This window comes from Phoxinus phoxinus, assembly GCF_949152265.1.
Source record: "Phoxinus phoxinus genome assembly, chromosome: 23".
NCBI lineage: Eukaryota > Metazoa > Chordata > Actinopteri > Cypriniformes > Leuciscidae > Phoxinus > Phoxinus phoxinus.
Genome location: NC_136898.1, coordinates 5,507,251 through 5,651,429, shown reverse-complemented (window position 1 = coordinate 5,651,429; position 144,179 = coordinate 5,507,251). Strand labels below are relative to the sequence as shown.

The window sequence follows — 144,179 nt, the reverse complement described above, 5'->3', positions numbered from 1 at the left end:
ACTTTGTTTATGTAAACCTTGTGTGTATTTGACAGTATTAGAGCAATAAGACTCGAAAGATAACTTAGTCCAGTAACAGGCGCTGTTAGACAGGCTTTTAGTGCATGTAACGTTACGCGTCGGGGTGTAACGTTATTGCGCTCAGAAAAGCGCCCGTTAGAACAGCGCATCAGCAGCGAATGACATGTTTAACCGACAAGGCTTTAAAGCGCATGCAAATAATTAATTTTTATGAACTACAGTGTCCCGTTCCTCTGCATTTGATGCATATACGTCGCGCTGTACAGTAGGCTATGTTGAGACGGAGGCGCCAGAACTGCAAACTGATAGAATGCACGATCCTACGATATTTCTTCAAAAGCAGATCGTGGAGACATTTTAATCATAATATTTGACATAATATTTGACGGTGCCCAGGGCCCCTTAGATGTCCTGGGCCCCTGGGCAATTGCCCAGTTGCCCTAATGGTTAATCCGGCCCTGGGGGCAGCATTTTTATTTTGGGGCGAACTATCCCCTTTAAGTCATTAATATGCATTAAAAAAGTATCTGGATTTGTTTGCAGCAGGCAACTTCTTCACTCGAGTTCTACACGTTCAGTGAGATGCAGATGTGTTCTGTTACCTGTGGTGCAGTGAGAGGAGAATATGTTTTCTGAATCCCGCTGGAGTGATGAGTGGATGAGACCAGAAAGCTCCACTGCAGAAACACCTGAATCCTCAGCAAATAACGTTCAGCATCAGTGCATTGGTGGAAAAAACAGTATGGTGATTCCAACAGTCACTGAAAAAAATCAATGAGGACAATATTTAGTCATATTTGATCATTTTATACACCATTGTATAGATGTATAGTATAGAGTCACACCACATCAATCTCCATAATAATGTCAAAGAATTTTAAACAACTTCAGTTCACTGGTGAAACATTTACTATAAAATAAAAAATTTTGCTTAAAGGAACACTTCACCCATTTGCATTAGACTTTGTATCTTTAGAAACCCAGTCACATTTTCGAATGGTCATGGTTTATTCCCTTATTTTCCCCTGAGATGGGAGAAATAAGGATTTAAGTGTTCCACTTCCTGCTTTTTATGACGCAAAAATCGTCATTTTGCGTCATAAAAAGCAGGAAGTCAAATTTCTTTGAATAAGGGTAAGACTACAAACACTAGCTCATCATTTATCCAGTAGTAGGAGCTTTTTTCTGCATGTTTTCAACCCGCCCATAGAGGGATCTCACTCACAGAATGTACATATAGTGTCAGCCATTCTTTATTTGGAAGGTAAGCTAACAGTTTCTTATTCTGTGGAGAAAGCTGAGTAGTAGCGGTGACCATCCTCTTTTTCCCGGACATGTCCGGCCGTCGAGATGGTCCAAATTGTCCGGGATTCGGCTTTTGCTTTCTGCAGTCGCATTCATAGTTTACATGTACACCTTTTGTTTCAATCTAACTGAATTCATTCCGATCGGTGAATCTGAATGTAGTGTTTACATGAACGCTAAACAAGTGATCGTTTGATGTGCGTTTTAACATTGCTAGGAAAATTCCCGCTCCTCCGTGAGAGATGCGAGACCGGTGCGTCTCACAGGCGCCGGCGCCACTCATCAGTAATCACGCCATCGGGCTCGCGTCGTTCTCCGCGGCCGTCAGTCTCGTTCCTGCTCGTCACAGTAAACATGAGGAATGGCGACTGAAGAACGCAAAAGCCGAATCCTGGACATTTTGGGCGACATCAAAATACTGGGCAGACTCACTAGTAGCATAGCCTTGTTGTTTACTGCGATCTCTTACCGGTAGGCGTGGCCTCCTCCTAGGGCAGCGAAGCAAGTGCATTCTGGGAGTTGTTGTCTTTCATCCCCATAAGCCAAAAATACATTTTCTGGCTTTTCTCAGTCTAGAAGGCTCCAAATTCAAAAATAATTTCACATTTCTTCTACATAAATGACCCATTTTAAATACACATTCATCTTTCCCGAGGTGAAGTGTTCCTTTAACAAAATTAGCATTGCGTAAACATCCCTGACTTGTACATATTTCAAAAGATTTCTAATTATTTTCCAAAATTAAAACTTTGGCTCTGCGGATGAGAACGGTTCTTTCTCATAACAAAAAAAAAAAGAGAGAGAGATTATCCTACTGCTCATTAAACTTAATAGATATAACCAGTTTAGATGGAAAGGATCTCAAACTGACTAGCTGAAGTCGAATTAACTGTAACTTTATCTGTTAATAGACAGTGCTTCCTTGAAAATAAATTTCAGCACAGTGCTAACACCCATAATGAAATGTCCCTTCACAATAGATAATGCTTTACAATGAACTCTGTTAGAGAGCTACATATGTTAATTTATCTGTTCAATAAAATACCTACTCACCTGATGTGTAATAAAAACGACATTTACAACATTTCAAATCCCTCAGTTCTCGCCATCTCCAAAAAGCCAAGCCAATGTGGATATTTGAGGTTTGAGATTTAACACATTTTCACATTTGTTTCCCCCAGGGAACATACAGGAGATCACAGGAGCAAAGGCTACATCTAAACATTCATCCGGATACATTTGAAAACGGCTTTTTAATTTCAAAACGCTCTCCATCGATACTACGCTAGCGTTTTCCAAAAGTTTCTCATCCACACCGAAACGTCTGAAAACGCTAAATTCACCTTACTGCGCATGCGTAAAACCTCATATAAGATCACTTAGATGATACAAATGGAACAGATATAATAAGGTTGTCATGCTATTCTTCTGTCAGAATCATTTTTATTTAGCAAGATACCTCAGCATTCACTGATGTGTCCAGGTCACTCACTCACTCACTCACTCACCATGATAGTTTGGTCTAAAACCAACCCGCTCTCATGTTTTGCCGCAGGACAGCAAATGCCAGTAAATATTCTGTCATCTTTGCAGGACTGCGATATGAAGAGTGTACAAAGTAACATATTTAGCAACAGAGTGAAAATGAATAGCACATAACAGGCACAACAGCTGTTGTTCAATATGCGTCACATGACTAAAAATGCGTCATCGTTTTCACAGTCCAAACGCGAAAACGGCGTTTTCAAATTGATCCACTAAACGGGGTTTTAGGTTCTCTCTTGTCGATTCTGAGGATTCTGATTGGCTTGCATGGCTTTATCCTTCTCCTTACACTGCCGCCCATAGGTTTAGCATAGTTATAAAGGCGCTCGACGGCGTATTTATGCGGGTTGTGTGCACGATGTTATTATTGAAAACGGAGGGGGAGAAATATTCGTTTCTCTAAATACCCGGCTATGTGTAAATGTGGCCTGAAAGCATTTTCAAAAAGCTGTTTTCGCAATGTGACCGGAAGGCCAAAACGAAGAGAAAAAGATGTTTTCAAACCAAAAAATAAATAAAATAAAAATATTAGTGTGGACAAGGCCTAAGGACACAACCACATTAAACAAAGACAATACTGGACAATTTAACAAAGGAAACGGAGGGCTTAAACACACAGGAGAGTAATCAAGGTAAAACAGAACAGGTGCAGGAACTAATTAACTACCAGGGAGACTTTAGGGTACGTTTACACGACAACGATATGCTTAAAACTGAGATGTTTTTCCTTAGTTTTTTTCCAGCGTACAGACGAGACTGTCAAGATGATCCCCATTCACACGGATTCGCGAAAAAGACAATAACACACTGTATTCTGCTGCCAGGCTATGAGATGACGAAGAAACACTAGACTGAATAGTATGCATGATGTCATCGTCTTCACAGATTCACGTTTTTATATTGTTTACAGAGAGACTGTTTTCAAAAAGTTTGCTTTTCATGCACCCAAAACACCATTGTCGTGTAAATTAACAGCCAAAACGCATAAAAAGTTGAACGGTTTTAGTTGAAAACGGTGTCGTGTAAACAGCCCCCAATAATGATCAGGAATACATGCAAAACAAGAACTGGTAAAACAGAACAGATATAGAACTATTACAGATGCTGCTTTTAATATAATTTTTACAAAGTGCACAAGTCCTGACCAAACAAGAGAGAAGAGATGGAGTCAGGAGCTAGAAATGCAGCTCTCCAGTCCCCCCCCCCCCCATCGTGCTTCTCACTTATATGCAACGCTGTGGCTCACCACCAGCCACTTCAAACTATGAAATCTGTACATTAGTGCAACGTTTAGCAGAAACCCCTATTCAGAAAGGCTCAGAAACAGCCAGTCATTTACTTACATGGCATTATCTGCTGCATTTTACAATAATGGCTTGAGAGAAGTGGGCAGGGATGGTCGCTATACAGTTCTGGACATTGAAAACATGATGACATCTGAAGTGCTTCTGTAGTGCACGATTTGAAGAAGGGAAATGGATGGGTAATTGGGTGTTGTTTTGCATGTGTTTGTGGTTTTATTGCCCACGGATTGTGCGCAGACTCACAAAGCAGCACAGTAAAAGCAGTTGAACATAGGCTACTGTGGAGAATTCAGGTAAATTTGGCCATTTTTGTCACTGAGACAAGTGGCAAAAAGTGGCCCAATTTACCTTACGTACATGTACATTTAAGATTCATGAGATGATCTCACACCTCCCATCAACAGGACAGAGCAGCATGGAGATGCTTTTGGAGAGTTTGAGTGTAAATTGAGTTTCCTGCCACAGGGAGAATGATCACATTTATACGACTCCCTCCAGCATCAATGCAACACTCATTTCCATACTGACCTGTATCAGGCTGAAGCAATCCAAAACAACCAAGACAGAAACATTTCCAATGTTTCCCACAATGTTTATTCCAACAGAATATATTCCCTGTGAGAAAGTCAATGTAGAATTTGCTACAGTAAAACTTTTTTCTTGATTAAACCAGTTCCCTTGATAGTAGCAATGGTGCAAGAAAACAACAACAGAACAGAATACGGATTTGAAAACAAGTATATCTTGCAACCAGGGTTATTATAGTTCACCACAAATAAAACAATCAAAAAGGCAATGCCTTGATATAAAATAACTTATTTTCATTAAAGGCACACTATGTAACTTTTTGCCCTCTAGTGGTTAAAAATGAAACCTGCATTATGTGGAAGAACATTGTTTCGGTTGTGCTTCGGCTCTTTGTGACTGTACGGATGAATATAACCCTTCACAATAAATAATGTTTTACAATGAGCTCTGCTAGAGAGCTATGGGAATTTATCTGTTCAATCAAATCCGCATCGCTCCGCATTAATTTTGCAACATTTCAAACCCCTCAGTTCTCACCATATCCCGAAAGCCAAACCAATGTTGGTTCTTGCTTTATTACAAGCTCTGTCGCTTTCTCTTTCTGCATTTTTTAAAATGGGTGATTCCCCAGAGGTTTGAGATTTAGCCAGCATATAATCAGGGTCTGACAAAAACACACCTGAGACCCGTCTCTCTGTAGGCAAGGGCGTGGTGAACTAGTACCTGCTTATGTCATGCAGTACCACAACATCCAATAGGAAAATTCAACTAGCCACTGTTTAACCTGAAGAGGGCTTTACACCATGTTTTTACACCATATATTGTAGAATTAAAACAATTTATACCCAAATTTACTTGAATCAATGAACAGCATTAATAAAGCAGATCATTAAAGATGCTGTATGGAGTTTTTCCACTAAAATGAATCCATTTTTTATTACCTGTGTGTGAAGGGGTTGTAATCTCACAATAAAATGATCCACTTGGCGGGTTTTGCTATTACCTCTGAAAGCAAATATTCCTATTTCTATGTGATGCTCCGGGTCGGTTTTGCTGCGAAATCCAGTGACTGAGACCGCCTCTCGCCTCGTCTACTGACTTTGCACTCAACAGCGACGACACTGCAACTTTATGACATGGAGTCTGCTAATACTAGGAAACGACCAGCACAACACAGACTCCAACACAAACTCCACATAATAATAAAAACCAAAAGAAGGCACGCGTACGAGCACTCGCTTATAAACGTATTGGTTGCAATCTGAAACATCGCCGCTAGATGCCGCTGAAAACTCCATACAGCACCTTTAACTAAGTTGTTTTAGGGTTTAGTTACCCTTTAATAATGCATCAGTTAATGTTTACCAATTCATTAAATGTTATTAAATGCTTTAGAAGTATTTTTCACTGTTAGTTCATGTTAACTAATGTAGTTAACTAATGTTGTGTTAACCAACATAATAATTATATATAAATAACATTTTAATCGAATGGGGATTTGGTGAATTTTTTGTGGATGAAGTCAAATTAACATTAAATCAATAGTTCAAAATAAAGACATTTTTTTCAAATTAATTGAAAAAAAATGATGTTTTGCTTAAAAAAGTGCTGTCTTTCTTAAAAACAAATGCCAAATATGGTGCAAATTACACAATCACCTTTCAGAGGGGTCAGAGAGTTGGGGGGCAGGGGATGGTTGGTCATCCCCCCCAACCCCCACCCCCTCAACCCCACACACACAACACCCCCCCCCCCCCCCCCCCACACACACACACACACACACACACACAAACACACACACACACACACACACACACTAACTAGCCTATGTGTATACTAAGCCTATTACATTAGTGCAGCTTTCATACGCAATTGATTGACAGAAACTGCGCACTCCTATTTCAGTGTTAATGTCAAGTTGTGTTTATATTCAGCAAAATGTTTGCTTCATTCATTCTGTTTAACAGCAGTAAAGAATGCAATTTTTATCATTCAAATGAACTGTGTATATGCATTTTAAACACAATGTTCTTCGTCCATGCAATAAATGCACATCCCTGAATGAGTGTGGTTTTATAGTGCTTCAGCTGCTCAAGTAATGTTAACCATTTCAGGGGTGGCCAAAATTACAATTTAAAATCAGTCAGAGCTAGAAATGTATCTTCATATTTACAGGTAAAGCTTGATATTACAGGTAGACAACTTTATTTGAAAGAACGTAGTCTTAACATAATGCTATCCCTCTCTCAACTGAGACCAACACTGACAACACCCGCATATTTGATCCTTAGATGAATAACGGAGGTGCTTTAGTCTTCTGCCAACTGAGGTTATGATAATGTCCATGAACAGCTCACTGAGAGATATAGGAGAAACTAACAGAAGTTACTGTGTAGATTTATAATGTGAAGAGATAGCCTATATAATGTGGTGCAAACCCAGATAAATCTAAATGTATTCATTTCTATACAGGACCTTTACAAGCAAAAAAACTGAGATATAGGGTACAAAATGCCCCACATGTGCTCATAAAATGTAGCATTTAATTTAATTAGATTGTATCATGGTTTTGACACTCACTACCCCTAAAACCAGCTGTGCTCAGACCACAGCTTAATAATTCATAGGTTAAGAAAGATAGAAATTAAACTTGAAACACAGAAATATACATTTGGATCTTTATAGGAGAAACATTACTATGCCCTGACAGAAGGAAGAGGTTCATTTAAAAAGATGACCTCTTTCATAAGGTTTCACAGCTGTGTCCCTGCGTTTTGTCAGCACCATCAGATATTTATGAAAACATTTATAAAATAAGATAATATCAAAGCCAGTCTCCATACTAAATGTCCTCTTTCAACAAGTTCAACAAGGTCACACAGTCTGGTGTGTGCGTGTGATATTTATATTTCTGAAAAAATAATAATTAAAAAAATATATTATATAATGTGTTATATAATATAATGGGGGGGAATTATCTATTTATGCACATATATCTATTTATGCACATTATCATAGGCAAAAAGAGAGACAGAGAGAGAGAGAATACACACAAGTATACATACAAATATTATACAAAGTTATATTTATATTATATATAAATATAAAAATAAATAAACTAAGGAAATAAATTGTGGTAATGTAAAATAATATATGTAGTATATTTTGTATAGCTAAACATTCATTTAGCATCTGACGGCACTGACTCATATTAGGAATAAACGAAGGAAACTGAAGATTGCACCAAACACAAATAAGGATCTCTGCATATAAAACAAAAGTTACTTGACACACACTTTTATTTTTCTGAAGTTTCTATTTTGTCCCAGCACTCAAAAAACCACTAAAAGCAGTATAGTATTTTAACAATCACATATGTAGGCGGACATGTGGACACAACAAAAAGACTAATGATGTTTTATTTTCAGTTATCAGCTCAAAAATAAGAACTCTGAGTCCAAGGTTACATAAAATCAATTGGGTGTTCCTGTCAAAGCGCGTAATCTGGATGCTCCACCAGTGTTAAAAGAGCAGTGATGAACGAGCCTCCCACCATACACAAAAGCTATGCTGCTGAATGTCAAAGGATGCATTGATTTTGCTTTTTCAATATGTCTGCTGATTACTTATTCAGAGCGACTATGCCACAATCAGAGGAAGTGATTCAGGACTGGATGTTGCAGGTGGGAGGTATTAGCGCCCTCACACAAATCTTATATGAGGTTTAGACCACCACTATCACCTGTAACCTGTGTTGGGGAAAGTTACTTTGAGAGTAATGAGTTACAATATTGCCTTACTACATAAAAAAGTAACTAATTGCATTACTTGGTTATTTTAATTTGTTTTGAAAAGTAATGCATTACGATTATGGCTGCACGATTAATCGCAATTACCCCGAAATCACGATTAAACCGATTGGGCTTAGTGCGATTATGAAATCGCAAAGGCTGCGATTATTTTTTATGCGCAGCTTGTGACGCACGGCTCTGTGATCGGTAAATTCTGCTCCATCTGAAATCACGGCGACTTTGTCACTTATACTGTAACGTGCATTTGAAAAAAGCAACACGCGTCAAACATCTTTCCAAACATGAGAGTTATGAACCTTGTCCACCAAAAGACAACATTTAATAACTTTTTTACTCTAAACTCACTTCATAGCGTCAGTTATGAAAACATCCTTCTGTGAGATGATGGCTTCTACACTGAATAAGGCACACAACATTATTTACAGTTGATAGTATTCATTGTTCTTGTTTTATTAGATATTTAAATCATATTTCATGAACTATGGATTGTCTTGACTCGTTTCCTAACAATACTTTTAGTGAATTCCCATCAATTCCCATCCATCCTAATTCTTGAATTAACTGTTGTCTCTCCTTTTCATCAAACAGAATATGCTGCACTGTTTCTGGATCTCCGCATTTGTCACAATTTCCTGTTTCCTATTTTATAAGGACTATAGTTTAATGCAATGTGACCAATTATTAACCTTGACATAATGATATCTCTTTTCCTATTTCCATATCTTTTCCTCTCATTTCCAACCCACTTCTGAATCTGATAAAGATGTCTTCCTTTAGATCCATTATTCCACATCATTTGCCATTTCTTACTAATTTCAATTGATATCAATCTCTAGATTTACGATTTGCTTAAAGATACATTAATTTCTATTTGTGGATGATTTAATGCTTTCTCTGCCAGCTGGTCTACTTCCTCATTTCCATCCACACCCACATGCGCTGGCACCCGGAGGAAGGATACCAATACCCCTGGCTGCCTTGTTCTAAATAGACATTGTAAAAGTTCAAATATTAAATATTGCAGAGCTTTATATTTTCAACTCAGTAGGCTAGTTTGAGGGCTGCATAACGATTAATCGCAACTAATCGTTTGCAGAATAAAAGTTTTTGTTTACATCATATATGTGTGTGTACTGTGTAAAATAATTATGTATTTATAAATACACACACATATTTAATTTTACGTATATATTTAAAAAATATTTACATGTTTATATACATTTTTATATTTAAATATAATTTATATTATATATAATTATAAATACTTACTATAAATAGATTTTTTTCTTAAAATTATACACACCTGTTTGTGTATTTATATATACATAATTATTATACACAGTACATATGATGTAAACAAAAACTTTTATTCTGCAAACGATTAGTTGCGATTAATCGTTATGCAGCCCTAGTAGCCATTGAGTCAGTATAGCCTATATCACAGTTCTTGCTGGTTGAACTTCTTCGACTGTAGCGCTAGTATGATAATTCGAGCATTCCACAGTTTGGGGGCAGCTAAAAAGGCAGTCACCCCTACATTTCAGCTTCGGGGTGCACAACTATCTCTGGTTGGACGACCGGAGAGACAAAACTGGACAATGTTCAGTCAGTAAATCCAAAAGGCAAGTAGGAGACAAACAGTTAAAAAATGTAAACTTAAAAAATTTACTCGACAGGCATCCAGTGCAAAGAACGTAAAACGTTAAAAGTCTTGCAGCCGCATTTTGAACAATCTGCAAGCGAGAAAGAGCTGACTGGCTATTCCCAAAACACAGTATGTTACAGTAATCCACCCTAGACGTAATAAAGGCATGAATTACTTCAACATTTTTACTAGACAAACGGTTTTAATGATTGTCAGAAATCTGAGCACTGTATCTGTCTGTCAAATTTCAAACCATCATCAAAAACACCACGAGGCTACACAAAAGAGGATAACTCGCAAACAATCCGATGGACCAAACACTAGTTCAGTGATACTCTCATTAAAATTAAGAAAATTAAGAAAAAAGCCAAGCCTTCACATCAGATAAACAGATCATAAATGCTTCCAAACCATCAGAACTGTGTTTTAAGGACAGATAAGATTTGAGAATTATCTTCATACCAAAGGAACGGCACATGCTTCCTAAAGATAGACCCAAGGAGCATATATAGTGAAAAAAGAATAGGAGCAAAGATAGATCCCTGGGGAACACCAGACAATAGAGGAGCTGCCACAGATGAATGCTCACCAATGTTAACTTTTAAAACTTCTATTGGAAATATATGATTTAAACCACTCAAGGGCACTTTTATACCAGCACGGAGCACAGTGCTCCAAGCAGCAAGAAGGACAGCACAGTCCCGAAAGCAGCATTCAAATCCAGGAGAACAGGCTCAGCATCGCCAGCTAAAACACCATTTAAAACCTTCAAGGTGCAGTCTCTGTCAAGTGCATAATATTCTGAGTTTGCATTTCATTGTCATTTTGAGGAATAAGCTTCAAAATCTGTTTTTGTGCAAGTAATACAAGTAACCCTCATGTTTACATACAACGCTGCACTTACTCCCTATTTCTCTCAACATGGGGACAGGAGAGGTGTCAGTTAAATTACTCATTTGAAAAAATAACTCCAGATATTTATATAAATGTAAATGTATATTGTTGCTTTACTCATTACTTGAAAAGGTAATCGGATTATGATACTTAGGCTATAATGCATTACCCTCAAGTCCCAACACTGACTGAAACCCTCGCCTCATGCAAGCCCTGTGAACAAACAGTGCTAAAAAAAAAAAATAGCCAGGTGTTTATTTCACAGTCAGATTACTGTGCTTCAGTTTATGCATATATTTACTGCAGGTATGGAGGCGGCATCTATTTGGTTTAAAAAAAAAAAATTCAAGAAGTTTCCAGTCTACACATCCAAACAGGAGCAGAGAGCTGAACTACTTAGTGTAGCAGTAGCATCCGACATCTGTCAGTTGTGAATAGCCTAGTGCCCTAGCGATTAGCATAGGCTATGGTCGGTCCAGTGTTGGGAAAACTAAAGAGAGTATGAGTAGCTTCCAATAATACAAAGTACATAAACCAAAAAGATTTATTGAAGAAATTAAACACACACTGAGCTGACAGGTCTGAGGAATGTCCAAAACAGTTCACATGGTCATCAAGACCAGGATGCTTCCGCAGAACCAGGCGATGGAAAACCAAATCCTCATTCAGATGAAAGCAGGCCTCATAGATGGTGCTCGAGTGGAGCTTCAGTTGGGCTTCCAGCAGACTCGTGCGGAGGAGACTGAAGTGGAGGAGCACTCCCAGCTTCAGCGCACGGCGGCCGCTTTACTTGGACCTCTGCCTCATCTTTCTCCTTTTACGCTTCAGCCTAAAAACCAAACAAACATGAAATGTTATTTCATGCTTATTCCAATGCAGGAGGGACAAAGTGAGAGCTCATTTGATTAAACTCACCTGCGCATGCGCTTCTTTCGCCACTAAAAGGAAGCACAATCATTAATAAACTTGAATTCATTAGGGAATTCAGACAAACAAAGTATTTAAAGAAAAAAAAACTGCACATGCGCATTAGCAACTAGCGCAATGGCTGCATTTTCGCCATGCAGCATGGCGGTTCGGAAAAAATAAATGCAAGAAACGACAATGAATACAACTTAGTTTCTAATAGAGTGCTACTTTAACTATGAATAAGACATCAAAAAACCAACATGCGGCAGCTGCAAATACAAAAGGGTCCAGCAAAATATCTCCTGAGAAACAAGCGCCTTAGCAGGCTAGCAGAGAAGGCCCAAACATAACTGCATGTGGCTATTCCATTTAAGCAAAACACTAATTTAAACACCAAATATTTGTTATCGCATAAAAACTAAGAAATAAATAGTGTATTGGCATCCTAGCTGCTATCAAGACTAACCAGATAATGACAAACACAATTTAACTTGAAAGTTAAACTTACCTTCCCTCTCATGATGACAAGATAGTTCTGTAAATAAACAAGTAATGTTAGAGATAAAGCTGGATAACACGTAAATATCTTGGATAAATATGGATTGTAAGATATGTTAACACAAAATCAGCAGAGACTTCACCTCGTCAAGCTACAACGACTTCAAGGATGGCATGAGGAGGACGGGCTCTTTTATACGTGTCGATTGCGTCATTTTTCAGCGACTGTGAAAGAAACGTGTGAAAAGAAAGAAATCCACCAGTGTGAGAGACAACCGTTTATATACTGTCTATGGAGACAACTCGTTGTGCTCCTCCATTCGTATTGGATGTTTGTGGCTAATCTGATCCCAGCAAAGATGAAAAAAAAAATCATCCAGAGCCGTATACTGTATATGTGGGCTGCAGTAAAGCCATCTGCTGTTGAGACCGCATTAGTGCTGGCTCGGCAAAAATCACGCGCACCCTGCGGTCTCGCGGATTCGACGGGAGCTAAACCAACTGCACAATTTGAGTCCGTGTGGTGTTTTTTCTTACTAAATACGAACTAAAGAAAACAAACATATAAAATAAAAGCGGAAAAAGGGAAAAAAATTGGCCATATTAAATAAAATATATTAATAAAGTTTTATAATATTAATAAAGTTTTATAATGTAATGTATCATGTACAAGCAAAACATATTTTTATACGTTTTTATAATCACTTATTTTAATCCAATTTATAATCAAAATATAGGCTAACACTTCCTCTCATTTCTACTGCTTAATAGGCCTAATGTATTGAATGGCTTATGTAATGGTAGACTGGTGAAGGGTCTCACAGCTAAAAAAAAAGCCAAACTGCTTCACAGCACTGGGAACAGGGAAAAGCTTATGCCATTTGTAACAAATCCTCATTTCACTAATGAGTTGACACTGTGCCTGAGTGTATCAACTAATGGGTTCTATCATTACATGCTTAACTCCATTAGCATATCATTTCATTCAAATGCTCCTCTAATATTTCTTCAGGTAGAAAATCTGTTTTTTTGGGCATCACTTTTATCAGTTTGGTCCCCTCCTAAGTTGTTTCAACCTATATTTTTTTTTCTTGAACTGATTTGTTCATGTTCTGTTCAATGCTATTGCGATTCAAACCAGTCAAATTCAAAATTCCTGCATTTCCAACCTATTTAAAAAAATAACAATCAAAGGGGATATCATTTTCTATTTTTCTCCATGTTTGTTAAATCACACATTCTGCAACAGAAAAAGACCTGTGATTTAGTATCATTAGCATCACAAAAGCATGCAACCATGCGTGGCAACAAATATTTCCCTGCCTATACACTAAAGAAAGTTCAAGTAAAGAAAGCATTGCGATCACTGTGCAGTCTGGTCATTTGTGATGATTACAGCCTACGCATTTTTTATTACACCAGAGGGAAAATTCCACATCCATTTCCTACGCACCCGGAAGAATAATGAATGCAAACTAAGACAAATGCATGAAGCTTTGTGCCGTGATGCCAGAACACACTTCAGGTATTCCTCTCTAGCACTCTCATATTGCTCGAGGAAAATTAGCTTCTGTAAAAATTTGGAAAAGCTATAAAATTTCATGTAAACAGTAGTACAACTGATAATAACAGTCATTTCAGGGTTTATTATTTGCAAAGGCTAAAGGAAAGGTCAAAGGTCAAACCTTACTATAGGTGTGCAAAGGTGTAAACATGAGAATAATTGTTTCTGAATTGTTTCTGCACTTACTTGGCTCATAATTAACGTCACCATTGACTTATATTGTTTTTATATATAAAGTTAATTATAATTGGTACCAAATAACCCTGACCCTAAAAGAAAACATATTTTTAAAATGAAAAACATGTTTTGTCATATTTAGCTAACACACACACACACACACACACACACACACATACACACACACACACACACACACACACACACACACACACACACACACACACACACACACACACACACACTAAATTACATTTGTACAAGATGTAAGATCCAGAAATCAGTTTTCCTGGTCTGGAAACTTTCTGGGCTTGCAAGTTTATGTCTTTCTGCTTCCACATAATCTGATCTAGTTTGGCTGGATTGTCATGTTCATGTGTCTTGGCTCATGTATTGTCCCTTAGATGTAAAATAATAAAGCAGCAAAGACATGTGCATGCTAAATGAATGAGGTTACGGTGTGCATATTGTGCTGTTTTAACAACATAACCTCTGCTGGTTTGCTCAGATGTGTCGAGATCACACAAGGGTAAATGTGGAAGGAATCGTCCCTCGCTAAATCCTAGACCAGTAGTTCTTCACTTCAGTTTTTTTCAAGCCCCCATTGAAACTAGAAATGTATTCACTTGATGCTTTTGTCCTAAAAGGGATAGTTCACCCAAAAATGCTGTCATCATTTACTCACCCTCAAGGTGTTACAAACCTGTATTCCATTGTATTTAAAAAACATTCTTCAAAATATCTTTCTTTGTGTTCAGTAGAACAAATAGCCTACATTTATAAAGGTTTGGAACAATTTGGGTGGGTAGTGTAGGGTGAGTAAAATTATGACAGAATTTTCCTTTTTGGATAAGTTATCCCTTTAAAAAGGAGAAAAAATATCCGCAATTTAACATAATAAGCCAACAATATTAGCACACACATTTTTCTCAAAAGATTTATGATTGAGAACTTTAGGCAGTGTTATTTTCTGGAAAATATCAGTTGCAAAAAACACATCAAATATGTGAATTAGAAAGTGGATTTTAAAATCTTCAAATATAAAAGAATGAATAAAAAAAGTGATACTGATTTGCGATCAGGTTAATTGTAACTAAAATTTAAATTCTGTAATTTTTTACTCTCCAAACAGATTAAATGAAAGTCACGATAGTCTTTTTATCCCTATTGTGATGTAATTCGAGTGAAGAGGCTTCTTGAACAGAAAAAATGAAGGGCGGGGCTTGATTTTGTCCATCGGGAATTGATTGGATGGTTGTTGTTTGCTATTGGTCGAGCTCATGTGAGTGACAGATCGCCCCGCCCTCACACCAGTAAACACGTCATCAGAGAAAAAAGAGATGACGCTGCAAGAGGGAGAGGAAGTTATTTTGATTAAAGATTACGAGGGCACATGAAGTGCAGGGATACATAATTTATAATAAATTATTATAAAAATAAGAATGGTCAATTTTGATTTCATGGTGACTTAAATGATTCTAATCTAACTGTCGCAAAGATGCACTTTCTTGCAAGGTTTCTTGTGAGGGAAAAAAACTAAATGTACTAAATGAGCCTCATATAACCTTCATCTAATTATGCCTCAGGATTCTAAGAGTAAATACTGCATAAAACATTTTTTTAGTCAACATGGGAATAACATTTTCTTTTGTCCTTCTGACACCACCTCACTTTTTGTTCCCAAAATGTCACTACAGAACATACTAACAACCAGGGCTAAAGCACGAGACACATTCACTGTCGGGTAAACAATAATAACGTGATCATACTTAGACAGTTTGACCTAATGCATTATTCATACGGGAACATATTTAATGAGATGGGAGATAATCACGCATAAGCGATCAGTTGAATAAATGAAACTAATTCACTAGGAGGAGAGGTTAACATAATTATGCAGTACATGCTCTAAGCAAAGCGTGCAAAACAAAAACAAAAACATAACATAATACACACCAAAAAGTGCCATGGGCCCAAAGGAAAGCTCAGCAGATGCTGTTTCATTAAAAGCCCCTTGAGAAATAAAAACTGAAACTAAAATAATGCAGATAACATCTCAGATTATCTGTTTTTGAGAGAATTTAATGAGAAATTAATGAGTTAATTCACAGTGAAATCTCTAACTTGTCATTGCAAATGTTAAGATGGCTTCTGAAACATAAAGGAAACACAAGCCAGATTTTTCTCAGGAGAGCCTTGCTGTAAAAAAAAGTTGCTTAAATTAAGTAAAATCAACTTAAAAATTAGTTAAATCCTGTATAACATAAAAAAGTTGATAGTACTCATTTTGATGATTTAAAGCAATGTAAAAACACATAACTTATCTGTCATCATTTTTTACAGTAAAATGCTCAATTTAATCTCATTGCCATAGGAGACATAACAGTGATTTCCTTTATTATTCCCTCTTTTAAAGTTTTATGCAGTTTTGCTGTGACATTCATAGCGTGCCATGATGGATCATTGAGCACATCGCCTGAAAAGGTTATAATTATACAATTAAATCAAAAATTAATTAAATGAAGAGCCACCATGGCTAACCCTCATTCAACAGACGACAGTATCTCTATGGCTGGATAATCTTTAGGAACATGCAGAACTGATCAAACACAACACTGTATTTTAAATGAATTTACTCGTTTTAATGACTCCATGAAGGCGAACACCTTTTATTTGTGAGTTATGCTAACAGAGGGAACATTGGTGCTTTTTAAAAGTATTGCACTGGACAAATGCATAATTGTGCATATTAAATAGCTTTAGTTAGTGCTAAAATAATGCGAACATGACTGCAACCTCATTCTTAATTATATTTTCATTAAATTACATTTAGCTTGGTTAAAATGTTGTGGATTTGAATCTGAGCATCTGGTGAGATTTACTCGAGGTTATGATTTCATATTTTGTCTTCCAGGACATATAAGCGTAGCAGACAGCGTTTTTATGATTTTCAATGTAAATTTTTAATTGATTGGTCAACTATAAACTGGTGGTCAAAAGCTTGTAATGATTTTGATTTGTTAAATGTTTTTGAAAGAAGTCTCTTGTGCTCACCAAGGCTGCATTTATTTGACCAAAAATACAGTAATATTGTGAAATTTTATTTTTTAGCTTTTCTGTATTAATATTTTAATATGTAATTTAATTTACTCCAGTCTTCAGTGTCACATGATCTTTCATAAATCATTCTAATATGCTGATTAAGTGCTCACTGATTTTGAATTATTACTGATGCTCAATTATTAATGATTCTTATTATAAATGTTGAGTTTTTTGCTGCTTAACATTCTTGTGTTTTGAAGGATTCATTGACGAACAGAAAGTTCAAAAGAACAGCATTTATTGGAAATATAAATATTTTGTAACACTATAAATATCACTGCTGTCACTTTATCAAAATTGAATGCATCCATTCTGAATAAAATTCTGATTTTTTAAAAATACATATATTACTTGCCTCAAAATTTTAAATGGTAGCGTATTACGGTTTCCACAAAAATATGAAGCAGCACTTCATAACTTTTCAGTTAACATTGATAATAATAATAAGTGTTTCTTGAGCAGCAACTCATTATACTAGAATGATTTCTGAAGGATCATGTGACACTGAAGACTGAGTTATGATGCTGAAAATTCAGCTTTGATCACAGAATAAATTACATTTTAAAATATTTTAAAATACAAAACAGCTATTTTAAATTATAATAATATTTCACAAGATTATGGTTTTACTGTATGTTTGATCAAATAAATGCAGCCTTGGTGAGCATATGAGACCTTTAAAAAAAAAAAAGAATTATTCCAACATTTGAATGCAAAATAAAACCAAGATTTCCACAAGGTCTCCTGAGCTATGAAAAATTCAACCAATTTTAAAAGCAATAAAATCCCTGTTATACGTAACATTTTCAAAAATTATGAATTTTTACGTTGTCTCATGATCACACATGAAAGTACAAAAGTTCAACAACCGAGAAATCGACCATCTAAAGCGTTCTTGTGTTGTTTGGTTCACGGAGGCCTTTGAGATGATGAATTGTTGTATAACAGCTGTTAAAAGGTACGTTATGTTCAAACAAGCAACCTCTGCATTTGATTAATAGTGTTCTGTTTTCTTTCTAATGGACACCGTGAACAGAACTAGTGTGGGATGACTGACTCATGAGGCCAACGTGTGGCACCATCACCATCAAACCGACTGGCTGCTTCAATCATAATGCATGTACAAAAAACACTGAGCATTGTGATTGCGCTATACGACACTTTTATCTCATTCTTTTACTGAGGTGACTTATGCAAATCATGTATCAGAAGATACACCCTGGTCCAGCAGTAATAGCCTGCGTGGGTGATGCCAATGCCGTTTATTAGTGGTGTCTGCAAATGTTAGCATACTATACATACTATTTAAACAAACCATAAGTCTGTGCATAAAAATGTAATCTTCTTAACTTGTCCTGCGTTGTTTGGGCTAGAAATATAAGATACCTCAGATTGTGTTGTTTGTTGCTATTACTTCAAGTGGTTACTTGAAAAAACAGGTGGAAAATACCATGCAGTATGAACAGTATATGCATGTATGGATGGATGAGCCTTCATAACCTTCAAAATTCAAGCTGTTAAAACTACTTCACCCTCTGGTGCTCTTCGTGTGTCGGTCAAAAAATAAGATTTTTTTTATTTCAATGAAATTAATGTCCGTTGATAATGTTTTTTATTTCAAATTTTGTATTTTAACACGAGAATGAATCTCATTGGTTCTTGCAGAAGCTCAAACGTGCTGTGTAACGCGAGAATGAACCTCATTGGTTCTTGCAGAAGCTCAAACGTGCTGCGTAACACGAGAATGAACCTCATTGGTTCTTGCAGAAGCTCAAACGTGCTGCGTAACACGAGAATGAACCTCATTGGTTCTTGCAGAAGCTCAAACGTGCTGCGTAACACGAGAATGAACCTCATTGGTTCTTGCTGAAGCTCAAACGTGCTGCGTAACGCGAGAATGAACCTCATTGGATCTTGCAGAAGCTCAAACGTGCTGCGTAACACGAGAATGAACCTCATTGGTTCTCGCACGTCAAGCAAACATGCTTGAGTTTCCGTTTACCACAACTGATGTGTGAGTTGATGAATGTTAAGGGTGGTTTTCAATCCTGGTGGGAGAGCGTTAGAGTGAGGATATTGCATTGCAATAGATAGCACATCAAAGTTAATACCAAATCAAAAGCACCTCATTCGTAATTGAAAGGGTTTGATGACAATATGGTTATGATACACTTAAAATAGTTTCAAAATAGATGAGATGATAAAAATGTATACCATTAAGGATATTACCTGAGAGATTGCAAAGGAGAGAGAGGAAAAGAAAAAAAAAGAGGCAAAGAAAGAGTGCCCTGAGAAAGGGACACAGAGGAAAAGAAGAGACCAGAGACAAGAAGAGAGAATAAAAGAGCCAGAGCAACAGTTGCAATATTGTTTTATCTCAATCAGACATCTAGCGGAGGGGTTATGTAATTGACCCTGCAACACAGTTGAGTGTTTTAGAAGAACATTACAATTTTAACCTTATAAAATTCATACACTTACACAGTTGAGATTCGTACACTTACACAACTTTATGACTTTGTACAGGCAAGAATGATATTTTCTTCATAAAAGTAATTTTCAGTTTCACTATACATCACAGAACCAATTCATAAAACGTTCTCAGACTGTCAAAGTAGAAACACAAACCTCAAACCACAATTTTTATTAAGAAACTGAGGTGAAGCCATATCCGTGAGAGCATCATTTCAACATCCTGTTCTGTAAAGTCAATTCCCTTCGCTTGGCATGTGTTACCGCCAATAGCAATTTCTTGCCAAGCAGCCAGCAGCTCTTTAACAAATGATACATGTATAAATGAACCCAACATGTTTACATAAATGAATTATGGGAATGGGATGGACCTTAGACTGAATATGCTGAACCCAGTCAAGATAACTGGAGCCTGGAAGTAAATTCAGATGCATAGCTTGCATTAACAGCTCTTAATAGCGCCTGCAAAAAGCTTCATTCAGCGGCTCTGATCCAGTCTGTAAACACGGCCTATGAGAGAGTGATTGTGGAGTGCATTCGCTCAGCCCTGCTCCCTAATTAACTCGCACCAAGATGCTTCCAGACAATCTGAAGTGATAAGACATTGACAAGACATCTAGTAGGAGGACAAAATTATAATCATAAATTTAAGAATCTCAGAATATTGGAACTGAGCAAACTGATTATGAATACAAACGATACGTTCACATCTTCTGAGGAAAATATGAGTGGTGGCACAATTCTATAGCGCTGGTGCTCTGAGTGTGGTATATGTTTATGTATATGTATATGGTTGCTACGGTGTTTTGAGTAGTTAACCCTTTCACGCATATAGGTCACAAAAGCCATTTTCTTTGATGGCATAGTTGCCCATCAACCACTACTACAGTGGACTCTAGTGCATCGTCCTATACACTGCCACCAAGTGGTAAGCCTTTGTATGTGGATATTCTTTCTCCTAACCAAGATGTCCGACAGCCAGCCAGGCAGAAATGCGTAGTTGCTCGGAAATATCCATCCATTTATTATATCCTATTATATTTAATACTAGTATGTTTTTATTTGGTATTTTATTTTCATCTGGTTTTTCTTTCATTAATGCATTGTATGCATAATTGTATGTTTTATCTTGTTTCTATTCTTCTGAAGCGCTTTGATGCTACTTTTAGGCGCTATAGAAAATAAAGAATAGAGAATCTTATTATTTTTATTATCCTCCTAGGAGACTTTTGCAGGGAACATTTTTTTAACATCAAGTAACATTTAAGGATTCGTATCATTGTTAAATGAAAGGAAATTCTGATTAATCATTAATCATTGGCAAAAAGTAGTCAGACATATGCATGCAAAGGAATTGGCAAAATTAATCTTGTTCATAAAGGTTTGTTGTTGTCATTATAAAACTGAACCCATGGCAGCTCTCATAATCAACATATTTGCGTGTGAAGTCTGTGTTCCACCTTGGCCCGTGCAGCATCTGTTTCTGCCGCTGCTTCACAGAGGAATGGACTCTTGAGATTGCAGAGGAAAGCAGCGTTTCACAAAATGAACATGGAACTGGATGGATGAAAAAAATGAACAGCTGCAAACAGCAGATTTTTGCCACAGATGTAGTCACCGAGATGCAGATGGTTGTGTGTGATTTCCTCAGACGACCTCAGGTGTGAGCGGTAATAAACTGCATGAAGGAACTTCATTTTTTCTCACTGCACTAACAACCACAGAATATCAGCTTGCATATCTTGAAGCAAAATGTAGAATATGAAAAAGAGATGCCCTCATGAATAGCCCCATACAAACGATAGAACTGCAGTCAAGTTCTGCCGTAATGACAGACAGGCAAAAAAAGTCTAAGAGATCACAATGCCTTTATTAGGTCAAATCAACTAAAACAAGCTGCTGTGTGTGTTCACGACAGGACTAGCATGCTATTTGTTTTCCCCTTTTCTGATCAGTGTGGTATCTTGTTTATAAGTTTCACAAGATGGTTATCTTACCCAGAATTCAGGAAGGGCTACCAACTCTCACGCATTCAGCGTGTGACTCAATTGACACTTTTCACACGCTCACTTTTCACAGCTGGAGAACAATATGTCACATAACGTTACATTTACCTCAGCAAAGCCATTTAATGACCATATGTAGCATGTTACTAGAAAAATTATCTATAGAGAGGAGTATTTTGCTAAATATGTTCACTATATCCGGGGTTTTCAAAGTGGGGGCCACGCAGCAAGTTGAAGAAAAAAAAAAAAAATAATAATAATAATATTATTATGAGAATTGTTATGAAATAGCATTATAATAATTTGTCGCATAGCCAATCTGAACATTATACTTTTAATGCTAATCATTTAGAGATTAGGCGACCGGCCAGTCAGTCTGACATATGCCGATTAACATCACGCAACATCAGCATCACACGTGCAAATATAGGCAACCTTGTGAATTACGGCCATTTCAGACACGCTCAATTAAAAGTGAAAGCACACTTTTGATGGACAAAATAAATATGATTTCACACAAAAAGTGCCTAAAATGCACATTATTTGCATGTCTAGTGTGTTTTAAAGGGGTGGTAAAATGCCCTTTTCACAAGATGTAAAATAAATCTCTGATGTCCCCAGAGTGTGTGTGTGAAGTTTTAGCACAAAATACCCCACAGATATTTTTATATAGCATGTTAAAGTTGTCACTTTTTGAGGGTTTGCAAAAATCGCACCGTTTTGTGCCTGGCCCTTTAAATGCAAATGTCTCGTGTGTGTTAGCAGCTGCGATTACCTCAGGCAGTCACACTAAAATGACAGAGACTGTTCTACCTTTAATGTTAAAACCAAGGGGGTTATCCATCCGCCGGAAACCGAAGCTTCCCCGGGGGCCGCCATTGGCTATATAGCCATAACCTGCTGTTTGCATTCCATTGACTCCCATTCATTTTGGCGTAACTTTGACAGCGAATAACTTTACATCTGAGGCATTTAAAGACTCCATTTGTCCATTATTTATTTCTAAAGAAACACGACAATGTATAAAAGATTATTCAAGAGTATTCAAGTTTCATATTCAGAGTTTAATTCCATATATTCAGAATTCCATTCCACATATTCACACTCTCATTCCATATTTTCAAATATCATTCCATATATTCAGAATTCCATTCCACATATTCACACTCTCATTCCATATATTCAGAATTCAATTCCACATATTCACACTCTCATTCCATATATTCAAATATCATTCCATTCACACTCTCATTTCATATATTCAAATATAATTCCATAAATTCAATATAATTCCATATTCAGTTTCATTCCATATATTCACACTCTCATTCCATATTCAAATGTCATTCTATATATTCAGTTTCATGCCATACACTCTAAAAAATGCTGCAATTTTGGGTCAAATATGGACAAATCCAAACGTTGGATCAAAAATGCAATTAAAAATTTTAACCCAATGGCTGGGTTTGTCCATATTTGACCCAAAATTGGGTTAAAATAACCCAGCATTTTTTAGAGTGTATATTCAGAGTTCCATTCCATGTATTCACACTCTCATTCCATATATTCACACTCTCATTCCATATATTCAAATATCATTCCATATATTCACAGTCTCATTTCATATATTCAAATATAATTCCATAAATTCAATATAATTCCATATATTCAGTTTCATTCCATATATTCACACTCTCATTCCATATTCAAATGTCATTCTATATATTCAGTTTCATGCCATATATTCAGAGTTCCATTCCATGTTCACACTCTCATTCTGTATATTCACACTCTCAATAAGTTCCATTATAGTATCCATATATATATATATATATATATATATATATATATACACACACACGTTTGTGATTTAAAATTATATTAAAACGTAATTATATATAAAATATATGTTAAAATTGATAGTCCCATGTCTATCAACAAGTAAAAAATAAAATAAAATAATAATTCACCCAGTTTATGAGCAATGTTAAATCACAGCCAAATATAAACTGTATGTGTGATAGAGGCACTCTGGATTATGACATATGCTGGTTCCAAGAAATTGAATAGACAATAAAAATGTAAATCAAAGACAAAACTTAGATTCACGCCTAACATCACTGGCTGTCATATTCCAATCCAGCCACACAATAGACAGCCAGCGAAACCTCCCACACAGCTGTCATGCATTTTTTAAAACAATCTGCAAAGATACATTAGCAACTTGAACACCATGTCGGCAAAAATTACTCCGTAAAATATGAAGACGACTCAAATGTACATTTATTTTCACAAATATACAAGAACAGCTCATTTCAGCAGGACGCTTAATAAAACCAAAATTTGGAGAAGCAGTTTTATTGTCAAATAAATGCTGGTACATGCCAAGCTCTGCTTCTCATGCACTCACACTCACTGATATCATTTAGAAGCTAAATGAAAACGCAAAAGCCTTCTAATCACAGCACAAAAATAATAAAAGTCTTATGAGGCATTAATCAGTGCACAAATCATTTACATAATTGTCCATGTCTTCTTTACACACAAAACACACTGGGAGAGGTTCTGATAGCCCCGAGCATCGGACTACATCCATTACTTTCAATCAGAATCCATCAAATTAAGCAATGATAGAGACTTTTCCAGGAAATCCATGTCATTCGTTACTTAAAATCTGCAACCAAAAACATAATACAAGTCAAGACCATGCTTAAAACAGAAGCATGAAAACAGCGGATGTTCAGATTGTTACAGATGTTAAAGAGATAAAGCCATACATCTTGCTCTGCATTTGCTTTATTTTCCTCTCACTCCAGAAAATGAAGCATCTCTTGGGTTTTAAGAGCTCTGGCACTTTCCCAGTGAGGTGAAGCTCTCTGAAATGCAGCGGAGCCAGAGGTGTCTCCAAGAAAGAGCCAGATTGTCTTTGAACGTACACTGGAAAGGTCACAACCAACACCCTGGAGGCCAGCGAGTTTCCAGAAAGAGAAACCGTCACAATCGTGTGAGTTCCTCATGTTTGATGCGGCACCTCAGCTGATAGAATGCAAAAATGAATGGAATGCGTGCCGATGCGGATATACAAGTCATATTTCACCCCAAAATCAAGAGAAACAAGTTCTATTTTGCTTAATCATTCATAATGGTCCTGCATTTTTGCTTTATAGCATTGACAACTAAATTACATAAATAATTAACATTCCATATATGCTCACTTTCCAAAGACATTTATAAAGACTCAAGGTAATCATGAATATGCAAATTGATTTACACACAAAAAGGATTTCTGATTGGTTAGTTTATTTGACAAGAAAACAAGAGAGAGAAAATTGTCAAATTATTTTAGCAGAAACTAGATCTGTGATAATTCTATGAAATGTCAGAAAGCACAATTTCATTCTCACAGCTTCTTATATTTAAATAGAAAAATACAGATATAAAGCATAGTATAAAAAAATACAAAGTTTAGTATAATAAAAGGAAATTGCACATACTGTAATACTGTATTTTAACAATTATTCGTTGTTTTGTTGGAAAAAAAAAGAGGAAATAAATTTAATTACTATAATTACTCAAAGGAAAACTTTCAGAAAACAGAATTTGGCCCGGAAACAACTTTAAATTTCCATTATTTGTGTGTCACATTGCTGGAGATCTATCGGTGAAACAGTTGGGGTGAAATATGACCCGAACAGTTTGTCTCTTCACCACTTTACTGTATAAAACTGCTTTTCGCTTTCAGAAACAACAGCCCTTACACTTTTTAAACAGAATCTTTTTGAAGGCTTTACGGAAGTCCCTGTTAAAGATGGTGTAGATGAGCGGGTTCAGGGCGCTGTTGCAGTAGCCCACCCAGAAAAAGAACTTAAAAAGTGCTTCCGGTATACAAGCTTTACAAATGGCCTGTAAGATGTAGGTGAAGAAGAAGGGGAACCAGCAGACGACAAAAACCCCAATGACGACCGCAAGGACGAAGGTGAAACGCTTCTCGCGGATGATCATGGCTTTCCTCTTGGTGTTCGGAGTTCCCTCTGGCTTCACGTGGGAAGAGGCCAGCTGGCTGCCCTTAGACGTAGCGATGACATTCTGGTAGGTTTGGGTTGGTGAGGAAGTCTGGTGGCCGGGCTCCGAGGTCGTCCCGTTGGCATTATGTCCCCTTACTACCTCAACGTCCGAGCCAGAGCTTGAGCTGTCCTCCTTGTTGTCCTTGCACCTCTTTGAGCGTTTCATCTGCTTTCCAAATTTTACTGGAGGCTGAGGTTGGTTTACGGCTTCAGCCTGGTCAACACCTCCCTGGTCTTTGCTGCTCTGCACCGCCACTCCCGGCGGGATGTCTTTTCTTGGCTCTCCTGGAGGATATCGAGTGTGCTTCTTGGCAATCTGATAGATGCGAACGTACACCAGGATCATGATGAGGCACGGGGCAAAGAATGACCCGATGGAGGAGTACAGGATGTACCATTTATCACCGTTGAGTTTGCACTGTGGGCCGCCCCCGTCCTTCTGCTCCTGGGTCTTATTCATGGAGACCAGTGGGGGGAAAGAGATGACGGCGGAAATGAGCCACACCACCACGATGGCGCCCTTGATCTTGCGAGGGGTGCGCTGGGTGGCGTACTGCACCGGCCGGGAGATGGACAGGTAGCGGTCCAGGCTGATGGCGCACAGGTGCATGATGGAAGACGTGCAGAAGAGCACATCCAGCGCCAAGATGATCTCGCACCAAAACGATTCAAAGTACCAGAAGCCCATTAGCTCATTGGCCAGGGTGAACGGGATAATCAAGGTGGCCACCAGGATGTCTGCCGCGGCCAGGGACACCAGGAACAGATTCTGAGGTCCGCGCAAAGAGCGGCACGTCAGGACAGCGATGATCACTAGGATGTTCCCAAAGATGGTGAAGAGCATGATGAGCGTCATTGCGGTGGCAAATGCGGCTGTGGCTTCAGGGGAATAACAAGAATTGCATGCACTGCTATTCTCTCCTCCTCCCATATTACCAGTAGTTGATGAGCTACTTGGAGATGTCATATTTAAGTTCCAGGCTAGACAGAGAAGTGCAAAGTAGTCTTTGACGTAGACTTGTATTCTAGCGTAACCCTTCCAAGAACATTCTTTGTTTTAGAAAACTGTTGAAAGTGAAATGTGTCTTTATAGCAGAGAATGACATCCTCCAGGTACTTCCTTTGGCAGATCTCAAGAGAAAAGAAAAACTAATCAAAATACTGCATTTTACACCAAAAGGGGGTCGTGCAGTCAAAAATCTGCAAAATTACTCTTTTCACAGAGGCAAAAATAATTAAAGTACAGCAAAACTACAAAAACCTGTCATTATTAGTAATAAAAATAACAAAAACTAGCATGAACTTACCACAGCATAAGCCAAACAGCTTTTAGACACGGCAAGTCATCCAAACTAGACAAGTCTCGTGTGCCGATCTCATTCCAGTCTGAGGCGCTTGGAGATGCGCGCGGACACTAGCGCGTCAACACAACACACATTTTTCAGGCAGTAAAAACTAGAACTGAATTTGCAAAATATAGAAATAAAAAAACGGATTCAAACATGGTAGTGGGGTTATGTTTGTTCGAATAGCTCTGAAAGTCTCTCGATGCGTGAAAAGGCTCACCATCTCCAAACACGCGCACCAGCCAAGCCAAAACTAGTTCTTCAAATACCAAACATTAAGACAAACGATCTTAGCACAACCATTTCCATGTCAGAGAGAAGAAGAAAAAATCCACGTAGAAAAGCTCCTGTCTTTAAGACTTTAAATAATTACTCAATATTTTAAAATAGACCCATTCATTTATCAATTTAGTTTCCTTGAAGGTTAATAGAACTTTGCGCATCGGTCACTGGAATGAACTGACTTCTAACTGAGCGCGCGCCTCTCTGTGTCCCCCGCCATGACGTCAGGAAGATAACCTCGTCGTGACGTCACGTCAGAGAATTACTCCTCCGAACTAAGGTACAGCTTCCTTGATTCTTCCAAATCCTTTCAATTAAAGGATATAATTTGTTACTATAAAGAAGATAAAGCTAGTACTTCAATTAATTACATTATTTTTTTTTATTTTTTTTGGAAACATTTTTATTCACAAGCAAAAATTCTCTAAATCGCAGCCTACTTTTCTGCATTTCTTAATCGAAATTCTCTAAGGTTGATTAAAAACAAGATAAGTGACAGATTCTTGAAATATCATGATATTTTTAATACCATTGATACATAATGTTTCCTCTTTGTATGTCTTTATTTTTTTTTAAATAATTTTTTATTCATTTATTTGTATATATGTGAAGCTTTACATATACTTGATACAATTTAATTCATGTAGAAGTTCAAATCTTTATATCTGCTTGTTATTGGATACATATTCAATAAAATCAAATTTTTAAAAAAAGAAACAATGTTGGGGGGGAAGCAAGTAAAAATGTAAAGACTTAAACACGCTCTGTGTGAATTAAAGAGTAAGCTAATTTGTGGCTTTTGCCAGGCACTTCTGCAACTTTATCCCCCCTGCTCATGCTTAAGTTTACTTTATGCAAATTAAATAAAAAAAGATTTGGATTTAATGTCACCATAATGGAGAATCAATTCTCTCTGGAACATGAATGAAAACTTGCAACCTTTCAGGTATTTGCAAGGCCTTAAAGTTAGAAAGAATACAATTTACTAGAATCATTACAGGTGATGTACCAACAAAAACACGATGACGATACCTGCAACATTCATCTCTCCAGGTATGAAATGGGATTGTGATTAATATGCTGGTGAAAGTAATTTTATGTGTAACGTTTTTATTGTGTTGTGTGACGTGAATGAGTTAAAGACATGGTCTAATGTTCCCAAAAAGTAGTACGAGTATACTTTTTGCAACATTCACAATTCTCCTGCTAAAAATGAAAAGAAAAAAAATTAAACAGTGACTGCCACCTACTGGACAAACCTTAGAAATGTTAGGAAATAGAACCAATAGCAATATAATTGACAAATTCACAAGCCATATTTTGATTTTCAAAACATTTATTTGCACTGTTAGATTCAGAATTCCTCTGTGATCAATAAAGAATCATTCAAGACAGTCAAACAGAGCAGTTGGATGCATCATGGTGCCGCTTGGTACTTTTGTCTCTTGCCTGAAATGGAGAAAGCCAATTAATTCAAGAAGAGCAGCTCATCTCAAAGTCAAAACCCTAGTACAATGGCAAGGACAAAATAACCCCATCACACTTTTAGAGCTACTGTCATCAATCCAGTTCACTTCCTCTCCTCACCAGGTCAGTGAGTGACAGGTCAATAACATCACATCCCTCATCCATAATGCATATCCTGCATTATTATCCATAATGCACATTTCTCATATGGTAAAAAGCACAAACTAAGACGTACCACATTGGTACAGCTTCCGGAGCCTTTGCACATCCAGATAACTCAAGTGAGTCCTCTGGCCGATCTTTACCCCGTTCTCTTTGGGCCGAATCGTAGGTTTGCCATTGCGAGAGAAATAATTGCTGCAAAACAAAATTAATGAAGTGTTTTGCCAGGCAAACGCACATCATAGATGACGTTATGCACTCAAACCATTCAAACCATTTTAGGGTTACGCTTCGACTGGAACACCTACTCTCCATAATGCAAGATTGATTCCAGGTCATAGTCCAGACCGAGGGTGTTCCCTGCCTTCTCCATAAAATTGTCCTCCTTCCCTGTAAGACACAAGCAGAGAGTACAACCAATAACTGATGCATTAAATACTCTACCACCTTTACTGTCTGCCCTCATATATAGCCCTAACCATACACACAACTAAATATTACAGAACTAAAATATAAATTTATGAATACAAAACTAAAATCAGTTATTGAATTATATAAATAAAATGGGGTGGACCCTAAAATGATTGCTCATGGAATTAGTCTAATTTAGAACCAATCCCACTGGGATAAAGAGGAACAATAGTAAAATCAAAAAGGCTATACTGGTAACCTGAAATTCCCCATTTGAATTTCAGTTGATCTAGTAGAATATTATTTTAGAGGATTCTACTTGCTACTTTGAGCCCTTTAGGATTCCAAATTCTGAGAGGAATTCCATCAGCAATCTTTCAGGATTTGTTTGGATAGCACAGAAAAGCTGAATGAATCTGATAGTATGCATACCAGAGGCAATGTTCTCATAAACTATAGTGATGTATTCATCGCGGTCTTGGCGGGAATGCTCGTGGTGTAAGCCGAGTGAATGAAGGATCTCGTGGCAGATGTTCCCGACCGAACAGAGCGGCCCAACCAGAATAGGCTGCTCACCCCCCACACAGCCGACGTAAGACGCACACCTTTAGGAGACAGCAAATTACTTTATTTGCACAATATTAAAATGTTCAGTGTCGGCACTAGATAGAAAAAAACATTTTATACACTAGAATGAAATATACAGGAAAGAGTCCTGACAAAGACAAGGAGTAAAAGTCCCTTTAAATAAGTTTTTTTTTTTTTTTTACAAAAAAAAAAAATCTGTGACTCACCCATTGCTGAACTCAAAGTGCAGGTAGTCGGTTTCATTAGTATGTGGATGGAAGCCGATGCAGGTCTTCTCAGAGATCATTTTTAAGGCTTTAAGAATATTTTCAGTCCTGTGCTCTGAAGGCCACAAACATGCACAGAAAACAAACATTATTCCTGTCTGCTTATATCAGATGGTGTAGACATATTCAAACAACATAAGCTCAGCAAAAAAGCTTCTTTTTTTCTAGCAAATTTCCTAACATTAACATTTTTATAAGAACATAATAAAAAGTTAACCTTTTAAGGTTTTAACCCACAATATAAAATTAGGGCCAAATCCAAATCTGTGCAGAAGAGGTACAGTAGTCCCACTCCACACGGTCAAAGGCTTTTTCAGTGTCAAGCAATATCAAAATCTCTGGGATGTCAGGTCAAGAAAACTCACCGAGAACAGAATCAATTTCATAAGGCACTGACATATATCCATCCACCTCCTCCCACAGTTGCTTCACTGCATTCCTGTCCCTCTAAAGAAAAGAGTGTGAACGGTGTTCTCTCAGGACAAGGCTGTTTTACGTAAACATCAGGTCAAGTTGTCACTTGTGTTTAAGGCAAGACACAACAGATGACTAATATCAGCAAACTTACTCTGTTAATTTATCACAGTACATTAAGCCAATTGGTTTTGCATTGCAAGTTTTCTGAAATGTTAAATAAGAAACAAGCACTACATTTACATGCATTTTCAGAACAGGAGCCAGGTTCAAAATTAAAAAAAAAATTTTTTGTTAAAGTTAGTTAGGTCTCTTTTTAATTGCTCCATAAAGAAAATACGGTCAACAGCCTTAATTTTTTTTTACCATATTTTAGGAATTAAAATGTTATCTAAAAATAATCCAAATATAGATAGGAATAAAAGAAGTTTGGTCCATGTAGCCTACTTGCTGAAGAAGTGGAGATTTCGTGCTCAGCGCATAAGAAAAAAAACAATCGAGAAAACAGTCTTTAAAACAGGGAACATGGGTCCCGAGAGCCACTGTCCTGCAGAGTTTAGCTCCAACCCTGATAAAAACTCTCATCTGTAGCCTTAGTGATCCTAAAGACATTGATTAGCTGGTTCAGGTGTGTTTGAACTAAACTCTGCAGGACAGTGGCCCTCCAGGACCAACGTTCCCCACTCCTGCTGTAAAAGATACAAACTACAGATGCAAAAATCACTTAAAGAGATAGTTCACCCAAAAATGTAAATTCTGTCACGTAGAAAATGTACTCTCCCTCATGTCGTTTTAAACATGTAAAACTTTCTTGTATCTTCGGAACACAAATGAAGATCTCTTTGATGAAATCTGAGAGCTTTCTGTCCCTCCATTGACAGCTACGCAGCGGACACTTTGACGCTTCGAAAAGTTCATAAAGAGATCATAAAACTAATTCATATGAATTGAGCAGTTTAGTCAATTTTCTTAAGAGACTTGATCGCTGAATGAAAAAGATCTTCACTTCTGTTCCGAAGATGAACGAAAACATTACGGGTTTGGAATGGGGATGAAATAGGGATGTTTTCTTTCCACTAGCTTGAAAGATGGCATGTTAAGAGGCAAAACAGCCCAAAATTTACTATACAAGTAAAACTTGTTGTTTTTTTTGCATGCATGTGTCTTGACTCAAATGACTACTAGTCCTAGTCTCCTGTAGGCTATATGAACAACATTATGAATATGAAAGTATAGTTTGGGCTTACAGGTAGTATGACATCCCCCTCCTGTACAGCGAAGTCTCCCTCAAAATCTGTTAAAGACATGGACAGGTCATGTCAGGACTAAAGTTTCTTATGGGTTAACCGTTATACTGTGTTGTCTTACCCAGCACGGTTTCACTTGGTCTTTTCAGAGGAGGTGGTCCACTCTTCAACGAGTTAATATTACCTGTAGATAAAATATATTACGTCATAAATTGTTATATTTTTACATTTATTTATATTTAAAAATATATATAGTTTTACCATCATCAAACTGCAAATCAGTGTGACCCTTCAGTGTATTTACAGGAACTCCATGCACTTTTAAACACAAAACCAGCTTTATATCAACCTACATGCTATAACCATGAAAATAAACTAGATATACAATTAATTATGTAAGACCTCGTGAAAGATTTGTGGAAAAATAACGTACCTTCACAAACCCATGACACCAGTAAAAGGGACCACAGCATTTCTAACAGCTACTAACTTTCGGATAGAGGGAAATGTCGTATGAAACGACCAGACAAACGTGTCCTTTCAAATACGTCCTGGACTTGCAAAGTAGTCAGCCACCTGAGGCTCATGATTGACAATTAATTCAATGAACTTCAGTGGCGCCGGTTCACAATGACTAGTGGAACCAATAACGCTCAGGTTGTAGTTGCATTCCGGACACTTTTATTAGTGGGACGCAGTAATAATAACACGTGAGCGGTGTTTTGTTGCTGACAGCTGATATCTGAAAGTCTTCTTGTGCGGTGAGCGTTTACAATTAAGTTATTAATTTTATTCTGTTTATTACAAGATATATATTTACGCCAAGTAGGAATGTTTTATAATGATTTAGCTGCCGGAATATGCTCTTCTATTGTAAAACAACAGGGTTATTTTACAGTAATAAGTTCCTTGCTTCATGCTTGTGATTATAAATGATATTCTCTCTATTCTGTGAGGCATCTGAAACATCCCTTATAAAATGTAACCACGGTGACAATAGTTTCTGACAAAGTACCATTTGAATTGCCGTTATTGTTACTGTAAATCATAATAGATTCGTTTCTGTTTTAAGATGTAACGTTAGCCTAATTATCGTTGTGTTATCATTTTTATGTTATGACTGGGAGCTTGTTGTATACCATCGTACTGAATATTTAAATTTTTCACATTGGATTTTTAAAGCACCTTCATGGTAAACAAAATGATATTGCCACTGCATTTCTATAGTCCCCAGGGTGCATTTTGAAGACTTTGTTAGTGAAGTGACTGGTATTTTGTCAGAAACTATTATTGTATAAATTTATACTAATGTACCATATATTTTTGTAAATATTATATGATATCTTGTCTGGTTTTGCAAAAACGATATTTTTTTTAGCATAGGTTTTGTATTTCTTTTTTGGAATTGATTGACATAGAGACACAATTGGTCTGAGCTTATGCACCTCAGTTTTTGAGTGAAAAAGTTCATTCAAGTTTATTAAAGGGATAGTTTTTATTTATTTATTACTCATCCTTAAGTTGTTCCAAACCTGTATGAATTTCTTTCTTTTGCTGAACACAAAAAGTTTTTTTTTCCTACTATGGAAGTCAATGGGAACTCATGCAGGTTTGGAACAACTTGGGGGTGAGTAAATGTAATGATGACACAATTTTCACTTTTGGGTGAACTATCCGTTTAATTTGGCGATAATGTGGCATAACAAGAGAACAACCAAAAACACAAAAAATTTCAAATTCTTTGGGAAGTTGTTATACCCTGTGTGAGCAAAATCGGTAAGTTTTATTCCAATTCAATAACATTAACTAGCTTTTTTGGGTAAAAGAAAATCTCAGGGCTAAATCTTCCAGAACAAAACATGAGGGTTTTAATGTCTAATCATGAACATATTCTCTCATTCTAACAGAACTGAAAATGACGAGGTGGGCCAGAGCAAACAACGTCCATAAAAACAAAGCAGCCGATGCCACACCATGGAAGCAGCTGAAAGTGAATAGGAATGCTGGAGAATCAGGAACGAGCGGCGGTGGTCGACACATCCAGCGAGGAGCAGGCGGAACGAAACCCAACCCGAAAAGGAAGAACGTAGAGCATGACATTGATGACGTGAATGGGTTTATGGAGTATTTAAAGCAGACCGGTCAGGACCTGCAGAAAAAGTCTCCGGCAGACCGAGACCTGAGAGAAGACGTGGCAACTGCGCTGAAGAAAGACGGACGACGAGAGCACAGGCGGATAAAGAGGCAAAGCGTCAAAAAGAATAATATGGTGAGGATTTAAATGCATGTAACATGACTGTAGATCTGTGATTTATTTCATATAAAGACTAAAGACTCATGTATGGAAGCTTCCGCCAAGGAATAAAAAAAAAAAAACATATATCTACGGAGCCCTGCACATAACATGCGTACTAATATATATATATATATATCGTGGCCTCAAATTAAGAATTTGCTCTCTCGTTTTAGTAAATCGTGGCCACGTTGTACTAATTCATTCCCACGTTTTGATTTAACCCTTAAACGCATACCACAGCCCTTTAGTGACCCGGGAGTCCGGACGTATACCCTCCTCCTCATTTTTTTTTTTAAGTTAGACATCCTTCTTAGTATTCCTCAATCAATTCATTATAAAAAAATATTACAATAAAATAAAATAATGCCTGTTTTCCCATAAATTTTTTGTAAAAAAGAAAATGTATTGGCTCGCTAATGACCCGAGGTGTGTAACAGTGCAAGTATATTTTTTTCTGCACAACAATAAATTAATCTTTGATGAGTGAATAAGTGCAATTCACCTTTATTCTGCGAGGTGGCAATGTCTGATACACAATGACGAAGTGACGTTTCACTCATAGTTACTACAGGTAGAAAACAAAAGAATAGGAAGTATCATCAGCAAAACTTGAAATGGCTCAGCAATTTACTGCAGAGCAAGTAGTGAACGGCATCAAGTAATCGTGTCACTGTCGCTTGATGGCGGGTCTGGTGAAGAAGCTGTCAGAATATTGATTTTGAAGATGTTAAAAAAGATAGTTGAGGGTATATTGAGCACTGGGAAATGATCTCTGAGGATGACAGTGATGACGGTATTAAACATCTGCTCAAATTTAACCCTTCAAGCATCAAAAGGATAACAAAATATTCATAATTTTATTCTTCTGTAATTGTTACTCTAATGAGAGTTTTATATCATTGTGACAGGTAGAGATCCATCCATGTTAGATAGAGATCCGGGTCGCTAAAGACCTGGATATGTTATAATGTTTGGCGAAACATTCATGCATTTAAGGGTTAACTAAGGGTATGTTTACTTGACAACGATGCACAAAAATGCGTTTGTGTACAGATGACAACATTGTCAAAACGATCCCCGTTCCCCGTTCTCAATGCTTTATTCTGCTGCCAGGCCAGTAGATGGCGATGTCACTTTTGTAAAAAAAAACACTATGCGCCTTTAGACTGAACTGAACACGTTCTACACCTGTGCATGACATCACCATCTTCGCAAGTTTGTAGTCTACATGGAGACGATAATGGTATCGCTTTCAAAAAACGTGCACTTTGAAACCCTTTTTTTTTAAAAGTTTGCTTTTCAGGCCCCCAAAACGCTGTTGTCGTGCCAAAACGCATAAAAAGTTTTTAGTTGAAAATGGTGTCGGAATGAATTATTATTACTACGTGGCCACGATTTAGTAAAACACTAATGATGAATGAATGATGTCGTACGCACAATCTACTTAAAATGAGGAAACAAAGTAGTAGAACGTGCTGACGAATTCGTAACTCGTTTGGTGCTTTTTTGTCCTGCTTATCATGTGTGGGGCTCTGTAGTACATCACACAATTCAGACTTTTTTTCAAAATTGTGATTAAAAAGTCGCATTTACTTTTCTTTCTTTTTTCGTGGCAGAAACTTGTAATTTACACCTCGCAGTTTTGTCTTTTCTTCTTCTTGGAATTATGAGTTTACAGCTCACAATTCTGACTTTTCTCAGAATTCTTAGTTGCAAGATAAAATGTGGTAAATACCTTTTTATTCTGTGGTAGAAACAAGCTTTTATACATATACTCTCACATTTGTGGTTGTAGATTTGCTTTAACTGCAGGAAGCCTGGTCACGGGCTCGCCGACTGCCCAGAAGCAGATAACGATGAAGAGATGGGCCGCGGTATTTGTTATCGCTGTGGTTCCACTGAACATGAGATCCAGAGATGTCGCGCTAAAGTGGATCCTGCTATGGGTACGAGTTGAATGAGACGTTGTGTACCTAAAATGTATGAAACTATCAAACCTGCTATGATTTATCATAATGAATGTTGCTATTTTCTAGGTAATTACCCATACGCCAAATGTTTTATCTGTGGTCAGAGTGGTCATCTGTCCAAAGCCTGTCCTGACAACCCAAAAGGACTGTATGCTGCAGGTCAGTGATTTACCCGTTTAACCCTATAAAGTCTAATTTATCATTTTTGATAAGCATATTTAGAAGTTTACTGAAACTGTTGTACACAATCTTTTGTCTTCTGATTGATAGTTTATACTTTTTTTAGCAAGTAAAATGCCTTTAAGTATAATTGTAAAAAAGTCCACCTTTTTGTAACTGATTTGTATCTTTTTTTGTATATAAAAATGTAAGAATAACTTGTATACTTTAGTAATATTTCAAGATGAACACTTACTGGGCTGTAGCAACTTAGGTTTACTTTATTATTATTATTATTTTTTATTATATAACATGTTAAAATGTGAGTATCAAATGTCAGGCTTTTGATGAACGTTTATTTGTTCATCTGTCAATCATTGCATTGCATTGCATTATATGTTTTTCTCCACAATAAAACTACAGAGCTTTGATAATAAATCGAAGCATTTAAATATCATCTTACTAAGACATATTATAGGGAGATATAGAGTGACAACTGATATTTTTATATGCATTTAATGCAAGTATTTATCCCGCTATAAAACTCTCAATTACAAGCATCTTACTTTTTGGCCATAAAAATAACAACATCTGCACCAAATTGCATATTTTTGCTCAGTTTGGGCCTTGGATTAAAACTGAGGTGTTTATTTCCTCCTTGAGTTTGAGCTGCATATCCTCCTATATCATATATGAGCCATGAAATCTGATGTATCAAATTTGAAACTCAAAAAAAAAAACCATACAAACATTATTATTATGCCTAAAGCTTCAATAAACTGTTCCATTTCAGAAGATTAGACTTATTTCATATGTCAGGACTTACAGGGTTAAGCATTAAATATTTATAAATATGATAATATCTCTGAATCATCTTTAAACATATATGTATGTGGTGTTTTGTTCCTGTAGGTGGTTGCTGTCGGGTTTGTGGCTCAGTGGAACACTTTCAGAAAGATTGTCCTGAACACCAGAGCTCAAGTGAGTCTCAGTGTGACCACATCCACTGGAATATTTCTATTGTTTAAGGCAATATGAAAACCGATACATTAAACTTCTTTTTCGCAGCTAATTCCATCACTCTCGGCCGGCTGTCCAATAGAATCAGCGCTGACCATGAGGACGTACATGTGCCTGTGAAGAAAGCACAACCCAAAAAAGACAAGGTGGTGGTGTTCTGATCCACAGCTGTTGGGTAGAAATGGACCATTTAACCGCTAATGTCTTCACCAAGAGCTGTTTGCCATGGATGTTTTACACACAAAAGTGACTTCCTGTTTTGAGGCCGTTTACTTGCTGTAAAAAGAGCCCTGTGATGCCTGATACTTATAGACATTACATATGCCTGATCTGAAGATTTAATTCTGGATTGTGTTTTAATGCTCAAGCCTCAAAGAGAGAATTTGAATATGAAAAGCAGCATTTATTTACAAGACACTTTTGTACAAATACACTCTATAAAAGTGGGATATTAAGTGTGTTTTCTGTGATATTATATTATATTTATAGGAACAATTGTATAAATATGCATTCCCCCCATTAAACTTTACATTTTCACACACAACCACACCACAGATATAACGATAACACAGAAGAACTATATTATTGCAATCACTTTTAGAACCATTTTTTCCCTAGCTGATGAACAAGAACATTGACAGCCAAACCAGACATTAAAGTGTTTGAGCATTTAAATCGGCAACACTGCATCACACACTTAGGATAAACTGAACATTATTGTCTGTTGGTGGGGACAGTAATATAGTTATCTTTAAAATGTTCTTTATAGTATTCGTTCTTGGTGTGAATGGGCCTTTAAAACAATACAATGCTGTAATCGATAATTCTTCAAATTGGTTAAAGGGTTAATTAACACAAAAATGACCCTTCATTGACAGCCATTCATATGATATGAATAAAAGCCTAAATTAAATCTATTCATCATATAAAGCGATTGAGTCTCTTCAGAAAATTGGGACTTAACCGCTCAATTCATACGGATTCGTTTTACGATCTTTATGAACTTTTTGAAGCGTCAAAGTGGTAGTTGCGTAGCTGTAAATGGAGAGACAGAAAGCTCTCAGACTTCATCAAAAAGATCTTCATCTGTGTTCTTACGGGTTTAGAATGACATGAGGGCGAGTAATTAATGACATCATTTACATTTTTGGGTGAGCTATCCCTTTAAACCTGGCAGTCGTTATTGTAACCTTAAATAAAAAAATAAAATAAAAAGATTGTCTTAGAACTCTGTGTTAAGCACATCTCTCTCCAGGAAGGAAATGCAGGACATTGCCGTCTCCTCCATAGATTTGGACCAGCCCGCTAGGTTTCCCTCCACATAGGGCAGCACTCCAGAGGTCACCTGGTTGTAGTACGACACCTAGAAGAGCAGCCAGAAATGTTACAATTTAGCAGAAAAGTGTTTTATTGTTTTTATTGCGCTTCAGATAGTTGGTACCTTGCAGGTTAAAAAGCCCATTTCGTGAATGAGGAATCCTGCGCATTTAGCTTCGCTCCGAATGGAGTTCTCCTCAGATGGAACTGTTGCCACGGTGACGGACCGGAGCGCTATGACATATGGGTCTCTGTGAGAACGAAAATACATTTTGAGCTTCACATTAAAGATTTGTTCATCCAAAAAATGAAACATGTTAACGGTGGAATCATACCCAATTTTGCAGGGTTGCCTTTTAGACAACAGGAACACGAAATCCCGACTTTTGCCTCCGTTAACTGTGGCGCATTTAATGTGATAAATGGTTTCCTCCTCATCTGCTTTCTCCACCTCTTCACAGCTCCTGGAGGAAACACGGACGTATGCAGATGATGAGAAACAAGTTTATATGCGATTTAGAAAACTTTTAACACAGATAGAGGGATACATATCGCCTACAGATAGTTTTTGTCCCACTGTGGCCGTAACCGCAGGTCGGCGAGCTGCGAGAACACGTGAAAAGCCGCCGTTTTGACTTCCATCTCAACTCTTAAACACAACATATCTGCTTCCTCGTGCACGTAAACCCCTACCTGCAAAAACACACTTATTTAAGCACTGTACTTACTAGGCATATTTAGGTGCATAATACATAATAATGTAATATAATCATTTGTTACATTTATATAGCATAGAAACATAGTGATGACCTTATCGTTGATGTTACTGGCCTCCCATCCCCGTTTTCCAGCTAAGACTGTGAGAGCTGCCACGTTGTTATAGCCCAAATACACCTGCAGAGGGCAGAGATGTTACGCCACGTTACAGAAGGTATGCGGTAAACTGTGTTAAAGGAGCTTTTTTACTTCATACAATGTGAAGAACTAGAAGAACCCATTGGCTGCATCTAAAATCACATACTTTCTAGGTACTTCTTTTGAATAAGTGATTACTTCGGGACCACTAAAAAAAAGTATGTTCTATATAAACTGTCCAGCCAAAGAGTCTGGATGATTATTGCAGTGTTATGTTATGTTTCTAGCATGTTATATGTTTGGCAGAAGTTCTTCTAACCCTAATTGATGGAGTGTGTAGCTTTTCATTTCTTAAACAGCCATGTATATGAGACACTTCATGGCCATATTCCAGGATGACAATGTCAAGATTCATCAGGCTCAGATTGTGAAAGAATGTTTGTGAGGATCATGAAGAATCATTTTCACACATGAATCGTCTCCTCTGAGTCCAGAGCTTAAATTAATTAAGAGTCTTTGGGATGTGCTGGAGGAGACTTTACAGAGTGCTGGACTCTTGCATTGACAATACAAGATACTTTACTTTTTTTTTTTTATTGGATCAGACTTCCAAAAGTGACATTTTTACACAAAACTGGTCGCTGAAATCAACTTGTAGTACACCAGTGTTTTAAAAATGTATCACTGCAATATCATTTACAAAACCGCAACATAATAAAATAATAATAATTATGTTTGATTCTGTATGTATCCAATGACTATTTTAAACTGATTCTTTATTGAATTAGTTAGTTACCTGATTGCTTCTGTCCCAAGGCACAGAAATTGGTCCCTCGTCTCTTGAGTACAGAATGTGTTTTCTGGGGAAAATAAATTTGGAACGTTTCCTAAACAATTTGGTATGTTTCCAAAAAAAATTTAAAGATTCTGTACAAAAGGTACCTGGCCATGCGAATTCTCTTCCTGACAATAGCACCAAGAAATCGTCTTTCTCCATCCTGAAAAAAATAAATGATATGATTTATGTGCCTTTAGTGAGTGTTAGAGCTATTTGATATAAACTAGTATATTAATATTAAGTGTGCTATCGTGTTGTTGAATGTGTAGATGACTCACAAGAGTTGTGTAGGTGACATCAGGAAAGGTCTGTTGCTCACCATCACGTCCTGGGATGTAATAAATCATGGAGGCGCTGTTGATGTGTCTCGGCGTCCCCTCATTCCACTCCTCGCAGTTATACGCCTCCACCCGCACACCCACCTCCACACTGACCGCAACAGGAGAGCAATGAATTTAAAATATACCTCCATTTATTATTTGTTTTTAATAAAGTCAAAATGGACCCTATTATTGTGAGAAGTTGTGATACGACGACCAAATATGTCATATTGCAAATGCATGTTGTTTTTAAAGGGATAGTTCACCCAGATCTTCATTTACTCACCCTCAAGTTGTTCCAAACCTGTATGAAGTCAATGGCTACCGTCAACTGTTTGATGGCCAACATTCTTCAAAATATCTTCTTTTGTGTTCAACAGAGAAAAGAAACTCATACAGGTTTGGAACAACTTGAGGGTGAGTACATGAAGATCTGGGTGAACTGTCCCTTTAACAGTTTAATGCATGAAGGTCATTGTGTTCAGGATCAACAGTCAGGTGAGGTTTATGTAGCTACTGTACCTGGTCTGAAAGGCATTATTGACCATGGCTTGGAACACCAGTCTGTCGCCGACACTGGACGGACCTCGGAAGCGGAACATGTCCACAGCTCCAAGAGAGGGATAGTAGCCACACAAACGACTAGAACAATAAAAACACACATATAAGATGAAAAACACACAGTCTCAGTCCCATAATAATCCCAAAGAGCGATCCAGCAATGTAAAATCAAACGCGCTCTGCAGAGTCCGCACACTCCCATCAAGCACTGCAAATGATGTCAGAGTCAGGCTTACACTCCTCAATATTTGTATACGTTATTTATGGTCAAAAGTGATAATAATGACGTTTTTTTTTTCATTTCAAATGATAACGTATCTTATGCTCACCTAGGCAGCATGTATTTGATCAAAAATACAGTGAAAACAGAAATATTGTGAAATATTATTACAATTTAAAATAACTATATTTTGAATATATTGTAAAATGTAATTTATTCCTGAGTTTTCAGCATCATTACTCCAGTCTTCAGTCACATGATCCTTCAGAAATCATTCTAATATTGGGTGTTCTGGGTGGTTTCTATGGTGTTGCTATGATTTAACATTTACTTGTAACCTAATTATTTTCATTTTATATTTACATTTTTCTATTGGCTATGATTTGATGATGTCATGCTTCATGCATAATTACATTGTGAAGATTGTACAAATACAAGACATTTTTCATCTCTATGAAAAAAATCGATGTGACGAATCCTTCCGGAACCGGATACCTGTCACTGTTGCACTATGATAACATCCAGCATGAACGCGCAAGCATACCTGGCTGCTACTGTCGCCACATTCTCCATCCAGGCCATGATCTGTCCTCCAAACGTGTTTCCATGGTGATTAGCGTGTGGCGGCAGGACCAGCTCGATGCTCTCGACCCGCGTGTGCTCGGTCGACACCAAGGGCGCGATGTGTTTCCTGCTGTACAGTCCTGAAATGCCAACAAATGCTGTTTAGCATGCATTTTTTGGATTGACGTGCACATTGACTCATGACTGGAACTTTTGATCCCGTTGCCAAGTTGTTGTGGATCTAGTGGAGTCTCATGTCTGTCCTCTGGCTGACTCTTTCAAGGGATTCTTTCCACCGGTTGTCCTTTCAGAATTTATTACCACACAACCTATGACGTTTGTTTCCACGACACATAGTGAAGTTATTAGTAGTGCAATCGCCTGAAGTAAGCTAAGGGTGTGACTGTGACGTAATTGCTCATAGGCTACACTCACTCTGCAAGCTATAGTCAGGTTTCACAGACAAGGCTTAAAGGGATAGTTCACCCAAAAAATTAAAACTGTCATTAATTACTCTAATTACTTTAATTACTTAATTACAACATTACCAGCCATGACGCTTCACTACTGCGCCACACATCATCTCAGACCCTCATAAATAGACTCAAGTATACTAACTTAAAGGGGTGGTTGAGTATGATTTCACTTTTCTAACTTTAGTTAGTGTGTAATGTTGCTGTTTGAGCATAAACCACATCTGCAAAATTACAACGCTCAAAGTTCAAAGCAAAGGAAGATATTTGCTTTTAAAGAAAAGGACTACAACAAACGGCTGGGACTACACGACATTCCTCCCGGGTTAGTGACATCACCAACCCTAAAATGTACATAAACCCCGCCCCCGGGAACACACATGCTGCCTTCACGTGCTGTGGAAAAGATGATATTTTCCACTTGTGAACTGGTATTTACCAGTGTGTTGTGTTCAAGTGCTTTTATGATATTTTCCACTTGTGAACTGGTATTGCTTGCTTGCTAGCATCTGCTCTGGGTAGGTAACACCAAACATAACTTTATTTTTAAAACTGACACTGAGTGTTAACGCATTATATTACAATTGTTAATGACACAACATTGTATAGGCTACAAAAACAATCCGCTAACAGTAGCAAAAAACGTTTAGTTGTGTACAATGCTTACCATTCACAACGCTTGCGTCGCTCTCCGCCATGTTGAAAAGGTCAAAGGTTATCTCATCTCGGCAACTCGTGCATCAAAATATTCTACGAGTTGCCCAGTGGAAAATACCACATGAGGGGGTGTTCATGTGCATTTTCCACGTCGGCTTTTGGTATTTACCATAATTACCATAGCACGTGAAGGCACCAACAGTCCATGTTGAGAAGAGGAAGAGTTGTTGTAATCGAGCACATTTGTGAGTCAGCTCAAACTTTAGCATCCATCTTTTCACATGCAATAGAAAGTCACTCTGTGTGCATCTCACAACAGTTCCTATACGAGCGATTTATAGATTATCATGACAGAATATGCTAATTGAAGATAGTTAACTCCACATCAGCAACATAAATTCATCAACTAACCATTCAGAGACGTCCTGTTGTTTCTACATGTTGTCACTTCTTCTTGAGTCTCTCCATATTTGTCTGACTCCGTTTTAACATAAAAGGCAGAACAGTTTCTGTCATTTTAGTGTGTCTGCGTGAGGTAATCGCAGCTGCTAACACACATGAGCTCTTGATCTGAAACCCCGCCCTCTGCAGCAGCTCATTTGCATTTAAAGGACCAGGCACAAAACGGTGCGTTTTTGCAAACCCTCAAAAAGTGACACGTTTTTGCAAACCCTCAAAAAGTGACAACTTTAACATGCTATATAAAAATATCTGTGGGGTATTTTGTGCTAAAACTTCACACACACACTCTGGGGACATCAGAGATTTAATTTACATCTTGTGAAGAGGGCATTTTACCACCCCTTTAATGGCAAAGCTCAAGTAAAGCACTAACCCTTGTCTTGAAGATTGTGATAGTCCTTGATGAGGTTTTTGAAGGACTCTTCGTTGTAGAGACGGAGCCGTCGCCTCTCTGAAGCCAGTGAATGTTCCAGCATTCCCTCTACGGAGCCCTGAACGTCCAAGGGTCTCAGAGACACCTGAAGAACCACAAAAGAATATTTAGGAATAATTTGTTTTTAAATATATCAAAAAGTCAATGCATAAGAGAAAATATGTTTCACAGCACATGTAATATGACTTTCATTTTGGAGCCAATCAAATGTTCAGGTCTTGAGTTGTTTGGGATCATGCTCTCTGGCTGGGGTTTGAAAAGAAATGTCAAATTAAAAAGTAATAAATCAAATGCAACATTAAGAGTTTTGCTTGGTATTTTAAAGCAAGATTCTATGTACTAAAATGAGTGTCTGCAGCCACTGTTGCACATGACAATGTGTTCATAAAAATATACAAAAAACGGTCAATATTCATATTAAATTAAAATATTTAAGAATATTATTAAGCCATATTATAATTATGATTTAATTCTCAGTCTGTAATTTTACAACTGTAATTCATTTTTGTCCTGTTTGATCATTAGTTTTTTTTATTTAGTTAATTAAGTATTTAAATGTGAAGCATCATTACTCCAGTCTTCAGTGTCACATGATCCTTCAGAAATCATTCTAATATGCTGATTTGTAATATTATTGTCTTAACTCTCACTTTTGATCAATTTAATGTGTCCTTGCTGAGTAAAAGTATAATTTTATTTAAAAACAAATCTTACTGACCCCAAACTTTAGATCGGTAGTGGACTACTTAGATTTGAGTGGGTTTAAAAGGGTAATTTCCCCTAAATTCTAGGGTGTATTCTTTGCAGAGCCGTTCCCTCACCTTGTGTGTTCCTGTCGGTTTGGCGACGAATGTAGAGAAGGCCACACAAACCCTCTTCGTCACCCCGCTGAGCACCTCCTGTACTGTTACATAGATGCCCACCTGATACAACACTGGCCTGATCAGACACTGGGATGCTTTATATATTCTGTTAATAATTAATACTGTGTAAATGCTTTTCGTCTTGTTTTACCTCCATACTCGTGTTGAAAGCCCTGTTAACTCTGGCTTTTATATTGATAACCTGCCCAACCCTGAAATACAGAGAGATATGATTATGATATGATATGATATGATAAGAGATTAATATACCACATAGGCTAACTATGAGATAATTCACTAACACTAAACCTTGTCCTATATGACCTTAAAGGCCAGTTCACGATAACTATGGTGATAACGATAAAGATATAGTTCTAAAAATCGTTCAAAATACAAAAGAGTTCACACACACCACAAATATAATGATAACACATAGAAAATATATCGTTTGAATCACTTTCAGAACATTTTTTTTTCCAGCTGATGAACGATTACAATTTTGACAGCCAATCAGAATCCATCCTGCTTTTAAGAGCTCGAGCATTTAAAGCAGCAGACGACAAATAGAGCACGATATCGTCTGCTGCGATGGATGGAAGCTATATAGGTATCGTTATGATTATAGTTATCGTTCTTGATGTGAACAGGCCTTAATCCTATCTTTAAAATCTGATTGATGTTGTTTCAGGACCAATAAGGATAGATAAACGTGATGATAAGGGACACTACAGTACCTTACGGTCTCTTCAAACTGAATATCATCCATGGAAGCCGTTACACACGCCATTCCTGCATGTCTTTCAGCTTAAAAGAAGACATGAAGAAAGAAGATTTATTACACGGACCACTATGAAACCTCAAAGATGGGTACACGTTATTAGCCTACATTGTTCAACGTAGCTTGTCACCGGTATTTATATTTCATGTGTCTAACTGGAGCAGAAACAGGAAGGAGATGAAGAGGACGTGATAAATCATTAATGCTCGTCTTCCTCAAGCCCCTTCCCACAGTGGCGGACACACATGGATCCATGCGAGATTTGAGGGTGAAAGGTGTGTATGGCTGTTAGTTACCTTTCTTGTTCATATGGTCCAAAGTTGACCGCTTATCTCAACCTACTCTAATGGCTTGATAACACACTCTAATGGCTTGATAACGCACTGGAAAATAGGAAATTTTACTGCATTGTTGGCAGGTCAGGTCAGTCACGAGCTTGTCGTTGTTGTATTTTGTGTGTAAATAAGATTGAATTAAGATTAATGTGAATTTATTTTAATATTTCAAAATGTAAAATAATTGAAAAATGATAATAAATAATATGTTATATTTAATTGATTTAGAATAATTTAATAATTATATAAAATATTTTAATTATTTATTTATAATATATTCATTATTTAATAACATTTATTTAGAATAACAAGACATATTTTAATGATTTAAAATGATGAAATAATAATAACAATATATAAAAAAATCAGAATCTTACAGAATTTTACTATATATTTCATAATAGCAACAAAATATACAGTTCCACTCAGTTGGTCTACATGAAAATGCTTGAAAAATTAAATATAAACTGAATTATAAAAATGATCAAATTAATTAAAACACCAACAACAACATTACAGTTCTGACAGGGGCATGGTCTGACTTTTTACTTCAAAATAAAATAAAAAATAATATTTGTATACAAATCGAAAAGAATTAATAAAATACACATAGGCTACAGATCATTATTATTCAAATACAAAACATTAGATAATTTAACTGAGAAGTTGTTAATTCTGAATAAATCTCACAAATGTTAATGTTGAGATGAAAATTCACTATAAATAAGAGCATAACCATTCAATATATGTGTAGAGGGAATCAAACAAGCAACCTTCTGCATGGTTGGTGATCTCCCACAGCCCCACTCACCTGCCAGACAGGCGGTAGTGTCCATCCACTTCAGCAGCTGTCCTGCTCCCAGCTCTCCCTGGTGGTTGGCATGGCAGAGCAGGATGGACTGGCACATCTGCACCTCAACCAGGCCGGACCCATTCCTCCGTTCTTTCTCATGGGATCCGTCCGTGTCTAACACTCTTCTTGACCAGTTCTGATCCATGAAGCCTTGCTCAGAGACGTGGAGTGTTGAAATGACCGGTCAGTCTGTTTCTGGGCTCTTATCAGGGCCGACGCCAGGTGACCTCAACTCTCGCCAACTTGGATGTTCTGTGGGATCATGTGATGTGCATCGAGCTGAATACCTGAGCTTCTACAGTACAAGCTGCAGGACACCATGTCTCTGCACACAAACCACCTGTGCTGCAGTTCATTTTATGACACTTGGATTGTGATGTAATCGCCATGTGTGTGTATTATTAACATGTGAGAGCCATAAAGTGTGGATTGATGTAATATGGAAGAATTGAGGAGCTCTGTTGCAACAAAAACAGCAAGAAAGACACCAAGAACAAAACCTATAACAATATATTAGTGTGCACACCGACGCATAATAACGTTCAATAACGTCACGTCAAATGTTACAACGCTTGTCTTATATTTGGATTTTTTTATTGCCTGTCAATGTTTTTTTACTCATAAGCTGGAATAAAAAGCGTTTTGAAAATTTGGCCATTGAGTTATGGCCCGTCCACATCATGAAGATGACTAACGATAAGAGCGAACAAACTATATAAAAATTAACTTTATTAGTGTCGCGACGCAATATCTTGAAGCTGTCTACACTGGACACGTCAAAGCGACCATTGCAAATAAAATGTTCCTTTGTTTCAGAAGTAACTCACATGACAAATCCCCCATAGTGAACCATTCTATTTCTGACTTAACAAATAGATATATTATAATATAAATAGATTTGAATTGGTTGTTTGTCAAGTCCAGTGTAGACAAGTTTTAGCGTGGAGCTTTAAATAATCAAAGTCTATTAGGGTTGGTTCTGATTGGCTGTTAGGGCTTATATGATTCATCATCTGGAAAAATCATTCTTAAAAGGCCTGTTCACACTATAACTATAAAGGTTTAATAATCGTAATCGAATAAATGTAAATGAACAAAAATATCAACTATGTTTTAAAAATCTTTTTTATTCTATGAGAATGGCGAGGTCCACACCCCAACACAACACATTGACAGCGCATAGATAACAACACAAAGGACCGATATCGTTGGAAGCGATAACTATTACAATAAAATTTGCTTCCACACCTCATATAAATATCTGTTTATTATAATCATGTGATGCAGTTACAGTATGTCGCCACTTCAAATGCTCGAGCTCTTTAAAGCAGGATGGATTCTGGGTTGGCTTGGCTGTCAATGTTTTTATCGTTCATCAGCTAGAAAAAAATATATATATTGTCCTTAACTGTGGTGTGGACTTCCCTATTTTTATAGATTTAGAACAATTACATCTCACCCTCCCGTCAAAACGTCTCCAAAGCCACGCCTCCTTTAAAACACATGAACACACACAACTACAAGATATGCGATAATTTAACGGCGTCTCTAGTGACGCTTTGCCGACGCTGTTTTGAAGGAGACGTGGCTTTGGAGATGTGGGATCTCATGCTTTCAAAGCTAACTTGCTATTGCTAGCCTCTCCGAAATTGCCTACCGTACCTTTAACATTTAACACACACACAAAACAAACAAACAAAATGATCTGACAGTCTGTTAAACAGCAATGAGAAGCTTTATATCAGTATAGTATATACAAAACTTCTCTGTGTATTTACAAAAGTCAACACAAGGTAGAAAATGAACACTTCACAAAATCAAAAATTAAACATCAAATAAGTCAAATGAAAAAAAAAAACACTTATGATAGGGTCTCTCTTGTCATCAGGCAAAAATCGGGGGCAAAAAAGAGTAAATGTTATTACAAATAAACATGAAAACACCTCAGATATTGTACAGTATTGTTTTAAATAATTCACAGAGACACAGATTAATCAGATCCCCAAGCTATAAAAAATTCACATATATATTTTTTAGAAATTTCGCAATAATAATATTAATTCCACTTGAAAAAAAAAAAAAAAAAAGCAAAGCAAATCACAGTTTCTCCGGGTGACACAACAACGGCTGTATAAATAAGTTGATTATTAGAATGACAGATGTACGGAATTATAATTCCCATCCATGTGCCCCTCCTCTGAATGGACCAGTCTCCTTTTTCCATAAAGTCGTCCTTGCTTCCCGTATTTCACATGCAAAGATTTTCACAAAGAAAACGTTGTAATATAAGAGCAGTAAACGTTGTATCTGTGCACGTCACATGGTTAGGAGTATTTTCAAAACATGATAGAAATATGTAGTTGCTCAGTTCAGTTCCGGAGGACGTCCCTTTCGCGTCCCCAAATTAAGATGGATTTTTTTAAGTGTACATATGGAATGGCTGTTCTTCGTAGGCATCGTCCTGAAAAAGAAATCTCCTGTATATACAGACACAACTCCAGGGTGTTGATCAGATTGGACTGCGATTGAGGAGCACAGATGTCTGAAGGCCGAATGCAGTGCGAAATGATAAATTACAGACGTCAGTTGGAATTACATACACATTTCCATTAGCGACAACTCGACCTGTTTCAATAAAATACGAATCAAACTCTCTCGTCGATGACACAAAGACAATTATGAATCAATTACAGTGCGTGCTTGCTGGGAAATAGATTTGTATCATTGTGATTCTGCACAAGGTTACCTGATCTGTCACTTTACGAACTCGACCCCCGTTGCATCTCAAGCGTTTCCTGCGATAAATACATTTACGTAGATCTGTCCATTTACATCATATTTAAAGAAAATATGATTTGTTTATGTTAAAAACCGAGTACAAGTCCATGGTCTTTCTTTCAAGCTCGTACAAGGATCAATATACGTCCTTTCATACACACATGCACATGTAATTCTGAATGTACACCCACATATATACACAAAGATATACGTAAATATAGACAGGTTGTTGGTTCGTCATTCTCGGCCCAACGTGGTTCGGCGTTGTCCCCCGGTATGACGCGGCCGAGGAGGTGAAAGAATGATCTTTGAAAACAGAACAAACGAAAGAAGGAGAGAGAAAGGAGAGGCTTGGACCCATATTCTTCAGAGAGCAGAAGAGGGCTGGCTACAGCGCGCTTGCACAAGTCCTGTGTCATGTGGTGATATCCTCCTGGACTTCCAAACGAGGTCTTCACACACTCATGGTCATGTTTGGAGAATACTACAAGGACATAAGAGTTTTAAAAAAGGGTTTGAGTGTGTTTTCGAGAACTTTGAGGTCATACAATACACTTTTAGCATGATATTTTAACAGCTGACCAAACGTTAGTCGATGAGAAGCGGCTTGGTTGATTACATTTTAATTAGAAGTGGTGAAGTCACGCATTCTGCAAAGTAGATATATATTTTATATATATATATATATATATATATATATATATACATAGATGCCTCATTAGCCACTATACATAAGCTGTCCATCATAATGGAACGGTCAATGCCGGTTCGTGAACATTCCAGAGCAAGTTGACTGAGCGTTTGCAACCGTAGTAAGACGCACGGGATATCTATATATTCAGCAGATAATTTTGCTAAACTAACACAACATGACGAAGGTGTCAGCTAACACAACATTAAAAAGCTACCAAAAAATACCATAGTAAAAACCTGTAATATTGAGTTAAAATTGAAAACTAGGGCTGTCGATTTAATGCATTAACTTAATTAGTTATGGGGAAAAAACGCATTAAAATTATTAACGCAAATGCACCCGCCCGCCTCAGATCTACGTAGACCATCTGACATTTCATACAGTGGATTGGTGACGAACATGATGAAGGGCAACAACTCTCTCACTTTTCTCATTTAACACAATAATGACTGAATCAAAATCAAACTTCAAAATCAAAGATCATCTTTTGGGGGTAATTTCTCAGACAAATTTTATTCGATTAATTCGATTAATCGATTCGAACCAACTTCGATGAATTAATCGCCACATTGTGTAATTAATTCGATTTAAATCTGGACAGTTTCACAACCAGAAGCTGCGCAATGTAATGGCATCACTGATTCTCACTGTGAGTGACGACAACTTGACCGTTCCAATATGGCGGGAGCGGCGACATGTATGGAGCGCTCAAATGTAGTTTCTATATATATATATATATATATATATATATCTATGGTCCGTGACGGATAGATAATTAACACGGCTGGTCCATGTGGTAATTAAGTCGGGCAGGTAATCCATGACCATTCTTCACCTCAAACATGGTTTATCATTTAAATCCTCGCTCTAACGTTAACCTAGATAAATGTGCAGCTCGAGCTATAATAATGCACCTTTTCTTACTCTTTCACTATATATATATATATATATATATATATATATATATATATATATGTATGATGAAATATATTTAATATCTAAATCTGTTTAAAATTTCATCTGAACATGTTTATAAGGACATCAATAGTATGTGATTTTGGTTACGAGTGTTTTCTGTAGTTCCTAAATTTTTTCGTAAGTTTATAATATATTTTAGAACGAAAGGTATTGATAAATCATGATTTGTTCAAACGTTCGTACGCAAATTTAACACACAAATTAGTGTGTACGTACTGTACGCATGCTTAGTGAATGAGACCCAGTGGCTCTTGTTCAAGGTAAAACACAAATGCACTTTCAGACAAGGAAATGACGTACGCTCTCATTCTGGAAAGGGTTGAGGAAGTTTCCGCCCATCTCTCCGTCATCCCGTGGTGTTCCAGGCTGGTTGCTCATGCTTAGGTTACCAGGAGAGTTCTGTACAGAGAGATGGAAGTTTGATTTTACAGTCCAATAAGGTTTGCACACAATGCAAATTGTGCATGAAAATTAGGGCTGTCATTTTTACACATTATTTAAGCTGAACTGTTTTACACAAGAATCATGTAATAATGTGACTAATGAGTATATCATGTAATTAATTTGATAAAATGTTGAATAAACTGACAGCCTGATTAAAAATATGAAAACAACTCTTACCTTAGGCATACTGTCCATGTCAGCTGACCCTAAAGAATTAAAAATATAGATTTCACATTTTAAAAATGATACTGTAGACATACTTTTAAAAGGCATGATTAATCTTCAATGACCACAAGGGGGCATGAGCATGCAAGGCAAATAATGACAACAAATCAGGAAAATCAAGCATGAAAGCTGCTTTTTCACCTTGACTTATGCCATGCTTTGATACTCCTCAAGCAAAGTACACAGCACTCAAAGATGCCCAATAGTACAACCTAAAGTGGTTGTTTGTACAAGAGACACTCTTACCTAATGATCCATTCATGTGATGCGGCTCCATTCCCGCCATGCCTCCCATTGGACCGTCTCCTCCAGGACCGATAGGGAACTGTCAAACACACACATAATTATGTAAAACACACATTAAATATGATATTACAACAAGTGCAGAGCGGAAAGTCAGTCATTAAGTACAGTATGAACAAATGCAACTCAAAATGAACTGAGATGCATGTGTGCAAATTTTTGACATCTGTCACGCTGTCTTACATTCTGCCGGTTTCCTCCGGGCGGCACTGCGTTGATCATGGTGTACATATTTTCTCCCGAGTTTGTCGAGTCTGTACAGAAAGAGCCAAACACTTTAACTCATCGACAATATTTCAGCTAATGCTCCACTGATGGTTGTAAAAAGTATTTGGACACTTCTGGTCAATTTAAATATCATTATATTAGTAAACGCAATAAATAAAATACTTAAATGCATTGTACTTAAAGGCACAACTTAAAAAATTTAATACTTAAAAAAAAACTGTACATACATTCAACATTAACAATGCTTAATTATATATATACATTTAAATAAACATATATTAAATAAGTAATCAATTATATACATGTATATAAATAATCTTGTATATAATAGTTTATATATTCAAATCTTTTTTAAAAATTTTATTGTTATATTATGCAAGGTTAAATATATATCAAATTAATAGATATATTGATACATATAAATAAAATACACATAAATATATATAACATATTGCACACTTTAAAATATTGTGTATATAAAAACACTATTGTTATAATTTAAAAAAACACCTTAAACACTTAAATTATTTAACAATAAACATTTCTACTGTTATAATTAAAAAAATATTTCAAATAAAAATATATGAAATATAATTATATACATGTATGTACAGTATATAAATACATTTTATATAATAACTTACATATTAAAATCATTAATACACAAAAACAGTTTTTTTATATTTTATTGTTATATTTAAAAACTGCAATGTTAAAAATATGTACAATTAATGAATATATAGATAAATATCACACACACACACACACACACACACACACACACACACACACACACACACACACACACACACACACACACACACACACACACACACACACACACACACACACACACACACAAATCTAAACATTACATTTATTAAATTAAATTAAATACAATTATTATCCCCCCTTTGATATATCTGTTCATTATTAAATTCAACTTTGCATGAAACAACAGTGCAGTCCTACCTGCAGGGCTAGGCATGATGGGAGTCCCTGGGGGCCCTCCTCCCCCCGGTGGACCCTGAGGAGGAGAAAAGACAAATATTGTTCTAAATCTCATGTAACACAGTTTAATTAGTTACATTTCAATGCACTTGTGGCATATACATGTGTAAATGTGAGAATAGTCCTGAGTATGTGTGTGTGTGTGTTCATGACAGAGGCCCGAGGCCCTTGCTGTGGTCAGCACTGTGCATATCTGCTCTATCCTCCCTCTTCCCAAATCTAATTATCTCTCCTCCTCTCTGCTGACTCGGCTCTGCCTTCCCGAGCACCTCGTCTTGTCTGGCTGCTTTCAGTAAAGCTACCGCAGCTTCCCCTCCACAAATCATCTCAGCTGGGACTTACTGACAGCGTTTTAACAGAATAACTTGTGTAAATGTCTTAAAACGACATGTTTAATCACACTGCGTATCTCAAATGTGTTTCGATGTATCTGGCACTGTCTAGTTGTTTGAAGGACTTTCACATGAATGATTGATGTGTGAAAATGATTCTTCATGCTCCTCCCAACCATTCTTTCACAATCTGAGCCTGATGAATCTTGACATTGTCATCCTGGAATATGGCCATGATGTGTCTCATACATGGTTGTGTAAGAAATGAAAAGCTACACACTCCATCAATTTAGGGTTAGAAGAACTGTTGCCAAACATGCTAGAAACATAATAATCACTTAAATAATGATCCAGTCATAGCTTCTTAAGTATTTGCCTATATAATTCGCTTTTTTTTTTGGCCTGGCAGTATATATACATGTATAATTTATTCTTGTAATTTGGATCCACTGCTGAGGACACAGGACTATAGAAAATATCTTGCGATCTGATGAATCTCTTCATGGCTGTTGGTGTGTAAATGGAGAGGGTCACGGCTCTTACCACATAACTCCCTGGAGATGCTGATGAATACGGGATCTTAAATGCCACGTGGATCCGATCAGACAGAAAAACAGAGAGAACGTCAACAAAGCAGATGCTCTTTAAGTGCAAACATTTACCTAAAGCTGGAGTGGCTGACATTTCAAAACGAACGATTGTAGAAATGACTCACCGAGTTGGAGTTTGGTGGATTTGGCCACGGTCTTCCTCCGGGACCCCTATAGTAAGGCGGGATGTGTTGTACTCGTTAACTTTTCTAAGGCTATGGTAGGAAATACTCTTTTGTTTAATGGCAAATACATGTTAGTGTAATAAGAATTACGTACATATTCATCCCAGGCATCCCAGGACCCCCAAGAGCATTGAGTGGTGGTCTCATGCCCCCTCCATATGCCTGGAACAATAAAAAAAAGAAAGAAATGAAGCAAAGAGTCTTTGCACATGGTTAAGATGAGCGATCCAAACCTGTGGTCTTACCTGTGGCCCAAGAGGAACCATCCCTCTGGGCGGAGTCATTCTCTGCATAGCTCCGCCCATATTTGGATGACCTGTCCAATCAAAATGGAAATTAGTAAATTAGCAAGTGGGAAACACATCGAGAGATGAATCTCAAAAGCTTTCAAGAAATGTTTTGAAAAAAAAAAAACATTTCACCACACCCCCAAAATACTTATTCATGTCTCTATATATATTTGAATATAATAATGTAAAAGTGGTATTATAAATGGCCAATTTTCTTATAGTCCGTTCACACCAAGGATGATAACTATAACGAAACGATAAATACATAGTTAAAAACAAAAATCTAAATATAAAAGAATAGCAGTGTCCACACTATAACAATAAGAAGCGGCAATTGACAAAACTGCAGCGGGCTTATAATAAACACAACGATGTCATGCGTTGGTGTGGAGGCTAATATTGTTATCTTTATAGTTATTGTTCCTGGTGTTTACAAACTTTAAGGTGAATCTCAAGAAAGAGCCCAAGAAATGTTTTTTTTATTTTTATCACCTCACCCCTCCCCAAAAATGTCTAAATTTATTTATTACATTTTATTTATTAAAAAAAAAAAAAAGTATAATACCATATTTAATATGGAAATATATGTAGCCTACTTTAATCTACTTTCTTTCTTAAGGTGAATCTCATGAAAGTTATCAAGAAATTTAAAAAAAAAAAAAAAAAATTCATCTCTTCCCAAATATTCTATACGTTTCTAAATATATTTGAATATAATAATAATAATAAATGATAATTAAATGCTTCCTAAGGTAAATCTCATGAAAGCTGCAAGAAATGTTGAAAAATTTACCACACCCTGATTCATATTTTCATGACAATGAATCATCAATAATTTAATCTAATTTCGGTTACTATGAAATTTAAAATATAAAATCAATTATAAAGTATTTAAACATTGTGGAAGTATTTAATTTATGCTAATTAAAAAAACAAAACATCATTGTGTCCAGACTTGATTTCCATTACTGCGTTACCATAATGAGAATGAGATTTTCCCGTCCACATTACGGTAATGAGAATTCTGTGGAAAGTGCTTAATTGCTAAGAAAATAATGTCATAATGGAGAAAATCTTAACGGCCCTAAAATAGGCTTCGACTTTCTTTATGCAAAACATAATTTCTTATTTTTTTGGTGTTAAATATGACCAAACATTTCACCCTATAACATGGTTTAATGAATTATTCGCAAACAGACCTTGTTGTCTTGATGGGTCCATGCCACTGGGTAATAACTGCTGGTTTCCAGGGACTCCACCTAATGCCTGAACCGGTGAGATACAGTACGAATTAACATACATTTGTCAACATCGTCCAAGCAGGGCTAGATAAGGCCCATTAGCTGCCCTTGGGCTATGACATTAGATCAGGACCCAAAATATCACATTCAGGAGAGCGAGACAGTATGACTGGCTGGAAATAAAATGTAGAGCCTTAAGCGACAGCAAAAACACTATTAGAGGGAGATATTAGTCTTGGCTGAAAAGTCTTAGTATGACTCACAGCAAGTTAATTAGACAAGACTAAAATAAAACATTTAAATCTCCAATCACTCCAGCGTCAGTGTGTATTCCTGTACAAACGGATACGCACCTGATTGGGTATTCTGAGAGGTGGTCTGGGGCCGCCAGGATAGCGCGATGACATGAAAGGCTAGAAAAAAAGAAGAGATATCATATATGATTATAATTAGCAAAAAAACATCTTACTCTAAAGTCAACATGAAATCAAAATGAAGAAACATTCCTCCGTGAAACATGAAACATTTCATACCCAGCGGTGACCATACTGATGTATAGTGTTTTTTAAGAACCGTACACATTAACTGAACTAGCTTTTCGTCAGCTCTAGGGGCATTTACTTAAAGCACCAGCAAGACTAATAGCACCGAGAACGTCTCCGGAGAACAGAAAACAATTAATTTCCAAGCATCCAACCGAACAAGGCCATTTCCACCTCCACATCTGAGGTCAGATTAAGAAAAAACCTTTGATGACAAAGTAAACATACTATATGCATCTAAGACCACAAGACTCAAGAAAATAACCATATATAGAATTCAAGAAGTCAAGACGATGATGAGACGTCCTTAAAGCTACAATATGTAAGAAATTTCGCCGCTAGGGGTCGCTAACCTCTTACAATAACAAAGGCGTAGGTTGATGACGCATAAGCGGAATTATGGAACTTGTCGTCATGCCGATGGATCTGATAATGTTTATAGATGAGTGAATACATTGATGTTTTTAACATGACTGTGGTATGAAGCAGGGCGCGATTGCTAAAGAGATACAGATATCAGTCCCGCGGATATAAAGGAATGAGGACATTTCATTCGATCGAACTATACGCTAGTGCAGAATTACTACTCACACAGGACAGTTTCTTTGACGAACGAAACTTGTGAGGTAACGCAGCGCTGTTTCACTTGGTCGACACTATCACACTAAACTGCATTTGAGTGTGTTGAAAGTTATAGGGCCCTATCTTGCCCCCAGCACGATTGACTTTGTACACCGACGCATGTATCATTCCTATTTTGAGGAGGAAAGAGGAGGCGTGTTCCGGCGCAAACGTTCCCTGGAGCTATTTTGCAGTTCCAGAAAACAATTCCGGCTAGGACTAGGTTTTTCCTGGTCAGTGGCGGAATTGTTTTCTGGAACTGCAAAATAGCGTTGCGTGATAGTCATATGGTATTTTAAGGGCGCATGCTTGGCCATAATGTAGCGTGTGCACAACGCGCATACACTTTGATTCTCTCTTCTACACAGACGCAGCAGTTTTCATTTTTGCAAATCATACATTATTACAAGGAAAAATATTAACACACGAGGGAAATCATTGTTGTGTTCATGAAGAAGTGAAAAAATAAATCTAGCTTACACATTTACCGCAAGACCGTGAAAATGTCCGTCTTTGAACCTCTCTGACTGTACGACAGGCCCACCGATAGGAGCCACAACCACAGAAATCCCCACGATCGGTCATGTTTCATCTAGAACAGCTCAAAATCATACAATGTGAACCAGGCATAACTCTTTCCCCGCCATTGACGGAAATTTCCATCTTTCTGTGTTTTCTCTGTTATACGGTAGGGGAAAGAATATAGAAATAAGCGATAAAACCATTGCTTATGCACGTTGTAGTCTTTGTAGACACCATTTTCTAAGCTATTTGTTCAAAGTGTTACTTTTTGTATAAAACATACCCACATTCAAGTGTTGATAAAAATGAATAAATATAAAAATGCTAGAATAATTAATTTTTTTAAAGCAGAGGCTCTGTTTTATTACATGCTCCGATTTTCATATAATAAAATATTCTGGGGGCCATTACATTTTTTGTGAAAATTATCCAAAAATGCTGGTGCTGAGTTAAATAAATGTGACTATATCAGCATGGAATATTGTTTATGAAAAAAGATGAGACTAAAATGTAGTTAAAAAATAAAAACTTTACCAGAAGAGGAGACAAAATATTGCAGACTAGTTTTTAACAAGCCTATAGGAGCTCTGAGCTCATCTTGCCAAGAGTTTCAATCCCCCGATCAGAGCTTTTCTCTTAAATTAGTTTTACTTCATCTTTCCAATCTACTCTGCCAAAAATTCGCAGATGATCTGAAAACACCAAGAAACATGTATATGTTTGAGAAACTCAGTTGAGATTCTGCTCAAATAAAAAGTGTCATAAAGCCAGTCTGTGTTCCTTCACAAGTGCCATCAAACCATCTGACGAGTTATAGAAAGAATAAAAGTATTCATTTCTTTCTTACTGACCCCAACGTTTTTATACATAGAGTCTTGTTGTGACGTTGTACAAGATGTCCTATCTTTCTGTAAACAAGTGTTAAAAGTGATCAGTTCACCAGGAGTCTCATTTCAGAGATCAAAGCTCAGACGAGGGGCCAATCTGTCTCGGGGCCAACATCTATCCATAATTAAGGGCAATAAGAGGTTCATTGAGAGTCAGTCATTATTATGTGAAAATTGGACATCTTCACACTGTTTTCATGAAAATGCATTTCTTTGTTCATCAAAGAGAAGGTAGACTTGGAGAGAGATCATGTTGTGACCTGAATGTGCTGAGTATGCTCAAAATGTCAGCTATATTTATGTATATGTGTGCAGCTCTTATCAAATACATGCAGAGTTACAGAGATGTTGAAGTCGAAACAAAAGGTTGTTGGTCAGTCTTAATACTTCTTACTTCACTGCTACATACAGAATATTTCCGTTAACTAAAGAGTACGAGGAAGTTAGGATTTGCATGTGCCGTTAAACAGTCGTGATCACCTACAGAGGTAACCATGGCAACAGCAGGCAGCTCCAGTACTTTCAGTTCTCAGGATCCATATTGGCTGATGCATCGATAAAACATAAATGCTGTCGTTATCTATCACTTTATTAGATTTACATTTCACATGTATTCAGGGTTCTCACTCGTTTTGACCAATGCACTTTCTATTAGAGTGATCGCTGCATTTGTGCATGCAAGCATTTAGATTCAAACTGATTCACTAATGAATAATTCAGACCATTTTAAACCATTTGAGCGATCTCTCTCACAAAATTTGACTCAACACAAGATCAGTGGAATCTAGATACGTGAAATATTGTAGAGCAACTGTTTTATATGACTTTGCAATTTATTTGCTAACTGTATTAGGTGTTTCTAACAGTTTGGACCTGAAAAATTACTTAATTATTATATATAAGCAGGGCTTGACATTAACTTTTTTGCTCAGTTAATGTCTAATTTCAAAGAACAGACATTCAAAAATAATCTCCCAAAGTTTCGTAGTCCAGATAATTGAGTAAAGGTATTTAAATGATTATTAAAGTTTACAAAGTTATACTAAATTCGCTGGAAATGAACATTGTTTTTCTCAACTCCTCTCGTCACCTCTGAGCATTTCCCAGGTATCCGTCACTATCTCTGCTCTCCAAAAAAAGAACCAATCAAAAAGCTTAGAAATGTACACAAACTCTGATCATTTGTCAATGGGAAGCCCCGTTTTGACTGACCGGCACGCGATTGGTCCAGCCATCCTCCTATCAGACTCTGTGTAAACAAGCTAACAGATCTCCTCAGAAAGATTAAATATTATTAATTTGAGAAATGTTTTGTTATATATTAATGTCTTTGGTCATATTAAGCTGTAAAATAAATAGTTTATCCCTTTAAATGCAATGGATTTTGAAAGATATCAACAAAAAAAGAGGGCAGACGACCATAATTCAAATGTGTATATCTTTACAACCATTCAAGGTATGACATATGACCATTCAAGGTCTTATGGTCTCTCCTTTCCATTAATACCAAAATCTCAATTTTGAAATTTTGGTCACTGTGACTGATTTAGCTGGATCAGGTCACATATTATCTCATAATTTGGCAGCCAGTATATTAGGCTGCTTTCACTTTAAGAGCTAACGCACGGATCCATCATACTGTTTTAAATAGCCAATATACTTTGTGCACGCATTTTGGTTGTGAGCACACAAATCTATGGGAATGAGTAAAATTATGCTCAATAATTAGCGATAGAGAGAGAGAGAGAGAGAGTATTCTGCGTAAGTGTTTCAGATATTTCAGTATCAATATGTATCGAAAAATCTATATTTTTGATAACACTAGATTGCACGTAATTTATTATTTCAGAAGCCTTTTTAAAAGACTACACTCTAAAAAATGCTGGGTTGTTTCAACCCAATTTTGGGTAAAATATGGACAAACCCAAACTTTGGGTTAAAAATGTAATGTAAAAATTTAACCCAACGGCTGGGTTTGTCCATATTTTACCCAAAATTGGGTTGAAACAACTCAGCATTTTTTAGAGTGTACAATTGAAAAAATTATATTATATAAAATTCATCCAGCCAAAGTAGGAGTGAATGCGTAACACGCGACTGCTGAAATACAGCCGCATTTGGCGGGTGTTAATGTCAAGCCCTGTATAAAGTTATATTTTCGACCTATATTTTTGTCCTGCTCCAAGAGGAAAGTTTTATTGCTCAGAGGTTGCTCAAGTGTTCTCATTTGCGTTTTATGGAGGTATCAACATTGTCTCAGATTAGTGTTTCCAAGTCTGTGGTTTTCCTGCAGAATTAAATTGTTGCAGCTGGTTGATTTTAGACAGATTCGGCACCCCAACCCAACCGAATCCCAAGCCCCTGGATGAATAAACTCCCCAAAGAGAACATCGAATTGGGCTATTTTTGGGCTAGTTTTGTTGTGCAGACCTGGCAACCCTATCTTGGAGACATACAGCAAGAGTATAGCTCAATATTATTTAAATTGACAGTATAGCTGTATCATATTCTGAAAAAAAAATAAACATTTTTTTTTTTTTTGAGATCTCTAACTTTTGATTTCTGAAATCTTGATCATGATGTACCCACACTAGAATAAGAGTGTGTGTGTATCTGTCTCTCCGCCGGGATCCGTATCACAGTAGCTCTGTGAGAAGCGGTACATGCTCTCAGGGATCTGGCTCAGTGTCTCCGCGCTGTCTGACATGCTCACCGCGGCCCTGGACACCTCACAGTCACTGATTAATTATGGACCGAGGTGAGAGGCCTGCATTTGTCCTCTTTAATAATGGATGAGTGAGGTCTGTGGACTTCACCGAGGTGAACAGAAAGGTCTCCTTACAGGTACAGTAGAACCAGTAAGAGAGTACATTCTCGGCCCATGTTTACTACCCTCAGGTTACAAGCCGTGCTGATCAGGAGCACTGTAAGTACTGTGTATATACCGCCGGTGGACCCCAGATCATCGGCCTATGATGTTTTATGAATACCTGCCCAGGTCTAATATCTAAAAGCCAGAATAAAATGGAACAGGCCATTCATTAATCTAATATCTGTCCACTGCATTATTCATGGCTTAAGCTTCCTAAAAATAACACACCGGCACAATCATTCATCTCTCTAACAGGTTTTGGCAAAAAAAAAGAAGGTGATCCGGCTTAAGGCTGGAATTTGGAGTGTGTCCGTATGTGTCTGTAGACTAGTCTATTTTTATAACAAAGTGAACATGCATCAGAGACTAATATCAAGGACGCACTGACATAAGTATAGACGTTTCGGCAGATATGATGATTTTTTAAAATTGTGGCCAATAAATGATAATGTAAATCTATACTTGTTATTTTAAAGCTTTCCAGTCTAGAACTGGTTCAAAACATCAAGCCATTAATGTCTATACAAATATCCATTGTTCATACTGTACATTTAAACATTATTATGCAATATAATAATATATTTCTATAATTAAATTTTATTAATATTTGTCCATCATTCTACTGTACATTACATAATTATAATGCATAATATAATATAGGCATATTCAGACCATATAATATTTATGTATATAATTAAAACATTTATATTATTTAAATATTTGTCCATCATTCATACTGTTTTACCTTATTATGATGCATAATAATATAATATAACATTGGCATATTCAGACCAATAATGACAGTTTGAAAAATGATTATGCAAGATATATCAGTACCATATATTTTATCTGCCAAGAAACATTTATGCATCTTTCATAATGTACATTATAATATCATGATGCATAAATTCTCTTTTAGCCTATAAAGTATTTATTTTAGTTTTTTTTTTTTTAACTAAATAAAGTATACATTTATAATATTGACCATTTATCAGCTATATGCCATAATTAAATAAAAAAAATAATTTCAGCTCATCGGTATGAAATTTCAATATCAGTGCACCCCTAAAAAGGATCATATTTGTGATACAGACATACCATTATATTGAGTATTCCTAAGTAAATATAAAAGTAAGTAATAAACACCATTTAATGTATAACTATTAAAACGTGTCAGCTTGTCACTGGGACAGGACACTAAATCTAGACCCGATGGGTAGATAAGGTATAAACATGTTTCTGATGATGTTAAAGAGTACAGCAGGAGTACCTCTGAGGGTTCTGTCCCAATAACAAGCTTTTTGACCCAGCATATCCATCGAACGTTCTTCTGTCTACAAGTTTTGCACATCATTGCTTTGCTGCTGCCAATAAAACAGCTTGAAACCATGCATGGATAAAGACGGAGAACTCCAGAAGCTTCCCTTGGGTGAATCATCTCCATTAGTCTGGTGGGAGAGCAGTATCTCACACTCGGAGTAGAGTAATACCCAGCATGCTTCACTCTGACTCTAATCAGCAGGATCTCTAAGGCCTCCAGCCCTGCTGCAGAACCATCTATTCCCTGTTATCAAGTTACATCAAATTATGCGTATGAAATATTAAGTGCTGCTGGACACCCCTGTTCCGCCCAGTAGAACGCAAAGAGACGAATCACTGATATCCAAAGAGCACAAAGTGCTCAAAAAAAGTTGTATGAAAGTCACTACATTTGAGTCAAAGAAAATAGCTCAAGCACATTTTCCAGCAAAACACACACACATACAGTAGCTATATAGGGCTGTAAACGATGAATCGTGATTAATCGAATCCAAAATAAAAGTTTGTGTTTATATATAATGTATGTGTGTGTATTGTGTATAATTATTTTGTATAAATACACACACATGCATGTATATATTTAAGAAAAATGTGTTATTTATATATAAAATAGTTATATTTATATATAATATAAATCATATAAAAATATATATGCAGTATATAAATGCACATATTTCTCAAATATATACATGCATGTGTGTGTATTTATATATATAAAATAATTATTATAATAAATAACATATATATAATTAAAGTCAACATAACATCAAAATTGACCCAATATATTTTCCTAAATATAAATGCCTCTGAAACGCTCATGATCTAATCCATTCCTGAAAAAATGTCAAAAGTTCCATTTTGTTATGAAATACATGTCTTATTGTATATATAGCTAACTGCAATTAATCTATATATATAGTTATATATACACATTACTTGCATTTTATATAGGTTATATATATATATCAAATCATTAGAGCAAAATTTAGCTGAATTTGTATTTATTTATTGGAAGGCCATGCACACAAAATGTATTTAGACACATAATTTGTATGGATGTCACTACATTTGATTAAAAGAAAATAGCTTCACAAAAGATTAGGTTTGAAATGATAAAACAATATAGGTCTGGTTTCACAGACAGGGCTTAGATTAAGCCAGAATTAGGCCTTAGTAGGACACTTAAGCAGCTTTTATAACGTACCTTAGAAAAAAAAACATTACTGGTGTGCATCTTGAGACAAAACATATGATATACACGTTTATGATATATCAGTGCAAGTTGCTTTCAGTTAAAACAGCTCAAACATGCATTTTAGTCTGAGACTAGTTTAAACCTTGTCTGTGAAACCAGGGGATAATGTTCAAAACAAAGACAAAAAGTGATAATGGAACACGATCATAGGTAATGTGATACTTTATACATCCACTAAAGACAAACGGTTGAGTGACAGTGTTATGAGGCTCTCGGGCCTTCGGGAGGCACTGTTACGCTAAACTTCTCTGTTTGATCTAATGACAGTCTGTTGGAAATCAAAGACTGTTGCAGAGGCCGATTCACTACAACAAAGACAGAACAATAGAAAAACTTATTTGTAACCCTCCATTCTGCCTTCTCCGTTTATAATATTTTCCATCATTACAACCTCAACAACACCACAATGCTAATGGCATGTCTCTTCACAGATGCTCAGGTTGTAGAACATGTTGTATATATTAATATGTATATATTTATGCATGAACATACACATTCTGATCGCGCCCGCTGATTTAACAAGGCTTAAACAGATGGCACTTTAAAGTCTCAATCCTTTGGTGCTGAAAGCCAAGAATCAAGTTTAGGAATTGGATGATCCGATGAGTGTTTCTGACACAGAATCATTTCCAGCACAGATGTGCTGCAGCAGAGCAACCACAGAGCATCCGCAGAACACCTGACTGACAAACCATCTGCCTGAATTACTCAAACGTACACCCACCTATACAGACATATGCATTCTGTAGAGTCTGCATTCACGAGCCCGATGGATCTGTGGATTTCTTCATACTGTCTGAGCTTTAAGATTAAAGGCTAGCAAATGCTTGTCCTCATTTGACCACGAGGGGGGGAGGGGGGTGTTCGGGAAGATACTTTCAAACTACAAGACAAATTTAAAGTCGACATGACCTCAAAATTGACCCAATTTACCTTCTTAATACTGTCGTCAGGGTCTTTATCAAAATATAATTAACTTGCTTCGGCTCTGAAACGGACGATCCAATGATTATGATCCGATCAATTCCCGAAAGTCGTTTCAATCTGAAATATGTCACATCATGAAAGACAAATAGTGTGTTTTCATGTTTTATGGGGACTTTCCAAAGACATTAATGAATTCTGTCAGGACCACTATCGTCAAATACGATTGATAATTAGCACACAGTTTGGATTGGCGGTATGGTTCTGTTCTGGGCCAGAACTCCCTGCGCTTCATGCAGCCTAGCATGGATACGAGCAGCGATAACCCCCCTTAGGGTAAACAGAACAGAACCAACATCAATGTATTGCAGATAACATTGCCAATATTTTATTGTACAACATAATTCGAGAATTTAGTCTGATTCAAAGGGGAATCCGAATGCCAAATCCTGACTGACGAGAGGAGCTGGGGAGGGAGGAGGGTAATTCGCTCCTGAGAAACGCGATAGCAGCTGATAATACTGAATATATGGATGCTGTGATAGGCGTCGTATTCCTATAGGTAGACGTGGATCCGCTGAGAGTCAGCTGATTCGAGCTTGACTAACGGGGCCTGCCAGAACTGATGCTATGCTTGATTTTTTTATACTGTAAAACTGCGTCTTCTATCCTCCTTCACTAACCCTAACCAGAAAACTTTCTGCATTTTTACATTTTCAAAATACATCACTTAGTATGATTTATAAGCTGCAAGGACAAGGATTTGGGCAAAGACAAGGACCACTTGAACAATACAAGGACAGATACGAAGCTGCACTTATGATTCTTTCAAAACAATATTTTATTTCCCTTTATTTCCACAGACAGACAGACAGACAGACAGACAGACAGATAGACAGAGAGACAGACAGACAGACAGACAGACAGACAGACAGACAGACAGACAGACAGACAGACAGACAGACAGACAGACAGAGAGACAGACACACACACACACACGGGTGTACACACAATCTAAAAATAGTTCCTGTAAAGAATCAATGATTTCATTCAGTTCATGTACATGAATCTTCTGAATTCACAACATTTTAATGCTTTCCCAATGCATCATAAGAGAGAAAGTGAGATCAAATTTTTGGAAAGCATGTTTACTATCTCGCTCGGCTGTACAGCAGTTTGTGCAATACAATTTTGCATTTCCGTTCAGCATTTCCCATTTTGGCATACAGCACCGCTTCATAGCATATTATTCCATCTTTAATATAGATGCACATACGGTTTCCAGGAGAGAAAGTAACATTAGTTCATGCCTTCAGCCACGGGGCACTGGAGGGCGAGGGCCAGCTGGGAATTAGGTGTCGCTCTGAGAACACATTTTAAGGGCAGGACAGGACGTCTCGGGGGACAATACCGTCTTTGAGTGAGAAATGACACGCCTCAGTGTTCTTAGAGAGGAGAGAGTGGGAGTGAAGAGAAAGTTAAGGATGAGATGCTGGAATGGAGCAGAATGCGGATGCAGCGCCTTTAATAATGCATCCGCTGCTCTTCTGCTCCCGTTCCCCCGGAATCATCTCGGCCTCAACATTCTTCACCTCGTTTCTGTGCATGTGTGGTCCCAGAGCCCCCCCGCTAGTCTGAACCTCATCAGAAATGCTACAGCACTTCGCCAAAACATGGCCAACGTATTATAAAGGGTTAGTTCTGCAATGGATCTTCATTTGTGTTCTTCAGAAGAAAGAAAGTCAAACGACGTTGTAAGGCCCGCCCAATTGGCCCAACGATGGTTTCCAATGGCGGGGTGAAGGTTTACTGCGTGTTATTGTCTTTTCAGCGTGGCAAAGTAATTTCATTTCTAATTCAACTTTTATCTGACTCCATTTTATCACAACCTCGAATTTAGGTTGGAATGTCATTTGGTTATTGCTTTATACTACAATAGTTTAGCTGCGCATTTGATTATTCTATTTAACTCTTTACTCATATTGTACTCGTTCATTCGTGTGACAAAGTCGCACAGGGTCCTCACACCGGCCGTTAATTTTTATGTTTATTCACAAACTCGCCAGTTTTGGTCACTAGACAGAGGTAATTGACTATACTGTTTAAGAAGGCCGCATTCACGCTTACTCTATCTAAAGGTATTTTGTTTAGTCCCCATAGATCTGTATACACTTGAATTAAAGCAAGACTATCTCTAGTCAGAGGTCATGACCACTACTACAGATATACAGTAAGCCGACCAATATTACTTATCTGGTAGTAGCTGTGGTTTGGTCATGCCATGGTTTCCCACGTACACTTAACTAGGGTAACATTACATAAAACAGAGGTAAGACTATTTAGGTTGGTCGATCCACATTTTGTTGTCCTAAACGGAAATTCCCTTTTTAGCCTTTACAGTCCAAGTACACTTGATCTAGTGCCAAGTGTTAGCCGGATCTCTAAAATCGCAGTTGCTCCACTCAAAACTGGACTCTAGTCCGTTACTAACCTGATGCAGATTTGCGGTAACAATGGATACATGTAATCTACATAAAATAAATAACATCAAATACTCTGAAGTAAAAAGTAAAAGATGAAGACCTGACTCGGGAAAATAGTATACATAATGCTGAGTGTCTGAAAGACAAATCGCCCTGAGCCTCTTGAAACATCTCTTTAAATACTCAGACCAAGACAGAAACCTCTTTCAAACAGAAACATGTGCTAACAATGGGAATTTGCATTAATCACGGTCTCCAGAGTGTACACCTTTTGAGGACAGGATCCTATTTGCATGCTTCTCTGTAAGCAAGATATCTCTAAACTCTTAAAAACTTTAATACCTGTTGGTTTACTTCTTTGGGAATGAGACCTTTGCACCAGTCGCACTGAGACATTTCAAATGATACCAAACATGTACGGTGTTGTATGACAATTGTTCACATTAAATCATATCGATTTTAGGGTGAATTTCAGATGATCTCAGCTTTGGGAGAGAAGAGGTGGGGGAAGAGGGGACAAGGGACAGAGATGTAGATTAAGACGACACTGAGGTGAGACTTGCGTCTAGGATGGGGATGTTAATTTCCCAAGAGAGTTCAAATGTTAATTTCCAGAAACATGCTTTGTCTTTTAGGGGAGTAGTCGTTCCTCAAACAGACGGCCCGGCATTTTCTAGTTTCTCTAACTACGTAAATGACAAAATTGTAATTTTTTGGGTGAACTACTCTTTTGATACACAAAATAGACGACAATCGTGCGGCTGTACACACGGAGCAAAATCAAATGTTGATAACCAAGACAGACTGTTCCAGTCAAACACCACAGGAGGCAGATGAGCCTTTGTTGAGCCACTTAAGAAAGATGATTTGATCTTCTTAGCTTATCGTTCTATTAGACGAGCACCATTAGCGATCTGCGGGAGATTCCTGTGCCCCCCCTGCCACAAGCTTCGAGATCTGCTTCAGTCAGTCAGTCTGTTGGAATCCTGTCGCTCTTAATCAAACCAATTACGACACACTGGGTGTCAAATACTACATCTCCTTAGGACGGGGACGTTACGCACAAAGACGGCTGATTTATGAGCGCTCCTTAAGCTGACGGGACTGATTTAAGAACTCTTCGTCTAAAGCGAAACCTCATGTGTCAACACAGGTGTTGAGTTATACAAACTGTGGCGGTAAACACAGACTCTAGAGGAAGTTTCCGTTTTCCTTCAGTAATGAGGATTCGGTGCATCTGGGTCAAAGCGCTACATCACATCTGCCCATCCAACAAGTAATTCAAGGCCATAAACAGACACACCAAATCAAAAGGAAAAAAATATATTCCACACTCACCTAAATGTGAACGGCAGAAAAGCAAATCTCAGTTTTTTATAGATCACCACACTAGGCCACACCAATTTCCTCTGAAGCGGACTTCACAATCGCGCCGCACACGTAAGAATGAACAGAAGAACGTTTGTTCAGAATGAACCATTCAGCCTTCAAGAACTAAGCCACATGTGTGTGTGTTGTTTTGTTATGGCTCACGGAGACAGAATTAAGAGGGTTCAAAGACACATTCGTCCTAAAATACAAGAGTGTGAGTTGATAAAAGGAATGTGAGTATGTACACGCAAGTTAAGCTCAGTCACTCTGAGTCTGTGCAATTTGACTCGCATGGAAACTACCAGAAAAAAGAAGAGAAAAATTAAACAGGTTCAAGCTCATATAGCTCATATTTATGATTGTGTGAGCTTTAGGAAAACTCATATAATGTTCAAATGGGTAATTGAAATGGTTTTATGCTCTTTGTAATGCCCTAAAATATACAGAAACCTAAAATATACATTTTCAATATACAGAACCTAAAATACACATTTTCCATTACATATTCATTTAAATTTTAAAATAACCAAAATGTTTTGAAATAAAAAATTTTTTATAATAAATTCATTTGATACAAGTGATACAGAAATGTTAAAATCGCATCATGTCACCTACCCAAATACACCGAGGGCCAGATTTACTAACATCTTTTGGGGGTTTCACACAGTGAAAAATTAAGTGTGGACAGTTATTTTTGAGGCTGACCTTATTGCATATTCATTTGTAGAAGTTTCCATTACATATGCAAAATTTATGGGAGGAGAGTATTTAAATGAATCATGCCAGGTGATTTACTAAGGTTTGTGCTAGTCAATGTACTGGTATTTGCACCATTATTTAACACCCCAAAAAAGTTCAGTAAATCTGGTAAATTTTCCGCTAAAACTGATATTCTCTACACACTATGTTCATAAATGCCATACTACCCATACGGTAACATAGATGAAGGTCCAAAGATGATGAAGAGTCAGAAAAGGTAATTTAATGATAAAATAAACTTGCGCTCATAAAATGCACCAGTGTGCTCTAGACACAAACAACTACCAACAAAGAACTAAGGAAAGAAAGTAACTATACTGATAACGAACTCAAATACGAACAGCTGTGATGATTCAATTTATATCCATGGTAACAAACAAGTGGCGGGAAACGTGAACAAAGACAAAAGGAAATAAAGATAAGCAAACTAAAAGTCCATGACACTGAAAACTAAACTGACAGGTCGGGACACATACTAGATTTGCATTATGTCTATGAATCTGTGAGCATGAAGTATGCCACTTTGCAGTACAAATCCACAAAACACCTCAAGGAATACTATTCCCACAATGCAATGTACTCAACTTGACCATCCACAGCAAACGATATACATTACGGCACAGTATGAAGTAGAGCTGGGTTAAAAATATTGATTTCTTGATTGTAATCGATTTTCATTTTGATGAACCAGTACTTACTCTTAAATCCCAAGAATGTATCTTTTAGCCTGTGCTGTTTTCAGTTGATGCACGAACAAACTTCACTAAGCATTAGCGCCTCTCATCCAATAAATCAAAATGAGCTCTGTGCATTTTTACTTTTGATATGAAACAAAGCATCAGCTTTCAAATTCTATACATTTTATGACAAAATATTATAATGAAATTCAAACGAATAAAGATCGTTTGAACAATTGAAATTCAACTCAGTTCAAACGCCTCAGTTCAAGTGCACGTGAACCTCTTTTTTACTAGTTATAGCATGAAATCATATCATTAAATTGCTCAATTACGGTTTCAACTGTGGAAAGACGTCAATAAAACAGCTTGTAAACAATGCCACGTAACATTACCTCAGAAAAGCCATTAAATGTCCATATCTCGATAGTTAGCAAGAAAATCTATATCCAAATTAATTGCTATAGAATGAAATTAAATCGAAATTATCATGAAATTTATGTTAATGCACAGCCCTAGTATGAAGTAAGCAGTCCGCTAGTATATTATATATATTTAATATATGGCAGTTAAGAATGCCGGGATCATAGCTCTCCATGGCTATGCAGCATATGCATGTGTGTGTGTACCTGAAAGAAGCCCGGAGGAACGGGGCCGACTGGCATACCCTCTCCTGGGGGCATGTTTCCAAGGACAGGACTCGGAGCTGCCGCTGCACTCTGCAATCACAGATACACACACAATTCCAGTTAAACAGAATATCCAACACACACACACATACAGCTAGCAGCTAGTAACACTGCACTGTGATGGTCATTCACCACTCAAGGACAAACAAACACACCCATAAACAAACACTCCCTGGAAGCCAAAATCTACATCTCTTAGACAGACACATGGACACCGTTAACAGCTGCTAACCACCAGAAGAACGGGCTTTCTGTCTGAAAATGCATTCAGCTGCCTCTGAAAAAAGAAAGAAAGCAGGCAGGGATGGTAGAGGTCAGATGGCAGGCCAGAAAGACATGAAATGAGACAGGATTACTCTGTCTGAGGCTGCAGAGAGCCACGGGCGGCCCCAGACCCCATGCAGGGAGCTAATGAGGATGCCGTTTAGGTTCCTGTGATAGACTCCGTAAACCACACACTCAACGCCAGAACAGAACAGGCAGAGGTGGACGGATGACGGGCCGTCCCGTTGACCTTACGTCTCCCTCTGGTGATGTCGAAACTCTACGGCTGCAAGCCAATTCATTCCTCATATTTTCAAATAAATAAAATAAATAAATGTTGTTGTTACTTCAAAAAAATATTAATAAAATATGTAAACAAATATGTATTTATATATTATAATAATACATATTTATATATACAGTATAATATATATAATAAATATTAATTAAAACAACAATATAGAAATAAATAATATTATATATAATAATTTTATTATTATTAATAATTAAATTAAATGTAATAAAAATATGATAATTCATAAAATATGTAAACAAATGTATAAATAATCATAAATAATACATAATTATATATAATCGATATATATATGTATAGTGTATATATATATATATATATATATATATATATATATATATATATATATATATATATATATATACACACACACACACATTAATGCATTTAATAATAATAAATATAGAAATAAATAATATAATAGTTATACTTTTTATTATTATTAATTCAACTAAATGTGATAACAATAATGGGTGTATAAAAATGTATAAACATTATTTAAATATTATTATACAAATATGATCTATTTATATATGTACTATTTGTGTTTTATATTTCTTGTACAGCACTTTGGTTTTGTAAATTAATAAACTAAACTACTCAAATCCTCTAAATATAAATAATTCAATATTATATATGAAGACTTGAGCATATATGAGCATTTTTATCAGGCTATGTTTAGGGTCAGTCATTTCACTTTAATGGCAATGAAAACTTATTGTTATATACATATTGTTTTCACATTATTATAGAAATATTATGTATTTATATATTTACTTTAAACGTATAAATATGCTAAATGTGATAAACATGTCTGTTAAAATACCATCATCTAACAGCTGTATTTTACTAAATATTTAGCTACAAAACAGAAGAACGATTTTTTTTTTTTTTTAAACAAGTTCAGTTTTGTTCAAGAAAAGTTTTGTCATGCTCCATCGCTTCCCATCGGGAAAAGTAGTTACTGGAAATGCTGCATTGTTTTGAAAACACTAGATGCAGTCGCACTACAGAAAAATGTAGTTCAGTTAGTAGCATCGGTGCTTTTAGTTACAGTTAATACAGTACACGATGACTCTGTGTGTTAAGTAATGACGAACATCTTTGTTTTGACATCTGACAACAGCCATCAAGTGACAAACTGACTGGGATTGAATGTTTAATCCAGCACACAAGGCCTTGTAGAGCCACAGCTCCGGGCAGGATTGGCTCACTGGCACGGCGACAGAGCCAAGGGCGAGCTGTGCTGCAATGACTTGTGTGTGTGTGTGTGTGTGTGTGTGAGTGAGTGTGAGTGTGTGTGTGAGAGAGAGAGAGAGAGAGAGAGAGAGAGAGAGAGAGAGAGAGAGAGAGAGAGAGAGAGAGAGAGAGAGAGAGAGAGAGAGAGAGAGAGAGAGAGAGAGAGAGAGAGAGAGAGAGAGAGAGACACTCAGACACAACAGTCTGATTACAGGGAAATGAGCAGGGGAAATGCACTCACATCCGCCCAGTAATAACAAAGAAGTTGCTAGCAAATTGAAGGTGGAGATGTATACGACTCGGAAGGAGTGTTTTCTAATGCTAGACGGCTATACAATGAAAATAGCCACAGCACTTTCGGCAACAGTTCAACAAGACGTAATAAAAATCACAAGTGAGCGAGAGTGGCGCAAACATCCGTGCTGTTTTATCGACGCCGAGGCCATCTTTTGTCACAGCACACTCGTGGTAAATAAGATCCCGCTGCGAGCGGCTGAATATTGTGTTTTCCCGCAGTAATGCTGAAGTCTCATCTCCTGATAGTAGCGGCACAATAATGAGCCTAATGCCCTCCGTGCTGAGCAAGCACTCTATCAAAACTACCAACAAAGATAAACTAACGTCCCTCGGCTCTTCACGGGTCCACAGTCAGTCATAAAAACCTCGCCGCCGAGGGCACGCAATAAAATCTGGCCTCTGATTAGAGTAACTTTCATTTAGCGTGCATCCCATTCAGGGGAAACTAAAACGGCACTAATGTAATAAGAAAAGATGTCTGACTGTCTTAAAATCTAAGTGATAAAAGCGTTAACAGTGACCCGCTGGAGCTAATACGTTTAAGTGTTTGGCTGAGGTGAATTTGTGGCGGATGTTTTTTAATACCATTGAATACAGAATACTGTGAACAAGATATGCCAAAAATTATTTGAAAATCAGTTCAATATAGAGATTTATTGACTCTCTCTTGCACAATTAAAGGCATAGTTAACTGTATAAATGTATTTATCTTCACATAAATGAATGTCAATTTAGCAGGATGTCCTAGTGATATACATGATGTACAGTTATACATGATAATATAACAATTAATTAAATATACATAAATATATATTTAGAAGCATAACAATAATAAAATATAGAAAGTATAGTATTTATATATGGATGATCTAAATAATTAAAATTATTATTAATATTTTTTACTATATATATATATATATATATATATATAAACATACAATATACATGTATATATTATACACACACACTAATAATATACTAATAAATATACAAAACATATATATTGCGGCACTTTATATACACTTTATGCGACACAATATATATATTGGTAATAATTAAAAAATAATATAAATAACATACAATATAAATATAACATAAAAATAAATAACATACAATATATAGTTAAACTTAACTATACTTACTGTATATACACACTAAAAAATGCAGGGTTGTTTAACCTAAATTTGGGTCAAATATGGACTAACCCAACTATTGGGTTAAAAAATGTAATTAAACAATTTAACCCAACGGCTGCACTGTAAAAAATGTGGCTGCGATTAGTTAAAATTTGTTGAGATAACTTAAATATCCATCTTAACCAAACTAAACTAAAGTTAACTAAACTTAATATTTTAAGTCAAGCTTGAACACATACTTTTTAAAGTTGAAACAATGTTGGATTTTAAGTTGTGCTAAATAATCGCAGCAAATTTTTTTACAGTGTGGGTTTGTCCATATTTGACCCACATTTGGGTTGACACAACCCAGCCTTTTTTAGAGTGTACATGTATGTCCAAATGTCCAAAAATGATATATATATATATTGTGATATATAATGATGGCACAAGATTTGATCATTTGCATGTGAACTATTTCTTAATATAGATTTATCATCACATTTGCCTTCTAAAAATGTAACTTTGAAAAAACAAGCCAATCTTTGTGTCCAAAAACACAGCCAAACAAGCAAACAATCGATGTAAACAACAATAAAACAGCACTTATGACGTAGATGGAAATAATACATGCCCCACCTATTGTAAACCTACCACCTTTTGGCCGAGGCATTTGTATTATGAATCATTCAGTGGCTACTTTTCAGGGACTTCGGTTACCGTTTGGCTTGGTGGCACCTTGGCTTTAATTCGCCATCATAGGCTCTGGTTGTTTCTTAAGCCCTCTGTTGAGTGCAATGAGCCTGTAAGCTTTACATTCCTGCGACAGAGAGCTTGAAGTGCCGAGTGTAATAACAGCATTCTTGGAATTGTGAGGGAACTGATAAAACGCACATCCTGCTGGGAGTTTATTTAAGAGAAGACGGAAAAGGATTAAAACGGCGTAGCTTGACGCATATTTGCTACGGTTGGTATAGCAAAACAGCTATTTAAGCCCAGGTTTAGCTTTAAAACCTGTCAACAGCAGCGCTCATCTCATTTCCAAATGCAGCATAGTCATGAGAAACATGGTGACTATATCAAAGCAAAATTAGTAGCACAATCATTTGAGCTTCCCCCCCCCCAAATGACAGGGCCTCGCCATCAATTGGCAGGTCCGTCCTCCTGTGTCCAGTTGACGAATGTTAATTAAAGGACTTCTGACAATTAACAGCTCAACAGCATGCGGGAGTCCCTCCACCTGTGCAGGCACACTTGATTCCTGGTGGATACGGAGCGTGTTCTCCATTAGCACTGATTAATGAAATCAATTACCCGCGACAGGAAGTGAGATCGAGTGTCTAACGGACTGTCCACTCTCCTATCCGTGCGCTCATCAATAACTGGGACCTGTAGGCACTTCATCTCACTGATCAGAGACCAGTTGGTCATCAAAACTTGGGTACCAGGTGCCCGAATGATCGTAGTTATGAGATGAGCACACATGAACGGCCACAAGGTCACAATGGCCAGTGGGAAACTCTTTGAGCTCTGACTTTCTAACCTTGGGGAATAAATAAAGAATATTAGCAGAAGCGGAATAATAATAATAATGGTGTAGTATTATAGTTTTGTAGCTTTATAATTCTAAATGTTACAAATTATTTGGGGTGGATCCAAATTATTCAAAGCGGTGAATAATGATAAATATTATATACATATGTAAAAGCCGGCTATTCGGCCCAACTTCCGGTTTCCAAATAGCCGGTAAGGAAACGCGTGTTCAAGTCTCTCCAGCGTTTTAAAGGAATTTTGGTTAAATAAGACACAGGTTCTCATATGCAATTATCTCGTTTTAATCTGACTCCATGAATTAAATAAAAATTCAATGTGCAATAAGGTTATGTTTACACTTAAATAGTTACAACATGATGTAATGAGAATTTAAACCATTTGTACCCAGCATAAATGTTACCTGAGAGAGAGAGAGAAAGAGAGAGAGAGAGAGAGAGAGGGAGAGGGAGAGAAAGAGAGAGAGAAAAAGAGAGAGCGAGAGGGAGAGAGACCCTCTCCCCAGCTTGGCATCCAAAGACAAGAGAGTGAAGAACCTTTGCCGTCCAGTTTTGTCATTTCTCCCCCCACCGTGTCCCCAGCACCCAGGTGTGAGACATTCAAACTGACCAATCAGACCATCACAATTTCCTCCATTGTACCAATCACTGCTATGCTGGAAATGTCTTAATGAAAAATGTCTTTGTTGCATTGAAATAATCTTGGATTATTTCCAACCTTACACATATAAATGAATAATAGTAATAATACTATAATAATAAATGTAATTATTATGAAGACATATATATATATATTTGGAAAAAATAAATAATCTAGTTTAAAGTTAAATAATCTTCAGTTTAAAAACCTCAACACTAAACAATCTTGTAATGTAGGCAGTGAATGCAATTATATACCCAAGAGACATTTGTGTCCTTTTTCTTGCGTTCATGGCATTTTTTTTTACCTCTAGATGGCCACAATGCACACTGCGAAAAAACGTGCACACAAAAAACGGTTGCAGTAACAAATCAATTTTATGATACAATTGACCCTTCGCAGGGAGCTTGATTGACAGGTGGTCTGACCAATCATACTTCGCCATCCGCCATTTTGTCGGACAAAGGAGAGTTAGTAGATTAACATGGGAGGATTTGAACTTGAGAAGCGGAGTGTACTGACGCCTTTCCGCGGTTAAAACTACATTCCTTCTGATGTTCATTCATGTTTATTTGATGCTATAAATGAACTAGAAGGAAGAGATGATCGGTTCACGTTAACTGATGCTCTACAGCGATCTGTCACGACACATTAAAGAGCCACAAAACTGTATTTATTGTTTAAATTTATTTTTAAAAAATGACCAAATTTGAAAGGTGAGACTTTGTTTAATATGTTTGATTACAAAAGTAACCGAAAAGTAAGCTGGTCTGTCCTGTTGTCAGTGTCGTCTTTACTCCATGATGTGTCTTTCACTGCGTGAGAACATGGTGTGTGTATGAGAGCGGCGTAGCTTGTCGGACATAGCGACAGTAACTAAGGGGGGCGGGTCTTTGCGAACGGTCAATTGACCCAAAAGCTTTGCAAAGCTTAGATTAGCCATCACTAGATTCTAGTTTTCGAGAAAACTACATTGCCAGCATGAGAATGATGATAAAAACGCATAAAGTGTAACTTTCGCTCATTTTGTTGCACTACCATTAAACATGTTTCCAGTCTTTGTCGGGAAGTGAAATAGAAAGTTAGAAATATGCAACACTGCAACAAAAGCACATCAAATCTGTACAACACGACTCTCAAACTCACAATAAACTTCCCAAGAGGACTTGAAGGCAGCGATAGATCAGTAAAACGGAGTGTCTTCTCCCTACAAAGCTTCTTATGGACGGTGTGTTACAAGAGCAGATCAATTCAGTATGCTGGTGTAATGAAGCTTTATCCAACACTGATATATAGTACAAACAACAGGCTGTCAGCGTTTCAAACAAACAGCCACAACTGCAAAAAATTCACCCTCTGAGCTTAAAAAAAAGCTAATGGGTTTTAACATTGGTGATTTTACAGCATTGCTTTGATGCATAATATCATTATCAGTCCCCGAGTGTGTTAAACACGAAAGCACTCGACAAACAGACCTTCCAAAAAACACTATGGAAGTCAATGGGACCCAACAACAACATTCTTCAAAATATCTTCTTTTGTGTTCGGCAGAAGAAAGAAATTCACATAGTTTTGGAACAACTTGAGGGTGAGTAAATGATAACACAATTTTCAGTTTTGGGTGAACTATCCCAAGCCAGTCGCATCACTATTTTGAATTAGTCGCTCTATAAAGCTGGCAAGGCAAGCTATGTTTTGTGTAAACTGTACTAGTGTCTGCGAAAAAAAAAGTGACAAAATCGTTAAATCTACGGCGACTGTCAGAGAGCAGCGCTTCGAGCAAATCCAGCCTACACATTTGGATATAAAGTAATTAATTAAGAACACTTTCCCTCTCATTACTGTTCCCATTTAGTAGTTTGGGAACATTGGACGCAGCCTGCCATGAACATCCATCTGTTACCGCATAAAACGGCAAACCACAATATATTAGCAACTGAATTGCTTGTAGAAGTGACTAACATGGAGGGAAAACAGAAATACCTCCCATGGTGCACCTGGGGTCAGTTCAGGACATTTGGAGATTTGGCAATCCAGTTGTAAATCCTCAAATCAAGCCTCTTAAATGGGATAGTATACAGTCTGGGGACGGGATAGAGGGGCTAATAGTTCCTCCACCGCACCTCCCCGGGAGACAAATCCACTACAGGGAACGGTAATGATGATCCCACTCTGGCACTGCCAGCCCTGCGAGTGGACAAACATTTGGACAGGACATTTCTCCCGGGAATTAGGAGCCGACAATGCTGCTCATCTGAAGTCTGTCCCGTCTTTGTTTTGGCAGAAGCGCTCGACACACATTTGTCATCGCTCTGCGAAGCCTTCGCGGTGGCGATTAACGGCTCAGATTGGAATAAAGACTGGGAGATCTCCTTCTGCTGGTCTGTGTTGACATTGTTTCTGCTCTGTGATTTATTAAACTGCATGTTTAAAGTTCACCTGAGCTCATATTAAACATTAAGAGAGAAATGAGGAAAACAAAATGGCAAAAATAATTTACTACTAGTTTGACACTATCATTCACAACACAGAACATCAATCTGTGCATGCAGGCTCAACAATGTCACTTATATCTTACATGTTTTGATCTTTTTTTCTTTTGCCTGGCAAAAGCTAAACAGTTTTTTTTGTGACGTTTAGTTGTGAATTCTGCTTGTCAACTTTTTAAACTTGTCAGCTAGCTAAAATAATCTGAATGGCTGACGACGTAGAGGTTTTGTCAAAATTCAAATGACTTGTAATGGTTTTGGCAGCATCAGTAAGAACGGGTTGTAAATAGCAATATTTTTTGCCATGAATGTCATCATATTCCAGAAGTGTTTATGAATTTATGGAGTTATTTTATAATTATAAAAACTGTGTTACTTTCATTGATAGCAAATTATTGTTGAAAAATTGTCTTAGTAAAGAAAACTGTACATTTGATGAAAAAATATATAATGAAAATGTTTTATATAATTATACAAATATTTATTTATTTATACATATTGATTTTCATTTTCATTTTCATTTTTTTATATTTAACATTTACAATTGATGTCTTTTTGAAAAATCATTTAAAGGGGACCGCAAAATAAAAATTCTGTCATCATTTACTCGCCCCCGAGTTCCGAACCTTGCATGAGTTTCTTTCTGTTTCTGTTTGAACACAAAAGAAAATATTTGAAAGAATGTTGGAAACCAGACAGTTGACGGCAGCCATTGACTTCCATCCCATAGTATTTTGTTTCACTATGGAAGTAGTAAGAACATTTTTGGGTGAAATATCCCTTTAAAGTTTTAACAGATCAGTCTTAAAGGGGTGGTTGATTATGATTTCACTTTTCTAACTTTAGTTAGTGTGTAATGTTGCTGTTTGAGCATAAACAACATCTGCAAAGTTACAACGCTCAAAAGTTCAGAGCAAAAGGAGATATTTGCTTTTAAAGAAATCGCTTTTTTAAAGACTAACAAACGGCTGGTAGGGACTACACGACATTCCTCCAGGGTTAGTGACATCACCAACCCTAAAATTTACATAAACCCCGCCCCCCGAGAACATGATTTATAGATTATCAAGACAGAATATGCTAATCAATGACTAGAAGATAACTACACACAATCTACATAAATTCATCAACTAACCATTCAGAAATGTCCTGTTGCTTCTACATGTTGTCACTTCTTCTTGAGTCTCTCCATCTTTCTGACTTTGGTTTGAACATAAAAGGCTAAAAGTTTTTGAAATTTTCAGTGCATGTGTGTATGAGGTAAAAGGACTCAAGCTCTTAAAGCTCCGCCCCCTGTGCCGGGAGCAGCAGCTCATTTGCATTTAAAGGCTCACCTTCAAAAAGTGACACTTTTAACATGCTATATAAAACTAATTGTGGGGTATTTTGAGCTAAAACTTCACACACACACTCTGGGGACATCAAAGACTTATTTTACATCTTGTGAAAAGGGCATTTTACCACGCCTTTAATATTTCATTCTGTGCTCAGATTTTCCTCAATATCTCAAAATGAATTCAAACATTTCTATTCAAATTCTTCCAAGACCAAATAATTTTTTCATTTTAAAATACTTTTTTAAATGTTTTTAATTATAAATAAATATTAAATAATAAATAAACATTACACATTTAAAATTAGAAATACAACATTTACTTAAATGTTATTCAAATTAATTTCAGATTCATAACTTTTTTAGTTAGGGAGAGTGAAAATGTTGGCATGGCGAGTAAAAAATCTGTCGAAAAAACCCTTACAGTTAAACCCCTGATACCATCCACGTTTACATAATAACACACACACCGTATTCATCCGCTTTAGTGGGGGCGTTGTTAATCATTTATCTGAAGAGGTCAACCATTCATAACAGAGACCATTAAATGGTACAGAAGCAAAAACAGCCTGTATATTTCTAAGGGTCAGAGAGAAGGTTGAACATGATTATATAAAAACCAAAACTTGCTAAATGCTCCAAAAAGAAATATGTAGTAAGATATGGCCCCTGCACAGATTATGCACATGCAATAAATGCCACCCACAGTTTTATTGCATGTCAATAGAAAAAAACAACAGTTGCTATCAACAATCCAAACACAACAAGGAAACGTTTAAGAGACAGAAAACAAGAGGTCAATGTCTGGGATAAATATACACACTTCCTGTACTGGAGACACATATGCTGCCATTTTCAGATAAACAGCTACAAGAATAACATTTGTATTGTAAACTAATCATTATTTTCACCCCATTTTCGGAAGCAAACATGAGAGGTGTTTGCTCATGAAAAACTCACCATCACAATCCTAATCCTATGTTTTTTGGCGTGTTGTTAAATGGTTGCTAGGGTGTTCTGGACCTTAGATACGACTTGGGTCCAGCCTCTAGACTTTGTCCAGTTTATCGTCCACCATGAGCAATAGTAAAAGTGATGCTTGCTTGAAATGGATAGCGGACGCGAGAAGTCAGAATATAATTATGTACTTCACTCAAAACATACTATACAAACAACCTATAAAAATGATTACAAGTGCCATTAAAAGCATAATTTCAAAAAGCCAAGGCAGTAGTATCAAAACATTGTGTACTATACACTTGGCTTCCCAACAAAACGGAATAAATGTATTATGAATAACCAAACCCCCTTACGTAAGCATATTTTCTATTGACGGAGCGCTAATGTGTGTCCATCAGATGCTATGCCAGTCGTGGGAATCGGTGATGTCATGGAGTTTCAGGGAAGTGAAGGCTGAGATAGAGCTGCATACTCAATGGCACAAGCCCAAGCTGCTAACAATCACATCAGGTCCTCATTTCAAAGCCCAGATGGAAAAAAAAAGGTTGCCTAGGAAACGGCTCCAGTGCACTACACCTCCCTGGAGGTCCACCAACGCTACGCGAGGAATGAGATCCGAGCGCTCGCCTGGAATAAACCACACTGTGTCGAAACTCCTCCATCTGACTACAGCAATTACACCAAAGTATTACAGTGTCGTCTGCCAGGCTTGAACGTACATGTTGACATACTATCACACGCGTGACCACAACAAAGCCGTCATGTGGTTGCTGACAACACCAGCTGCTTGTCTTGGCTTTCATCGCAATCACTTTGTGGTCGGAAGGAGGTTGGTGGAGGTTGAACTCTGACAAATCAACATAGGAACTAAAAATCACAAATTAGTAGGAGAGCAAGACTTGTATGCTTCGCAGATGATCTCAACAACCCTGTAGTCTCAATGATATCTCATTCTGTGACCTCAACATCTCAATATGAACTTTAATATTTTGTATTAGAACAAATAAATCGGAGCTATGCACTCCACATTCATTTTATCGCTTTATACACTTAAGGTTCGGTCACGTTTAATGTTGTAATGCAAATTTCACAAGAGGCTTCTGTGTGAGCTGTGCTTCAAACTGCACTTTGACTTCTGACTGCACCTTTACTAAATATATCAACAATTTTCTCATTGGTGTATCCAAAGAGAAACATCTGAGATAAATGTGACATTTAAGGGTGTAACTGAAGGGTGTGACCTACAACAGAAGCCATGTGGGGTGACGGCAGGGTGGGGTCGTATTGGGCTCAACTGAAAATGATACACGCCCCTCCCATATGATTAAACTCTCATTGACCTCAGTGAACTGTTCTGTAAGAAACCGACCTGACACAAGATGAGAGTTACCCAGTCCTGCGGATACCCCGTAACCCTGGTTCCCCCACACTTCTCTCCAGTTCATCTCTGGTGCTGTTAGTCAGCAAACAGGCCCGTCCCATTCTCTGCAGCATGAGCTCATGGTGCTGTTGTGGCTTGTGGGTCTGGCCACGTCTGCATGGCAAGGCTGTGTCTTCTTCGGCGCCAGCGTGAATGTGCACTCCAGTGTTTTATCAGTTCATCAGAGGTCTGGATGTCGCTCAAGGCTGCCGGCCTGTTAAACTGCTCCAGTAAATATCATTAACTCTTAGATATGCCTGCTCGTTCTCAGTTTATACGTGTGTGCGTGTGTGTGTGTGTGTGTGTGTGTGTGTGCGTTTGTGCATGTGTGTGTAAAAGCAGCACCCAGAGAAAAGCTTTATTGCTCAGGGATTGCTCTTTCATAGCTCAGGAGACCTAATATATTTATCATGTTTCTTTAATGTATGAAATTAATTTCTCCTAAGCTTAGAAGTAATAGAGATAATCACAAATGAAACAACTGTTCACATACAGTATGAATTAACACCGTGTCCTAACCAGAAGCGATGAGATAATATTCCAGCGACAAATAATTTGTCTGTCCACACTAGACGTGAGATGTGTCAAAATCAGAACAGAAATTAAGTTGAATGAACAAAAATGTGTCACAATCAGAACAGCGTGTGGGCGGAGTCTCGCGGCGAGTGCACGGCACCAGAGAGTAATCTTGACGGCACTCGCAAGAAAATGGATAAGTGGCCTACATAATCAAATACACAAATATTACACCATTTAAACATTATTAAGAATACATAGGCTACTGAGTTAATAAAACAATCTTTGTCAAAGAATACACTTGTTTGTTCACAGTTTGAACATTTTTGTTTCCATTTGTTTAATTTCAAGATCTGAGGTGAATTATCCATTGTTGCTTTTACAGCTACAAAGCTGGGAGCACCTAAAGCTACACTGTTTAATTTTTTAAAGTTGATTCTTAGCAAAAAACACTTTGTTCTTTCAAAATTATATGTGCTCATTCAAGTGTAATTACTTCTACCAACTAATCAAGTATTCTCGTAAGCGTAGAATCTGCCATTTATAATACATACGGGTGAGTCGTTCGAATGGCGGCAGCCATGTTGCGCCTCCATCTTGAAAATACATTAGCCAAAGAGAGACAAACCTGGAAATTCAAGCTTCGCGACTGCCGGCAGATTTGAAATAATACGGCCACCGTAGGAGTTAAAACGCCCTCGGAATGGGAGGGGCTAGAAAGTAATATTCAGTTGGTAGTCATATACAATTTCACCGCTAGATGGGAGTAATTCCTACACAGTGTAGCTTTAATGATATTTAAAGTCACATTGCATGCTTTTAACATTAAATAAAGCACATAAACAGTACCTGAGACTATCATTGCAACACTTTGTGATTGTTGTTGCAGCCCGATGTCGCAGAAAAATAGAAACCGTTTCTAAAATAGAATCGTCGCGTATGGTTAGGATAAAAACTCTGATTTACATGGAAAAGATAACTTTATCGCGTGTCGCGGCGCGTGTAGTGTAGTTAGGACACGGTGTTAAGAGCTATAAAATGAATGTAGATTGCACAGAAGATTTTGATGAGAAATGTCGAACTTTATATTGAGATCTTTGACTACAGGAAGATTTTCTTGGAAAACTCTCAGCCAAGAATAGTAATTGTAAAATAAAATAGAAATAATAATAATAATAATAATTATATGTATTAGTAATGTCACAAATTTCTCAGGATAAAAATCTGTGAAGCTACAAAATCAAATTAAATAAAAAATAAAATTAAAATAATTTGCCCCAAAATAAATTTTTAATTTGCTCTTCATTTAAGGGTGTTTACACTTGTAGTACGGTTCGCTTGGTTAATTTGGTCCAGACCAAAAAAAAACAAAAAACATTTAGTTCTGGTCCTCTTAGCGTTCACATTGGCATTTTAACACCAAACCTAAAGGGGCAAAGGGATGGCGTTCACACTTGTTCAAATGAAGCGCACTAACAGAGCAATCACACCAGGGTTTGTTTTAATCGAATCAAACATGCCAAGTGTGAACACACCCTAAATCTCCAGCAGTCATGGAGAACCAATTAATATGTTGCATGAAGGAGATCTCATTTGAGATTTTTCATTATTATTTTTCCAAATTAGGTCTGACCAAACCATTAAAGAGCATACTAAAAAGTAAGATGAACTGATTGTAACCGTTTATTTTTTACAGAATATAGCGGGAAAAACAGAGCAGCAATTGTGTTACTGAAAGTGCAGAAGTCTAGACAGCGAGCAGCTCATTTCCAGGGCACATGATGCAGGAATGAGTATTGACTGGAATAGACTGGAATTGTATCTGTGACAGAATGCCAGATTACTTAGATTGTAGATTAGTAGTAAATGCGTGCAGATGGGAAAAGGGCTGTTTTTAATGTGTACACAAACTACAGCACCTGCCGGCAGCCCAAACTTAACCACTGAGCACAGCATCCTACGCCTGCCAGAAAGACCAACTTTAGCAAGCCACAGCAATTTTGCAATTAATGCGAAAGTTACTTAGGAGTTTATCAGTGATGCCTCGCCATTACTATTGCTCATAACCCCCAGCAACAGCCTAGAAACCACAAAGAAATGCACAAGTTTCTGACAGACTGATCTATCAAAGAGAGCATGGCCTCAGAAATACAAAATCATTACATCCACGTCTCTCCCAATCCCTCCCACGAGACTCTGCTGATCCGAGGTGTATCTGACAGACTGCGTGATAACCGTGCCGTGGTGGAGAGAGAGAGAGAGGCCGGACACAAAGGTGACATTTACACAATGTGAGTGAGTGCATAAAAACATAAACATACCCAAACAAGCAAATCCGGCAATAGACACATAGTACTGTGTGTAACACACACACACACACTCACATGGTTATATAAAGGTGTGTAAACACGATTTGTCAGCAAATTCCCTGGATTACGGCGGATGATGTTCCTAACATGCAGAGGAGAGCATGACACTTGTCACAAGCACTTTGTAAAAAACAAACAAAATGTATTTATCATAAGTTCATCTAGACTGCCTATTTTTTTCCTCACGAACGGCCACATATGTAGAATATTCCTACAACAAAACCAAACTTAAATTCATTTTCAACATCATTTTTAATGTATTTTCATGACATGTAAAAAGAAAAAAAAAGATTGATGGCCGGTATAATTTATCTATTGACCTGGCATTGGCTCTTGCAAACAGTTCATTTTAGAGCTTGCATGCTCACAAACTAGACTGTGCATGCAAGCAACAACAGTGCATACTAGAAACAAGTGTGAGTATACATCCAACCTGTTCCAGACTCTGACGTTAACGCAAAAGTACAATGCACCATAAACACAAACAAAAAACACTCGATTTAATCGTTTGACTAAAGCATGTGCCATCATTGATACAGAAGTAAATGCATGTCATTAAGACAGCACTTGTGGATTTTGTTTTCAGGCATTTTTGTGCCTGTGCGTCATGCGATGACTCCTACAACTCAAAGTGCCACAACGTTCTGATGTCATTATGATCATTAATGTCACAATCATAACACTCATCAATGGAAATCTGTTCAGTGTCATATCCTGCTTTGATTAATATGCAGAATCTCACTAATTGGATGCCTAATTAATTCAGCAGGGCCTCCTGGAGATGTTTTGGGGGCGACACACAAAAGATGCCTCGAATAGCACACTGTCACATGCACCGTCATTGAACGAATAGCCAAAGGCTATAAAAATAATTTCAAATACACAATTTCAAGCACTCAAGTGTAGAATAAATACTTAATAAGCTTAATAATACTAATAAAACTAGATTTTAAAAGTAAATGGTGCCTGAAGAAGAGTTCAAATCTCTAACCCTAGATATAAGTAATAGTGACACTTGCCTTAGCAAACACTACTAACAAGTACAGAATAACTTTACAAAGTTGAGGTCAAGTCAAAACACATAGCATCAAACTGCCTTTTGATTTTAAGGACTATATCATATTGAAAGTATGCACTTATGGAAAGCGAGCTTTAGATGAGCCAATGGTGTTATTGGATGCAAATTTATTCAAAGCATATGCAAAATTATGAACTCCCATCTATCGGCTCCTCATCTCTCTATTCCACTTCAGCTCACGTTAGGAGGTGTAGCCGGAGAAGATTTCACTGAAGTGGGGGATTTTATTTTATATATTTTGCCTTAATTCTCCATTTCTGGGCGAGCTCTTGCTCCCGAAACATTAAAAATAAATCTTCCTCACCGCTGAAAGAAAAAAAATTTAGTGAGAGAAGAAAAGACCACCTGCATTTCCCAAATCCCATTCGGCATCCCTATCCTGCATTATGAAGGAGCTTGTCAGGCAGTGAGTGGCCGCCTGCCTCCTCTTCCTCAGCTCCCCGACTCGCTGCTCATTCATCATTTACACAGGCAGAGGCAGCCAAACCTCAAATACTGACTCGCTGCCTCGTACCGCAAACCGACATGTCTCAAACACTGCAGCAAAAGTTTCAGAGAAAACACTACACTACAGCAGCAACCTAAAACCCTGCAAATGTCAAAATCATTCATTTGAAATGTTTCAATGTTTCAAATACAAGTTTGCAACAATTCTATATCTATCAAATCTAATATGCATTCAAACCAGGGTTAATGTTTACTAAAAACGACTAAAATATTGTTTTTGTTAATTGACATGAATCTGAAATCAAATTAAATATATTTGACCAGGACAAGTCGCACGGGTATATTTGTGGCAATAGCCAACATTGTATGGGTCAAAATTATTTTATTTTATGCCAAACATTATTAGGATATTAGGTAAAGATCATGTTCCATGAAGATATTTTGTAAATTTCCTTCTGTTAATATATCAAATTTATATTTGTGAGTGGATGCAGCAACATCGAGGACTTCATTTGCACAACTTTAAAGGCGATTTTTTTTTGCACCCTCAGATTACAGATTTTCAAATAGTTGTATCGGCCAAATATTGTCCTATCCTAACAAACCATACATCATTGGAAAGCTTATTTATTCAGCTTACGATATATAAATATCAATGTAAAAAAATTGACCCTTATAACTGGTTTTGTGGTCCAGGGTCACATATTAGATGAAAAAAAACGTAAACGTAAAAATCTTAGTTGCCTTTCGCAACTATCTGAAATAAAATAAGTTTAACAAACTAAAGTAATAATAAATTACAGCTAAAAATAAATATTAAAAATATTAAAAGTTCAAATATTTTTATTATAAAATAAAGTCGAGTCAGGTATAAAATACCTGACTCGAGGTTGCCAGATAGGCTGCAGGATCCAGCAGGAATGTAGGCTACTACAAGGAGCTTCCAATGGCAAGACTAGAGCAGAGCTGGCAACCCGGATGCCGAAACACTACTGACTTCGTGATTGGTAGATAGGTGGAGGGTGGCGCATCAGACCAAAACACAACATTACAACATCAACATCAGTTGAGGGCTGCAACTTCACTTTTAAATGACAATATACTGGCCGGACTACTGTTGTCAGTGATATAAGTATTTGAAATGAACATGATTTCTTAATGTCTACTTACATATCAGGGCCATTTTATGATTAATTGAAATACATTTCTTACATACGGTTCCTTTAAGCCATTTAGAAATGCCCCTTTTTCATAAAGCTGAGTATATCCTGAATTTCAAAGTGTGCAATCAGACATAAAGACTAAATGCATATCTGGGATTGTGTGTGACAATCGCATCTGATGCATAATGCCAAGAGAGGAAGAACACTTGTAATGTAGAAAGCATTTTAACAACAATCAAAGGAAAGTCAGGCCATTCGGAAATCGTATTACAAGGGTGGCCGTGCACTCAAAGCAAATGTGTCCGAAACGCGTGTCTCGGAACAGGCCGTTTTTTTTGCGTCTTAATCCAGTTAAAATCACGGCAACATGAGCCCAACAGGAAACCGGGAGCAATTCAATCTGCAATTCTCCTGCTTATTAGAAAGCTGAGTGCTGGCTAGCGCAGGCTCGTGAGCTTAGTGCTGCACCAGAGAACAGGGCCGCTCACCACAGCCAAACCCAGAGACGGAGAGCTCAATGCTGGGTAAACAAGCACGCCACACAGCCTCCTTCCGGCCCCTTCAAGAAGCCCTCGATAGGAGGTGCGGAAAGAGAAAACGATGAAGCTTATCCCAAAGACTTGTCTGTCCCTTTCCCAAAGCCCACGACAAAGAAAGCAGCCATGAATACTGCGGAGGCCGATCTCCCTGCCAGACTTTAATCCGTGGAGAAAAAAACCCGATGAGGATGCTTGGGGCAAAGAGACTGCACATCGACTTTGATCTGTGCAGAAGTTGACTTTATTGTGGGGGTCTTTTGAAAGCTGTGGTTTGAGCAGCCAGCTGTTTAAGAAGGGAAGGAACCTCCCAGAATCTTAAACCCAAAAGGATGTGGAAAACAGACGGAGAAAACTGACTGATCATGCCGAACCAAACCATATATGATTTACATTCAGACTTCAAAAGCAGATTGTAAGAGGTTTAACACATACTCCATTGGTCCAGATCCAGACAGTCTGCATGTGACGGGCATCAAATCCCCAGTGCTTTCATACTCCTGACACTTTTGGACACTTTTTAATCAACAGAACAGAAGAATGAGAAATAATAGGAAACCATAGTGAGGATTTCCCACATGAGCATCACAGTCCTGAACTGTTAGGCCACAGCTCAAACACCCATCTGGCACTGGTAGCATGAACCAGTGTCAGGACAAAGAGGACAGATGCAAATCCCAGTTGGATAAAGTGATGAAGTGGTAAATCATGATTTAAAAGATGATTATTTGTAGCACAGCGTTTGGTTGAAACGTATTTGTTTATCAAGATTTTGTCCCATTTACAATTTAATTGAGACCAGTTTCATTTAAGTTCTTGAATTTTAATTTAATTTGAACTCATGTAGCAAACACGATGCAGACTTGCAAACTGAATTTAAGGAAGTAGAATAAAAAAAAAGGTGTAGAATAAGGCCCCGATCACACCAAACGCGTTTTTCAGGTTCGAAAGCTAGGCAACAACCGAAACAGCTGTCCTGTCAGTCAAGTAAACGTCAAATCAGCTTTTTATTAACTTTATTTACTTTCTGTTAACATTGTGGTAGTTACGGTCCGTGAAGTCAGCACCACAAGTTTATCCTCCATCATCGCACTCTCCGGGCGTTCAAAGCAACTGTAGCTTTCATCACCACAACGGAAGGCCCGCCTCTCCATTCATTCGATTTGACAGTGGGAAAAAATGCTATGACGTCGGGCGCTTTTTCCGCTCGGAGTTGATTTTTTTTTCAACAGCAAAAACGCGAGGCGCAGCAGGCGGTAAAACCGCATAAACAGCGCGCAGAACACTCACTGCCATAGGAAAACAATTTTTAAAAATGTTTTTAAGATGAAACTATGCCTTGTCTGAAAGCTTCAGACACTTTTAAGTCTCAAAATGTCCCAAAAATCTGTTTAATAAAAAAAAAAAATGATGTTTTTATTTTATTTTACATTCAACACATTTATTGAATATAACAGGGTGGAAGAACAATTGGTAAATTCCACTTACGCCGCCTTCACACTAGCAGTTGAAATCAGCTCCGATACGGCTATGAAACGACCGGAAGTCATTCATTTCCTATGGAGATACACAGACCGCATGCGAAATGGGTCCGAACTGGGTCCGAACGAGTGCGGTGCGGAAAAAAACGTGTCAGTTGGTCATCCGGATGCGTTCAAAAAATGTAACTCTTGCAAAAGGCTACGGACGGTTCCTATCCGACAATTCCAGTGGAAGTTAGCGTTGCTATGGTACTGATAAACAAACCTGAATTCTTAACTTTTAATAAAATAAATAATGATTTTATAACGATAAGTTGTCATGTCATTTTTTTATTTTCAGGATTTTCTAACGTTATTAGGGCAGTTAATACAATTAAAATGTATAATAAAAAATGGCCGTTTTCTACTCGTTTCCGTAGCTTCCGACGCTTTTCAATGGTGTAGTACGACGTCCGCTGGTGGCGTATTGCATATTACGGAGCTGATTTCAACTGCTAGTGTGAAGGCGGCGTTAATTTACGTCCAATTCAACTTCCTGTGTGGTGGGGACAATTCAATTTAAATTCCAACTCATGAATTGAAAAAGAAGTCAATTTTTTAATTCAGAATTTTTTCACAATTCTGATACTACAACATAAGGCTATCAATGAAATAAAATAAGATTTATGTGAATAATCATGACTAATGCTACACATAATGCTACTTTTCTCAGCCCTAGAAAAAATAATGTAACTGACACGGTCTCTATATACACAAATACATTCAACCTACTACAGAAGCGGCATGATGTTGAGCAATGCCACCAGAAAGCTTTTAGTGGCCGTCATGACATAAACACATATTTCAGATGATCCACCGTCACTTAAGAAATGAGTTCCCTACCGTTTATATGATTGTGGTCAATCAATGGAAAACCAAATTAGGTTTCCAAAGATCACATTTTGTTTGGATAAGAAGTAAAACCGTTTCCAATTTAAGCATTAGCAAGATCATATTACATATCCCAATCGACTTTACTATCATGAAGTGACCATGAGAATGGATACCATGAATGTAGGTTATATTAATGTGCTAATAATGAATGAAACTGGGGACGTCCAGTCTCCTTTGCTCTCTTGACATATCTTCTGCTAGCTCGCGTGACGCACATCCCCGAGCAACAACAGTATCAGGAGCATCCAAGGGCCTGTGCCTGGATATGACAACCACACACTCGGCTCTTATCGCGAAGAGGAAACCAGCGTCAGCGTCCTTATGGGACATTAGTCTTGAGCAGATCGCATTAAACTCTTATATCTGCCTGAGGATCAATTAGCATGGCATTCAACACGACTCGCAGGGCCATCGGAGTGCATTAGAAGTCCCCGACAGCCCAAACGAACACAGTGACACGGCGTAATGAGGGAGAACAGACTCGGCCGCCATGTCCGTGTGTGGTTTTACAGTAACTCCATTAACGTGACCACCGACAGAGAAGTCATTATGCTGAAAATGAACTGATGCGAGGCCGGGTCAAAGACCCCAGCTATGGAGGAAGCCATCCGAGGGCCAAAAAGCAGAAGACCCGGAAATGAGAAAGCAAAACATGTCATGTTCAAAAATAGCATATTACCATGCTATGCATACTATTTCTGCTGTGTAAATATGAACGTTTTTAATATCAATTGTAAAGAAAAAATGCATATGAAAATTGCATATGAGAATTACATTGATTTACAATCTGTAAATGAGGACAATTTCCCTTTATACACAAAACTGTTATTTTTGTATAATATATGATCTCAGGGTTTGAAATTAACTTTTTCAAACCCTGTATATATATATATCGTCGCTGCCCGAAGAAACTCACGTATGTCCAAAACGGTTACTTTTCAGGAAGTGAAAAAAGCAGTTGAACGCAGCGTTGTCATACTTGGTACGGCATCTTTAAATGTAACCATATTCTTGCCAGTGTAATGATATAATCCACATTTGACCAAAATCGAGTTTAAATGGACATATTGCATATTTTACAGTAACGGTGGTCGATACGCGTTCTTCCGATCATTAATTAGAATGGCCAAGTCGCGTTTCATATTGACAGATGAATAGGCTACGCTCAGTTTATTAAATAGCCTACGTCTGAGTTTAATAAATACGCTCAGTTTATTAAATGTCTCTTGCAAACTATGAAGGGACAATGAATCAATACACTGACATGGCAATGCTAGACAGATACTTTGTTTGCACAGTCCTACCGTAATTTTGTCACTCCTCTCCACTCCTAGACGTACGTCTGGCGTCAGGGGGGAAACGTTTACCTCGATAAAGTTAGGCCTACTGTAAAGGAAAGTCATTGTCTCACCAGGCTATGTTTATTTGGCACTGTATTGCAGAAAAGAAAAAGATGAAACTTCACGAGACAGGTGTCGTGTCGAAAAGTGATGGTCCGCCGAAAATTGATTGCAGATATGAGCGGATTCTGCGCAAGAAGCTTTATTTAATATATCATGATGAGAGTATTTGTGCTAAATATGAGCAGATTTGACTTACACAAACTACTCCAACAAAGGGAGTAAACATAATAAGTAACACGCCAAATTAGTGATTTGACAGCGTTACCCCCCCACAGTTAATTTTTACCCGCATTTGGCGGGTTGGCGGGTGTTAATTTCAAACCCTTTATGATATATTATATAAAATGTCAAATGGACACCACTCTGAAATGTTTATCATCCCATATGATCCATTAAGAAGCAGTAGTATACAGTACACATTTCCTAATAACCAGTATGCTAGTATGCCCTTGCAAACACAGCCAGTGAAACACCACCGCCGGGGGGAGAGCCATCCCATCGCACTCATGGAGAGAGGTGACATTTTGACCTTGTCTTGGAAAGTGACCTCTAGGAAGCTCTCTCTGGAAGTGTTCTCAGAAACGAGCGCTCCCTGAGGGAGGATGAGGAGAGGTGAGAGGGAAGGAATGAGGGCTTTATTCCCTCTTGCTGTGGCTTTTATTCTTAGCACAAAAGCCACCGCACTGACGCTGGCACGTAGGATGGCACTGCACGTCTGCCTGAGCCTCTGATATCCTCCGAATTAGGATGCGAACAACTCCCTTGTGCAAGTTTATTACATTGCCGGGAAAACGAAGCACATGTGCCACGCAGCCCAAACAGAATCAAGCTACATCTGTAAGACCATGACAAACGGCGTTCACTACACACTTTATGTTTGTAATGTGACATATTTTGGAGTGAAACAGGATATTTAATCAGAAAAAAATGTTTTGGAAAAAAAATGTTTTTAAGATATTAATTCAGCAAGGATACATGATTAAACTGATCAAAAGTGACAATAAAGATTTCTATTTCAAGTAAATGCTGTTTCTTTTGAACTTACTATTCATCAAAGAATCTTGAATACATTTCCGTTTCCTCAAAAATATTAAGCAGTGCAACTTTTCAACATTGATATTAATAAGAAATGTTTCTTGATTAGAAAATCAGCATATTAGAATGATTTCTGGAGGATCATGTGACACTGAAGACTAGAAAATTCCGATTTGAATCACAGGAATAAACTACATTTTAAAATGTATTCAAATAGAGTTCATGAATATATATAAGAAAATTAGATTTATAAAAAAAAAATAGTTTTTTTAATCACAATATTACTGTTTTGAAGCTGCTTTGATATTTATAGTCTCACCATTATTTGCACATAAGTCATACACACTTATGATTTTTTAAAGATTATTACTGTTTTTACTATTATCTTTGGTTAAACAAATACAGATTTGTTGAGCATAAGAGACTTCTTTCAAAAATATTTGGAAAATCTCAGAACTTTTGAGTGGTAGTGTATGAGTGTGTGTGTACATATGCATTAAGCGCCATAATAGAGTCAGAAAAATTATTCGTGACAACATACAAAATACCTTCACATTTTGATCAAATACTTTTGTAGCAATGTGCACTGATTAATCATTCATAATAAGAACCAGAAACACGGTATTCATAAACTTAGATTTTTTTTTCAACTACAGTCATAGCTGCAAAGTGCATTATAGCTGCAAAGTGTATTTGCTGTACATTGGCAATTAGTCCCAGCGATCAGCCGATGTATTGGACGGAGATGTTCTCGTTTGAGAATCTAGCTCTCTCTGTAATTACTCCTGTTGTGCCTACACACTCCAGACGCTCTCAGAGGAAATTCAGCTAATTGGTGCTGGAAAGAGAAATGAGTTTGGGGCCAAAACCAGTGATCTTCGGCATCGCTGCGCTCTTTACTCGTCTTCTAAACCGCGCTTTTAAGGGTGTGCACTACAGCAGACAGTGTGTTTGGGTAAAAGAAAGCGTGTCTATAATTGAACGTTTACATCACCCTCCAAGGTGAAACGAGGAGAACTTCGGGTCCCGTGTGCTTTTGTTTGCGAGAGTGACCAGAAGCCCGAGGTACACAGGAAATTGAATCACACTTCCTTCCTGTAAGACTCAGCAGCATTTGTTCTTACTCAGAACCACACTGCAAAGAATAAAGCCTTTCAGAAGCACAAACATCACTGCACTGAAGCACTGCGGCCTCATGGGAAATACCATTTGCATTGTGAAGTAAATCACAATGGAGCTGATAAACATATCTATCTATCTATCTATCTATCTATCTATCTATCTATCTATCTATCTATCTATCTATCTATCTATCTATCTATCTATCTATCTATCTATCTATCTATCTATCTATCTATCTATCTATCTCCATCCATCCCTCCATCCATCCATCCATCCATCATTCATCCAGACATCAATCCATTGTGAGAGTGACTTACGTAGTCATGGAATGCCTTGGCTTCACTGGAATGCTCACAGTTTTCTCTCCTTTCAGGCGCTGCACAATACAAATCCCAGAATACACTGCAAAACACACAAGGATGGATGAAGCAGTAGCCATGAACAACACATCAGCACATGAAAAACCTTTAACAATGTGAATCTTACCACCACCATGAATGTAGGAATCCTGGAGGCTCTCCTAACGTTATGTTCTTCTCCCATCTTATCTGGAAAGAAAGGAGAAAATAAACACCGTAAGCCTTGTTCCACAGACTTTCCTTTCATTAAATGTCCATCAGCAAGTTTTTTTGTAGTCAGCCAGGCTAACTGATCAATATGGTGTCCACTTTTGCCGAGGTTGTGATTCCCCCTTGTGTCAGTTCCAAAATAAATCAACATATTTGTCAATGGATGATGCACCTCTGTTCACAAGTGTCATTTGAAAATGTAAAATTTGTCAAATCTGTGTTTAATTTAATTTCAGAAAAACAGTCCAACAGAATATCATCTCAGATCTAATTTAATGGAAAAATTTAATTACAATTTATATTATCAGCAATATAAAAAGCAAATTCCAGATGTTTGGGCTATTTTATTAGTTACCTAGAAATAATGCAACAGAAACAGAAATAGTCATAATTTTACATCATAACTTTACTTTGTTTGAGAACATTGTTTATTTCCAGGTTTAAATGGTATTTTTAATGTCCACTACTGTTCAAAAGTAGTTTAAAAAAAAAAATTTTTGTATATAACTCTTTTTGAAAGAAGTATCTTATGTTATCAAATGCTGCATTCATTTGATCAAAAATACATAAACCAGAAATATTGTGAAAAATTATTACAACTTGAAATAACTGCTTTTTGTTTAAATATATTTTAACATGTAATTTATTTCTGTGATCAAAGCTTTCATTATTATCAATGATGAAAACAGTTGTGCAGTGTGATATTTTTAAGAAAACTGTGATAGATTTCCCCCCGGGTTTCTTTGAAAGAACAGCATTTATTTGAAATATATTTTTTGGTAACATTATAAATGTCTTAAATAATTTGTCTTTTCTGAATAAAATTATTAATTTCAGCCACATTTAAATGGTACCACAACAGCAGCTGGTTTGTTTTGAGCATACTGACACATTTCTAGATACAAAGTAGCTGACTTAAAATAGTCCAGTCAGAGACATGTGGAGAAGTTAACCTTGCAAATCTGAATATATCAGGCGACTTGAAGTGCGACCTGCCGTTCTTGTGATTGGCACTGCTTTGGAATTAGAACAATCAGAAATGGTGCATTATTGTGATTTCTAAGATGGCTTGTACTCTTAAGTGTGTATGACTCATATGCAAATAATGGTGAGGCTATAAATATCAAAGCAGTGCTTCAAAATGTCATGGTTTCCTTCACATAGATCAATCCCACAATGCCTCAGTGACATTGAAAGGAAATCATTCAGGCGTAAATGATTGTGATTTCCCTTAAAGTATTGCAACACAAATAAGATGAGCAGCTGATACGGAACAAAGCAAACATGCGCTTTTCGCCATAAAAAGTGGGATGAGGTGATGATCAACATGCCAGCACTGCTCCGGCGTTTCTGCTGAAACAATTTAGTCGTTTTTACAGCAATGCACTGACTCTCCTCCAATCCCATTAAGTGGACACCAAACATCTAATGTGTCCTGCTTGCTCAGCATATCATCTGCGTGTAATTAAATTAGCCGGGGCCCCAGGGGGCGGGCCGATGCTTACGAGGCCGTGTGCCTGGATGGCACATCGATAAGCAGGAGCTTAAATAAACCCCCCGCTGGCTCACCTCTGACAGGAAGGTCTGTGCCGACTTCTGGGCTCCTACATGTAACAAGTACTCATACACGTAGAGTGCTAGCCTGCAAAACACAGAGAGAGAAAAAAATCGCATTAATTCATATAAGATGCACTATAAGCATTCTATTCAATTCTAGTTTCTCTTCAGATATTTGGATAATAATACAAATGAATCTGAACAAAGGGTACATAGTTTTGACTTCCAGGGCCCTATTTTAACGATCTAAGCGCACGTCTAAAGCGCACTTTTGCTAGTTTAACGGCGGGAAAATGGTCGGCACGCCCAGCACATGGTCTATAGAGCTGGTAAGTCCCGCCCCTTCCGAAAACCCCGCTGGACCTCAAAGTTGAAAAAACGTCAATGCAAGTGAATGGGAGAAAATAATTATTTTCTGGTCCCGTTTGAATTGTGCCATGAATGTGAACATATGTTGTCTGTGAATTTTTTATATAATCTTTCGTGTGAAGAATGCTACAATTTAGCGGGTAGAAGTTTGATACGGGTAGACTTTGTGTGAGAGCACTTTGTGGACTACAGCTCTTCGCTGCTGTCGACGCGTTTGAAACGTCAACACCACTAGCTCACGGCTCTAGCTCACGGATCCCGCTAGACATGGCTGTGTCTTTGGTGCACTTCACCGCCTTCTTTCAGGGAGAGGACAAAATCGTTGAGGTTGGCGAAAACCACAGGTAAGTCAACTTTATGCGGTGACGTCACATAGGCGACATGTAGTCTTTCTCGTTATTTCTTTTCCACAACTGCTAGCCGACGAATCATACCATATACTGTCAAACTTGTAACATGAAAGATTATATAAAAAATTCACAGACAACATATGTTCACATTCATGGCACAATTCAAACGGGACCAGAAAATAATTATTTTCTCCCATTCACTTGCATTGACGGTTTTTCAACTTTGAGGTCCAGCGGGGTTTTACGGAGGGGGCGGGACTTACCAGCTCTATAAGGGTTGTCTCTATTCTCTTAATGGGTAATGGGTGTGTTTTGGGCGTAACGTGCAATAAACAGATCAGAGTCTCATCTCCCATTCCCTTTAAAAGCCAGCTGCGCTCGCGCCATGGCGTATTCGCTATTTACATGACGGAATTTGCAAGCGTAAAAACTAAACGCTTCTCTAGCGAGGAAACGTGCGCAAGGTTAAAACGCGCAACCAGACCGTCTACGGGACAAAGTGTACGCGCGTTGTGGACCAGTCTTAAATCTACAAAATAACATTGCAACTTTTGTTGTCACTAGCTATGTTTCCATCCAAATTTGTGAATTTAACTTGTACGCCAAATTGGAATATCGCATACATTTGCAAAAATGTATTTGCGAATAAAGCAGTGTTTCCATCCAGTTAGTCGAAGAGAACAAAATCGTCACTTCCTTATAAACTGGCATTAAAAATCACTAAGAAAAGTAGGAAAAGCCACTGTAGCCGATATAATCATTTTCGTATAATGAATGACTTGCGTCTCAGAGCTCACCCGAACCAGCCTAAGAAATAGACTAAGGGGTAATGTGGGAGAAGGTGTGAGGTACATTCATGTTTCTGTTTCCTATCCACCTATTTCTCTGACGTGTGTATGGTTAGCCATATTGAACCTAGGCCTATATGTCTACACAGAAGAAAGCTCTACCCCGGTGCGATTTGTGTCAAGCCATTAGTTAGTCTGGTTGTTTGGTGAGAAATAAATGAAATTGGGTTGCAATAAACACTACAAGAATGCGTACAACTATAACAGTGACTATTATTATGTTGTGCGGAACTGAGGAACAACTGATGACGGCATGGTTTGACCTAAGGTTGACCAATCAGCGGAAAGGGGCGATTCGTTCCTGCCCACATGTATTTCCAGTTGGTGCATTAGAACAAAGTGTTCATAAAAAATATGAAAAAACTACATGAGATTAGATTATTTTTATATTATATGTACATGAAAGGGGAAATGTGTAATAAATAAACAGTTTCTTAGTTTTTATGAAAAAATGATTTACCTGAAGGTATCAGACCAATACCTTATACAGTCAAATGCAAAATTATTTTGTGATTCAAAAATAAATCAAGCATGCAATTTGGAACATTTGATTTATGTATAAATTGCGTAAATCAAATTAGTATCTGATTGATTTCAATATGCTAAAGTGGCCATGATTGAAATTGAAAATGTCCGATTGAGTGTGATTTTTGCTGCATCCAAAAGAAGTGAATTTGAACCACATAGACTGAAGTGTGAACATACAGCACAGCCAAAGTTTCTAAAATCAACAAATGCCAAATGCCATTAATTTTTTATTTTTGTTATTTAATAGCCGTAGTGACACTTCACTCAAGCAGGCATAAAAAAAATAAGGAAAAGGTCACGCAAGAGATTGCACTCGAACAGAGGCCACAGAAAGACCAACTTTACATGCAGATCAGCTTTCCTGATGCCAAACAATCTATCAAACAAAATGAGACTTCAGAGGCATCACTTTAGCTGTCAGCGTAGCCCAAAAAGTACCATTTCCTTTGAATGATGAACATGGTGACTAGGAGAAGAGAGTGAGGCCCACGTTCATTTATCGATCTGAAGCGTTTTCAGATTTGATCACTTAACTCAGCGAGGTCCATTTGAGGCCACCCTGCTCCTCCAATGCGAAATATTTATACTCACCCGAACCATCAGTGTGAGATCTGTCTTTAGCACCAGTTCTGAGTTTATATAACAGTTAAGGCATTGCCAGGTGGTTGCCAAGGTCCATTTGGTTGCTATGCAGTTGCTAGGCTGGTTATTGAATGGTTCAAATCAAATGGGGACCCTCCTTCTGTGTAAATCTATGGGGTTTTTCATCTAATTTATTGTCCGCCATACTAATATTGAAAGTTTCAACATGTTTGAAAGTTTACAAAAAAGTGCTAGCACACCAGCACATGATTTAAGTTAATATTCAAGCACAAGTAATGGGGGACTAGTTAAAGTTAATTCAGATTATGCTCTATAAGTATTCTAGTCTGGTCAAGTCTGATATTAGGAAAACAATGCAAATGTTTTTTGCATTATCTTCCAGCCTTAAACCTACAAATTAACATGTTGTTGTCACTGTTCAAAAGCATACTGTATATCACGATATCTGAGACCTAATATATTAATAATATAAAATATTATAATATAAAGGTTGTGAATAAAGAGTCACTTATTAAACTCACAATTTTCACAGCGTAATGTTAAATCCCCAAATTAATGTAGACTCAATGTAAAGCGAATATAATTGACTTAATTGCCCAATAAATAATAATCATGATAATTAATGTTAGCCACAAAAAAATGGAGAAATAAAATCGATGCTGCATAATTTTATAATGTTGGGCTAAATAAAGAATTCATTTATTATAAATAATAAAGTTTAATTATTTCATTTAAATTTGCAATTTTTCTCATCTATATGCATATAATCTCATATAAAGCTGCACAATCAAATGTATAATCAATACAGCATATAAAAGCAGAGAACAGCACTTTGATCAGTTCAGTATTCACTAGTGATTTTACATTCGATTATAAACAGTTCATCAAACGGCCCCTTAACCCTGAGTGTCAGATCCTGATTAAGAGACAAGACCAATAAAACCTGATTTTTTGCACATCTAATTCATCCTTTCCAAACTATGAAGAAACTTATGCCCCAATAATCTTAGTGCAAAACAACGAGTATGAAGGCAGCAATAATGACAGTGAGTGAACGCAGAAGCCCAATGTGCCACAGCGCATCATTTTAGTGCGAATGCAAATGAGTTTCAGAAGCATTTTGCTCTTCCTGTCATTACCAGAGCCTCGTAGACTCGGCGGCCGGTCGGCAATATGCCTCCAAATGAATTCTAATGAACGACCAGTACAGAGCTTACACAAAGAGACGTGCGTTCACTTATCAGCGCCAAAAGAGGAGCGTGTGGAATGTGAACGATCGCAGGTAGAGAAATGAATGACGAGAAAGGAAGAGAGAAGGAATATTAGAGGAACAAAGGAGCACGAGCAGGGCTATGTGGTAAGGATAATAACTGTGGGTACTGACGCAAATAGCGGCGAAGATGAAAGGATCTGGGTGGGTGAAAAAATGGGGGGCAATTAATACTCCAGAGGTCTAGAAACTTTGGTAATGTCATGCTGATGGGTATGACGGGGGGGTGCAGTAAAAAATACCCCCCAGCAGGTCTGCACAATGAACTGAATAGAAAACACGAGTACTGAAACATTTAACGGAGAAGCTCAGAGAATTTTAATCATCAAATGCTATGCTGAAGCATAATTATAGAATAGGCCTATATGTGCTTTTGGGCTATATTGTAGTATCCACACACACGCACGCACGCACACACACACCAAAATCTCTCTCTCTCTCTCTCTCTCTCTCTCTCTCTCTTTCTCTCTCTCTCTCTCAGGAACTCATTCGTTACTCGCGTACTGTGTGGAGAGTTTTGTGTGTGCAAACATCTGAAGTGCGCGCCCAGAAAGTAAACGCAACTACTAAACCGAGCAATCTTTCACGGACAAATTCACACAAAATGATGTCAAAAAATAGTCTTAACTATATGTAAACATTTTGTACATTAAAGTAAATTAAGTAAATGTAAAAATGTTGTACATTAAAGTAAATTAAGTAAATGTTGAGAAGTAAATGCATGTGTACAGTATCGGTATATTAAATCTGTACATTCACTCTTAAAGTGACAGTAGCCTAATATTACAGCTGCTGTCTGTGTTTTTCATGTTAAAAAACACTCACTGCTTTAAGACTGGATAACTTCTGTAACTTTAATAAGGATGTTTAATTTATACAGTGTTATTTTACATTTGCTTACTATATAAAATTTCTGTGTTAGACCTACCTGAAAAACCTGAAAAGCACTGTTTATTTCATTTGTATCTTTGTTATATAGTATTTATTTGTGCTTTTGCTTGTAATCTGATTATTTGTTTTTATTTTATTACTGACTGTTTACTTGTCTTTAATAATGTTTCTAATTTATATAAGTTAGGCTAGTAGCTGTGGTATCGAAATTGGAGTAGAGAATTGTGAATTTTCACTGGTATCTAAAATGTTGGTGTCATTACCGTTTATGCAAAAACAAAAATGTAAACGAAAACATGGCCGGTAAAAAATATTTATGACCGGCAAGTTTTCTTAAGCTGCACGCGTGTAAATTAACAGTGCTGCGTTTTGCTCTGAAACGGCCAAAATGAAAGCTCAATGGTTTAACTTTCGAAGATTAAGAACTTAAGATGCAAGTAGCATTGTAAATTTACAGTTGTGCAATAACTATAAAAACTTGAAAAAACATTTTTTTTAACATTCTGATCACTTTATGGTTACTGATAAAAAGTGTGCATCATAACATCAAAATCAATGTGGACAGGGTGAAAAACATCTTGTAGTGTGTGCCTGGCCTAAGCAAGCTAGCTAAATACATAAGTTGGGAAGTTGGCACACAAGCCAACATGACATATTGATGAGCAATCGATGCTTAGACACATCCTGATGCAACTCAAGACAAACAAAACAAACCGAGAGAAACGTGATTTCTAATGGTCATTCCTTCAGTGGATAGTTCCACTGTATCTGTGCAAATGGCTGTTTTTCGGTCTGTGTTTTTCTGTCTCTTCCCCCTTGAGATAAAACACTGACGGGAGGGGGGTGGGGGCATTAATGTTTCATAACAGTGGGGAGGTCCAGATTCGGACAGGAGATGAAAGGAGTGTTTGTGTGAATGGAGTAATGAGAGAAATGTGGAAAACATTGGTGACCTATCTGCTCTGAGATGATCGGCACCCAAACAAAGATGGTCGGGTTTCTATCTCAGGTCATTCGAGGATGAAGGCAGGTGTGCGACAATCTTCCACAAACACATCATGTACATTTCTCTTGAGAAATCTTTCTTTACAGGTGCTTTTGGTGTTAAAACACTATCAGTGTCTTGATGTGCAAAGACAAAGTAAACAATTCGAGTGGACCCCAAAGAGTACAAAGAGTGTAACCACACTGTAGCACTATTACATTGCCCTGTTTGAGCAGCCCAACACCTCAGTGCTCAGCGTGAGAATACCTGTTTGTCCAAACAATGGTGCATACAACATGTTATTTGGTGCATTAATGGTGATGCTGCTATTGCTCATATTAAGTGAATTCAAAGTAACAGCTTAGCGACACCCTGGCAACCACCCAGAACACTCTGGCATGACGACAACCACTTTTGCATGGACAAGAGCCACTCATGTGGATCAAAAAAGTGTTCTTATCAATAGATTATCAATGGATGATTTTGAGTCATCTCAATGACTACAAATCTTTTTTTCACCAAAAAGCGAATAATTCACAAAAAAACTTGTAAAAAACGCAACACAATTACTAAAACTTTAACTACAATTAAAATCAAAATAGAAAACAGAAAAATAAAATCTATTTTGAAATATTAACAAAAACTATAATAATATATACTGATACTAAAATAACACGGTTCAGAGGCTCCTTTCTTGTTATCAAGTGGCTTTTAAGTTCACACTTGAAACAAGTTTAATTCTTTTATAAAATGTGTGTCTACAAATATACTGAGACTCCAGAAAGAGTGATTAAAGTTGCAGAGAGAAATTATAGCGGCAGATCTTTTCACCCATATTGTGACGTACATCTGAGTGAATTATCAAAAAGAAAATTTGTGTTCAATCCACCGGTTGTTGATTGGATGGAGGCAGAACTAAATGCGATCTTGCAGACATATTGATTAAAAATTACAATGCCAAAAATGAAACGGACCCATAAATAAATCGTTCACATTAAGATCAACAACATGCATTTAGAAAATAGAATATCTAGGGCGAATATCTATTTCATGCTGACTTAAACACATCTTTATACAGCTTCCAAGTTCCAACAAATTACTACAAAGCAGAGATTTTTCATCCATTTTTTGGCATGACTGAATTGAATGAAATGCTTCATTCATTTTGTTCATTCATGAACAAGATGCCTCATTCAGTGCTGCTCCGAGCCATATTCATTCAGTAGGGTTAACTAATGAAATGCTTGTTCAAAGCACACAATCGAATGCAGGGCTCCAGACTAACATTTGAGAGCAGTAGCACTGGTGCCACTGGGGGTTAATCATAAAGTTACTTATAGACAACAGAATGTGTTAAAGGGACCATCCAAATAAAGTGAAACCCTGAGCTTGAATTGAGATTCAGATAAAATTAACTTTTACTAACAACAGTAATGTCCAAAAATAGGGAAAATTGAAACATTCTACTCTTATTAAATGTGCCATTGTTCATCTGCAATACTGAACTGACGACAGCTTCGGTGATTATAAAAGGAGCGCTCTTTACTTGTTTTCTGTGTAATTCGGTCACAATTTGAAGAAATGTTTCTGTTTTTAATTAAACTTTGTGATTTCATACTTTTTAGGGAGTGGAAATGTCTCAGTCAATAAGTGTTCCTCTGCCGCCAACTACTGGTTATAGTCTAGGTCTTTTTTTAGGCGTAGGACCATAAAATTTTCGTTCGATCATTTCATTCGGTCTGACTGAAATGACACCATGTGACACCATACCACTGCGCAGCCTGTTCACGCAGACATCATACGTTATCAGCGCGTTTCACGTACGCTGTGCAGACAGGGCGAGAATGGCAGGCAAACAGCAACAATCCTTCCTTCTGAACCGACAACAAGAGGCAAGTATCTACATTTCAGGTTTGATAGTACAGTCCTATGTACCGCTGACTTAGTCTCAGCCTCAGCCTTCTCCCCTCACTGTTGTCCCTGCTCGTCTCGATCTGTCTGTGAGCGTTCATGTGTTTTGCAGGGAGGGTGGGATCGCATGCTTTCAATGCTAGCATGCTAAAGTTAGCATGTTCACCTATTGCACCTTTAAAATTGGATAATATTTAGAGCTTTGAAGTGCTGGAAAAGCACTTGAAATCTCCACTTGAAAAGTGTTTGAATTTTACTCTTAAAAAGTTGTACGAACCTTTAGATGAATAATGTAAAAAACACTCGACTAATTCTTTCACAATACCATGGATACAGTTAGCGTTGCTACATTAAATCCATGGTGAATGTTGGTGATTTGTAAACTGAAAAGCCTTCTATAACTTTGTTTGTTCATGGCTCAATGTTTCTCTTGGTTTCCACATAAGCGCTGTTTGATATGATATCTTTGGTAACAGAGAATTCTGTACCAAATTTGAATGCTTCCCACTAGATCTCGCAGTGAAATTATTAATAATGAAGTGAATTCAAACTCTTTCTCACTGGATCTCCCAGCGCTGTGTAGTAACGGTGTCACGTGATCAAGATCGGCCCGTGAGTAAACCTGTTCTGAGCTTGCGGCTCAAGCCAGCCGTTTTGGTTTTGTTTCACTTTTTTTTCGTTTGCTGTTTCTCATATGTAACATAAAAGGCAGGTCTTTTCAGTTGGGCAACGTTGTGGTGGCACCAGTACGACCTCTAACAAAATTAAGTCACACCGGCAGGAAAAAAGGTCACAAAATGCGACCATTTGGTTGCAGTCTGGAGCCCTGGAATGCTATTCGAAGCATTCACACTGCAAAAGGGAGAGACAGTATCATTGAAGTAAACAAGATTGAATCATTCCTTTAAAAGATTAATCCGCGTATACATTGCAGTTTACATTGTATACAAGTATGCCGTCCATTCGAAGACAACAGGGAAGTGTGTTCAGATCCAGCCGATCAAACCAGATCTGTCTGGCAGCCCAGATTACAGGTATTGCCTGTCAAGCTTCATCATGAACACAGATAATAGACCGTGCTCAAGAGACGGAAATAAGGAAATAAACCGCCGTTGCTTGGCAATAGTGTCCCTGTTCGGTTAAATTTTAAACAAGTTAATCACACCAGCACCAAAAGAAGTTGCGAGACTGTTTGGAGATCAGGGATTAAAGCGACACTGCGTTTAGGGAGCGAGAGACGTCTGGAAGAATTCGGCTGAGTCACACCTGCGCAGAGGAGGCAAAGCTTATGCCAATTTGCAACTGCCTTCCCTGAAAATGTTCCTTGCCTGCCATTATCTGCTGCAGCCAGACTCTGCTGTCTCCCCAAGGGAGCGGGGCAAGGGGCCATCTCTGCCTGAAGCCCGCTGACGTGGATCTTCGAGGGCCTCTCGCCTGGGTGACTGGGCAGAGAGGAGCAGAGAAGAGACAGAACGTTCTGAGGATGCCGTTGACATACAGGGAAAAACAAACAGTTTCATCAGCATGTCCCCTGAGGCTGGATCCAGGAAAAGTGTCTGCCGCAACCACATCCAACAGGATGCTTTTGAAAGCAGGAGCATATGTATCTGCTGCTTCAAAGTGGCATTCTTTATATTCAAGTGGCACTTCATTATGACTTGACATCCAACAACCTGGAGAGATGCTAGAACGGCTAGTCAAACCATTTGCACATAAAGTTCCTAACATATGCACTGCTGTGCGTGCGGATTTAAAAACTAATCCATTCATAAAGTGAAGCACTGATAAACAGCAAAGTGAAAAATCATTCACATTAAGACTTGCTCTACCTAGCCTGGGAAAACCCTGTCGAACTTCCGGCAAATTTGAGATTTGCTCTGCAAGTCAGTCTGGCCAAGAAGAGCCCATTCAAGCCCATTTACAATTTTTCCAGATAGAGGCACCAATCATAAACGTTGAGGCAGGCTTTACACGATGACGATCGCTCTGATTGGTTTTAGGTCTATCCAATTGCTCCCAGAGGTATTTAAGCGACGTCCGTTGGTGACGCCCCTTTGGAAATGGGCTGTGAATAAACCTTCCTCAAACCCACTCTCAGTTACAACCGAGAAGGGTCTGGTGTCAACCAGACTATGTGCTACCAACATTTCCAATACAATTTTTCAAATAAATTTTTACTTTTTTAATTGAGATTTTCTAGTTAGAATATGTATAATTGTTACATGCATTAATATTTGTTTTAAATGATAATATTAGTTACTATTCTACCATATAAATGTACATTTATAAATACATACAATACTGTTCAAAACGAAGTTTTTTTTAGAAATGTTAAGTTTTTTAGCAAGAATGTGTTAAATTGACAGTAAAGATGATTATAATGTTATAAAAGATTTATATTTCAATTAAATTATGTTTCTTTGAACTTTCTATTCAAAGATTATAATAAATTGATAATAATAATAAATGTTTCTAGAGCAGCAAATCAGCATATTAGAATGATTTATGAAGGATCATGTGACAATAATGAGGCTAAAAATACACCTTTACAGGAAAAAAAGACATTTTAAAATATGTTCAAGTAGAAAACAATACTATTTCACAATATTACTATTTTACTGTATTTTTGATCAAATAAAAAAGCCTTGGTGAGCTTAAGACTTGGTGAGCTTCTTTCACAAACAAACAAACCAAAATCGAGTATATCTATGTCTTTTTTATATATATCAAAGTTTTCTTTTCAAACTAAATCCTCAATAATAACAAGACATTTTACAATTACTCCAAGACAACCATAAATCCATAACTGCGCCTATAGACAACACATTGCGTGACCTCTCCATGACCCCTACAACCCCTCATGTGTAGACATTCCTGATGCTTAACCTTTTATTAAGCATAATGCACTCAGGCCTTGCCATCTGGCCTAATCTGAAAGTTACAATTCATAAACATAACAGGAAGTTGATCAGATGGACATAGCACACACACCCTCTGACAAAATGACGTAAAAACACTGATGTTTTCTCACGATGAAAGGGCCAGGAAACCCATCAAGACTGATTTGCAAACCAAGAGGCAGCTTCCTCAATCATGTGTGTGTTTGAGAAGGTCAAAACAATAACTTTTCTTGATGAGATAAAAGGAAACGTCCTAATGATTTCTTCTTCTTTTTTAAAGACAGGAAGAGGAAGAGTTTTAAACATCCTGTTTTATGATGGAAAGAAAGGCAGCCCCAACTCGACCAGAAGAGAGATGCCTTGAGCTTTATCCAGGAAGTAAGACTGACAATGCCATGACATGTCATGACATTTGATGATAAGCTAAAGTCTTGTATTACTGCAGAGAAGTGACCTTTCATAAAGTGCGGTGCGAGGAGTGGCCACTCACACACAGCTTTTACACTCTTGGTTTGGATTTTTTACAGAATAAATGAGTGGGACACTTCAAATTGGTCACTTGAGTTCAGCAGCTACATAAAACATAGCTAACAATCTCAAGAAACAATGTAAAACATTGACATGGGTATCAACACATTTTCTGATTCACAAGCTTTCAATTTGAATTGATTCAGATTCAATTTAATTTTAATTGCTATTTAATAGACAAGCTTGAGAGGCTTTTTTAAAAGATTCTTAAAAGGATCAGCTCACAAGAGCCATTTGTTCATGAACTGGACTACACAGGTTGTAACATATGGTTTAGATTCACCAAAAGCACTAGGAACCGGTACATATGAATCATTTGTTCATGAATCAGACTACACACTGGATGCATGGTATATGTTTGATTCACCTAAAAAACTACAGGCTCAGAAGAGTTCATTGTTTGTGAATCAAACTACACTGGTTATTAAGTTTTTCTGTGATTTATTACTGGCTCATAAGTCATTTGTTTATGAATCGGACTACATTGGTCACGTTTAAATACTGCATAGTTCTGCGTTCTTCTACTTGCCCTGCCAAGATTTCCTACACAATGTCTAAAAATAACTTTAACATTTACATTTTTGAATTTGAATACAACAGTGGCCAAAAGTGATGTCTGGAGGATATATTTGTTTGTAATGACCCTACAAGTTTGATTAAACTATCAAAATATGAGAAGAATATTATATACACAGAAATATACAACATAATCAGTTATTAATATTTCATTGGTTCTCTCTTGTTTTTGAATGTATTCATAATTTCTTATATCACAAATAAAACAATTGACTCCAAGCACAACTACGCAAAATATCCTCACAATTTTTTTTAATTTATAATTTTTTTAATTATATTTGAATAAAGAGTGAATATGTCAAGTTTCCTAGGCCGGACATCACTTTTGGTCACCACCACAGTATATAATGTTTGATGCATTATTTAATGTTTATTTAAATATTATAACATATTTGATCATTTAAATATTTTTTAATTATATTGAAATAATATTATTAATTATTTTCCCATATAAATAAAAATACATACATTTAAATATTTTCCAGTTAAAATTAAGTTTTCTTTTCACATTTTTTTGTAATAATAGCAAGAAATTTTACAGGTATATTATAATTTTACAGAAAACTCCAAGATCCAAAATCCAAAACTACATATCAAGTTTACATTTTACGTACGGTGAACCCAAAACCAGTCTAAATGATAGTGCTTTAAGGCTGATTATATATTCAGGAAAGTAGTTGATATGCAGTCGCGCACAACCCTAGTGCGAAGGACACTCAGGCTTAACCGATGCAAAAAAAACAACAACAACCCTTCACACTCTCATGTGACAGCGGGTCAGTTCAATAGTCTCCACGATGAAAAGATAACATGTCACAGGCGAGTACCTTCACCATGCAATAGTCTCCCATATAATGAACACTCCCAACACGCAGTGACAGGGAGGAGAGAAACAAAGTTCCCCAACAGTATCTCAGGCGCTTTCTCTCTCCTCTCGTCACGCATGCTTAACCTTGTGCCGCTGCGTGGACCACACCGTTTGCATATTAATGTGTGAAGATATTAGAGAGGTCTGCTCTCCTGAGGATCAGCAGAGAGAGAGAGAGAGAGAGAGAGAGAGAGAGAGCGAGAGAGACGCAAAACCAAAGACAGATACACAAAAACTAACATACCCAGCTAGATACGCACAGCAGAAAGACAAACTGTGAAACCACAAACTGCATTCTGAAACACACCTGTAGTTTCCAGAAGCTCACAGCTTTAAAGACTGCAAAGGCAAATTCTGCACAGCACAACGTTTCTGAGGTCGCAACATTCATCAAAATAAATAGGGATGCACTGACATTTATTGAGATGGCTGCAACACACTCCAAAAAAGTTGGGACAGAGGCATGTTCAGCACTGTGTCCTCATCTTTCCTTTTAATTACACTTTTGAATCATTTGGGAATTGAGGATACAACACTCTAAAAAATGCTGGGGTTGTTTCGACCCAATATTGGGTCAAATATGGACAAACTCAGCCTTTGAGTTAACTTTTGAAATTACATTTTTAACCCAACGTTTGGGTTTGTCCATATTTGACCCAAAATTGGGTTGAAACAACCCCAGCATTATTTAGAGTGTAATTGCTTCAGTTTCTAGTGGAATATTTTGCCCAATCTCGCCACTGTCCCGATTCTCCTTTCCATGATGGGTCGTACATTTTCAATAGGAGACAGATCTCTACAGCAGGCAGACCAGTCAAGCACATCCCTTCTATGGTGTAGAGTTTCTACAAAAGCACTCAGTTGTAGCACATGCAGAATGAGGCCTGGCATTGTCTTGCTTCTTGCAGGAAAGATGTCATCTTGATGGCAGTTTATGTGTCTGTGCAATCGCAATATACGCTTCCACGTCAATGTACCTTCACATATACAAGTCACCCATACTGGTTTCACTGATGCACCTCCATTCCATGACAGATGTTTGCTTTTGCACCTGTCGCTGATGGCCACTTTCCTCTTTGGGACTGAAAACTTAATGTCTATTTTTTCAAAAAAACTTGCTGAAACGGACTCATCTGTCCACCACAGCACACATTTCCACTGTGTTTCGGATCATCTAAGATGAGTTTGGGATTAGAATTAGAATTAATGTATAGCTTTCTCTTTGCATAACAGAGACTGAAGACACAGAAGACTGCGTTAATAAGGTTTTCTAAAGAACTCATAAGCCTGTGTGCCTATATTTACAGAGTAGCATGACGGTTTCTCGTGCAATGCCATCTGAGGGCTTGAAGGTCACGCACATTCAACAGAGGTCTGCCTTGCCCTACACAGACTGAGATTTCTCTGGATTCCCTGAATCTTTTCACAATATTATGTAAGGTGGATGGTGAAAAACCTAAATACTTTGCAATCTTGCATTGAGAAATGTGATAATTTTTTTGCAAAATGGTGAGCCATGACCGATCTTTGCATGCAAAAAGACTTTGGTGGATGCACCTTTTCTACCCAAGATACCCTCTCACTGCCAGCTCATCTGCTAATTGTGGACTGCTTCAAAACAATAACTTGGATATTCTGTAATCTTTTGACTTTTATTTTGCCTCTGTCCAAACGTTTTTGGAGTGTATTGCCTCCATCCAGTGTTGTAGTCGAGTCACCAACTGTCGAGTCCGAGTCGAGTCTCGAGTCCCAGTGTTCGAGTCCGAGTCCAAGTCCGAGTCACCAAAGAAGAGTCCGAGTCGAGTCCAAGTCGAGTCACCATTACCCGAGTTCGAGTCCGAGTCGAGTCTCGAGTCCTGTGTTTGAGTCCGAGTCGAGTACACTGTATTTTAAAGATACTTTTGTAAAAATGTATATAAGTTTAGAGATTTTCATTGAAAAGGGATTAAACAATGTTGCGGTGTCCAACTGAGTATGTGTGGCTGCGAGGAAAAATCAAGAGAAAAAAGATTGACGATGTAAAGTAATTTAACAGTTAACAATAAAACGACAAGCTTCTTCTAGGGTTGGTTTCTTCCTGAATTAATCCGTTTCTCCCGAAATAAATGAAAGTAAGTGGTCGGTGAACTGGGAGAAGAATAAACTTTATGGTTGACTTACTTACACTGTGTATATCTGATATGAATTAAATATGTCGGCAAATATATTTGAAAGGATTGTTTATTGCTGCTTCCATAGACACCATTGTGTATTTTACTAACTATAAATGTATTGTTTTGCTATAAATTATATGTATTTAAATATCTGAAATCTAAAATAAACAATTGTGTTATGGTATGATAAGCGGGATTAAAAGAGAACTCCGGTCAATTTTAACATTGAGCTAATTTTTTTGTACATTTTCCTTCAGAGTCGAGTTATCGAGTTCACGCGCGTGATCATAGGTAAAGCAACAGTGGAGAACTCGAAAACAGGAAGTAAATATGGGTATGTGCGCTGGCTAAATTATCATCACTTTTATTCATATCTTTCACATCTACTGCAGTCAGATTCACCGTGTTCACTCTGAAGGAATCACTCACATTGGATGTGCACATTTACAAAAAAAAAATACAAAAAAATGAGCTCAATGTTAAAATTGACCGGAGTTCTCCTTTAAGCGCTGAGCGCGTCCGTCTTTGGCTCAGCGCTCCTTAGTGGTCAGCTCAGCTGCTGCAAAGCGTGCCAAAATCGAAATTGCTGATGAGATGTAGAGGAACTTATCTACTGTTAAACGAATAATGCACGAGAATGCAGCGTAAAGTGAGTGACGTCAGTGAGTGTGTTGTCAAGCAAGGAGAGCGAGCGGTAGCAGTGTCTGTGAGGAAAAAAATAGATCACGGCCGCCGGTCTTGGAGCCCGAAACAGGAAAAGTGTAACATCTTATATCAAATTTTTATAACCTATTTATTCAGAAACAACGTCATTCATTTGATGAATGCTCAAGCCCGATTTTATATATCCTCGGCTCGAGTCCGAGTCCAAGTACGAGTCATCAGTCCGCGAGTCCAAGTCGAGTCACGAGTCCAGAGAATGGGGTCTCGAGTCGGACTCGAGTCCAGAGAATAAGGACTCGAGTCGGACTCGAGTCCGAGTCCAGGACTCGAGTACTCCATCACTGCCTCCATCAAAATCTAAATGTGTTTATATTTGCAAAATACAATTAATTTAGCCAGTAAAAACATAGATTTTTGTAATTTTGTCCGTTAAATAAAGGTTTAAAACAATTAACAAATCAGATTCTTGAACTTACCCGGTCTACACAATGTCCCAACTTTTCTGGAATTGGGATTGTATTATTATATTATTCTTAAATACTTTACAGTGAAAATAGTAATATTTCTTATTTTGTTTAATATATCTTTATTTAGTAGTAGTAGTAGTAGTAATAGTAATACTAATATTAATAATAATTACTATTATTATTTTATAGTCATATAAATATATAATCAACATTTTTGGGCAAAAAAGTGCAGTCCAACAGACAAGCAAGAAACAAGCAACAAACAGGAGCTTTTTACATTTTTTATGCATCCTAGATTTTTTTTTTTTTTATCACAATTAGATTTTTTTGTTGTTGCCACATATCATGCAGCACGAATATATATAAAGATGCAATTCAAAACATTCTACAACTACACTGTCGCAAACACCTGGCCAGAGAGATGCAAGCACAGCCCGTTGTACAAACTAAACATGCGTTTGTGTTTCGACAAATATTGGATAGTCCAATTCATCTACCAATATTTGGCCCTTTTTTTTAACTGGCCAATCAGGTTTGGTCGATTAACAGTTCAACAGTTGGTCGACTAGTTCCCCCCTTTGCGTCAGTCCTAAAATGTGCAAATAACTTATCTGTCAATAAATTGTGTTTTTTGTTACCTTCAAATGTCTATAAGACTGGATTTAAGTATGAACGTCAAAAGTGAAACTAACTTTAACTAGCCCAGCATTATTATCTTATCCTAATTGTTGCTTTGTCATCATACTTGACATGGAATAGAAAACAAACCATAGAAAACATGTTATGCTAATGCTAGCTTAGCTATAGTGCCTGTTGCAGCAATTAAAATGCAAATGTGAAATTGAGCTTGCGCAGATCACATGGGATGTTTCCGGCCTAAATGTGTTCACTGGGAAGGTTATGGTTATGGTGATCACCAAACTAAAACATAGCCTAACTTCAATCAAAAATGGAACAGATTAATTCTGTGCTATGCAAGCTTTCCACAAGCCATTGGAACATCCGCTTTGAGTTTTTCCTTTTTTTCCCCCTCCCTCATATCACACAAACCATCCTCTTGACAGTTAACCACTTGTCCACTTTTCTTTCAAAAGGAGAGATAAAAGGTACTGTGATCTTCTCAAAGCCGTCACCTCTTTAATACCTGCCGGTGCTACAACACTATATATACAGTCTAGCGGTTGTCAGATTCAAACAGTTTAAGTGTTAAAGCAGAACTGACTGATTCTGCACTGCATATCAAATAAAAAATTATGTCAAAAGCTTATTTTGTCACTTGATCTGACAACATCACACTTTTATCCATTTGATGCTGAGTTTTACTTTACAAAAAGATGTAGACATTTTTATCAGACGACTTAAACCAGCTTGTGATGTCTGAAAACAATACTAACTAAATGCAGTCTGTCTACTAAACATTGGTTTGATCTGTGTATTACGGGCAACGCTTTTCATTCACACTGAAAATGCCGCTAAAATCACATGAGTCAAGCTTCCATAGGGAGCTTCCATATCTTTCAATTCCCGCACTCAGCTAACACATTAAATGACCGATCATTCATAAAAAAAAGAGCACATACTATTGCGTTCATTACACAATGATCATATACAAGGTTCCCACACTTTTGACCAATTAATTTGTAAGAACTTTTTCATTACTGGACAAGGATTTTTTTTTAAATCCTGGGTTTGAGTCTATGCGTGTTCCCATTCATTCCTTCTTTCCTTTCTTCTCTCCCCAGTTCCCATGATTTTCTGTCTATTCTACACTGCCCCTGTATATAAAAGTGATTCAAAAAATGTAAAGACAACAACAGAAATGAACAGAAACGCAGGGGCGGCAGCAGCCACCCTAACAATTAGTTTTGTCCTAAAGTTGACCAGTGTCACGCCTCGCAAATTGATGTAATGCACAAACAATTTAAGGTTTTGGTTTATGGGGAGGTGTCAACTTAGTAAACATCCCCGTCAGCTCATAATAAAAGTGTATCTCGATTGGGTCACTTTAAAAGGCAGGCTGCACCTCTGCAGGACACCTGGCGTGTCGGAAGAAGAACGCACTAGTCTCTCTTGTCCACATGCCTGGCTGGATCCATTATCAAATCCCTGAAGGTGCTTCTGAAATTAGTAAGGGTGCTCTAGTAAAGTGCAGATGTAATGTGTAAGCAGCGGCTCTAAAGCACCACCGTAACAATAATAGCAATGTACAGTGAGGTATTTACAAGATTTAGTACAAGTTGTTATCTTACAAATAATTGCAACCGCCTGCTATAGCCTAAAATGCGCACAAAAAGCGCTTCCTGTAATCTAGGGCCTGAATTTTGTTTTGGAAAATGAGGGGGAATTGGGTTTTTTTTTTTTTTTTAAGGGGGGAATTAATTGTGGGAGGGGGATTTTTTAGACAATTTAAAAAATACTACAATTATCTCGCCTAAATGTTTTATCATGCAATGAAATTTTGCTTTTACAGGGTATTTTTTTCACAATAGCTTACAGAGCAGCCTGATATCAAACTTGAATTGAATTTATAAAAAAGACAAGTCAACAATAAAATAAGAACCAATAAACAAATTAAATACAATCGAATAAACACACAGAAGAAATAAACAGTGCTTTAAGTTCAGGTAGGCATGAAGAGTAGGATTCAGGTAGAGGAATACTACAGAAATTGAATAAAGTATCAATTTAAAGAATAAAGTAATATTAATAAAATAACATGGAATAGTCTTCATTTTAAAATAAAATAAATACAATTAATCCTTATGATTACAAGAGTTATTCAGTCAAGAGCAGAGTGTTTTTCTCTTTGTCTTTTGTTGTTTTATCAACATTGATGACACAGACACATATTAGGCCGCTGTCACTTTAAGACCGAATGCACTGATCCATTACACTGAATGCGTTTTCTGTTCATAACCGACTGTATTTATGTGAATACTCGACAAGACGAGCAATTCATACTTATTTTTGTGTACATTTGACCATTTAAGCACTTTTAGCCATGCAAAGAACTTAATTTGGTCTTCGTGAGCTGTTTGTGAGTCGGCTTTATGTGTCTCTCTGAGAGCGCGCGAGTGCTGAATGGTTTGAAATCGTTTGAATGTTTAAATTGGCAAGGCTTAAAAAGATGTGCAAATGATCAACTTTAGTGCCACTGTCCCGATTTGGAGAGTGACAATTCCGTCAACTGCAGCTCTCTAGTGCAGACGCGATGGATGTGGAGATGTGAAGTCGTTTGTGCATTTCGAGATCGAGAGAGAGAGAGAGAGAGAGAGAGAGAGAGAGAGAGAGAGAGAGAGAGAGAGAGAGAGAGAGAGAGAGAGAGAGAGAGAGAGAGAGAGAGAGAGAGAGAACTTACGCTGTTTGTTAAATTACATCTAAGAAATTACTTACTTAATTACTACTAATTTGATCAGGTAATCTCTGAGTGGATTAATTTGTTTATTCAACCTAAATGCTATAGTGAATATGTTTTTGCGGGAATTTCATGCATTACATAGGCACGGAACCTGCAGGAATGAGTAAATAATATGTGTAATACCCGCAATCCCGCGCCAAAATTCAGGCCGACAGACCCTGTAATCAGTTCGTGAGCGTAGAATTATAAGGTTCTATCTTCACTTTTGGTTGAAATTTGGTCATTCATTACAGTTTATCGTGATCTCACAAAGTAATCATATAAAGTAAATATGATTGAAGTATTAATCATAATATAATCTAAATTTCACAATGAATCTTTATTATTTACATGGTGTCTGCACTTTTGACTGCACTGGAGTTTTGAGCAACTTTAACATCTCTGATTGGCCATCAAAAGACATGTCTGTGATTGGCTACATTGTTCAATGTTGCAAAAGCATGTAAATAGAAACCTTTGACACAAACGCAAATACGCATGGAGTGTTTGCCAAATCTGTTTCGCCAACATGATATTATTACAGTTCAACTAAAAGTGCTCTTGCTTTCCATAGAACCGGGTCCTCAGAGATGAGTAAGTGAGAATCTCCACAAACTGTGACATTGTGGGCCCTATTTTAACGTTCTGAAACGCAAGTATCAAACGCGAAACGCAAGTAACTTTGTTGGCAGATCTCGCAGATACTCTTGCGCCCGATGCAAATCTAAAATGGGTTGGTCTGAACGAGCTTCATTACCCATAGGTGTGGTTTGGGCGTAATGTGAAATAAACCAATCAGAGCGTCATCTCACATTCCCTTTAAGAGCAGGCGCGCTTGTTCCATGGCGGATTGATATTATAGCGGCAGATTTGCCAGGTGCGCGCCAGGAGCGGTTCACAGCCGAGGAGACCGACGTTCATGTCAGGGACATAAAAGACAGAGAGAAGTGACATTGTGGATGGGAGAAACCCACCCAAATTAGCTTCAGTTAAACAGGCGTATAATAATTTGGGTTAATATGTAAGCTAGATTTATTTTTTCACATCTTTATGGACACAACAATGATTTCCCTCGTGTGTTCATATTTTTCCTTGTAATAATGTATTTTTTGTAAAAATGAAAACTGTGTAGATGAGAGAATCAAAGTGTATGCGCCCTTAAAATACCATGTGAATAACACGCACAACGCGCCACTGTCTTTAGACTAGATTTTTCCTGGTCAGTGGTGGAATTGTTTTCTGGAACTGCAAAATAGCACCAGGGAACGTTTGCGCCGGGAGGCTAGCATTTTGTCCAACTGCTAGCAAGACCCCTGTTGTAGAGGAATCAAACATCTGAACAGTAATTTTTAGTTAGGAACTGTTGTTGTCAGGTATGTTTGATCATTTCCCCTTATTTCCCCTGCCATCCCAAGTATAAAATCATGGACACGCCCCTGCAGAAACATACAACAGTTTTTTAATCCTAAAGCATTCACAGTACAAAGTAAAGAACCATAAACGGCAGACAAATTCACTTAGCAAAAGCAAAAAGCTGTAAGAACATCTCATAACCAGCAAAACTGCTTTCTCAAGCTCAAATCTAATGCCTGAAGAGTTTTCATCGAAACCACAAGTCCACACATGTCCCATAAGACACTGGCCTGAATGAAACTGCAATAATTGCTAATTACTTCAAGACCTCACTGCAGGAAGACAAAACTGTGTGCGTTACAAACATGTTCAAGCTGACAACTAAGGCAGCCAGTATGATAATATAGTTTAAAACTGCAGGAAATCAATGACAATGAGTGAGGTGACATCTCTGTCACTGACTGACACGTCAAATGTCTAAAATCTCCACATTGACAAGCCAAATACACTTCAATTAAACATTTTTTTTAATACATGCACTAGCACTTGTTCCAAACCTGTATGAATGTCCCCCCACTGAACAAAAAGGAAGATATTTTGAAGAATGTTAACTAAACAGTTGAAGGTAGCCATTGACTTAGTGTTTTTTTCCTACTATGGAAGCAAGTCAATGGCTACCGTCAACTAACTTGTCTGCTTACCAACATTCTTCAAAATATCTTCTTTTTAGTTCAACAAAAAAAAGAAACATACAGGTTTGGAACAACATAAAGGTGAGTAAATGGTGAAAGAATTGTCATTTTTGGGTGAACTATCCCTTTAAATTTAGGGTATTCATTTTTGAAAGCTCATAACAAACAAGACAGACACGAATACTCTAAAATCTCCACATTAACAGGCCAAACTTCAATATGATATTACTAACACATACAGACTAAATCTGCAATATGATAAAGGTATTTTGGAACCTCCTACATTTAAAAAAAATCCCCTCATAAGAAGACCGTTATAAGTGCAAGTTAGGCTACTGGGCATCATTTCAAGATCAGTCTAACTCAATCGTTCCTTATTTAGTCGTTCTTTACGTTATTCCGTTTCTGACATTATCTAACGAACAAACATACCCATAAAATACTGTGTAATATATAATACAGGCAAATGTTCTTCTCGGATCAACGGACCCCTCGTCGTGCCATCACCATCCTCAGAGACTCACGCGCAGCCAAAAATCTTATATAACTGCCACTGCCACAAACAAGAAGCCACTGCGCGCGACGGGCTTCGATAGAACGCGAGTATATTAGAGTATGTAGCGCGCGCGTGAGAGAGTATGAGTGACGTGCACTGCGCGAAAAGTTCCATGACAGGTCAGTCAAACTCGCACGCGCTGGAACTTTTCATGCTGAAACGTCAATCATATTCTTGCGCGTGCTATACTGCGTGCGCAATAACTCTTCAGACCAGAACCGAACGCCAATATACTCTCTCCTGCGAGCGCACAGAACAGAGAAACAGCATCTCGCTCTTTTAATAACAACGGACTGCTACAATAAACTTGTTTCCCCGAAATGCAGCTCGGCTGACTGGCCGCGATGGGCATTTAAACTTGTAACGGGTACGTACTGTATATTTCATGCACTTTTCTTTTAAAGCCAGAAACTTCTGTACTCACCTTACTCCAATACTAAATGAGATGAAATCCTTGAAATGGCTATATAGCGTTTCGTTACCCGTGGCAACTTTGCGTACGTAAACACATATAAATATATTACAGATGCAGAAATAAGATTTTGACTCTTTTTATCGATAGTCCACATGTAAAGTTTAGTCTTCGCATCTCTTAACTTCTGCGCGTGCTACCCGTTTACTAAAGACGGCATGTCGCGTTAATTAGACGCAAGAAATTCTACCAGCGCGTGACTGATAACTGACAACAACTTTCTTGCATGAACTACAAGCACTGTCAGACACAACACAGCATCCGAGGAACAGAACGCATCCGCTTCTTGTTAAAAGTCTGGCCGCGCGCTGTCTTCATTATAGAGATTCCCCCCCTCATAAATAAAACTTACTTTTCCCTCGCTTGGCTGTCGGACGGTACGTTGTTACTCTTGCCTTTGGCGTACATGCTTGCAGAGAGCTCCGATTGTCACGCACCTGTCAACCCATCACAGCCTCCCCGGACACAACCCCGTCACCATGGTGACTAGAGGAGCGATTCCTCTCATTGGTCAGAGCACCGAGAAGGAACGCCCATTTTGTTGGGTAACTAGCGTGAGTGACAGTTACTCGGCCCCGCCCCAACAGAAACACAACCCCTTTCTTATCTCCAGCACTCTGTCTGTGAAACACGCACACACACATACACACACTTCGTCTTACCCGGCACTGAGGGGAATTTGAAACCGTACTGAGAGGGATTTTAAACAACTGGCTGTTCCCTTCACTAGCAATCACACCCTCTACTGTCACTGGCCAAATTTAAAGCGATATGGCAAATGTGGAGCGGATTCTTCAGCTTCTGCATGTAGTGTGGATTGAAATAAGACTATTTGGGTCGTGCTAATCTCTTTAATAAAGTACAGTGATAACTACTGTTTGTGCATATTTAGTTTTTCAAATACTGTATTTGTTTATCTTCTAAAAAGTGAATGAATGGCACTAGCAGTTTAGACAGCAAAATAGAACATAGAAAAGGAAAAATCTGCTTTAAAATGGTAATTTTTGTGACAATCAAAACATCCCTAACATATTTTATGAATCAGCTAGTAGCCTAATTGTATTCTGTGTTGGAGATATTTGCAGACAAATGGATTTTAGACAATGTAAAACTAAAGTAGGGCACGAACCACCAGACCATGCACTGCAATTTTTTTCATTTAAATTTCAAATTCTGGTTAAGCCTTTATTCTGAAAAATACTTAAAAATGATATATAATATAGATGTATGGGGGATATTTAAAATATGGGATTTATATGACTTAACATTTTCAACTTTTTGAAGCAAACGCTTTTATTTTGATGTTTAGAAACTGGAATATTGGCTTAATTTTCTTCTGCAATGGTTGTGTTTACACAAAGCTTACATAATGGGACCATATCAGAATATTCTTCCGCATGTAAACACAGACAATGTAAGTCAACATCAAATCAAAATGGACTATTTACTTTCCTCATCTTATTGTGGATGGTTCATTGATTGCACGATTTTCCAAAGAAAAGAAAATGTTTTCATAAACTGATTAAAATACAATTCACTTTTCTGAAATGGCTTACATTGTCCACCTGTGTAGACCGTAGCTTACGGGCTGATTTCAGAATAGCATACTAGCAGCATTACAAACATATGAATGCTAGTATGCAGGTCAGCCATTGGCTGCGTTCGAAATCACATACTCTTTTGAGTACTTATTTTGAATAAGTAATTATACTTCACAACCACTAAAAAAGTATGTTCTAGTATGAATAATAATCTTATTACATTTGCCATGTTGTGATTATCATGTGACCTACAGCATCAGTTGCGTCGCTTCACTGCCATTCATAAATCCTCTCCCGTGGCCTCGTGGGATAGTAAAGTGTCCATCGTAAGCACACTTCAGAATCTCGCCGGAAGAAGTAGATCATCCGGGTACCTTTTGCCTACTCTTTTATGAGTACTGTGAATTCAAACACACTTCTTTTGTCACACTGTTTTTCACCTACACAGTATGCGATTGTAATATTTTAGCAAACAACACTAGGTCCTGGTAACACTTTTCCTGGTAACACATAGCATTCAATTAAAAAATTAGGGATTTGATTGGGTGGCGAAAAGTAGGTGATATATATATATATATTCAGATAACAGAAAATGTGCTTATGTTATAAGATATTATGATGAATGATTAGCCCTCTCTTAAGTCCTAGATACTTTTTGTTGTTAATAACTACTATATAACTTTAGACAGATGACCTTAAAGGGTCCTTGTTTTATTCCCTTCCTTCTTACTACTAAAAAGTATTTTTAAATACACTATGGGTCGAAATTGTGGATGCATAATCAAATAGTCTGTTTTGACCAGAAATGAGAAATAAAAATGTAATAGCTAGTAATAAATGCGTCAAGTCTTTAGTTTGGTCGAAAATCCCTGGTTGTGGACGCTGATCTTTTCTCTCTTCGGTTGTGTATATTATTTTGGCGAATGTTTTAACTGCTGTCTGTCCTCTAATGTCTGCGCTGTGCTTTTTCCCCCAAAGTGGGCGGCTTGAAACCGCCTGTGCTGAATAACATTGGCTGTTCCGTTCCACCCCCTCTGCGCTCAGGATCCCGGAAGTAGCCGAGTGAGATCATGGTAAGACAGACCGATAGAGCAGTTTGCGCTGCTGTGGATGTTCTTTATGACAGTTCCGAGTCACACAGCAACCATGTAACATGTCAGACAGTTGGCGTTTTAGAAATTATAATAAAGTCAAAGAAAGTGCATTGCAGTTACCACAGCAACGTTGCTGCTGATTTTATAAATAGTGGCTCTCCTGTGTTGCACGGTTGAAGTGACACGAGCGCTGATGCTCAAACTGTTTTGAGTCTTATCTTTATCTGTGCTGTAGTAGTATTCGAGCTCAGCTCAGTCAAGATGCCATATAACGCTTTATGTAACTTAAGTATCAGTAAAGGGTGTTCCCTGAAAACATGATCTGATTCAGGCTATAAAGTTTCAAGAGGCAGACGTCAATATAGTTGAGTTGTGAAAATACAACGACATTGATATTTTGAAGTCGAGTTTAAATGTTGATTTGTGCAATTATTCCATAATAAAAACACGTGCCATCCAAACTTAATGAACATAGACAACTGCATATTAAACATGCATGTTAATAAGAATAGTTAGTAAAACTGTCATATGTTAAATGAGCAAATAGTGGAAATTCTATTATTTTGTGGCATTAAGTAATAATTGTTGTCAAAAAAAACAATATGAGTAAAAAGCATTCACGGTAGAACTCATAATTACAACCTGTAAACTGGGAATTTTCTTAGAGCTTCGACCTCGTGACTGTTGCACCACCTGACCACCGCAGATTAATTTAGTGGCCATTTACACAACACCGTTTTCAACTAAAAATGGAACAAATTTCATGCATTTTGGCTGTTCATTTACACGACAACAGTGTTTTGGGGGCCTGAACATGCAAAGTTTTGAAAACGGGTTTCAAAGTGCAAGTTTTTGAAAACGATTCCGTTATCGTCTCAGCGCAGACTACAAAAATGTGAATTTGTGAAAACCGTGATGTCATGTGCATGCATATTATGTGTTCAGTGTACAAAGTGACATCGTCGTCTTCTGTTTTCGTGGATCTGTCTGAACTGAGATAGCTTTGACAATTCTACTTTGACAAACTTTTCAGTTTTTAGTACATCGTTGTCGTGTAAATGTACCCTTAGGCGTTGATAGTGTTGCCATAGAAATGCATAATTCCCAGTCTGAGGTCGTGAACAGCTACAAGTAGAATGGCACATGTTGTCATCTCGAAATTACGGTAATTACTACATGACGAAGCACAACGTTGATTGACATTGACCAATGTACGAGTTTTGGGCGGAACTATCTTTTTGGCTGACCAATGTTTGCATGTTTGTGAAAACCTGTGTGAAAACAGTGGTATCTGAAATCATACTTTCTGATTACTGAATTAGTATGTGAGTGTGTACTATAAATACATTCCCGTATATATGCCACTGTATATTCGCCATGTTGACCTATGACTATACTAAAAACAACCATGAAAATCATTTTTATGCTTTACTTCTTACTACTTTAGTCATAGAACTGTAAAATTGGACATACAATAATAGTGCTTCACATTTTGACATATTTACTTAATACCATACACTCTAAAGGCCTGTTCACAGTGCACACCAAGAACAATAACCATAAAGATAGCATCCACACTAACGAACAATAACATTTGTTCATAAGTGATAGAATGGCGCTGCGGTTTTGTCGTCTGTCGCTTTAAATGCTTGAGCTCGATTAATGCTTTAGCAGGATGGATTCTGATTGGCTGTCAATGTTTTTATTGTTCATCAGCTAGAAGAAGAAAAAAACGTTCTGAACGTGATTCCAACAATATCTTCTTTGTCTGACTCCGTTTAAACATTAAAGGCAGAACAGTTTCTGTCATTTTAGTGTGTGTCTGCGTGAGGTAATCGCAGCTGCTAACACACACGAGCTCTTGAAACCCCGCCCTCTGTAGCAGCTCATTTGCATTTAAAGGGACCGGCACAAAACGGTGCATTTTTGCAAACCCTCAAAAAGTTACAACTTTAACATGCTATATAGAAATATCTGTGGGGTATTTTGTTCTATAACTTCACACACACACACACTGGGGATATCAGATATTTATTTGACATCTTGTGAAAAGGGCATTTTACCACCTCTTTCAATTTTTCTTTCCCCACATGTCAGAATTGGGCTATAACTAGACGCACATACACTGCTGGTCCACTCAAGTGTGTGCACATTTTGTTTATTGTGTCACACGCTGTAATTAATCAAGCCATGTTGCGTCCGTTTAGTTGGAGTTGTAGATGCTCACTAAAGCGGCTGATCAGTAAAGATGTGAATAAATGGGTTTGTTTGATGTTTCTCATTTCTCCTTGTTCACGTAGAGCGAGGGTGAAAGAGGCACGAGCAGGAAAGGGCCACTTAGGGAATCAACCGTTTCCTCAGAGTAATTGAAGCCAGAACTGCTGTTATGATGCAGCAACCTAAAGTTGTGATGGAATAAGTCGGCATAGAATTGTTTTAATACAGATTCCTGGAGTTGTGCACGGTTAGCATATTTGTGCATTAAACCAAGATGTTGCATGTTATCTTATCTCATCGCCTATTGTAACCAGAAGTGAAATGTCATGAATGGCGTTTCATGTTGACTTTACAATGTTAATGTCAAAATGAAATTTGTTTTGGAGAATGAAGTTGAAGTCATCTTTGGTTGTTAGAGATTTAAATGTGACTCTTCTTACCCTCAGATGGCAGGTGAGAGAAGCCCTGCATCATGTTACTTGGATGAAAGGACCTTCCGGCTTTGCTGTCGGCTCTTTCTCCAACACTCTGAGACCATCCAGGATGGCTGGAGCTGGGAGCAGATCAAGGTGAAGTGAATGTTTGAGTACTTGGGCCTACTTGTAGTCCTTAGAGGTTAAGAATAAAAGAACGAACTTTTAAGGGTGAATCTCACAAAACATGTCAAGAAAGAGATTTTTATTTTAAAGATGAAGAAAATTAAGCCTATTTTGACCTTACTTTTAACAACAATTCAGCACTTTCTCTCAATATTCTCATTATTTCTCAACTATTATTAGGTTCTCACTTACAATAATGTATGTTAAAAATGGTACAGTACATTTACATTACATTACCTATATGCAAAGCAACAATCGAGGAACAGAAACATTTCATCACTTAATGTTTATAAATGCTTTTGTATATTTTCAACTTTCTTTAGTGTGTAATGTTGCTGTTTGAGCTTGAAAAAGTTACAAAGCACAAAGCCCCTCCAAATGGGAGTTATTCTTTATATCAGTGCGCACTATTACTGAACTCCCTGAAACGTCTTGATTGTGGTCTTTGATTTTTTTTTTCTCCGGGAACAAACTCGTTACAAAATTCCTCATTTAAATCATTTCTGCCCTAGACATATGCAAAAAAATGGGGCGAGGCCTGGTTGAGTTAGTTAGTAGTGTGTTGAAACTTGGGGTTCTGGAATGGGGCGTGACATTTCTAAAACAGGCTGGAAGCTGTCGACCAATCACAACACGCTGGTTCAGTCCACCAATCAGAGCACATTGCGCTCTCTGGAAGCAGTGGCACCGGAACTAAAAAGGGTGTTACTGACAGACTAGGAAAACAGGTGCTGCCTGCAACAATGTCTAAAATATGTGAAAATAATGTGTTTTTTGAACATTCAAGCCTATTCTAGTAGACCCCCAAACCAAATGACTTCATAAAGATGCATAATATGGGCTCTTTAAAAACACTTTGTTTGTCTTCTCTCAAATTGGAATGCATTAAAGGTTAGTGCTACAAATACTACCATAATGTAAAAAATGCATGTCCATGGACATTTTGTTTATAGATGTCAAAGAGTTAAGTCTTGAGATTTTAAGGGAAAGTGTACATGTAAGGTCACAGAACTGGTCTCAATTTTTACCATCTTTTCTACCACCTTTTTAATCACCTTTTTGCATTCACTATTAGATTTTAAATGAAAAAAATGTAACTTATAAAAGCGTGAATATTCCATTGTCCCTCAATTAATGAGTTCATAAAATCTATATGTATAATAATTGTCAAAGTTTTTTTTTAATACGAAAAATGCATGTTTGTTATAAAAAGAGTATATATATTTAAAAATATAAAATAATTTCATTAATTTAATTTAGGCTTAAATATGTCCCAGATATGTTCTTGACAGGTTTCCTGAGAGTCTTTAGGTGCTCTTGATTCTTTTACATGCCAGTGTTTTATGTTAATCTGATGTTGGTTGTGGCTTGACTTTGTTCCAGGGCACTGATGAAGGCTTCATGAAGAAAACTGTTCTCCTCCCTGTAAAATCAAGCGTGTTGCACAAACAACACGGGTGTTTCATGCAGGCTGAAAACATGGACCTTCTTACAGATGACATTCAGGTAAGACAAGTATCATTATTACTATTGTTAGTGATCTGAACAACCCCTAACACTGAGCACTGACCTTCGACGAGCAAGTCATTTCATTTTACCCATTTTGGTCATATAAGTGTACTGTCTCTGAACTGGGGGGCGGTTCTTGGGTGTAATGAGCCTGCCCACTTATAAATGGGTCACCAAAAACGAAGACTGACCTAAGTGTTTCCCCACATACTGAATCAATTACCTGAAGGAAACACTTTAAATAAATCCTTGCTTTATAACCGTGCCGGGGTTTAGTTTTGGAAAAACTTGCAAATGTTGGCATACACTTTTATGTGACTGTTAATATGTTTATGCTCTTTTGTCCATCCGGGTGTTTCACACACACACACACACAATCGTTTAGCTTTGTCTGCACACTACATGCATTTCCATTCAGGGGAAAAATGGTTGTGAGTGACATTTAAACTTTAAAAGAGTATGCTTGATTTTTTTTTTTTTTTTAAACAATCTTTGAAATTAGTATCAGCAAAATAGTTTGATTGGTATGCTGGTCTTAATGATCTCCTCCAAAATGGGGGTTGTGCCTTGTGGCTGATTTTTCTATACCTCCACTCTCAGCCCATTTCATTAGTAAGCCCTTCCGGCTGATTGCAAATGACTCGACTTCTTGCATATTTACATTCAGCTCACACACACTAGGGAAGACTCGACACCGTCTCCTTTCATGAAGGAGATTTTACCATATTTCAGTGCCATTAGAGAAAGCAGTTTTTGTTTTTATGAAGTAACTGATTATAATGCAATCCAGCCGATAATTCTGTGGTTAGTGCTGATCAATCACACTAATTATTAATGATATTCTCTACTATATCTTAATATATGTTCAGTATTTGCTCTTAAATATAGCTTTTTTTTATCAGAGTAACTATCATCTGCAAAGGTAGCCAAATTGCTTAGTTTAGGAAACATACAGTAACTGGTAAAATCACTGTGATTATTCACAAAGCTTATATTATATTTAATATACATGAGTCAAAATCTGCTAATGGGTAAGTAAATATAACAAATCATGTAAAAATGTATCATCTTACATTGGAAAATGAAACATTTGATCAAACTTTGATTATTGCCATACTATTTTAAACAACTGAGGATAGTATTCAAACTAAAAAAAATAATAAATCCCCTGTCTTATATATTACAAGAATTTTGAAGGGAAATTAACTTAAATCTCAAGCAAAAATCTCGATAGTCCTAAAAATGTGCTTTGTTTTTATGTAATTCTTTACATTCTAAAAATAAAGATTCTTTATTGTCATCAGTGGAATCTTTAACATCCACAGAACCATTTCCATTTCTACAAAAGATTCTTTATATGCAAACAGGTTAAAAATGTTCTTCACACTAAGAAAAGTGGTTCTTTTTAGAACTGTTCACTGAAATGTTCTTTGGGGAATTAATAATTGGTGTTTCTATGACATCACTGTGAAACCCCCCATTTGGAACCTTTATTTTTACGAGTGTATGCTAATTTTTTTTCCTTCATTCTTTTGCTTTGGAGGTGAAATGTGAGCTGAACATATTTTTGTAAGATTTATCCATCGATAAATGACTGATACACCAAAGCACAAAACCCAGCATTGTCTATCGTGATACTAACTCAACATCAGCATCTCCTTTGTTCACTCCTCAACATTCTGAAGTCTCATGTGCAGTCGTGCCACAGCGCACGTCACCTGACATGCCCTGCATAAAAGAACATTTAGAAAACTTGACCTTGGAAAAAACTGTTCGGCAGCAAGCAGTAGCTTGCAGGCTACAAGAAAGTCTCCTTTTTCCATTGTTCAGGAAAGGAAGAAAAAAAAATCAAAAAGATCTGTGGAAGATTAGGGAAACCAGGACTGCTTTTTTCTTTTTTGTGGCATCCTGTTTTGAGTGGTGGAATTCTTTTAGGGAGTGAATAAATGCCTCACTCAACAAAAATCTATCAGGGTTAACCTTTTCAGTGCCACACACCTGATTTCTGTGCTCAATGTTACTCTTTGTCCATGAGCACCTGTACACGAAGCGGCCAGTAAACAAGAATAACCGTCCTTCAGTATGTAGACAGCAGAATAAGCTTTTCTCACTGTGTGTGTGTGTGTGTGTGTGTGTGTGTGTGTGTGTGTGTGTGTGTGTGTGTGTGTGTGTGTGTGTGTGTAGTGCTGTCAAATCGATTAATTGCATCTAACATAAAAGTTTTTGTTTACATAATATATATGTTTGTGTATATATAGTATTATATTTATATACAGTATATGTCTGTGTGTGTATATATATGTGTACACTGACACAGAGACTTATAAAATATAATAATATATATACATGCATCATGTATTATGTAAACTAAAACTTTTATGTTAGATGCACTGCACTAATGTCAACAAAAGATATTACTATAACTCTAACTATGAATAGATGCACTTAATTATTTTCAATTAGCATTTTTTTTCCTTTCAGAACCGACTAATTTTTGGGTCTCGACCAACACTAGAGTTTCTCGTAGCTGCTATCTAACCACATTTAAGGAAGAAATCTTTATTTATTCCCCTAGAGATGCACCCAGAAGCAAAAGGTATTTTAATCTTTTAAGTGCGAAGAATGTAAACGGAATTACTAGGATAATTAAACCTGTAATTAGGGCTTATTTAGGTTAATGAAAGAGCCCTTCCTTCATCATCCTCTGAAATTACCCAGCCGAATGCTGGTATTCAGGTAAGCAAGGGGAACATCTTCTACTCTACTATTGCGGGTCCAGTATTGATCTTCCTTTTGACAGTGAAAAACGGAGCGCATATAAAGTGTATACCTGAGCTCATGGCTCTGTTAGATCCTCTTTAGAAGATGCTATTCACAGCGTCTGCTGCAGTGTGCCACGCAGCCCTTTGCTTTCCTTGTGTTTTTGTGGAGTTGAGCAGGTGTCGTCGTTTAGCGATTGCACCGTTACGTCTGTACACCTGCTTGAACGTAAACACGGCAGCATTTGAATGACAACAAACGGTGGCGGATGCCAGTTGTTGTTGCTAGAAACACGTTTCAGAGTTAATAAACGGCCCCTTTTAAACTTGACCTTTTGAACATTTTAAGCGTGTTCTGGAGGCGCGCGCTCGGCAGCTGAACTTTTGTCCTTTATTTGAATTCCAAATGCAGTCGAAGAGTCAGTTATGCAAAGGTTGAATGAGAGCTGTGAATATTCGTTTAGCTAAACGAGTTTCTGCCTGAAACTTAATGCTTTTTTCTCTTCTCTTTTAACTCCTCATCTCGCACATTATTTTACACCCTCTGGGTGAGGAATTTTTCCTTTCAATGCTGGTACTGTTTGGAAAAAGCATGACGTCATTGTTTATTTGACCTGCCTTCCCTCTCTCCAAACTCTTTTATTCCTGACAGACGTCGGATGTGAAACAGTAGTATTGTGTCTCTCAAGACTGCGCTTGTATGGGAGGGAGGAGATGTTATCAGTGAAGGCATGGATGCGTGAAGAATCCTTGAGCCTGCATTGAACTTGCCAGGGATACAGCCACCGCCTCTGGTGATCCAACTTGTCGCTCAGACACTTTCGCTAATTAAACCTGCACATATCAGTGTGGACCGCAAAGGCCATAGTGATGTCATAGCGTCTCAAAGCCGCTTCCATGTGACTGAAATCACATCACAGGTGCCATTTAGGAGCGCTCAAAGACCTTTTATTATACATTTTCTTTCTATTACAATCCAGCTATATGCTACAAGCTAACAACATGCAATATCTTTTAAATGTATAGACAATAATATTATATATGTATTAATTATAAAATAATATATATATATATATATATATATTAGGGCTGTCAAAAGATTAATCGTGATTAATCGCATCCAAAATAAAAGTTTGTGTTTACATAATATATGTGTGTGTAGCCTACTGTGTATAATTATTTTGTATAAATACACACACAGTCATGTATATATTTAAGAAATATTTGCATTTACATACTGTATATACATTTATATAACATATATAAATATAACCAATTTTTCTTAAATATATACATGATTGTGTGTGTTTATATATATATATATATATATATATATATATAATATATATATATATATATATATATATATAATTATACACCCCACACACACATATATTATGTAAACACAAACTTTTATTTTGGATGCGATTAATCTTTTGGCAGCCCTAATATGTATATGTATATGTATATATATATATATATATATATATATATATATATACATTTAGATATTAAATAAAATATTGCACTCTTATATAGCTTTAATTTAGTTACATATTAATAAAAAATTTAGAATATTTTAATAATATTTATTATTATTATTATTTAATAATAATATTGAGCATATTTGTTATTATTATTGATGATGATATTTTTAATATACATTTATATATGTTGTATACTATTAATGAATTTGACCTTGAATAATTTAATAATGATATATATATATGGGTGCAGTATCTTTTAAATATCTAAAATAAAAAATTTAAATATATTTTTATATTATTAATAATAAATATTATTTGAGGTTCATGGTAGCTAGACTGAGACTACAGTATATAAGGATGCTATATCTTTTTTAACAATAATATAACAATTTAAATAATTTATAATAATTTATATTATGTATAATTTAATCAAAGCAGTATTTATCAATGGCATGGCATTAAACACTAAGGTTTTCTTGCAAAATGCTGCACAAAGACTCGAATCAGTGAATAGTTTCTTTTTTAATTGTTTTATTTACATTGTCTTCACAGCTGTACAAATTAACCAATTTACTTAAACCTGACTGTGCAAGATTGTTGTTGTTACATCGCTACTTGTTGGTGAACGTTGCTTGTTACTGGAGAGCCTAATGTGATGTAGTCTGTAATGTCCACAAAGTGTGGTTGCAGTAAGTTAGTTGCATTGCTGTTTTTAGTTGTAGTTGCTCCCAGCACTGTTGGGATGGTTGTTGTTAACTCCTCCCTAGGATGACGGCACCCCTTCCTGTTTATCTGTGTTTGTGCAAGTTGCAGCGCACTAAACCACATTCTGACAGCCAATTAATCACCAGGGGTTGCAGGTCGAGAAGGAGCAAGAAAATCCAGTGTGCACCGCCCAATGAAAGAGACGAAACCTTGGTTAATAGTCTGCGCAACATTTGTGCATATGGACCCGCTCGAGGGTCCTGTGCATGATGCCATTAGTCATGTTCCACAACATAAAGGGTGGAATGTACAAACTCCCTCAACATCTCAACAACATCCTATATATGAAGGATGCAAGAGGAAAACAAAAAGGTAAACGCATGTTGTTCCCCACACGGACTGTTCAGGAGGTCTCATGTTCATCAGTCAAGTTATGTGAAGAAGAATGAAGTCACATGCTGGTCGATGAATCACTTGCGTATGTCGATGGCTGGGTGGTGTGGATGCACGTTTGGGTTTGGCATCACGGCTCAGGGTTTATGACAAGTCTGCTCATGTACCATTGATCAGATATGCGATATGGCTCCATTCATGACTTCTTGCAGGTGGAAAGCCAGTTCCTTTCTTGTAGAAGATCGTTAAAGCGGTTTAAACCGAATTAGTATTTATGTGGAAGAAGTTGTATAAGAATAGTTTATACTGAATGACTGTCTTTTGGAGCGCAGAAGGAGAGTGTAGGAGAACGTTCTGACTGTACAATGAAAATAAACTGGGACCGATGCTGTTGAGCTCCAAAACATAAACATAAATAATTCTAACATGCTGATATCAAGCTCAAGAAGCATTTCTTATTCTCAATTTTGAAAACAATTGTGCTGCTTAGTATATTTGCAGAAAGTTCAGAAGAGCAAAAAAATTGTAATACATTTTTTCTGACATGAAAAATGTCTTTAACAATTGCTTTTGATCAATTTGATGGGTCCTTGCTGTACTAACATAACTAGCCACTATTAATGTATTTGATCTTTAATATTTTAATAATATTATTATTAAATAACAATAATAAATATGATATATGATATATTATATTTGTATTATTAGATAACTATTAACAATAATGATAATGTTTAAAATAATAAATATTATTGTTAAAATATTATACAAGGTCAAAATCATTAATACTAGCTACACTGAAGCTATTTAGTGTGCAATATCTTGTAAATATATATAATAATAAATATATAAAAATGTATCGACGGGTTAAAATATATATAAAAATGTTTATATTTTATATAAAGTATATTTTAAATACAACTGTGTATGACAATGAGAAGTGTGAACATTCTAATAAACTTTTTGTGTTTTGTGGACTGAAATAATTTATACAAGTTTGTGACGACAAGAGATTGATTAAATGATGACAGAATATTAATTTTTGAGTGAACTAATCCTTGAACTTAGAACGTTGTCTCAAAATTTGAGACTTGAAATGAATCTGCATCCATTTTTTCCCCTTGCATTTATGGCTGCATCTATTTCATGAATTGGCATGAATCTCTAACTTTCTATCTTTTTCCCGTCTTGTTTTCTAGGCAAACGTTGAGGATGAAACGGCTGGAGTTCAGGCAGTATGTGAAATTCATGCTGTGCTGCGCTATGAATACCACGTTCTGTATTCTTGCAGCTATCAGATCCCCGTCCTCTATTTCAGAGCCTCTACGTTAGGTACACGACATTCTCTCTCACTGCATTTCTATCATTAAACTGCAAAGTCTTGTTTATATGCTGTCTGCTTCCCTTATCAGTGTGTGTATTTCCGAACCCTCTGTGTTCTGCTTTCTCAAAGTCCCGTTTTATGTGCGCTGCAAAAACAGACTCAACATTTACACTGAGATCCCATCTCAACAGGAGTGTTTTGAGTTTTGAGAAAGCAGGCAGAGCGGTGACTTACGCCTGTGCTCAACAAAGTTTGACTTTGTGCTGTAAATAAATTAAAGGCTGCCATGTAAACATTTTTGAAGCTGTTATTGAGCAAGTTAGCAAATATGCACATGCAAGCATCAACCATTTTAAAGTGATCACTTATACGGACTGCAATCAGATTAAAAAACCTTATTCTCATTACAGATGGGAACCCCCTGTCTCTTGAGGAGGTGTGGAGCAATGTTCACCCGAACTATAGACAGAGACTACAACAGGGTCCCTGGGACACGCTGACCCAACAGGTAATGTGTGTGACGTCATGAGTAAACTGAATTTGTTGTTTGACAGTTGCTTTCTCAAAATCATCTGGCCAGACTCAACTGGTTACAGGGTAATATAGTATACACAGTTGTGTGTGTGTATATATATATATATATATATATTAGTATATATTAGTAGAGGTCGACCGATTAATCGGTTTTGTCGATATATCAGTGCCGATAGTTGATTGGTGGAACTATCGTTATCGGAATAAAATATCGGCTGAATAATCGGTTATCGGTATCGGTAAAATCCACTATCGGTCGACCTCTATATATTAGGGCTGTCGATTATGGTAAAAATAACGTGAATAAAGTGATTTAACGGCCCTGCCCCAGACCTACATTTCATAAAGTTCATTGGTGACGAACTAGCCTGGCAAGCCAGACTTGCATCAAGATGTTTAGTCTGGCAACTCTCCATAGACGCGGCTTAATCCGAGGGGCGGGATAAACGGTTGTCTCTCAAAATCCCTCTGCACGCAATAGGATAGCGCTACAACCAACCAGAGCAACGAAGAAGGTGACGTAGTCAGAGCGGCAAAGATCCGGTCCAGCAAAACTCCGAACACTTCTTCCTTTTTTAAGAATGACTTAAGTGCCGTTCTTTGCTCTTTTCTTAAAGAAAAACGTAACTCCAAGTCCTCCAGAGTCGCGGCCAAAGCCGATTCGAAAGAACGCTGTTCTCCATCCGCAGCCGCCATTCTTTGTTTTCAAGTGGCAGCCGTCGCAACTCTGTCGTCACATGTTAAGCCCGCCCCCGCCTACTCTATACACGATGTGATTGGCCTGATCCAATTTAGGTTTTTGCAGCTAGAAGATCTATGGAGAGTTTCTAGACTGCCCTGGCTGCAAAATACATTTTGCTGCCGCTAGGGTGCGTCTAGATTTCTAGGCTAGTGACGAACATGATGCAGGGGAACAACTCACGATAGATGGAGCCTATAGAATGCAGTTAGAATCTCCCTAAAATTCAAGATATCAGGGCAAAAATGCCTTTGTATGATTGTTTTTTAAATATATTCTTGTATTTATTTATATCATATGATATAGTTAAGCAATATCACACTAGGAACGAGCGCAATATCACGTCGAGTGCTGTTTTTGTCCCAAATAGCACGAGTATGAATGTGATATTGATTTTATACAAGTTCAATAAATAAGGAGTTATTGTGTTATATTTTGAACACTATATTGTCTGTTCTGAATGAATCTGCGTTTTGAGCGAATCTATCGGGTGAACCAATGATCCAATGGCCTATTCATTAAGAGAGCCATTTACTTCCTGAATGAATCCGCCGTTTCAACGAATCGAATGAATGAATGATTCACTGACTTACTCATTTAGACATTTATCGCTACCTACTGGCAGTTTTAGTTTCTTATTTAGAATATCACTTCATTATATATGAAAATATATAATTTCATATTTGGGGGATAGCCAAAAAATGTCCCCCTCTGGTGAAAATCAAGCTTTTAATGTTGTTTATTTGTCCATGTGATGTTTTTAATATGCTTTAAGACAAACCATGTGCAAATTCATAAGTCAACACCATTGCTGAGTATTTTCAGTGAACCAAAGACAGTCTCAAAAACGCGGTTTGAAATCGCTGGTGTTTCTGACGTCGCAAACTACCTTGTAACAAATTACGTCAATGAGTGGATCTGTGAGTGCGTGGAGGCGGGGCTAATTTGCATATTCATAGAACAGTGTATACTAAATGAGGTAAGGGTGTAGAGTTACATTCAAGCTATTTTAAGGCATGAAGTTTTTTTTTTTTCAAGGAAAAAACATTTAAATATGTCATTTTGGGAATAAAAAATGAGTTTAAGGGATACAATTATTGACTACAGGGGGACTTTAAAGAAGATCTTTTGTAACCAAACTGCTTTGGTCTGTAAATTGATCTAAATTCCAATTCAGATGCACCTTCTGAAAAAAGAAAAAAATCTTGTAGCCTAAAAGTTTGTGCAATAAATTATGTTGAATCAAATAAAATATATGTTTCTAAAGCTATTTTCTGTAATTTCTATTTGATGCTTTTATCGTTTAAAACAATTATGACTTTAATTGTTTAATTGGGGTAATTTCTGTGTGATTGAAAGTTTTTAATGTAATTAATCACACAATGTGCCGATTAATTAATCGCTTGTCAGTCCGTGTGTTATTTTAAAATACCGGTAAATCAAATATTTGTAAAAAAGTTTTAGTTGCTAATGGCAAAATGTTTTGCATCAAAACCTACAGTGTAAATGCATCCTAAAACTGTGATTGGTCGGTTTACATGACAATCAGAGCTGTTCTGTTTTTGGACATAATGAGCAACGATGTGGATCAAACTTTACGTTGATGGCTGACATTCCTCGCTGGTAGATCTCCTGGATCGTATGGAAAAACTGATTCCAGCTGTTTAGTGCTGCCTGGCTTAGGCTGTGAGGGATACAGATCCGTAGGCGTGATTACTGGGAGATGGTGAATGGATGGAGAGATAGATGCAGAAAAAGGCAGATTAGAGGCAGTGGAGAATATTAGAGGAGAGGGACGGCAGTAAAAGCAGAGGGAGAGACTCGGGAAGGGTTGAGGGTCTTGAGGTGCTCAGGAGATGGAACACTGCCGCATCTGACGCAGGTAAACATGAGTGACTCACATCAAGGCCTTACGAGCAGTGACGCCAATCTCTCTCTCTCTCTCTCTCTCTCTCTCTCTCTTTATCTCTCGCTCGGTCTCTCGCTTTTCTCTCTGCACTCTCTGTTTTTACCCTCTTATATCTCTCGTTCTCTTCTTTATCTCCCCAATTTTCTTAAACCCAAATCGCATTCTTGGCGTAACCAATAATAGAGGTAGCAAAGTAGATTAGGACAACGCAGAACCCTTCTCTCTTGAGGACCCAATAAGGCCTCAATAAATTACGGTCAGTGAACAGAGTGTAAGCGTGCCATGAAAATGAAAATGAACCAAAATGAACTTTTCTTTATAAGCAGCTATGGTTCTCTGAGGTTCCATGCATGTTCAAGGTTCTTTTCAATTGGAAAAAATGGTTCTATTAAGAACTGATCACTAAAAGGTTATTTGGGGAACCTAAAATGGTTCTTCTATGGCAGTGTTTTTTTATATAGGCCTTAAATACCCCCAAAACTGCACATTTTTGATGTCTCTCTTATCTAACACACATATTTTAGGTCTTGAAAGTGAAAGCGACATGTGAAGGCCAAGTATGGTTACCCGGACTTGGAATTTGTCCTCTGCATTAAGCCATCCAAGTTAGTGCACAGCTGCACACACACATTAGGAGTAGCGAGTATGGAGTAGTTTTGCTGTTGCGGCTGGGGAGCGATTGGGGGTTACGTGCCTTACGGGCACCTGTCGGTATTGAGAATCGAACCCACAACCTTCGGGTTACTAGACTGCCCCTCTAACTATTAGACTGCCCCTGTTTTGAAGTATCTAGTAACAAGCTGATGAGTTAAATCAGGTGTGTTTTTTTGGGGACACATCTAAAATGTGCAGTACTCCAGGACCAATATTGGGAACCACTGCAAAAGCAACTTTTAGTACCTTTATATTTAAGACTGTATGTGATCTGAATGCATGTGTGTGTGTGTGTGTGTACAGTATATATGTATTTTACAGAAGCATCTATTTCAACAGAACAAGACTTTAAAAGTCAGCGTTTAGCCTCCACGTTCACAACAGTTTGGTATGCACAGTGATTCAGTCTGTTCTCCCATGAGGCCTGTAGATGAAGTCATGATAATTGACTGACCGAGCTGGAATCGTGCCGCAGTATAGGAACACAATGGCATTGCTATTCACAAATAACCTGAAAAAGTCCAACTCTATCTCGCTGATGCTAACAGTGAGGTCTCGTCGAGGGAATTTGAAGAGTCAGCATGTCTTTGGTGCTTGAACGGTAACAGAGCAATAGATCTAGACAGTTGATGTTGTGAATTTTAATGCAGATGGTGACAGTGCACTGAGGTTGTTTTTATTTGCGGAGAGGAGAGTTTTTAAAAGGTTTTTGGATGACCTGATTAAACGGGTGCTTACGGACAAAAAAGTTTCTGTCCCAAATGGCACCCTCAGACCTTGCAATGTCTTCAAAGTGCGCACTTACACCTTTTCCTCCAAATATTTGTGTTCTGGTGTTGAATTGGTGCTCAAACCTGAAAATCTTTCTTCAAACTGGCTTGTGGTTTAATTACCACTTGGTTCTTAAGTCGATGCAATTGAATATGTTACTTAAAAAGGGGGAAAAAAAGAAAGAAATATTATTAGCCGTTTTTTGTGTCTGTAAAATCAAAGCTAGTGCATAATGACAGTCAAAGTAATGTATGTAATTATTATTATACACACACACACTCATTAGGTACATCTGTTCAACTGCTTGTTAATGCAAATATCTAATCAGCCAATCACATGGCTCAATGCATTTAGACTTGATCAAGACAGTCTGCTGAAGTTCAAACTGAGCATCAGAATGGGGAAGAAAGGTGATTTAAAGGGGTGGTATAATGCCTCTTTTTACAATATGTAAAACAAGTTTCTGTTGTCCCCAGAGTGTGTATGTGAAGTTTTAGCTCAAAATACCCCACAGATAATTTTTTACAGCATGATAAAAATGTTCCTTTTTGTGTCCCTTTAAATGCAAATGAGCTGCTGCTCCCGGCACACACTCCCGGTGAATATATTTATTCATAATTTAAATAAATATTATATATTTCTATATATTAATTTAATTTATTGTACATTTAAGTATGTAAATAATATTTAAATATTATATAATTTTTACATTACGACCAACTTTTTAAAATAATAATTTATAATGATCAATTATAATATTATAATTAATAATTATTCATTCATATTAATTAAGTAAAATAGTTCATTTGTGAGCACTTTTTTAAACAAATTACAATCATTTTCTGGATTTATATTTAATTCTACATTTATTATTATTTTCTTTATGAATTGATAATAAATATGAATATTCTGTTTCTGATTACATCAGGTTACGGAAGTATCACCATTTCTTGTCGATTCGACAGAAATGTTATATTGTCACATTTCAGATTGTTCTTCTGCCTTGGCTCCAAACCTCTTCCTAAGTGTGACTCCTTCCAATGCTCCATAAGAAGCGGTCCGTGATGGTGTAGTATTATGGGATAGGAGTCGGACATTCCTCCGTCTCTGCTGTGCATGAGTGCCCTCCAGTGTGCGAGACTCACTCGAGAGCGGCTCAGCAGGGTGCCAATGAAGACCATGTGTTGCATGGCAGATTTGCTTAAGTCTGCCTCGTAATTTTCTTTTTAATTTATCCGTAGCTTTGAGCGTAATTGAATTTGGGTAATGAAAAGTATCGTGTGACTAGTTAACATTGAGTTAAGATGGAAAAACACATGTTGTGGCACTGGTTTAATGTCTGCGTTACAGCGTGTGACAGTGAGAACCTGTTCCTTATAAAAAATGAGGTCAGAATAGATATTAACAAAGAACTGAACGCAATGTGTGTGTGTGTGTGTGTAGGAACATCCTTTACTGGGCCAACCGTTTTTCATGCTTCATCCATGTCGCACTGAGGAGTTTATGAAACCTGCTCTGGATTTGGCACAAGCTGAAAACAAGTAAGTGTCTCTGTGCTGCAGCTTCAGTAGTCATGCATCCTGTGAAATTAATATTCTGGGTTTACATTTACATTCATCACATGCTTTTTTTTTCTTGCATAGCATTCAAGATACACATTTTATCTGCGCACACATTCCTTGGGAATCAAACCTATGACCTTAGTGTCGCTAGCGTCGTGCTCTACAGTTTGTGCTATAGGAACGCTGTGTGAAATTCAGTCAAGAGCTTGTTGGAAACCGTGGAAAATATGTTTCGACTGAGTATTACACTTCCAATGGAATCCTATAGGCATTCAGACAGCATAATGAATAAATGTTTAAAATATAAAATAATTATGCATAAGCATAACATTTGACTTCAACATTACTTATATTAGCATGAAACTATGTGATGGAATCGCTGACTAACCTTTTCTGTCTTGTCTTGACCAACTAAAAAAGTAAACCCGGTTCAAATCTGCACAAATAGGCATGACTTAACTATCCATAAATCATTACTTTAGGAAATTCCAATGATATATAAATTATTTATATTATATAAATATATAATGTTTTAATTATATATATATATATATATATATATATATATATATATATATATATATATATATATATTTAATAAATGTCATAATAGTTAAATGTAATATTTTAATGTTGTAATGGTAATTTTAAACTATTAATTAAATATAATATTAATTAATAATAATATTTTGTGAAAATAAGTACAAAAATGTAAAATAAGCGTTTGTGAGCACTCTTTTAAACAAATAAAATACAATAATTTTTTTATTTTAATTTTTGTGATTTTCATTGAATAAGCCTCAGAAAACCAAGCTTATATCTATCAGTTTTATCCACCAAGCAACGTCCACAAAAAAATATGATTTAGATTAGATTTTTACAGCTTAAGTTTTAATTTGAACTTTAATTGATGTACATGCTTTTAAAAAAAGTAAGCTTTAAATTTCTGCTTTTAAACCCTCCAGAATACTTGCCCCATAGACTTTTATTTTAAATGAGGGACAAATCAACATTATTTTGTGTGGTAATGAAGAGCATTACATTTGATTTGATCTAGAAATCATCTTTTAACATTTTAAAATGGTGTTATATCATCTCACAGTGTTATATCCGTCTTATTTAGCTCTAAATGTTATCAGATCTAGCATATCCATCGATTTAGCCATATCCATTCAATATATGATTAGATATAAAAAAAAATCAAATTGCAGCACTGCATTGTGATGATCTGTTCTGTTCTCAGGAGGGTGAACTATATCGTGAGCTGGCTCAGTGTTGTGGGCCCCGTCGTCGGACTGGACGTCCCATTGAGCTACTGCACCGAGGTGTCCGCTCCAGACTGAAGCTCCACTGCTGTCTCAGACTCACTGACCCAGAGGATGTGAAGGACACCTGTGACCCTGCTGAGGGTCTCAAAGAGGGTTCAGAAGTGCTGAGCAATGCTTGAACATTCAAGACACAGAGTCTTTAAGAGCATTCTTGAGCTAGCTTGTGAACTTAATGTATTAATAAGTTGTATTAATATTATTCATTTATGCGTTACTGTTAAAAAAAAAAGAAAAAAAAGTAGGCCCTAAATCATTTTATTCATCAAGTTTGCCTTAGATTGTTACAAAATATTTCTATTTCAAATAAATGCTGTTCTTTTGAACTTCAAAATTCATCAAATAATCCCCAAAAATATATATCAGGGTTTACACAGAAATATTAGGCACAACATTCACCATTGATAATAATGATTTCTGAAGGATCATGTGACACACAAGACTGGAGTAATGATGCTGAAAATTCAGCTTTGACATTTTAAAAAATAAAAATAGTTCATTTAAATGAATAATATTTCACAATATTGTTGTTATACTGTATTTTGTTACAGTTTTTGTTATTTTGTACTGTATTACACTGACTACAAAGTTTTAAATAGTAGTGTATACAAAATGAATGGTACTGTAAATCTTTGTTTTTATTACCAACCATAAAATGTCCATATTATATGACAGATATCACAGATCCGTTAGCATTTGCAGTTGCTCAGATGATCCATGTAGAAACCTGGATTCTGCAGTCTTTTACAGAACCTTTCAATTCTGGGATGTGTGCAGGATATATATGTCACTATCACCAAATTAAAAGGCAAACCATATTTTTTCCTCTGCTGGTGTTTCTTTTTGCATTTTGATGGCATTGTAACAATCGTGCACAAGTAGCTGTTTGTGCTTTCATATGGAGGATTGCTATTCAAACATGTCTCTGAGTCTTTGTCTCCAGCTGCGTGCATGTGTGTGTGTGTGTGACTCAATATTTTCCCTCACTGGTTGGGTGTTGTTGAGCAGGCTGCCTTTAGCCTATTTTTGACATTCCTGAGGCCTGAAATTGGAATACAACATTATTCGTATAACCTTGCATCTTGTAAGCAAAGTAAATAGTCTGATGTATTTTCTGTTGTGTCTCCCTGCAGTCTGACATTTCTCTTCATTACTCATCCACGTAGCGTGCCGTGCCAGAACACAGTTTAGCAGTTGAATGGAACCGAATCCCTCTGAAATCCTGACTGTCTGGAACGGAGGAGCTGAGTTTAGAGTCCAGAGTTTGAGAGAAGACGGTGAAAGTCCTCAGTCAGCATGTCTAAATGGGGCGCGCGTCTCTCAGGGGACTGTATCAGTGTTGGTAAGGAGGTCAGCCTCCTACCCGGAGCATCTCGCTCTAATGGACGGACAGGAATGATGGAGAGGAGAGAGAGAAACGCATAGATGGATCACAGTATATGTTACCTGCTTCTTAAACGGACATTTGTAAAGGTTTAGGTCACCCCAAAATGAAAATCAATGACTGTCAAGCTACAGAGTTCAAATATTTTAAATTGGCACTACACATTTGGTTACAAGATGTAATAATGCTGTTTGGTTTCATTTATGCTTTTAACAGGAGATTTGTCTTGATGTTCCTCACACAAAGCTATCATATGACCATGGACTGTTTGCTTTTATCCCAGCTAACAAAAAATATCTTCTAAGAACGTTTTGCTAACATTACCATTAAATTACGAACATTATTTTGAACGTTTTAATAATATTTTTTGGTAATGCAATGTTAGACACAAAACATAAAGGGATCCAATGTAGCCTATAGGAATTGTTCTCTGAACGGAAGTTTTTTAACGTTTAAAAAAAAAAAAGTTTCAGAAAAATACCGTTTTTTTATGGCGTTTTGAGAACATTACAGACCAGACAACTTTGAACAAACGGTCTGTTAAGAACAGGAAGAACATTTGTGAATAACTTAAAAAAAAAAAAAAAAAAAAAAAAAAAAAAAAACTTGCCACAACGTTAGCCAAAGTTATGAGAACATTCCCTGTTAGCTGGGATGGTTTGTCCTGGTAGGCTAAATGTATGTTTTGAGTGCGAACCTCTAAAATGTCTCCTTTATAGCATTACTTGCAAGAAAGAAAGAAGTTTGGAATGACATGAGGGTGAGTAAATGATAACATCTAATTAATTTAACAGAATAGTTTAAAAAGGAGTAAGCATTTTGTCATTTTTTTTCATCCATCTGTTGTTTTTTAAAACATGGAGATGTTTTTCCAGAATGTCCAATGTCCTTTTTGCTATACAATTAACATGAATCTAGTGACTGTCAAGCTCCAAGTGTGAAAAAATGCGTGATAAAAGTGCAATGAATGTTAGATTATGTGTTGGCCTATTTCAAGTCTTATAAGTCATGGTACAAAATGTAAGACATTCAATTAGATATCACATGTCATGTTTGCATTCAATTCCAAGCATTTTGTAGCTCAACACTTTCATTGTATGGAAAAAAACAGCTTAGACATTCCGCAAAACATTTAGTTAATGTTTAAGTTAATTATTCTCCACAGAATACCAATGACTAGCTTGAACCAGCTAGCATTGCTCCAAGACAGAGCTAGCCGTTCAAACTGGATATTCCAGCACAACAGTGAGCAAATGATAACAACGTTTTCATTTGTGGGTGAACTATTCCAGTTACATTTATAATTGTGTGCAGAACGTCTATTTGAAGCAAGTAGCATATTGAGTAAGTTTTAGACATACCTCAATATTATTAGTATATCTGGAGGAGTTGTTACATTAGACTGGGAAAGGAAATTAGAATTGCCTTAGAAACAAATACCCATTTATTTTACATGCTTCACTGGAGGTGTTGCTTAATGGAGTTTGATCACTCCTAATGGAGATGGGGAATTAAATTTGTGAACTAAAATGCCATCGTGAGCGTGAACGAGCCGCTGCTGACATCTGTTGGCCAGCGTGTGCTGTTGTAGTTTACACGCCTGTCCACTAGGAGCCGCCATTGACCGAAGAGCAAGTGACTCAAAAAGATAATCTGGCCACTGAAGATAAAGATAAAATATATATATATCAGACTGTAATACCAAGTAGAATTTATTATAGAAGAAAATTAGCACTAGCACTAGCTCACTTTTCAAGCACTTTTCTCAAAAAGGTGTCATGTTTTGAATAAAACAATTTAAGACAAACATTTAGGCTAATTGACACTTATTGCTATTTTGATATCTAATACCAGTGTTATTTGACCTTTATTTTTACATGCTATCATTATTTAGTTTTCAGTGTTCTTTTTTATTTTAGTTTTAGTCATTTTGTTATGAGATTTTTGCCATTATTAATAGTTATTGTTTCTAAAAAACAAAACAATCTATAGCTTAACATTTTTATTTCAGTTTTTAATAATTTTAGTCATTTCAGTTAGTTATCAATGCTACATTTCTGCTTTTGGTTATGTTTTATATTTTATTTCAGACTTAAACTTTTTCTCTTAATTGTTAAAAAAAAAAGTAACAATGTTTAATACAATGACATTCAGGCCTTCTTAAGAGTGACTTAAATATATATATGTTCAGATTACTACTGTAAAACTGCCTGGCCATATTAATCATTATGCACCTCAGC

General features: G+C 37.1%; 6 protein-coding genes and 2 long non-coding RNA genes across 14 annotated transcripts; 3 read left to right on the top strand and 5 right to left on the bottom strand.

Annotated features, from left to right (window-relative positions):
• Positions 1 to 11,584: 11,584 nt before the first annotated feature.
• Positions 11,585 to 12,737, bottom strand: LOC306991292. The gene is made up of 4 exons (XR_013796071.1): positions 12,605 to 12,737; positions 12,472 to 12,498; positions 11,970 to 11,992; positions 11,585 to 11,883 (listed from the first exon to the last, which is right to left on the bottom strand). It is a non-coding gene; the product is annotated as an uncharacterized lncRNA (long non-coding RNA).
• Positions 12,738 to 24,054: 11,317 nt separating this feature from the next.
• Positions 24,055 to 27,680, bottom strand: LOC306991500 (alpha-2B adrenergic receptor). Of its 2 annotated transcripts, none has more exons than XM_079599388.1 (3): positions 27,413 to 27,680; positions 27,154 to 27,307; positions 24,055 to 26,977 (listed from the first exon to the last, which is right to left on the bottom strand). In XM_079599388.1, exon 3 carries the CDS (start codon positions 26,811 to 26,813, stop codon positions 25,521 to 25,523), a length of 1,293 nt encoding a protein of 430 aa, XP_079455514.1. In that variant the 5' UTR covers positions 26,814 to 26,977; positions 27,154 to 27,307; positions 27,413 to 27,680; the 3' UTR covers positions 24,055 to 25,520. The 2 variants fall into 2 exon arrangements, with proteins under 2 accessions (XP_079455514.1, XP_079455515.1); XM_079599389.1 differs by having other exon boundaries at positions 27,154 to 27,260; positions 27,413 to 27,672.
• A 1,115-nt stretch (positions 27,681 to 28,795) lies between these two features.
• Positions 28,796 to 32,704, bottom strand: LOC306991255 (low choriolytic enzyme). Of its 2 annotated transcripts, XM_079598946.1 has the most exons (10): positions 32,463 to 32,691; positions 32,291 to 32,347; positions 32,151 to 32,213; positions 32,030 to 32,076; positions 30,734 to 30,815; positions 30,309 to 30,423; positions 29,947 to 30,119; positions 29,412 to 29,493; positions 29,177 to 29,298; positions 28,796 to 28,923 (listed from the first exon to the last, which is right to left on the bottom strand). In XM_079598946.1, the coding sequence occupies exons 1-10, from the start codon at positions 32,500 to 32,502 to the stop codon at positions 28,892 to 28,894; spliced, it is 813 nt and encodes a 270-aa protein (XP_079455072.1). In that variant the 5' UTR covers positions 32,503 to 32,691; the 3' UTR covers positions 28,796 to 28,891. The 2 variants fall into 2 exon arrangements, with proteins under 2 accessions (XP_079455072.1, XP_079455073.1); XM_079598947.1 differs by lacking the exon at positions 32,291 to 32,347 and having other exon boundaries at positions 32,463 to 32,704.
• Positions 32,617 to 38,700, top strand: zcchc9 (zinc finger, CCHC domain containing 9). 2 transcript variants are annotated; one of them, XR_013796063.1, is made up of 7 exons: positions 32,652 to 32,790; positions 33,937 to 34,298; positions 36,121 to 36,271; positions 36,362 to 36,454; positions 37,367 to 37,435; positions 37,523 to 37,696; positions 37,739 to 38,700. XR_013796063.1 is itself a non-coding variant. In XM_079598948.1 (6 exons), the coding sequence occupies exons 2-6, from the start codon at positions 33,945 to 33,947 to the stop codon at positions 37,633 to 37,635; spliced, it is 780 nt and encodes a 259-aa protein (XP_079455074.1). In that variant the 5' UTR covers positions 32,617 to 32,790; positions 33,937 to 33,944; the 3' UTR covers positions 37,636 to 37,816. The 2 variants fall into 2 exon arrangements, 1 of the variants encoding a protein (XP_079455074.1); XM_079598948.1 differs by having other exon boundaries at positions 32,617 to 32,790; positions 37,523 to 37,816.
• Positions 38,681 to 47,148, bottom strand: acot12 (acyl-CoA thioesterase 12; the record flags this gene model as incomplete). Its single annotated transcript, XM_079598945.1, has 15 exons — positions 38,681 to 38,837; positions 38,916 to 39,042; positions 39,127 to 39,255; positions 39,351 to 39,484; positions 39,602 to 39,685; positions 40,443 to 40,506; positions 40,589 to 40,644; positions 40,763 to 40,913; positions 41,327 to 41,446; positions 42,130 to 42,289; positions 44,115 to 44,259; positions 44,996 to 45,097; positions 45,189 to 45,249; positions 45,772 to 45,841; positions 46,962 to 47,148. 15 exons carry the CDS (start codon positions 47,146 to 47,148, stop codon positions 38,697 to 38,699), a joined length of 1,731 nt encoding a protein of 576 aa, XP_079455071.1. The 3' UTR covers positions 38,681 to 38,696.
• Positions 45,592 to 47,648, top strand: LOC306991257. The gene is made up of 3 exons (XR_013796064.1): positions 45,592 to 45,644; positions 45,726 to 46,090; positions 46,905 to 47,648. It is a non-coding gene; the product is annotated as an uncharacterized lncRNA (long non-coding RNA).
• A 470-nt stretch (positions 47,649 to 48,118) lies between these two features.
• On the bottom strand, positions 48,119 to 120,095 carry ssbp2b (single stranded DNA binding protein 2b). Of its 4 annotated transcripts, none has more exons than XM_079598714.1 (18): positions 119,786 to 119,912; positions 106,137 to 106,250; positions 97,066 to 97,138; positions 95,414 to 95,475; positions 95,245 to 95,329; positions 71,165 to 71,254; positions 56,656 to 56,715; positions 56,261 to 56,327; positions 55,017 to 55,087; positions 54,866 to 54,933; positions 54,712 to 54,757; positions 54,540 to 54,575; positions 53,626 to 53,680; positions 52,609 to 52,679; positions 52,369 to 52,447; positions 52,075 to 52,103; positions 51,754 to 51,852; positions 48,257 to 50,265 (listed from the first exon to the last, which is right to left on the bottom strand). In XM_079598714.1, the coding sequence occupies exons 1-18, from the start codon at positions 119,839 to 119,841 to the stop codon at positions 50,236 to 50,238; spliced, it is 1,191 nt and encodes a 396-aa protein (XP_079454840.1). In that variant the 5' UTR covers positions 119,842 to 119,912; the 3' UTR covers positions 48,257 to 50,235. The 4 variants fall into 4 exon arrangements, with proteins under 4 accessions (XP_079454842.1, XP_079454840.1, XP_079454841.1 ...); XM_079598715.1 differs by lacking the exon at positions 119,786 to 119,912 and adding an exon at positions 119,386 to 119,499; XM_079598716.1 differs by lacking the exon at positions 106,137 to 106,250 and having other exon boundaries at positions 48,119 to 50,265; positions 119,786 to 120,095.
• atg10 (ATG10 autophagy related 10 homolog) lies at positions 118,958 to 142,391 on the top strand. The gene is made up of 8 exons (XM_079598718.1): positions 118,958 to 119,328; positions 121,953 to 122,047; positions 124,732 to 124,854; positions 126,268 to 126,390; positions 132,937 to 133,069; positions 133,472 to 133,569; positions 139,112 to 139,209; positions 140,474 to 142,391. Exons 2-8 carry the CDS (start codon positions 122,045 to 122,047, stop codon positions 140,571 to 140,573), a joined length of 678 nt encoding a protein of 225 aa, XP_079454844.1. The 5' UTR covers positions 118,958 to 119,328; positions 121,953 to 122,044; the 3' UTR covers positions 140,574 to 142,391.
• The last annotated feature ends 1,788 nt before the right edge of the window (positions 142,392 to 144,179 follow it).

Excerpts from the sequence above, each read along its gene's own strand:
- LOC306991500 (XM_079599388.1), bottom strand. The coding sequence starts at position 26,813 with ATGACATCTCCAAGTAGCTCATCAACTACTGGTAATATGGGAGGAGGA.
- LOC306991255 (XM_079598946.1), bottom strand. The coding sequence starts at position 32,502 with ATGCTGTGGTCCCTTTTACTGGTGTCATGGGTTTGTGAAG. Across the intron at positions 32,214-32,290 it reads TGATTTGCAGTTTGATGATG|GTAATATTAACTCGTTGAAG; the intron begins GTAAAACTATAT and ends TTTTATCTACAG. Across the intron at positions 29,299-29,411 it reads TCAATCTTGCATTATGGAGA|CAATTATTTCTCTCGCAATG; the intron begins GTAGGTGTTCCA and ends TTTGTTTTGCAG.
- zcchc9 (XM_079598948.1), top strand. The coding sequence starts at position 33,945 with ATGACGAGGTGGGCCAGAGCAAACAACGTCCATAAAAACAAAGCAGCC. Across the intron at positions 36,272-36,361 it reads TAAAGTGGATCCTGCTATGG|GTAATTACCCATACGCCAAA; the intron begins GTACGAGTTGAA and ends GCTATTTTCTAG. Across the intron at positions 37,436-37,522 it reads TCCTGAACACCAGAGCTCAA|CTAATTCCATCACTCTCGGC; the intron begins GTGAGTCTCAGT and ends TCTTTTTCGCAG.
- ssbp2b (XM_079598714.1), bottom strand. The coding sequence starts at position 119,841 with ATGTACGCCAAAGGCAAGAGTAACAACGTACCGTCCGACAGCCAAGCG. Across the intron at positions 106,251-119,785 it reads GACAGCCAAGCGAGGGAAAA|TCACCCAGGCGAGAGGCCCT; the intron begins GTAAGTTTTATT and ends CTCTCTGCCCAG. Across the intron at positions 52,680-53,625 it reads CATCATGCCTAGCCCTGCAG|ACTCGACAAACTCGGGAGAA; the intron begins GTAGGACTGCAC and ends CTTTCTGTACAG.
- atg10 (XM_079598718.1), top strand. Across the intron at positions 124,855-126,267 it reads GGAGCTGGGAGCAGATCAAG|GGCACTGATGAAGGCTTCAT; the intron begins GTGAAGTGAATG and ends ACTTTGTTCCAG. Across the intron at positions 133,070-133,471 it reads TTTCAGAGCCTCTACGTTAG|ATGGGAACCCCCTGTCTCTT; the intron begins GTACACGACATT and ends TTCTCATTACAG.